This window comes from Pimephales promelas, chromosome 20 (genome assembly GCF_988280905.1).
Source record: "Pimephales promelas chromosome 20, fPimPro1.hap1.1, whole genome shotgun sequence".
NCBI classification, from domain to species: Eukaryota; Metazoa; Chordata; class Actinopteri; order Cypriniformes; family Leuciscidae; genus Pimephales; species Pimephales promelas.
In genome coordinates, this window is record NC_142788.1 from 26,846,882 (window position 1) to 26,991,060 (window position 144,179).

A 144,179-nucleotide genomic window follows, 5' to 3' on the forward strand; every position below is an offset into this window, starting at 1 on the left:
AAAAGCAGAATACATTCAGATGTTGTTTCCTTCATATATAAAACTTTCCAAAATAAATTAAAAACATAAAATAAATGTAAAATATATCAAATTTCCCAGGATGTAAGGGAAATGTAACTTTTGCAATAAAACTTCTGCCTCTGCCTCTCTGTGTTCTACCTGTGAATAATGAATAATTGGAATTACAATAAACAGGCCTAGACACACTCACACACACATACACACAAATACATATTACAATGTGGTAAATGTGCACAAAGAGAGAAATAATTTGACAATTACACCTTCATATTTAGACAGCCACACATTAAATGCCTGCACACACACATACATATTATAGTGTCATAATATTATACGATCTATCTGCGTCACGTCCATGGCTAGAACTTTCTGTGACAACATGTGCATCTCTCTCTCACTGACTACTTCGTCCCGATCAGATTCAGAATTATCAAATAAAGAGTGATCGGACTCCGAGTCCATTAACCTCCAGTACTTCAGCCATATACCTCTGCATTGTCTGTCTGATACATTCTCACTACTCCACTGTTTGAGACGATTGCAATCTGTTTCTCTGATCAAAGAGTTGCGCAATCATTCAGGACATGCGCGCGGGTCTTCCTTACCGTATACCACCTAAAACACGGATACCCGGAAAATTCCGTGTTTGGCGCAGATGCGTTTTTTCATTAAACACGGAAAATTCCGTGTTTGGCGGGGAAAGAGTTAATAGTCATGTGCCTCAACAAGTCATATTGATAGATTTGCAAATCATTAGTTAATGATTAATTGAAGCAGACAACTGGAAGTTGAAGTGCATAGCGTTGACTAATTGTGGTGATTAACAAATTTATTTACACTATTAGTTAATAAAATATGTAGGGCTGTCAAACAATTAATCGCGATTAATCACATCCAAAATAAAAGTTTGTGTTTACATAATATATGTCTGTGTACTGTATATAATTATTTTGTGTGTATATATATATATATAAATACACAAACATGCATGTATATTTAAGAAAAAATATAAATTATAAAATATTTATAATATAAATTATATATAAATATAGTATATACTTGAAAATATTTCTTAAATATACAGTATACAAGCATGTGTGATTTATATATATACAAAATAATTATACACAGTGCACCGACATATATTATGTAAACACAAACTTTTATTTTGGATGTGATTAATCGCGATTAATTGTTTGACGGCCCTAAAAATATTATTAATATGAATTAATACATGATGACACATTTAATTAATAGCAATTCATTACTTAATCTATTAATCATATAGACTCTTTATTAGTTGCTGATGCAGTAATAATTAATGGTTTAGTTCTTCACGAGTCATACATTAACTCATTATTATCTTTGCATTAAGTATGAATTAATGCTTATTAGTGTAAAGTGTTACCTAATTTTCTTTTACAGTGTATATTTTGAAAGAATTGTTGCACACTGTCATGTGTACAGTCAATACGAGATCTGAACTCGCAATTCTGATAGAAAAAAAAATCCGAATTGTGAGATACTGTAGGAAAAAGTGCGAACTGTGAGTTCATATCTCACAAATTCAATTAGGAATGTCAGAATTGTGGAGATACACTTGCGAAAAAAGTCAGAATTGTTAGTTTATCTCAGTTTACAATACTGAGAAAGAAATTTGCCAAGCTTGCATACGGTCACACTGTGAAACGGTGATTGACGCTGTCTGTTTCTATAAGACAAGCTCAAACTACACTACACTAAAGCAATTTGTTGCTTCTAGTGTTTGAATGGATCTTTACAAGCGTGTTGACTCTCTACAAGCCAAATAAACATCTGACCTCACATGGTTTCCATCAAACTCTAAGCTTCTCTTGAGCAGGTGGTGAGGATGGGAAACACCATCTGCTCCTATTTAATAGGTCAGATCCCCAATTCAATGAACTCTCCATTAAACATTCTACTCACATTTATGGAAAATGACTGCTCTGCTGCTTACTTTCAATTTTCCTGCGATTCAACAATTATGTTCTCCTGATTTCATTTGTCCTTGAGATGCTGGAAGAGGACAGTGGATTTGTCCAAAGGTCACGTCATACAGCACATTACAGATCAATGCATCAGAGATCATCCATGTGTTTTACTGTTGCATGATTTTGTGCAGTGCAATGCAAACATCCTGCCTTGCAGCATGACTTAGAGAAAAGCAGTTATTTCATAAATAACCCTAATAACAGCTGACAAATCTCAAAAATATTATGTTTGCTTCAAGAATTCATTTTTTATGTTAAAATGCATGTTTCATTGCATTGATGCACATGACATTTTTTTTGCAACACTTTAAAAAGTAATGTATGTTGTAATGCAGCATTATATATTTTTTATTAAAACTTAAATGCATTACAATATTTTCTGAAATTAGTTGTTTGTCATGTGCTTTTCTAAATATAGATAAGTAATTGAATGTATTATAACTGTGGTTTCAATTATTTACAAGATCATACAATGCATTATAATGTGCATTAAAAGGTTAATGCATTAAAAATACTTTTATTAATGCATTATATATAAAGGCTTTAAGTGTTACTTATATTTCTTTCCAGAAGAAACTACTGTATATATATTTTAACGTAAATTGTCATTTCACACAATTCAATTTAGTTCAAATTTATTTGTATAATTCATTTCAATTCAATAATGCATTTGCCAAAGTCAAAGAGAAGAAAGCCTATTCATTGGAGATAATTCCAAACCATGTTATTTCATGTTATTATAATGGTCAACAACGCATAGTTTCCTGGCTAACTTGATTCATACACTTTTTATCCTGTAATATCAAATAATCAAATGCTGAAATGCAAACCATAAAAAATTCTGCGCTTTTCAGACTCCAGTTTATATATTCCTCAATGGCAACGAAATGAATGCCACAGGAATAGAGGAATGTGATGGGCTTGTAGTCAGTGAATGCATTTATCACTACATAAAGGCCATCGGACACAACGCCGCCCTTCAACCAAAACACAAATCTCATTCTTGTCCTCTCTGATTCAAACTTCAGTGCAGCAAACTCAGCCAATTCAGTTTCATTCAGTCAGATGGTTTGTAAAGAATCCTACATAAGATTTATTGTCCTCATGAGTTTGTACATGGCTACTAAATTAACAGTTTTTATGTTAACCCTATAAAGCCAGCTGTATCATATCCCATACACATATTTCTAAGGCCTACAAATGATCAACATGATCCAAATTTTGTGAAAAACCTGCTACATACCTTTTGTTGTCTGATTGATAGTGGCTGAAGCAACATAATCCATACATTTTATTATTATTATTATTAGAAAAATCATGTTAAAATTATTTGTTCAACTCCAATAGTAGCTGAAAATTAAAATAAAAAATAAAATAAAAATATAAGCCTTTAAAATGATAAGTGTTTATGCGCCATCTTGTGTCCAAATGCAAAATATGACATCCGAAAAATGAAATTGACAGATTTAGATTAGCAAAACTCAACTAAAGATGAACAAAAAACACAAAAGCAGTATAAATACAACCAATTACTGCTGACCGACTACGGATATCTGCTAAGGAGCTCTTACTCACTGTACATTTAGAGATAGATAGGCAGTATTTCAGATAACGTTAACTAGCCCAACTTTCATGCACGTGAGCTGCAGCTGAACGACTCCATCTCTTCCTGTGAGCGAATTTTCTACATCCATAACATAAGGAATAAGATAGCCTAACAGACAATGTGAGGTTGTCATGGTCGACTCTACTTGTTGATTAAGGTTAAAACGGATAATTCAGATTTACATTTAGTAAACATTAAGGAATAAAAGAGCACTGGCAAAGGGGAAAATACCGTTGAGAAGTCAGTCTTAAAGGAGTAAGTTAGTTCACTAAAAAAAAAAAAAAAAAAAAAAACAACTTTTGTTGATAATTTACTCACCCCCCATGTCCACGTCTTTCTTTCTTCAGTCGAAAATAAATTAAGGTTTTTGATGAAAACATTCCAGGATTTTCTCCATATAATGGACTTCAATGGGAACCAAACGGTTAAGGTCCAAATGAGTTTCAGTGCAGCTTCAAAGGGCTTTAAACGACACCAGACAATGAGTAAGGGTCATATGAGTAGGCTAATTAATGACAGATTTAACATTTTTGGTTGTACTAGCAGTTTAAATATAATGTTTGCTTGGAGTGTGTGAAATGATAAAGTGTGAATAATTAAACTTTTTCTATATCGTGTAATATATGCAAATATATCCATACCGCTTTTAGTGGGTATGAGCTATTTACACTTCAGGGTAATAAACATGGACGAATGAGTAATAAAGAGCGTTAAGAGAGCTTTTCAAAGTGCAATATGCCATGAAAAATAACTCTTATTCACTTAGCTAAACTGTGAAGTATTTTTTTTTTGTATTGACATTTTTTTTTTTGTATTTTTATTTTAAATACATTTCCCCGTATATTTCTGCTCATCTGTGTGTACATTAACTCTGTGAGACACCCCTTCAATGTCAAAAGTGACTAATTCAACACAAGAGCCTTTAAATAACTAGACACTCAGATACAGTACGGGTGGAACAATAAATGCACAATTTCCACATGGTGAAATGTTTGCATGTACCCCACGTCGCCCTCAAAACACCGGGGGAAGGTTGCACTTTCTGGATTTCCTGTGTCTATTCTCATCACTGCATCAAACCACATTCTCAATAAGTTTCCACCAGCGACAGAGCAACAGCTTTCACTCTTCACTTCATATAAAAATTACCGTGTTTTCACGGTAATTCAAAGTCTTCTTCAAGGAAACTTCTTCAAGTCTTGTAAGTACATGAAAAAACTTGTGGCATATGCCTATTTACATATCTGCCTAATATAATATTTTTCAAATTGTAAAAATTAGCATACATTTTTTAAGTGAAAAGTTGAATTAAGAAATGAACATGGATTTAAGAACAGATTTTTTTTTTAAAAAAAGTTAAATATTCCATGTTTAGTTTGAGTTAAGCTCAATCAACAGCACTTGCACAATGTTTACCTCAAAATGTACTGGAAATGAAAAGTATAGCCACAAAACGTGAACGATATGTGCGTTAAGAAATGAAAGCAGCACTTAAACCGAAACGAAGTAAATCTGTGGCCGGTTGCGTGAACTTCTTAAACTAGGCTTAATAGTTTGTCATCTAAATATTTCTTCAAAACTGGTCCTAACTTTTTAATATCAGTAGTACTATGAAAAGGTAGATCAGTCTTTCCATTTGAAATGGAAAAGTACAGTTATTCAAACTAGCTCTTAAGACACAGTTGCCAAGCTTATGCAATGTTCTTCAAGATGTTTCAAAGAGCTTCAATAAGTCAAATGATCAATGTCACTAATATGATTTCTTTTCCACAACAGAAACTCACAGACGTTGACCTTCCTCCTGACAGGGAAATGAAAATCAGGCCAGTTCCCGAAACAATGAACAGTGGATCATTTATTTAAATTCTAGCAAGTCATATTAAGAGTTGATGTGAGCAAATCTCCAAATCCAACAAACGACATCATGGAAAACGGCACCTTTTTGCTTTTCCAGCGCTACCTCTTCACACCAGTCTACAGCCTGGTCTTGTTTTTTGGACTGATAGGAAATCTCGGAGCTTTGTACTACTTCATCTTTAAAGTCAAACAGAGATCTCCATCGAACATATACATCATTAACCTGGCGGTGGCCGACACGCTTTTCCTTTTCGCCTTGCCGTTTCGCATCCACTACCATCTGAACGACAGCAACTGGATATTCGGCGTCACCATGTGTCGCATCACCGGCACGGTCTTCTTCGCCAACATCTACATCAGCATCACCTTCATGACCTGCATCTGTGTGGACCGCTACATCGCCACCGTCCACCCTCACACCTACCTGAGGCTCCGCAACACCAGTCTCACCGCGCTGGTGAGCGCCGCCGTGTGGTTGGTCTCTGGGACGGCCATTTTGGCCTTCATGCTAACGTGCCCATTGTCATCTAGAGAGAACATGTGCTTTGAGGGCTTCACTTCACAAGAATGGGACGACTTGGCACCCTACAGCATATGCAGTCTCATTTTCGGGTCTCTTGTGCCTTCCGTGGTTATCCTGGTGTGTTACCCCATCGTGGCCCGCCGCATCGCCCGGATCAACAACTCCACCGCCCGCGGGGCACGGAAGGTCATCTACGCCATCCTGGCCATCACCGTTCTGTGTTTCCTGCCTTATCATGTCATGCATCTAGTGTACCTCCTGTCCCGCTTGAGACACGACCAACATAATGACTGTGTGTTCATCCTCCGTAGGGTGACCATGGCTCTGGTCAGTCTAAACAGCCTCCTGGACCCGATATTGTACTACTTTGCAACCGGACACTACAAGTGGTCGTTCAAAAGACTGAGGCTGAAGAAGAAAAGGGGCGTTTATTCCATTTCCAAGGGTTTTTAAGCTTCTGAAGGCTTCATTCTGACAGAGACTATTTGTTTTTAGGGCAAGACAAGGTGACTAATGTGACTTGATGTGACTGGAGTCAGGTTTTGTACTAATACAATGCAAAAATAAACAATGACTGTATTTTTTTAATTATATAACAGCAAAATAACCGCTACATTTGCCAATATTTGAAATGATCTTGCCTGCTAGGCTGAGTCAGTTGTTTATGCAGTTTTGGCGTTTAGTAATAGTGTGTAAATATCATTGAACTTGTGCATTTATATCAGTAGATGTAGAAAAGCACATACGAATGAAAAGACTGTTTTTTTTGTTTCAAAATCAAAGAAATAAATATATTTTTCACAAATGACAGCCTTCTGAATGTTACTTAAAAAAACAAAACAAATCTTTATTATTTTTTTTTCAAAGACAAACGTCAAATCAGTATCACCAGTCAGGAAGGCAGACCTTTCTTCAACAGCGTAGACAAGAAACTGCCCAATTCTTCATCCTGAGGAAGACAAAAACAGTTTTGAACAATATAACAAACAGGTTAACATGATACATTTCAAAACCTAACATTTAAAATCTATCAAAAAAGAAAATTATTGTGTGAATAGCACTATACAAATTAGAATATGAGTTAAACTAATCAAGAACTTACTTATTACTAATATTATGGGATAACATCTAACATAAAAAGTTTGTTCTACACACACTTCTACACTTATGTTAGATGCGATTAATCGTGATTTATTATGATTTATCTATTCGACAGCACTAATTAATATGTGTTTAAAGGCTTGGGTTTTTTAAAAGAAGTCTTGTGTGTGTGCACATATTACACTTATTTATTCCTGTGATGCAAAGTTGAATTTTCAGCCTCATTACTCCTGAATAAAGTCAAAAGAAAAAAGATCTCTATAAGCACTAAACGTATGTTGCAGTTTGAGGTGTGATATCGGAGAAGCCCTGCAGCATAATAGATGGTGACATTTATTGTGCTGTGAGTTGGCAATACCCGGCCCTGAATGCAACCCATGTCTGTTTGGAAACATAAGGGCAAAAATTTTCCCTCAAGCGGCGAGATGCTGTAAATTCCACTAGACCAACTGTCTTGACCACACGCAGAGAAAACAACTGAAGTTTTCCACAAATGCCAACCCAAAAACATATACGACTTTAAATGGTAAATGGACTGCATTTATATAGCGCTTTCATAGACCACCAAAGTACTTTATATTTGCCTCACATTCACCCATTCATACACCGACGGCGGTGTCACCCATGCAAGGCGCCAGCCAGCTCGTCGGGACTTTATTATGTTATTCCTCACCTTTAAAAATAAGTCGTTACATTTGAACACTAAATAACCCCTATTAAATCAGAAAGGGTATCGGTGGAGATGATTGTTTACCTGATAGCTCCAAGAAAGCAGAATGGCTTTGAGGTTGGGCTCCTCGGCCGAGGACGTCACTTTAATAACGATGGATTCCACGATTACGGTGCCGTCAGGGACGTGCTGGATGCTGTAACTTTTCAATACGCTGAAAGAGATGGAAAATTAGACTTGACTTTTAGTGAAACCTTTAGGAAAGCACAAACCTCCCTCAGTATTTGTCCACAAGCGCTGACATTTACACCGTGGCTAGAGCGGTAACAGCCTTGTTTACTGAGGGCAAGCGTTTGGGTGCAATGACCCACCTGAATGTCATCAACCAAGGATCAAGACTACAAATATAATAGTGTACTATAAATCTGTCTGGATATCTGTCTGTCTGTCTAGCTAGCTAGCCAGCCAGCATTTGCGACCAATTTAGCTGCAGTTTGAAGCCCTGTTTACATGAATCTCCTTTTCACTTGTAAATCACTTCACAAATGACTCAGTGATGTCACACCGCCTGCAGACTTGGAAAAATGTGACCTTCAAGGCGGAATTTTCTTCATTACCGAATTTACATACCGAATCATTACCGAATTTTACATTTACATTCATTACCGAGTTATTTTAGTATTATTTATTCATTATAGTTGTATTAATATTTTGAAATATCTTTAATTTTTACAGTTTACTATTTAAAATTCTAATTTAGTTTATATTTTAGACATTTTTATATTACTATTTATTTAGGTTTAATTTATTTTTATTAAAATTTTAAATTAATATTTATATTTTACTTTATTTCAATTCATAATTAAAAAAAAGTATTTAACAATACATTACTTAACAATAACAACCCTGTTGCATATGGGTGAGGGGGTATAATAAGCTGCATCAATTTAGCAAAAGGAAAGTCTGTGTGTGTGTGGTATTGTTTGCTGACCTCTTGAGGTGTGTGTAGATTCGGTTGAGTGTGTCGGTGTCACTGTGGGGGTCGTGGAGCGTCACGCGGCAGGTGAAGCGCAGCTGATGTTCACTGAGGCCCAGCTCTTTGAGAGCCTGCTCTGGAGAAACCAGCCGCAGACTCTGCACACATTCAGAAAACAGGGAATTATAGACATCCAAAATGATTAAATAAATTGATTAAAATCAACCAAAAGAGGTATGTTGACTTACATTGTCCTTCATTATTAATGTCCCGTGCATGGTGCGAGGTCTTTTAGGATCAGGCAATGGACCTGTGAGAAAGTTTCATGTATATGTATATTTATATCTATAGATAGAAAAGCAGAAAGTACAAGACCCCCTAACCACAGGACAGAAAAGTCATGATGGCGTGTCTGTAGACAGGTCAAATAAAGCATTCAGTGGTGTACGTGTCAAAGATCACCTCCGAGAGCCATTTCTCTCTTCAGCAGGTTGAGCGAGATGTCCACGGGGACGCTGGGGTTCGTCACTACGGTCGTCGTCTCTCCATTGGCCGGCATATAGCAACTAACACCTACATTGGGTAAAACAAATTGCAGTTTATTTCAGAAGAGAATATATATCAAACACTGAAAAGTAAACTATTTCACTGATCGTATGCTACAATATAGCGTTGCTCCCTAAAAAATAACTGGTTGTGTTACTTGCTTTTTTTTTTTTTTTTATAGATTTATTTATCAACTTTTTCAAAGCATTAACAGAAAGCATTACCATAAAGCAGATACAATCAAAGTTAAAGCTTTACCCCCACAATAACCCATTCCGCCAAAATAAATATAACGATAAATGACATACAACATACAAGTCAAGACAACAATATCAATAATAATCCAAAAAATAAATAAATAAATAAACATACGTAGCCAATAATGAAATTCTGACATGTTCGTGGTCCGTACATAACTACAAAACAAAACCCCAAATGACAATCACATCTAACATTGATCAATAAGTGGGAGAGTCCTCATCTTGTAGTTACTTTTTATGGAAAGTTTTGCACTTAAATTCCTTTTTTGTTACTTTTTCTAATACTTAAATAAGCCATAGGCTGAAGGAAATGCAAACTCATGCCTGTTCACTAAAGGGGCGAATTAAAGTTATATTTGCTTATTAGTACGGTTGAAATGGATCATCGAAGGTCAGCAGCAAAAACATTGGTTCACAAAGTGAGATTAAGTACATAAAGTATATTTTTATGTTTTTAACATTTAATTATTGCAGGTTTGTGTAATATTTTGAGTTGGCATTTCATTTTGAGAAACACTAAATCTGTTTTTGTGTGAGTAAATGAATGTTGACATTAAGTCTAGAACTACAATAACCATCATGTTTACACCAAGAGGTAGAGACTGGCTAAAGACAGGCTCCAAAAGAGAGTCAATCCCAAATATCCCCAACGTTAAAATGGCCTTGAGATGGTCCTTACTGCAGAACATGAAATCCAGGGGGAGGAGTTGGATCCAAATCCAGCTCCTCCCACCTTACATATACCTAAACCTACCCATCTCCACCCCCTGGTCTCCAACCCCACCCTTAATCCTACCCATCTCCACCCCCTGCCCTGACGACTGGTTCAGGACACTTTGGTCTTCAAAAATGCTCTTCAGAAACCTACGGGTGACGTCACGGACACTACATCCATATTTTTTTACTGTCTCTATGGTTTAAACTTTACACTCAGCACTTACCCCTGATTTCTCTCAACACGGGGACAGGAGAGATCTCAGTGCATTAATGGGAAAACATTTTACTTATTTGAAAAAGTAACTCAGATATTTTGTTGTAAGTTTCAAAGTAATGAGTTACTTTGCTAGTTACATGGAAAAAGTAATCTGATTCCTCACGTTACTTACCGCCCATGAATAAATCACAGAACTGGAAATGAGTGATAATAAAGCAGTCTGCAGTTAAAAACCATACAATACATTTTGAGAAGTTGTAGACTTACTGAACTCCTGTTCGATCTTGTCTTTGAGGAACTCCATTTTCTTGGCCTCTCCGTGCACCAGCAGTATGTTCCTGGGTTCTGCCATGCGGATCAACTGCATGATGCCTTTGGCGTCGGCGTGAGCACTGAAGGACATGTACTCCACCTGCAGCTTCACCTCCAACTAAACACACACACACTACATATGAGACAAGGGCTTGCATAGACTATTCGGGTAGTCGAATACTTCAACCATTATGTGCTGATAGATTTTTATATTTTGTGATCAAAGTTATGGATATTATGGTTTTAATATTGCGTGTCAATTAACATGTTAAATACAAAATGAAACCCGTTACTATAATGTTTTTACAATACAAGTAAGAGACTAAAAAACTCTGGGCTGACAATTAATAAACACTAACTACTCTTTTCAATGCCTTTTTTGCACTAACATAAACCATGAGTACTTGAGTTACTTGGGTATTGTTTTGACAAGTAACCGAACAGAGATTCAGACGTGAAATATAGAGGTTTAACATACAAATAAACTTTTGGTTTGGTCAAGGAAGGTAAAAATGGCAGATTTTTATGAAAATTAAGGGAAACGGTGGACAATAGGTGGACTACATTTCTCCAGTTAGAGTACTACTAAAGTTCTCTGATGCCATCTAGTGAAGGTCAATTAAAATCTGTGTTTGTGCTACTTACCGTTTGTCTTCCCTCTATCTCCAGTTTCTTCTGTCCATTCAGGATCTTGTGTCCCACAGTGCCTTGCACACAGTATCCTGGCATGATGACCTGAAAAACAAATACAATAAACTCATATATTTTCTCTTTTGATGAGACGCTATGAGCTTGAACGGGCATTGGATGAGCTGATGTTTAGCAGTAACACCTTCTGCAGTTTCATAAGGTTTCTTACCATGTTCTTTTCATTCCCGGCCCATTTCTTGAATATCTGTAAAGACTGCCCAGCATGCAACATTCCAGGGGTGGCGAACACAACCTGATGGAACAGATATCAAAGTCTCTGGACGCTTTCATCATGCACTCATTTGTTTCACTTCACAACAAGTCTTTTTGAATGCTATAAGAACAGAAATGGCTACAAAGTTAATGTCTTCGTAAAAAGAATCAGTTTTTCGATTCTGAGGCAGTTCTTGGGAATCGAGTCGAATCGAATCTCAAATCTTTTGATTTTGATCACCAAAACGACTCGAGTTCAGATTTGTTCACCGATTTATTCTTTGATAGATGTGGAAAATCTTTTAAAATATTAAAGTTATACGCACATATTTAATATGACATTTAATTATTGTATTAAATAAAGGAAAATAGGATTTAAAGAAAATGTTCATGTTAAATATTCTAGCAAAGGTTTGTGCATGTATCAGTTAATATTAATAACAATAAGAATGCATAAAGCAGCAGTCATAATAATAATAGTATATAAATTATCAAAGTATCTCAATAATCAGATAAAAAAAAACTTTCTTGATTATTATTAATTTAAGAATATTAACAATTGAATAATTAAAAACAGAATATTAATTAATATCCTAAAAGGTCTCTACATGTGTCATTTAATAATAAGAAATAATAATGGATAATAAAATATGTTGCATAATATAATATTATTATTAATTTAACAATAAAGAAACTCATGAATATGCCACATAGAATTGCAGAGTATATTATCAGATTTAAAAAATGTAATGATATTATTTTAGAACACTCATTAATGTTCTAAAAGGTTTCTATATGTTTAATTTAACAATGAGAAATAATTGATGTGATGTATATTTTGCACAATAATAATAATTGTAAAAAATGCATGAATATAGACTTGCAGAGTATATGAATGACCTCACCATTGGTCCAGGGTTATCAGCATATGAGCGATCAAAGGCTTTGATGTGCTTGAACTCAAACATGTTTCTCTGTACAAAGGTCTTGCGGATCTTCTGATTGGTCCAGGTGATGAAGAGTTTGTAGTAGTGATTGGCTTTCTCTGTCAGCCCGGTGGAGAAATAAATGGGTGCTTTCAGATTCATTCTCTCCCTGTTAAAGTAAACAACCAGCAATTAGACACCGTTCTGTGCCAATATAGTTTCCATACAGAATATATCACGCTTATCAAAGTGAGAAGCAGCAATTTTACAAGCTCACCAGAATGTTTCCAACAAAATACAGAGTTCCTGTGCTCTTCCCAGAGCAAACACTGGAATCAAGACCTAAAACATACAGACACCGAAATTAACAGTCTGAGAACGTACTGTATGATTGAACTGACATTAAAAAATGATAGTTAGCGCTCTAAAATCTGATTGGATGAGTCGTGTCTACCTTGCCTCCTCTTTCCACTGTTTCGTGAACCTTCTTCAGGAAATCTCTTTCCCTGCAGCGTTTGGAGTCTCTGATCGTAGTGGCATACGTGGATTCTGATATCAAAACATCTGGCCGGCATTTGTCAATCCAAGCAGCTCTGAGTATATAAAGCCAGAGAATTGAATGGGTTAGTTCAGCCAGAAATTCAAATTTAAACACGTTCGAATGTCTTATATTTACTTTATTTTTATTTAACTATCCCTTTAAAAATTACTTACATAAAATATGTGACAAAAAGAGATTTTACTCACCCCAAATGTCTGTCTGGTGTCATGTTGTAATCACCCTATACAATTTGATTTAGATATAATTAGCAAATTAAGTCAATAGCTGGAACATCATACGTTTAAGAGTATGCAATAGGTCATGTAACACTCACTGTGTAGACAACAGACTCCGAGCCAACTTTGATTTGAACCATGGCGGCTCCCAGCACATGACCTGCATAGTACGCTTTAATCTCAAGCTCTTCATCTACCTTGATGGGGCAAGGTCAGATAAACAAGTCAGATAAAATTATCCAAAAAAAAAACAACAAAAAAACATTAGCAACATTTAAATTTGAAGCTAAAAACTACATTTTATTTAAAACATTTCCAATAGGGAAAATGTTACAATAAAAAAATACATATTAAATTACTAAAACTATTTATATCAATACATCTAAAGTTGTTTAAATTAACAAATTAACTAAAATAATTAAAAAAAGTAATTTTAATGAATTAACTTTACCTGAACTGTTTGGTGGAGGTTGAGTGGCACAACTTTCTTCATACAGTCTTTGATCATCTGTGAAGTGAAGAAGTTGGTTTCTCCCTTTTTGTCGACTGTGATCTTTCTGAAGTCCTCCAGCAGGATGGGACAGATGGCTTTGGTGGGGTGGGTCATGTAGATGGGCCCATCGTAACCCACCATCTCACTCATGTAGGGAAGAGCACCGCAGTGATCCAGATGGAAATGACTGAGAGGAAAATAAAGGAGGAAAAAATCACAATGAAGAGGAGGACCACTCACATAACCGTCACATGATACAAATCAAGTATAAACTAACCTTATAATGACACAGTCCAAGAACTCAGTGAGGCGACCGTTCTGGGTAATGTAACTAAAATCTGGGAAACGTCTCTGAAATGAAACACAGAAAGGTAAGGGACTAGTAGACAACAGAAGTATACTCAAAATACACACTATGTGAATGTAGCAAGAACTGTTGAAACGCACATCATCGTTGTAACCCATGTGCATCCCGCAGTCAAGCATAATGTTTTTGCCCCCGATGGAGACCAGAATACAGCTACGGCCGACGTCCTGACCAGCCCCTGCCAGAAAACACATTCAAGAGAACTTTAGAACTGCATTGATATATATTATCAAATTATAACGTCTAAATAATATAGAATCATGTATATACATATAGGTATTTTAATGTAGTTCTAATGAAGTTATTCATAATGATATGAAACGTGAACTCATATATTATACACACAACACAAACACAAAATGCATTCAAAATGCCTATGCACGCAATATGGTATTATTATATGATATATATTAAGTCTAATATACATATGTAATATAAGTTGTTTTAAGGTATAATAAGCAAATTACCATTAACACACAAAAACATGCTGATTAATATTGTATATTATCACATGTTTGACAATGGCTTATTTATACACGTTTTTCAGAAATGTTACCTACAAAATTAAGCAAACGTCTTACCTAAAGGCGTGATTTTGATTTCAGGCATCCTGACAGCTTTGAAAAGATCAGAAATCAATGTTATATGTTTAACGTTATAAACTGACAGTCAAGCTCTAAGTTAACTGTAGATTAGCTGGATATGAACACGAGGGTGCATGTTAGTCAGCTTGTACACTTTCAAGGGATGTAAACCAACTGTGAAGATTGTACAAGTGTGTGGATATGTTCAAATAGTAAAACAGGTTAGCACAGCAGCTAAACAACTTTAGCCATGACGCCACAGCATTGAACAACAAATGAGAAGCATATCATTTGTGGGCGTGGCTTAGTGGCCCAACCGTTGTCTATAATTCTAAATAATAATTATCTTATTTTAACTATTCACGGTGTATTTTCATTTTAATGGCTATTAAAGTCTTTCACGGTTATTATTCAGGAGTAAATTAATATCTAGACCGCTACTAAAGCCAAGCAAAGACAGAAAGTGCACAGTGCTAACTGTTACTTTTCACAGCGCTGGTGAGTTTGGATCAATCATGTTCGTTTGAGATTTCTAGACTGTACTTTTTTTAAAAGTAATTTTGATTCAGATTTCAGGGCCGTATTTATGTTTTGTTATCAGGTAAAAAAATCTGCGGAGTTCATTAATTGAAAGATTATAGTGTTCAGTGGTGCATAAATGTCTCCAATAAGACGCGGACAACCTACAGATATTTGAACGCGCCTCAAGCGCCCCCTCATGGAAGACTACTTTGTGCATCATAAAAGAATGACGTCCAATGTCACGTCGTTGCGTGAATGCGTCATGGTTAAATTCCCCAAACACGGCCAAGAACCAACGTCCAATCACATGGACTTTTTATATCATGTGACATGAAAAATGTGATTTGATTGGCCTAATGTTGCCTACGTAACTTAAAGAAAGCAGGAAATCATCGGATCAAAGGGAGAGCAAAGCCTTTAAATGATCCCAAAGAAGAGCACATACGATACTTTTTACTTGCTATAGTTGCGAATTAATAAATACGGACTTTAATTCCCTGTTATAAGGGTTTGTCCAAAAAAATCATTCGTTTATTTCGTGGTAATTGAGTAAGAAATAACAAAAATGGCAGATACATTCAGTCTTCAGAGGGTTTTAGAAACATTCAGATCAAGCCTAACTGAGAATAAGGAGGTTTACATTCAATATTATATAGCAGGATGGAAAGAGCTGGTCAGGTGGGTGTGTGTTTTATTATTGTTTTACATAATGGTCTAGGGTTACTTTGAAATCCTGTACAGTTCACATAAATCAATCTTAATTCATGGAAGAGTCATTGCCCATTTAAAAGTGTCTAATGTTCATATATAGAAATATCTAATTGCAAATGTCTGGAAAAGTAATGAAAGTACAAAAATACTGTCTAAATATGGATTGCCTGATAATGAATTGCCTGCTCTTTTTCCATACCAGCTTCATGAACAGTTTGGGGAATGTGTTTTCCTTCATCTCCAAGGATGTGATCTGCAAAATCCAGATCCTAGAGAACTTCCTTTCAGGAGAAAATGGATCCCACTATGTCACCATCCAGTCCATGGTGAAGTATGAGCTGGAAAATGAGCTGGTGGACCTCACCAAAAGAGGCATCCACCCAGAATCCGGTTGCCGGACTCTTCTGAGGCTCCATCGTGCTCTGCGCTGGCTGGAGCTCTTCCTCGAGAGACTGCGGACCAGCGCCGAGGACAGCAAGACCTCCGTCATGTGTTCGGATGCCTATAATGAGTCTCTGGCTCAGCACCACCCCTGGCTCATACGGAAAGCTGTCGGTGTGGCCTTCTGTGCACTTCCAGGGCGAGAGACCTTCTTTAATGTGATGAATGCGGGAGATCAGGTGCAGGTGGTTGCTCTGTTAGGAGAGTCTTTGCCCCTCATCTCTGAAGTATACCAGATCACAGAAGACTTATATGCCAAGAACAACCTCCTGGAGTTACCATAGATTCCTTCCACTAAGCAATACAGTTTTAGTGGGACATACTCACTTCATTACAAACATGGACTTATTATTTTATTGTCTGGCTGTAAAAGGTTCATTCATTTGCTTTGCCAAAGGCACATGCAATATGCAGATTTAATGCACATTTTAAGCAGGGTCTGCTCATTTTAGACTACTTTGTTGGCTGAGTGGGCATTAAACGCTGGGTATATTTTAATATATTTGAGCATAGGGATGTAAAGCTACAATATGTTTATGATATATATTTAAATTTAAAGTGCTGTATATTTGAATATATAGGTTATGTTAATTATCTTATTGGTGATAATTTTATTTCACTTGTATTCATGTTGAATGTGTGTCTTTGCTGAAACTACAAAGGGCGAGATTTGGTTGATATAATATGCAGTGCATGCAATAATTAAATATAATACAATCTGTGTTTTTGTCATGGTTGTTCTTATATTATATCTTGCATTTAGAGGAGTACAAACAATTTTTTTTAAACTTAAGCAACTTTCCAGAAGATGAATTCTTTTTATATTAAAAATTTAATTTGCAGTTTGATAAACAGCACACCTCTTAATAAGCCATACAATAAGTATTTGACATTCAATGTGCATATTTAGGTTATTATTCATATTTAGTACAAAGCTTCCATCAAAAATACATTTGAGATTTGCAAACTTTAGTTTACCAGCATAATTAATAATTCTGAAACTTTAATGCTAACGGTAATGGATGCCCAGTAAGAAAGTTAAGAACTTAATTCTTAAGAAATTGTTAGTCTTATTATTTATGTATGGTAAATATGAACAAGAAAAACTTATCTAGGCAGTATTAATACATTTGTTCTTGTGAATAATAATAATAAAACAAAAATAATAATAAAAACAAATATACTTATTATTTCTGCCGATAAATAATAAGTATATTTCAGAAAAAAGTAAATCAATTTTTTAGAAGGAGATCGATAACCTGAACTGTACCAAAGGAGATGTATCTGACTGCAGACAGTGGTAAAATAAATGTTTACAGAATACACGTTGGAAAAATCTGCAAGCATAACCGTTTGGGAGCTAACTTAGTTGGATATTATTTCTTTCCAGTGAAATGCTGTCAAAAACGTTGTTCCAGACAGTAATACGCATAGATATGTAATACGTAATTGTTTACAAAAAAGCTCGCACTTCCGCTTCAGACGCGTTGCCACGGAGACGCCAGCGCGTCGCAACACTAGCGCCTGAGGAGAAAATGCCTCTTCTTTTAATCTCTTCAACAACGACTGAAAGAAGCAAAAAAACGATATAAAGGTACGACATGTCTAAGATTTTACAATATACGATTATTTATTGAATATTTGAGCAACTTTAAGCTAACCAGAAACCTATTGCAGTTATTTGCATTGCATACCATAAGGTATCGCCTGTCTGTCTGTCTACTATCTATCTATCTATCTATCTATCTATCTATCTATCTATCTATCTATCTATCTATCTATCTATCTATCTATCTGTCTGTCTGTCTGTCTGTCTGTCTGTCTGTCTGTCTGTCTGTCTGTCTGTCTGTCTGTCTGTCTGTCTGTCTGTCTATCTGTTTGTCTGCATATCTATCTATCTATCTATCTATCTATCTATCTATCTATCTATCTATCTATCTATCTATCTATCTAAAAAAATGTAAGATTTACATTACACGAGATTAGATGTTAAACTTCATGCTGATTTGTACTCGGCTTTCGCCAAGATAAGCACAAACTAAGACATAGCTTTACAGTAAACTATGCTCTCTCTCTCTCTCTCTCTCTCTCTCTCTATATATATATATATATATATATATATATCTGTATTCTATCTATCTGATCAGATTTCAATGTCATCTGGAGACAGGATGCATGTGATCAGACCCAAGTCTTCTAAGGGGCGCAGCAGACCCATGATGGCTCAAACTTCGAGTGTGGATCCACCTTCTCGGCCCTCGTCTCTTTCACCCCAACCTCCAGCTGCCAAGGCCAATGACAGGTCAAACCAGAGCCTTCGATCCCGAGCCATTCAGAGATGCAGCAGTCAAACAAGTACAGACGTACTCACCGACAGACTCCCGGATGAGCCTTTCTCACTCAACAAATACAGAGTTCTGCCATCCATAGAGAAAAAAACAGCTAACGTTACTGACCGGAAGTTCAGTCAAGGTAACAGCCACATGACATGTCAACACACGTCACATGTCCACACAAAAGCCCGGCAGGATGTGGTGTCAGAGGGGTCAGGAAGTGAGACAGAGGACTCAGGCCTGCTGCTTGCAATCAGAACTCCTTGCGGTCAGAGATTCAAGTGCAATTTCCGGCCAACAGACCAGCTCCGGGGGGTCCTATCAGCCGCAGAGGAGGAGTTCGGGGAGAGGTTTGACAACTGTGTGATTGAGACTATGGATGTACCACGCAGGACTTTTACAAACCTTACAATGAGCTTGGCTCAATGCGGTGTCCTAAACAAATCGGTTTTATGCATTTCCCAAGAAGACACAGATTTAACTTGAAACATTAATGCAGGGCAACTTTCTATGGACACTCGAATAGCACACAAAAACAGTAGCACCTCATTGCAGTACAGAAGATCTAGGGGGCGGAGTCGGATCCAGATCTAAGGGGTGGTGTTGGGTAGGTTTAGGGATCAGGGGGTGAGCTGGGTAGATTTTGATATATGTAAGGTGGGAGGAGTTGGATCTGGACTCCTCCCCATGGATTTCATGTACTGCACAAAAATAAAGATTTGCAGTCCGATAAACATTTCAAAATCAACCCCATGATTAAATATGTGATTGTAAAATGTGTATATATCTAATCAGTTTAAGTTAAAAGAGTTAGAGAATGACATTACAAATAACATTAGATTGAACTGAAGGCAAAAAAAAAAAAAAATAGTCATATTCATGCCAGTCAACTATGAAAAAATTTGTTATTACAGTTATCTAGATAAGTTTATATAAGTTGCTTAGAGAAAATTAAACTTATTTCTGAGGCCATTAAGACTTTTTTGAACTGATATTTTCTTGATGATTAAAACATTTCTCAATATATACACTGAAAGTTGTTTTCTTTATGCAAAATAATGACAATGAATAATTCTAACAAAAAATGCACGCCAGATGCATGTTAAAACTTTGTTAAAAGCGCTAAAAGTGTTTCTCACAATAAATGCAGAGTTGGAAAGACTAAAAAATGCAACAACAACATAAAGTACAGTATTCACGCTAAGATTATGACACGTGTTGCATTTAATGCTTGCAAAGAAGTGAAAATGATTGATAACACAACACAGAAATGAGCCATCTGGTAGTTTTAATATACGAATTTAGAGCAAACAACTATAAAACCCTAAATGCAGCAAAAGTACAAAAAAACCTGCAATGCTAAATGCAATTGCAAATGGGTTTCAGTCAAACAAAGTGCATAACTTTGAGCATCAAAAATGTAAACAAACTAAAATAATTTTGCATTTCGCAAACAAGAGTAGAGCAGCCATTTCAAACAATATAGCTACAAAACAACAACCACTCTTCAGTAGCCCTTTGTAAAAGTGCCGCATTTCCTGCAACCGAACAGAAAGTGCAAGCAAATGTCCAAACAATTCAGTGCAACTTAAAGATCAAACTAATATTTGGTCTTTCTGAAAAGAACAAGAACTCTTTCTTCCTCCAAAAGGTTTTTGCAGTTCAAGTATGAAGTATAATAGTCCCATTACAAAATGTCTATTTATTCTGAAGTGCTCTTGAGGAATGTTAGTGTTTTGAGTTGGTCTTAAGGGACTGTGTCATTTGTGCGCTTTATAATTTAGTGCGAATTAGTAGGCAAGTAAATGAAATCCCAATGGTTAATTATATTTACCTAATATTCTCTTACTTGCTGACTTTTCTCATCTCAGATACTGTGAAAGAATAAATACTGAAGCCTGTTATGATTCTATTCACACATAAGACCAAAAGGTATTGCAACACTGCAAGATATGCTTCATTAGTCAAGTAGATAACAGACAAAATGCCTGTGTTAATGTAGGAATTAGTATTGCAATTCACTTCTAAATCAAAACACACTTGTCAAATGCAAACTGACTCAAAAGGTCCTGTAATCAAAATTATTTGGCATTAAGCTCAAGTCGAAGCGCATTCTTTTGATTATGCACTGATAATTGATGTAAACATCATACGGTAACAGCAGAACTGATTTTTAAGCAAAAAATGTGGATTTCGCTCTTCATCTCTTCAGTTGGCGATTTTTTCAATTTCGTCGAGATCATCCGTGTCCAGCCTCAAAATTTTCTTATCTGTTGGGGAAAAACAAACAAATAAATAATCCAATATTCATTATTTTGAAATTTATATACATTAATATCCATTAATTAATTATTCAATAAAATGTGCATTATATATATACACACACACACTATATTATAATTAATAATAACATGTAACAATTATTTATATAACTCAGGGTTATTATAGTTCACTAAAACTAAAACAAACCATAAACATTTGTTGCTTGAAATAAAATAAATGTTCACTAAAATCAAATAAAATACACAAAAAGGCAATATTTCAAATTTTCATTTAGTTTAAAACAGTCTAATATAAAAATGAATGAAAACTAAATCAACCAAAAACTATTAAAAATTACAAAAACATAACAAAATGGGAAAAACAAAAATAAAAAAAATCAATTCAAATTATTAATAAACACTATAATAGTATTTTAATGATACTACAATAACACTGATATGAATTATTTAAAAAAAAGAATAATATATGAACAATTTAGAATCATTATTTCTGTAATTCATTAAAAATAACAATTATTGGGTGTTCATAACTATTCTTTTACATTTATTCATTTAGCTGACGCTTTCATCCAAAGCGACTTAAAATTGCTTTATTTGTCAGAGGTCGCACACCTCTGGAGCAACTAGGGTCTTAAGTGTCTTGCTCAGGGACACATTGGTGTCTCACAGTGGGTTTGATATCTCTTTTAAGAGATAAACTAATAGACAGACTTACTAAAATGCCTCTCGTATGTCTTGAGAATCTCCATGCTGCGCTGACTGTCCACCATGTTGACAGCGAGTCCTCTCTTGCCAAAGCGTCCAGTCCTACCGATCCGGTGGAGGTACGTTTCATTGTCTGGATTGCCATCTTTGTCCAGAGGAAGGTCAAAGTTGATCACCACTGACACTTGTTCAACATCAATCCCTGTGGATGGACCACTTGATTACTTGAAGATGGCAGAATTTACACACTGGGCCTGTTTACACCTGGTATTAAGATGCGTTGTGGCAGATCGGATAACGCTAAATACAGGTAAATGGGGTCAAAACCGTTTTGATCTTGTCCACTTTCGACCACTTCCAGAGGTAGTTCGCCCAGATTGCTTTCGTAGTGTAAAGGTTCATGTGGACGAATGTGTTCGAACAGCCACAAAGACGCCAACTCTGTCCCTAGTGAGCGAAGTGCGCTAGTCAGACAGGATTTAATCTTTGTCGGCTGAAGACCCAAGTTTGGTTTGAAGATGTAAAAACATAAAAATCACAATGTTGCCTCACCATTCCTGATTTCTAACACACACACTCTGAGCGTTCAGCTGGTCTTGTGGCTGTCAGAGCAGAAACTAAAGCTGATGCTCTCTGTATATTCACATGCGCACTCATGTAAATTGCGACAGCTTATTTTTGTTGATTTAGATTGAAAGAGCAGGAAGAAAAACCCCATGCATTTACCCTTCCTTTGAAGAAATCAGGACAGAAGTGGTTGAAAGTGGCCAAAAGAGGCAGATCAAAACACCAGGCGTAAATGGGGCCATAGGGTAGTTATTTTACAAATAATTAGAATAGCATATTCCATCAAGGATGTAAAAATCTGATTATATGTGTATGAGGTAGTGTCCTTGCCTCTTGCACAACAATTAGTAGTGATGAGAACTTTCTCCTTGCCGTGTCTGAAACGTTCAATAACCGCTGCTCTCTGCTCAACCACCATTTCCCCGCTGAGGAGCGCCACCTGGTGGCCCTCTTTAGACAGCTGGGCGGAAAGCCAGTTGGCCATTTTTCGAGTCTGAGAAAAGACGATAACATAAGATGATTGAGTGAAAGAAACATTAAACACAGAAATATCAACCAGAGGCAAGCAGGCTCACATGACAGAAGACCATAGCTTGTGCGATAGTGATGGCTCCATAGATGTTACAGAGCGCGTTGAATTTGTCCTCCTTGCAATTGCAGAGCACATAATACTGCTTGATAGTGTCCAGCGTCTCCTCTTCACGTTTTAGCTTGATGATGTTGGGATCCGGCACGACACGCTCGGCAAACTTCCACACAGAGTCCTCAAAGGTGGCAGAGAAAAGTAACATCTGACAGCCTTTGGACAGCATTCTGTAAGAGACAGGAAATAAAAACCGTTTATACTCAATCTAATGCTAAACCATGTTGCCAATTCTTTACATTTTAAGTTAGTTTTAAAAGTCTTAAACCAAAAAGCCAGAGAAGCTTAATAAGAAGGATAAATGTGTTGTTGTTTTTGTGGAAAATATGCAAAAGTAATAGTGGGAAATAAGAATGTCAAGAAATATTATCTGTGTTCATATTAAAAAACAAACAAAAAACAAGTTGTGTAAGGAGGAAAATATTTTCCTAACACCTCGAAAAACAAGCGTCCACGGAATCAATTAAAAAATGTTAAAATAATTTAAGACTATAAAAAGTATTTATTTTACAAATATAATTTTAATCATGACTGTCGTGATGTTTTCTTTGGGTTTGACCTAAAAAAGGTCAAATGATGGGACATTTTTTAAGATACATAATTTTGATAGGCAGGGTCATGACGGATCTACACGTGAACTTGCAGTCATAATATCAATTCCTGTTTTGTCACATACATATTGCATACTAACAGTTTTTTAAAAGAAAAATTAAGTAATAATAAAAGTAAAAATAAAAAATATATAATTATTATATTTAAAATTTAAGAAAATACATTTTTAAACAAATATCAAATCTGAAAATCATGCACACATTTAAAAAGGTGTTATCAAGTCATATGAAATGCATTTTTAATGTTTTAATAAAAATATATTCATTTTTAGATCCAGACACACAAAAAAAACGTATAAAAGATGTAATCAGGAGTCTGTCTGTATGCATTTGCCTGGTTGGAAAGCCAATTCTCCAAACACTAGGGAAAGTTCACCTCTGAATGCGGATGCTCTGGTCTTGGTGTCCCTGTGTGGCGATCATGACATCAGCCTCATCCAGAACAAACACTTTGATCTTTTTCGGGTCGATGAGCTTGAGCTTGACGCACCAGTCCAGAACCGTCCCAGGTGTGCCGATGACGATCTGCTCCTTGATCTTAACGCCACGCTCCACTGACAGAGGGCACAGCAGCAATCATGCACTTAGATCTGGTCTCCATGTTTACGCAATATTCTGAGGCTTAATTTAAGCCACTTACTTTTATGTCCTCGAACAGCATATGCCAGTTTAACTTCAGGATAAAACTTGCCCATTTGCGCGATGACTTTACCCGTCTGCAGAGCGAGCTCATATGTAGGAGAAATGCACAAACACTGGAAGAAAGACAGCAAAGTATTATCAACATTTTTTTTTTTTTTACAAAAGCTTTTTTGTAACTTTGATTTTCATTTATTACTCATTATTATAGATGAGTGAACAGTCAAAAAACTAATAAGAATACACCCATTATACCAAAGAAGCATTATCTAATAACAATATTCACTAATTCACATTAAAAGTCCAGAACAGAAATCGGACATTTGATCAAGTAAGGTTCAAAAATCCGGTTTCATTTTGTTGACATATTAGAGTTTAAAGATTTTGAATATCTATTAGTATCACTCCATAAATCAGAAAATACTGTCAACAGCCAGGAAAAAATGAATAAAATGTTAGAAAAATCAGGCAATTTATATACAGGAATAAAACTGGAAAGTTTGGTGTATGAGAAAACAGCCTTAAACAAAATATTTATCGTAATTGAAATCTACAGATGCAGACTAACTGCAATAAAATAAAATGTTTTTTCTTTCCAGTTGTCTAAAAAAAAGGCAAGTTATGTAAACAAAATGGCCTAAAATCTCAAAATTGATCAAAGGAATGGTTTTGCCTGTAGTATCTTGCCTTAGGTCAGAATGAAAGGGAACATTACAGTGAATCTCAGTTTTCAAACTCACCTGAGGCCATTTTAAGCCCGGGTCCACATGACTGAGCATGGCCAGCACGAAGGCGGCTGTTTTACCAGTGCCAGACTGAGACTGAGCGATCAGATTCTGAGGTCTGCGAATGAAGGAAACAGTCTGTTCATGTATGAGTGTTATATGAAACTTACTTTACACTTATACTCCCAGAGATTTCACATAACAAACTTTATAATGGTCCAATATTGTGCATCAAATATCCAATCTGTGTCAATTACTGTACGTTTATCCAGAACGCCCCACTAATCTTAGTGAGATAAATCACATACGTCTCTCTGCACACGCTCTTTCTGCTCTCTAATGACAAACCACACTTTTAGTAAAACTAAAAGAAAATCTAACTTCAAATGTGCGAGTATTAATACACACACTCACACACTGTTATCAGCACCGTTTACATCAAAACATTCATCGCTTCAAATCTGTATTGAATGTATAAAATATATGTGGACTTACGGTTCGGCGAGCATCATGGGAAGGGCATTCTCTTGGATTTTAGAAGGTCTGTTGAAGCCCATTTCATAGACGCCTTTGAGCAACTGAGGTTTCCTGAGTAACAAAAATTGAAACTAATAAAATTGAAACATGCGAGCCACCCGAGAAGTGCAGAAGCTTTAAAATATAGCGCATTGCCTTATTTCATAAAACAGTCATTGTTCTGAATGCTAGCAATACAAACTCCCATTCAAATATTCATCACAGCTGCATTAATTTGATCAAAAATACACATATAAAATATTAAAATACCAGTTACATGATCCTTCAGAAATCATTCTAATATGCTGATTTGCTGCTCAGTAAATATTTCTTTTCAATGTTGAAAACAGTTCTCAATATTTAGTGAAAAAGTTGTAGTTTTTCAGGATTATTTGATGAATAGATAGTTAAAAGGTTAAAAAGAACAGGATTTATTTGAAATAGATTTTTTGTAACAATGTAAAAAGTCTTTCACTTTTGATAAATATAATGCATACTTTCTGAATAAATAAAAAAGACCTCAAACAGCAGTGTAAATTCACAGTTCTTTTCCCTCAGATGTCATTACTTTAACACCACATGTAGTACTCACAGCCTCAGCTCCTCAAAAGTCTTGACTGAATACAGTGGTGAGTTTGGGTCTCTCTGAAGAACCTCCACTTGGTTCGTGTTGTTGACCACATTGCTTCTGATTAATTTATTCAGGAGAGACTGTGTGGCTTTGTCCTCTGAAATAGCATATTTGCAAAGAAGCAGGCTTACAATTTACGTTTTTTATACAGTCAATGAATAAAGCTGAAGTGTCATATGAATAAATAATCATGTAAGATGAAAACAAACCTTTTAGACTACCTAAAAAGATCAACAGTTTTAAAGTCGGAATTATTCACAATAGCACTAAATGTGTAAAAAGCAAATTAATTGACTCAATATTGAATTTATTATGTTTATTATGTAAAAATTAACCTTTTTCCTCTTCTTCGGGTTTGTCAGCATCATCTACATGAGGGGAAAATAAATGACACATAAGAAAATGCAGAGAAATCTTTTAATGCAAACACATCTTTAATAGTTCACACACAAAAATCATGTACTCACTTTCCAAACCTGTATGTCTTTGTTGCTTAGAGGAACAAAAAAGGAGATTTTGAGAGAAAGACTGATTGTTTCTTCTACCAACCAAGTACCAGATCATTTTAATTCAATGGAAAAAATCTGATTCAATCAAAATAGTGCACCAAGGAATGCCAAGGTTATTAGTGATCATAGCATAATTTTGGTCAGTTTCTCATAAAAAAGCTGCTAGCATACAGTAAGTGCTGGATAAGACTTGAAATGTAGCGCACAAGTCATTTTGATGTAGCTATTACTGTAGATGTATATTTTTCCAATTGCAATTTTGTCTATTTGCACAATGATACTATTTGCACTTCGGACAGATGCTAAACTGCATTTCGTTGCTGAGTATTTGTACTGTGCAATTCTATCTATCTATCTATCTATCTATCTATCTATCTATCTATCTATCTATCTATCTATCTATCTATCTATCTATCTTTTGACACTTCATATTGCTTTTGAATACTTTTGAAGCTTGAAAGCTCCAGTTCCCATTCAATGCAACAAAAACCTTTTTTTAAAGGTAATCTACTCTTTGTGTTCCGCATAAGTCATACAGGTTTGGAACTAACTTAGATAAATATTACTTTCTGAGTGAACTATTGTTTTAATGCAATATAATACAGTGAAACATTAACTTACCATTAGTCCAAGCTAAATTTCCCGCTTCCAAAATCCGCGAGTTCTGGATCTGTTCAAACAGAATTTACAGTCAAGAAAATATAAATGCCATACACAGATATATACAATATAACGTTACAAGAACATTCACAAATTATGCATTTTTCAAAAGAAACGTATCGAATTGATTTAGCTAACAGTTAACGTTAAATAAAGTAACGTTAGACATATTTTAAGCTAAGTTTGCCAGTGCTAGCAAGCCATAAATTACACTCACTAGTTTTTAAACAGCACAGACAGAAATGACATAGATGATGAAAACAATCATGTCCACTAACTTCATAGTTAAGTGGTACAAAGTTAAATTACAGTCCCTAAAAATTTATATAGGTTTAAAATATCATACAGGTCGTATCTCAAAACCTTGTTAGAAAGCATTTTGATGGTCAAAACCGTGTTTGGTAGGAACCGTGTTTGGCCCTAGTTAAGAAGCTCACGTGGATTTGAGACGCAGCCCATCCCTGACTCACCGCTGCTAGTGCGCTAATCCGTTACAACATAATTAAAATCACATTTTCACTCACAGACTTGGGTGTAGACTCTTGATTGTCCACGGCTAAAGCCCACGAATCGGTTGACATGGCTTCTGTCGCAGATATATGAACTTTTAAACGGTCTTCAAAAATGTGCGTCCACTTTACTCGACTCAGCTTCACGAGAACGCGCAAAACCAACCAACTGACAGTCGAGGCGCGCGCACTGAACGCTGTCCGGCCGGAAGTCAGTACGTGTTACCCAGAGTACCCAGTTCCAGTTTACCATTCACTGCAAACAGTTTCATGTGTAAGTATCTGTGTTGTAGCAGTCTAAACCAGTCTTAAATATTAAACTTGGTTAGTTTGTTATTTCTAAAAAGCAATTTGTGCAGACAATTATCATGAAAATTTCCACTGACATCACTCTCTGTTTGGCGTCTCAGTCAGAGGCCTGGTGGTAGACCTCTAGTTTTTTTTATCCATTAGGTAAGGTTTGGTCCTCCAGAGTGTACAAACAATAAATAAATTAAACAATACATATCATAAATAAACAAATGATGTAAACATTCCTATTTTAACGCTGTGCAACACCTGTAGAAACTGTGGTATTTTGAAAATTTTGAAAAATTTTGAAAAGAAATACTAGAGCTACACTATATAGGGCACATACACAATGTGTTTTGGCTGCACATTTCTTGAGTAATACCTTTGCTACCGTCATATAGGAAGCCATAGTTGATGTAACCATGGAAATAAGGTGCAATGCAGGTTTTGTCAGTGGTTACTATGGTCTTATGAGAAATTCCACAGTTAAATCATGGCTACTGTAGAAGAGATTTCCATTAAAATAATGACCTAATTAAAACCTTGTTTACAGATACTGTCAAATCTATTAGAACAGTTTTTCCCCAAAGAAATGTTATCAGGTGGAAATCTTGTATATCTCATAAACCCAAGAAAAGCCATGAAGCTTCAACCTTATACCACAGTTTTAGAACTAAAGTGCTTTGTCTCAAAACATTTTTTTGCATCATTCACAGCCAATATGGTTTTGTTTATTTATTCTGTGGTTGCTTATTCATGAGGAAATTCAATTGGCAATTGAATGAATGCGTTCAAAGAATCTTTATTATTTCAAAATATCATCTGATGTTTCTGACTTATATCCATAACGTGTAACACGTATTTTTAGCCGTTGGGTTTGACATATTTTCTTCTTCATTGCAGATGAAATGATCAACAACCGCTGCAGCCCTCAGTCTGCCCCGGCAGATGAGATAACGGACATTCAGAGAGCGAGCCAGAGAGACAGTAAATAGCACATGTTAATTGAATTAAGAAACAGAAGCTGGGATTTGCGCCATGGCAGCACACATCACCAAACACACACACTTTCTCCAAACAACCTGTTGTCTTTTAAGAAGCCCTGGAGGCTCCATATTGATTGTCATGGTTACATCCGCTGCAAAAGCAGATTAATCACACACGCCACGGTCATATTGAAATCAAGATAGTGAGCTTAGTAGTCACTGGAGGGAAAACATGCATGATGGAAGGACGCACAAAGACAAAGAGGGAAACATGCATGGTCTCTCGCCCTCCCCTCGTTTCCCCCGTGCACGGTGTTCATTTCAGCCTGTGGTACCCCGGCCATCAAATGGGAAACATGAATGGGCTCTCGTCACTGATTACGGAGAGACCGAGAGGTGGAGGAGTGGGTTGGTGGGTGGTACAGATGCTGAGGGGAGAATTGAGCGTTGGCGGGGGGTGTGCTGGGGTTCCTGTTAATCTGTTGCACAGGACAGCTTCCAGCGCCTGTGTTTCTGCCACAGCTCCTCTGAGCTTCATAACCACATGTTGCTGTGCTGATTGACTGCGTTAACGTTCCTCCAGCTGCTTCTATATCTGTCCGTCTCTCTACCTCCCTCCCATCTTCATTTCTGCTCAGTTGTTGTGTTCATCTCCAAGAGGCAGAGAGCTTTCCGGAGTTGCAGCCGATTATTTCGGACATCACCAATGCAGGCATTGTGACCGCTGCAGATGTGAGGTAAGAGTCCTGCTTTGCAAAAAAGTGCATGAGGAACCGAACTCTGAAATCTTATGGTGAAGTAGGAGGCATTTTGTTTTAGGTTTAAGGTGAATTCGGGAAGTGTTTCAGAAACCTCTAAAAGAGATTGCACGACCTTGCAAAGTGATGCATGTGTAGTCAGCTGATGGAGACGCAGGATCAACAGGTGGTTGTTTCTGTGGCGCGTCTCCCGCGGTGTGTGTGGTGGCAGCCGTGGAGTGTGTGTAGTGGGGGATTTGGCTCTTTTTCGTTGGGAGTGATTCACACTCCATTGAGGATGGATGGACGGGGGGTTGATCATTGTCTGTCACTTTGGGGTCTCCTCAATTTGGGTCCCCTTGAATAGAATATGGAAATATTTTTTTTTCATGCATTTTCAAACAAAATCAATCTCATCATTGAGGATGAAATTGATTTTGACCTTTACCACCAGGTTTCTTTTGGGTCTGCTGCTAGGGTTATTTAAAAAGCTTAAATGATTAATTTTGTGGTTTTAATATCAACGTTTTTCAAAGAGATTTTTTTTTACGCAGAGATCAAAAATTACCTTAAAATAACCATTTGTTTTCTTAATAATAATCTAACTCAACAATAAGGAACCTTGTGAGGTGGAAAAAGTTTCCAAAGGTTCTCCATGGAACCATAGAAGAACCTTTATTTTTAAATGCATGATTTAAATCATGTTTTAAGAGGATATAGACACCTTTGCTTTGTGCAGAAATGCCTGCTTTTCTCAGGACACATGATGGCAGTGTTTGACCTGTTTGCTGTGTGTGATGGCAGTCAGGGGCGAGGAGGAAATCTATTGTACTCGTCTGTCCACTCTCATCTTGTCACGAGGCACTGTGCCAAAACCTAATCCATTAGAGAGGGGGTGGCGTTCCTCTGTCTCTGAGTTATGGCCATGTGGACACCTTGATGAAAGCGCCTGTTTCTTTTCTGTAATATTGGGAAGCTGTTTAATCTTAGACATTTATGTCCTCTGAGAACATTTGCTCATAAATCTGGAAACTGGCCAGTGAAATTTCCAAAACACTGACCCTTTGTGGAAGTTAGATGGATTGATATAAAGTTAAATCATACTGCAGTTTGCTTTTAAAATACTGTGGGATATTGTTGTTTGCTGAGACCTCAGGAGACTTAACGAAGTAGAGAGTTTGGGAAACCTGTTTGGAAATCATCATAATTCTGTTTGATGACTTGTGCTTTGAATATAAGCTTTATCACAGATGTTCCTGGAATGAGAAATATCTTTGATAAAGCTTATATTCATAAGTCATCAAACCGAATTATAAGGAAATGATGATGGTTTCAAATAAATAGACACAAATGTTGATATTTAGTCGGACTATAACATTATAGTATATATTAGTCAATATTGGCTGTTTAATGCCTTATGCAATTGCTGTCACAAATGGCTGGACCAAATCGCAACCATTGATTTTAATTAACACAAAATCAAATTAACACTCAGAAATCTTGAAAAAATCAAACAGAACAACCGCTATATACTGACGAAATATGAAAACTCAGTTTAAACTCGGAGAAATATATACAAAGGATAATCAAAGGGAGGAAACAACAGACAGGTGTGGTAATTTAATCAAACAATGAGTAACCATAGCAACACATAGAAACAACTTGGAAACAATGAAAAACATCTCAAACACAACAAACGTGATCTAAAATGAGAATTGCAAGGTGTCTGACAAATAATATAATGTTTATATATTATAATGAATTCAAAAGAGATGGCAAAATAATATTAAATATGTTAATGTAAAAAATAGTACTGATAAGAACACAATTTATATAATATACTCTACCGTTCAAAAGTTTGGGGTCAGGTAGAATTATTTTATAAAGCAAGAAATTCATACTTTTATTAACTCAGGATCAACATGCATCAATGCTTAATTTTCTATATATTGTAATCAATCATTATGTTCACAACTTGTAATATTTACTTCAATGAGCTTGTTGTTTCTGCCTTATTAAATTCATACATTGTTAGATAACTGTGTGATATGTATATGCACATTTCTGAAATACATTACTTGCACGCAGACACTCTAAATTGTAATGTAGATGCATGCATTTTCTGTATTGTGAAAAGCGCTATACAAATAAAAGTAAATTGAATTCCGAAAGGATGCATTAACTTGATCAAACGTGCAGTAAAGGCAATTATATTGTTGCAAAAGATTATGCTGTTCTTTTAAACTTAATTCATCAAAGAATCTAAGAAAAAAATGTATGACTCTTTCAAAAAAACAAAAAACAAATATGAAGCAGTACAACTGTTTTCAACATTCATAATAGCCAGAAATGCAAATTATCATATTAGAATGATTTCTGATGGATCATGTGACACTGAAGACCGAAGTAAAGATGATGAAAATTCAGCTTTGTCTACCAGGAATAAATTACATTTTTTTTTAAATCAAATTGAAGAGTTATTTTAAATTGTACAAATAAATTGTAACAATAAATGTAGCCTTGGTAAGCATAAGAGACTTATTTCAAAAATATATTTAAAAAAAATCTTATTGACCCACAACATTTTTACGTAGAATAATATCAAAATATTAGAATGGCCAAATATTGTCCATTACTCAACAGTATAACTCGGTTGTGGAAAGATTTAAGCTCCTAATGAATCTCTGATTTTGCACCTGGGCACAATGTGGGGCATTTTTGAAGTATTTTATGAAACTCTATTGTGAGATATTTATGTACGGTCTAATATAAGACATATAATTTGTGAAATTGTTATTGCCGCTTGGAGATTTCAGTTTTAGTCAACATCTCAGATATGTCTAGGAGAAAAAAAAGCAGACAAAACTCAGACAATTGTTGACATGAGTATGGAGATATAAATTAATGCGGATAAAAGCTCAGATCATTTGGGTTTGAGTTCATATTGAGACCTTGCAAATCTGAGCACAGTTTGAGACATTATTCAGAGAGATCTGTTCTAGAATATTGATGTCCTTTTCCAAAGGAGAAAAATCTCTGACGCATTTGCTTTCAATTTCAGTCCTATTACCGTCTTGGAGAATCAACTGAAAAGTTAAAGAGACAATTAAAGAGTTTTACATCATGTTAATCGCTTTTTCTGGAACAATCATTAGGAGGACTGAGACACAGACGGTGATCTGTATCGTATAACTCTTCTGGTTTTGTATTCCCATAGTCTGAAGTTCTCTGCGCCGACCTCAGGTAAAAACTGACGAGTCATGACATCAGCACTGCATCTGTAACAGTGCCAGTGGCTTTTTGATGTGCCAGAGGTTTCTGTTCCCCTTTGATGGTGCTGAACCAGACCTGAGCTTTGTGTGCCTCAAATCCATCCGTGGGACGGGGGGCGGGGTTGACCTGTCAGAGGACTTCATTTAGACACCAGAGAGGCATCCAGAGCGATACGGATAATGATGTTGTCCTCTCATCTTCATCAGTGCTGTAGGACATTGATGAGTTATGATGTGTGACGTCTGTGAATATGAATGACTTGTTTCAATGGCCACAGAAATACTGGACACTTAAACCACACATAAATTGTATAAATGTCACTGCATTAGATACAAAATATCCATCTGGCATTTATTAGAAGGGGCAGATTTGCACAAACACACCTTTCAAACAAATTTGTATGGATGATAAAACAGTAGTTCCGTTCAAAATGTATTTTTAGTCATTTTCTGGTGATCAAATGTTTGACGAACATATAAGGTAATATATTTTGAATTAAGTTTATTGTTTTTATTTACATTTTTTATCTTCATTTTTTTATGCTTAAAACAAAACGTGTATATATATATATATATATATATATATAAGGTAATATATTTTTGAATTAAGTTTATTGTTTATATTATCATTTTTTATCTTCTTTTTTATGCTTAAAACAAAACATGTATTATATATATATATATATATATATATTTATATATATATATATATATATATATATATATCCAGGTCCTTCAAGTAAATTTAACTTTGTTTAAGGATTAAAAGACATTCATACAATGTCCAAAAAATATACACAGGCCCCAAAAAGGGAAGGATTGGTTGGTTCATTTATTCATTCATTCTGCAAGACATTGTAAAATATGTTTTCAATCTTATCTAGCCTTTTTAGGGAAACGTCTCCTATCGCCTCCTCTGCATGTGAGAAGCTGTACAGGACAGAACCACCATCATGCCAGGCCTGATCAACAAGAGCAAACGGAGCGCTCTGCCTCTCAGCGTCTCTGACATCACTTCCTGTGTCAGGGGTTACACCCTGGCAATGACGGCCTCCTTGACCTATGAAAACATTGAAGATCACCCTGTCGAGGGTGAGTATGCTGTCTAATGGATTAGAGCCCGACCGATAAAGGATTTTGAAGGCTGATACCGATACAAATATTTGTTGGTTTTAAAATCCGATATTCCGATATATCGGCCGATATTTAAAAAAAAAACAAATTATTTCAGAAACGCGCAACAAAACATTAACAGATTTCCCTAACATTAGTTACTTGTAGTTATTTATGAGTTTTAACTAAAATAATATGATAATGCATTTTAAAAAGAAACGTTTCTTTTATTGTCACAACACAGATTGATGATAGTGGCATTAGCTAACTTTATGGTTAGCTAGTCTATGATGAGCCATAATTTAGCAATGGATAACATCATACTGCAAATTGTAAAACATACATGCTTATTTGAGTTAAAGTGTAAAGGAAAGTGCCTTTTGGTGGACAAACCATACAACTCCAACACTCTTGAAGCATGTTTTGTCCGTTTTTATTTTATTTTTGAAATATTAAATTATCGGCCATTATAACTGCTGATACCGATAGTTTGTAAAATGCATAATATCGGCCGATAATATCGACCTGCCGATAAATCGTTCTGGCTCTATAATGGATGCATTACTTCTTCTGATAAGATATCCATCATTAGTGGCTCATCCTAAGGTAAAACAATTAATTAGGCCTAAATTTAAGATTTATCTATTGCATATAAAATTTGGGTGACAGTTTTAATTCCCTTAAGGGAAAAGAAACACTTGTATTTCCCTCCCAACCTCATCAGCTACTTGTATGAAGTCTAGAAATGTCACTGGCACACTGCTGCTCTGCGGTCTCCAGTGTCGTATTGACTCCAACAGATTGGATTTTGCATTGGTGGTCAATACTGAAAGCACTAAAACGAAGGATTTAATTTCTGTCAAGTGCAAAATTAGCTTTGTGGAAAGATGTCCTTTTGCTGCTGTGTAATAAACAATGCATTCTCCTGAATCACTTTTTCTAATCCTCTTCCTGTGATTTATGCAGGAATCTTTATATATCCTCTGGACGACTGCAGCGTGGTGGTCGGGTTCGAAGCGATGATTGGCAGCCAGATAATAACCGTGCAGGTCAAAGACAAAGCGAAAATCGATGACTGTTACTTTGATTGCTGCAATGCCAATGGAACCCCGCAAAGCGGAGGTGGTAAGATTGCATGCTCATTTATAACGCTCATCAAAGATCTGAGTTAATCCCTAGTTCACAGCTTAAACGAAAGGCCTGTCACGGTGTCTGTTGAATCCAGTTAACACGCAAAATCCTATTAAGCTCTTCCATTGACGTTGACTGTACCTTTCAGAGGCTTTACTGATGAATCATCTTGCTGCAGGACATATCGTTTTGGACGAGGATCAGGAGAGGACCGTGCTGGTGGTTAGTCTGGGGGTCATTCCCCCTCTGGAGACCATTAATATACTGGTCAGCACGTCCTCGGAGCTCAGCACACTCACCAACGGTGGGATCCGGGTAACCTCGCCGCCCGTCTGCTCTCCGAGAGTCCAGCGTTCTGTCAAAGAGGAGCAGGCGTTTTCGCCCAGCACTGCTAGGAGGTTCGAAGTGTTTCATTTTTTGATAAATGTAGTATGTGAATGGCAGTCCTGTATTTATAATCCTCAACCGTTCTGGCTTCTGTTGTAAACTCCAAACACTAGTAGAAGTATTAAACTTTGCAATTAATTCAACTGTTTCACATACTCCAATTTAAAGTCTCAAATAGAGTGCCGAAGTTATGACGTCACTTTGTAGGACAACTCGTAAAGTTAACAAAGAGTTTAACAAAGAGTTGTGACCCTTACACGTTTTGTCTATCAAGATAATCTTTACAAGTTAATTCAAAATGTATACATTTTGAAGCCTATAAAGATTAAAAAAAAAAAATAAAGTAAATAATTGCGACTTTTTATCTCACAATTATGACTTTTTTTTATCACAATTGTGAGATAAAAAGTCCGAATTGCGTGATATAAAGTCGCAATTGCGAGTTATAAAGTCAGAATTGCGAGATATAAAGTCAGAATTGCGTGATATAAAGTCAGAATTGCGAGATATAAAGTCAGAATTGCAAGATATAAAGTCAGAATTGCGAGTTATAAAGTCAGAATTGCGAGTTATAAAGTCAGAATTGCAAGATATAAAGTCAGAATTGCGAGATATAAAGTCAGAATTGCGAGATATAAAGTCGCAATTGCGTGTTATAAAGTCAGAAATGCATGATATAAAGTCAGAATTGTGAGATTTAAACTATATTCTGAGGGGGAAACCTAGAATTGGCCTAATAAGTCGCAATTGTGAGTTTATATCTCACAATTCTGAGAAAAGATGTCAGAATTTCGACATATAAACTCGCAATTATGTGTTATAAAGTCAGAATTGCGAGATGTAAACTCGCAATTGTGAGAAAAAAAGTCACACTTCTGTCTTTTTTTCTCAGAATTGCGACTTTATATCACGCAATTCTGACTTTATATCTCGCAATTCTGACTTTATATCTAGCAATTCTGACTTTATAACACACAATTCTGACTTTACAACTCGCAATTGCGACTTTATATCACGCAATTCTGAGAAATAAAGTCAGAATTGTGAGATATAAACTCGCAATTGTGAGAAAAAAAGTCAGAATTGTGAGATAAAAAGTCACAATTATTTATTATATTTTTTTATTCAGTGGCGGAAACAAGCTTCCATACTTCGGCACTCTATTGTGTCTGGTAAATAATTTCAGGTTTATCTATGCTGTCTATTTTCTGGTTTTCTAAACGTTAAAGTTTTGGAAATTTAAGATTAAAGTTGTAATATCTGCATACTGAATTATGATTGGTGTTCTTTCTTGCATGTATTTGCATACAGATTTTTTTTTCCTTGCATAGCCTATATATTTAATCTCTATGTTGCTGCATTTCATTTCTGCAGAATCACAACACCAACTCAAATACTGTCATTTACTCGCACCACAAACTGTTGTTTCTAACCTGTATCACTTTGTGTGGAACAGAAAAGAAAATAATTTGAAGAACTTTGGGAACCAAACATCTTTGGACCCCATTGACTTCCATTGCATGAAATAAAGGCAATACAAAATATATTTTTATATGTTCTACAGTATGAAGTAAGACAATTGTGGGATGACATGGGTAAATTATGACAGAATTTCCATTTTCCCAATCTAATTGAGATTTTAAAAAAAACATACTCATACAGATATTCCTCAAAATCTCTTCAAAATACAGACACTCCTCAAAATATCTTATTTTATGTTATACAGAAGAAAGAAAGTTTAAGTTCTTTAAGCACTGCTTTTTCCTTTGAGCTCATTATACAGAGTCATATTATTACCTCATAACTGAAAATGAAGATTGAATGTGCATCTGCTGATTTGTTTCAGGAGGGATCAGCATCATTGTGCACAGGGAGCACACGAGCAGACGGCTTCAGGTGTGTGTTTGGCTGCTCTGATGGAGGAAGAGACCATCAACTCCATTGACTATGAGTTCAACTTTCAACTTGAGATCAGAGGACCGTATTTACTGGCAGGTCAGTTCCTCCATCCTCTAGCATTAAACAACCAAGATCAAAAATACATGTGAAATGTTAAAAATCATGAATGCACTGCAACTTGATTTGGATTAAATTGCCTGGCAAATGCATGGAAGCTTAGTTCCACCATGGAATAAAAGAAAATAAAAAGGTAATTGCGAATTTCTTATATTTCAGACTTTTTTCTCAAAATTTGCAGCAAATATTGTACACTTATGTATTTTTGTGCAAGCTTATTTCTGCCACGGAATTAAAAAAATGCGACTATAATTTCCAATTTTTTTCTTGCAATTCTTAAAAAGAAAGGTCTGATATGTGGGATTTGAACTCGCAATTGTGAGTAAAAAAAGCAAGAATTGTGAGATTAAATGTTTCAATACCTTTAAAAAATGTTATTCTGTGGAGGAAACAAAAAATAAAACAGAATTGTGACATGTAAACTTGCAATTACGAGTTTATAACTTGCAATATATATATAAAAAAAAAAGTAAAACGTGAGATATAAACTCAGAATTGCAAGAAAAAAAGGGAGAATTGTGAAATTTGATCACCATTTTTATTTTTTGTTTTATTTTGTGGCAGAAACAAGCTTCCATATAAATGCATAATTTTTATAAACACATGCTCCCAGTTTTCTAGCATAAATGAAGTGAATAGTTTCCACACTGATAACATGTATATCTTCATTACACATCCAGTTGCGTTGGATAAAAGCTCCTGCCAAATTCATAAATGGAAAGTGCAGCAGATGCTTGTTATTTCAGCTGGGACTCAAGCCCAAATGTCTGTATACACAGTAGTATGCATCTTCCAGCTGGAGTTGCGGAACGGTTTAGTCCTCGCATGTGGTCTAACGTCTGTTGCTCCTGCTTATTTTAGATGCTTTAGAAGTTTCTCTGTGCAGGTGTGGAAAGCCCCTCACATGCCATCCGTGCGGACGCGGACCCTTCGGCTCGCTCTGCCACCAGTATTGTGGTCACACTGGCAGACAAGTACACCTACGACTGCCCTGTGGAGATACTGATCTACCCCAGTGGTGTGTAACACACATCAATACAATAAATGTATAGCATGAACTCAGGGTATGTAGAGTATGAAACAGATAATGCACTAGTTCTTTTTAGTGAATCAAAAGTATACAGCGCAACTAAATATACTATTCAGACATTCAGACAAGTGATGCGTTCAGATATTTAGGTTCTCTCAACTGTTGTCTTATTAATTCTCCTAGTTTGTTTTGTCCAATTGAATTTGATCATTCACTAAATGCAAAATGCCTTGTTGAGACAATACATTTCTCAAGGCAAATACTGATTTCTTGCTGAGCATATTAATTGATCTGTAATTTTGAGAGTTTTATCAGAAGTATTTTATAAAAAATAAATAAATAATTGAAATACATCGTATGTTTAATTTGTTTAGTAGATTTATTATATAGTGAAGACCAGTTTTTGGATTGCATTTATGCCACATAAAAAGATTGTGAAAAGTCATTAAAATGTTTGCGTAACTTATTATTACTGAAATGATCTCATCATTTTGCTTTTTTCCAGTTTAAGTCCTAAAAGAATCATTAAGAAATTAGAATTGTTCAAAGAAATCTACCCATTCTCCCATTCCTAGAAAATCTTAAACAACACTAAAATCCACTCAGAGAACACCTTTGTAACTATATCTCCCTAGCAAACACATATGATGGCGCTTTTCCATTACCAGTAACAACTCGCTTTTTGCTCCGCTTTCCATTGCAGACAGTACTAGGGACATTAAGCAACAGCTGCTGATAGAATGGCAACGGCAGCCGGAAGTAAATGGTCAACTGCCGTAGCTAAAGAGCGCAAAAATCACTAAGCAACAGCAAAGAGGACGGCATAGGGGATAATCTAATCATCAGACAAAATATAAAAAAGAAAGTGATTTTAAAAAGTAAGAAAAGCGTTGATTTTGGCACTTAATGATATACAGAAACGATTATAATGCCACATAACCTAAAACAACTGTCTTAAAGGAGTAGTTCACTTTTAAAAAAACTTCTGCTGATAATTTACTCACCCCCATGTCATCCAAGATGTCCATGTCTTTCTTTCTTCAGTCGAAAAGAAATTAAGGTTTTTGATGAAAACATTCCAGGATTTTTCTCCATATAATGGACTTCAATGGGGTCCAAACGGTTCAAGGTCTAAAAGACACTTTCAGTGCAAACTGCAAACTGTTGAAAGGGCTTTAAACGATTCCAGAGGATGAATAAGGGTCTTATCAAGTGAAACGATCGCTCATTTAAAAAAAAAAAAAAAAAAGTTTAAGTTTTAGAAGCTCAAATGCTCGCCTTGCCTTTCGTTCCTCGTTGCCCTATCAAGGTCTCGCTGGATCCTCTCTTCGGCAACCAAACAAAGGAAAGTCTGCACCTCCTCGTTTGACCCCGGCCTATTCTTCCGAGTTGCCATAATAATAGTAGTAGTAAGTTTAGTAACTAACCAATCAGCAGTCGGCATTGCTTTCACGTTACATTTTAGTATCGCCTCAGAACCTCGCCGGAGGTGATACAAAGTACTTGAAAGCAGGTACAGGTACAACTTTTACACAGTGGAAAACCAAACAAAGCCGAGTCGAGTCGAGTCAAGCTGGTACTGTGTAATGGAAAAGCGCCAATATAGTGGTGACAAACACCACACTCATTTTGAGTCCCTCTATGAAGCCGTTTTCTTTCTAGAACTTACCAGCAATGTCGTTTACTGTCAGGGCATTTGGTCCCCATGGACAGACAAACAAGATCACAGTCACTCTGACCTGTGTTAACTGGACAATAGGGTCTGCCTTTTGAGAACAAGCCAGTGCTAATCTCTCCATGTGCCTGAATGCTTGTCCAAACGAGAGGCTGTTTATTAAATCGGAGGCTATTGAAACATATTTCCCAGGCCCACAACCATATCACATCTATAAGCACTGCTCAGTTGAGCTCTATATTTCTCCAGCCACCCCATCATGCATCTCAACCTCCATCGGAGGCATAAATGGATCTCATGATGCCTCATAAGATTGCCTCACTCCACAGGTGACCCGAGGCCAGTATTGTGCAATTGAATTCATTAGAAAGCCGAGTCAAGGGGGCAAACGTTCAGCTTTATTGATGGCCCACTAGGAGCCAACGCACTCTGGTCCCAGTACAGCTGCTGTTTTTCAGAAATACTGCCACCATAGGAGTCCTTCATGTCTGGTATTAATGTAACTCACCGTCTGCTGTCATAATTTACTGTTGTGCCTCCACACTGAGAGGTTTTTATGCCGTACAAAGAGAGTAATTCTTCCTTTCTTTGCGTAGAGCCCCATCTGCCACACGTTCTCATCGAGGACGGAGACATGACGCCGGAGGAATACGACGAGCATCTGAAAGGACGGAGCGACTACATAAAGGCCACGAAGAAGGACTGCAGCAATGAAAAGACAGTGAGTGGGGAAAAAGAGAGAAACATTGCTCAAGAAACATTTCTTATTATTAGTACCAATATTCAGTTTTTATGTGGAAACCACACTCTTAGAAGAAAAGGTTCTATATAGAACCTTAAAAGGTTCTATCAGCGCTACATATTTGGAACCCCTAAAAGGTTCTATACACTCTTAAAAAAAGGGTTCCTCTGGGTTTTATATAGAACCCTGGGGTTCCATACTTGGCCAATAGAACCTTTTACCAAAAAAAAAAATGGTTCTATATAGAACCATTTTGGAGTTCCATATATGAAGCGGGGGATGGAACCATTTCTGGTTCTAAATAGAACCATTTCTTCTAAGAGTGCATGATAAAAAATCAGGATTCATTGATAAAAAGTGTAAAATGATCGGCATTTATTTAAAATAGAAATCAATTTTCTAGTAATGAATATCTTCAGTATCACTTTGGATCAGTTTAATGCATCGTTACAGAATAAAAGTCTTTCAAAAAACAAAATAAAGAAGTTTCTGATCCCAAACTTTTGTAGGTTCCAGTCATTTTTCTAAAATATTCAGGGTTTTTTAACGTCAAGCTAGATTTATCCTAATGACAATCATACTCAAAATCAATCCAGAATGAAATCAAAGTTAGTTAGGTTATCCAATTAATGTAAAATCTATTCTTGCTATAATCATCACTTCAGGAAGTAGTTACTTTAAGTGGAAATGCTGGCACATATCCATGTTTCTCAGCAGCGCAAAGCTTCAATTGCACCCTTAAGTGAGTGCTGTTCCTCAACAGGAGGGAGAGAACATTCAGCCCTAAAATGATCAGCAATGAATACAGGTTTCTATGGAAACTGTCAAAGGTCTGTCGAAGAGTCCACAGTGTTTCTACCGATTGCATAGCGACATAAGAGTTAACTTCATCTCCTTTGGGATGTATTAAGTCTTTAAAGCATGAGAGGGGGATCCAAGACCCGTTTTGAAAATATTTTCAAAATTCTGACCTTGGCTAACATCTGTCTCTATCAATCCTTTACTGAATAACATTGAATATCCACCTCAAAAAGATTATTCACCCAAAAACGAAAATTCGGCTATCATTTTTTCCCCCACGTTGATCCAAACCTGAATTTCTTCTCTGAAATTGTACTTGAATCTGAACTTTGAAAATAGTCATGTGATTAGCAGCTAAAAAGCATGGAAATTAACATCTTTTAGTGCACATCCAGGCAAGCTCGGTTTTATACAGGACACGTTTATGTACAGTACATAAAAGAAAGCTATTTCCTCCAAAGGTTAATTTTTTAAGTGAGCAGAGAAATGGCAGATTTCCAAGAAGTAATTTAAAGTACAATGGAACAACCAATTGAAAGATGATGTAAAGTGGTTGAAATACATTGCTTATGATTATCTGAAGTACTTTTTCAGAGAAGTGCGCAATAGGTTCATTGCCATCCTCTAAATGATCGAGTTCACAGAAGACTACATTTCTTTTTATACTTACATAACATTTTTTAATTTTTTTTTTAAATATATGTATGTTCTTGTTCAGACAGTGCTTGAACAACGGACAAAAAATAAAGTAAAAATGTGAACCGGTCTGACTGGGCCAATTAAAAGTTGTTAAATATTTTAATTGCTTAATAAATGTTAAAATTGATAGTATACTGTAATGTTGAATGTCTATAGTTAATGGGTAAATTTGAGAAAAAAACGATTTCATAGAGACAGTATTGGTTTCGGTGATACTGCCATTCAACAAATACTTCCAATAGGCTACTGTCTTTGGAGATTAAATGTGAAATGATATAAAATATATATAAAAAAACTGAATATTAGGCGCTATTAATCGTGATTAATAACTTTGTTTTAATCAATTGATAGCACTAATGTGTGTATTTATTTATTCATAATTTATAGACCCTAAACTTTTGAATGTTCAAAATATTTGATGCAAATGTTCAAAATTCAAAATAAAATGTTGAAATGTGTTTCTCACACTTGTCCGTTAAATAAATGCAAGGCAGAATTATATTTGTTTATATATAGACTATACAAAAAGCCACTTGGGGACTTGAGTGAACATTAGGATATATTCAGTTTAAAAATGATTTGCATATTATTTATGCATTTTTCTCATACACATGTTTCTAGAAAAAAATATTGCATGAGAATGTGCGTAAATAATACGCAAACAATCTGACATGTTTTCGTGAGATTCACAAGATTTACGCCATTATGGCCTTCAGTAATGGCTCTGTCACTGGCTGGTGTGTGTTGTGTAGGTGGACATCATTCGGAAGAGGCTTCACAAAGACATCCTCCACAACCCTGTAGTCATGCTCAACTTCTGCCCAGATCTCCGCTCGACGACCTCTGACCTTCGGAGCGTCCAGGGAGAATTCATCTTCCTCATTGACCGCAGTGGAAGCATGAGCGGGGTCAACATCAATCGAGTTAAGGTAGGATTCTTCTGCTTCTGTGTTAAGCTAGCTGTGCCCCTCATTCCCAACACTCATTAACTTTTGAAGACATCCTAATGTATTCAATGGTTTAAAACCCCAAAGTGCTTCAGTCATGTTAATGCCCATTAATGGAAAAGGGCATTTATGTACACACAGTGGTGCTTATTTACCGATGAGATTCTACTTCATAAGTCATAAGTCTTCATGAGTTTCAATCTGATTGGATGGTTTTATGTAGATTACGAGAGTAAACCGATTTATACATTTTTATTAAAAAAGTAATAAAGTTGTTTACTGTTACATTTTGCAAAGTTTAGCTTGGGTGTTTATCATGAGGTTCATAGTACCAAGTAGGGCTGTGCAATATATTTAATATTTACGATATATTCATAATGATTTTGCTGAAAATCATTTTTGTAGTTCCTATAATGATTGGCGTAAGAACCTGCTTTTTGGCGTGTTCACACCACAGAAACGTAGTTATTTTAGTTAACGATTTTAGTTATAGGCCTATTAATGTATTTTGGGGGGACTAAGGCCGGATTCACATATAGCACCTAAAAACGCGTAGAAAACGTTGGGTGCGCCGCATTATCCTTTTTCCAAAGCGCTAGGGCGGTTGCGCTCCGGTTGGTTCTTGTCACGTGACCTACTGTGCGCTTATGGTGCGCTTGCGGCATTCTGAAAAGTTGAGATGTTTTTATCTCGAAGCGGCGCGGACAAGCTAGAAAAAAAACGAGTGCGCCGCACCGCTTCCATTATGAGCGCGCATGCCGCGCGCCTACATTTGAAATAACAAACTTAACCACGCAAAAGATGCGATATGTGAACAGGCCCTAAGTTAGCTCCTACTTCAGAGTAATGGTGTGTTCACAGCGAACGCGAATTTAATTATTTGCGCGAGTAGATTACATACAAATTCTATGCAAAAACGCGAATAGATGCATCATTTGTACCGGGCGTTGCGAATGATGTGAATTGGGTGACGCGTTTGCCACGAACGTCTTCCGCGCAAGTTGAAAAATTTGAACTCGAGCGGAATTTTCACTAGACGCGTATTTGAAGCTCTATTCGCGTTCGCCATAAGGTCTGTCCCAGCACAAAAACAACTATCAGTGACGTAAATAGTACTTTGATTGACCGAACACATGCCATACGAAAGCCTTACGCCTTTTGAATGGTACTTAATATATTTAAAGGGATACTCCACTTTTTTTTTTTTTTGAAATAGGCTCATTTTACAACTCCCCCAGAGTCAAACTTTTACAGTTTTTGAATCCATTCAGCCGATCTCCAGTTCTGGGGGTACCACTCTTAGCATAGCTTAGCATACATCATCGAATGGACAAGACCATTAGCATTTCTCAAAAAACTTTTTCATTTTACATTTTCCGTCGATCTTAGTGCACGATTTAACTACAGAAGAGTCAAGTTTTAAATAGGAAAAAAATCGAAACACTTTGGTCATTTTTTTTTTTTTTTGGAGAAATGCAAATGGGAGTTGAAAATGAGCTTATTTCCCCCCAAAAATGGAGTATCCCTTTAAACTAAGACAGCTTAGATTCAACATGTTTCATGCAAATGTGAATGTGTTTCTCACATGTTTCCACTAAATAAACACAAAGTAGAATCATATTTGTTCAAATGTATCCTTATATATGATGCAAAAAGCCAAATGGGGACTTGATTAAGCATTTTAGAATGAGATTAGTTACATGTAGCTGTTTAGTTTTACTGTTCTTGCTACATTGAAATAAAGACATATTTTATTCAACATTATGTGCTCTGAACAATCACACCATTTGAGCAGCCTGTTGAAGGGGCTCTGAACGAAATAGCCAGCTTGTTGCGATTGAGTAGCTCAAGCCGCTACGATAATTGAACTTGGTAAGTCTCCATGCTGAGATTGGATGTGTGTGAATGAGTGTGTCCTCTGTGGACGGGTCTGTGCAGCGTGACGCACGAGGCAGAGATGACTCACTGTGGTTTTGATTGAGGATGCTCCCCTTCTGACCACAGACACCAAATGCCTCTCTAATGTAAAGGCTCAGGTCATTCTAGCAATAATATCATCCCAGAATATCCATGACCCTGAGGAAGACTTGCTCCCTGCTGAAATGTCATATTTACATTATGGTGGGGTGCAAGAGGACAGCAGCAAGATGTATCCAGTTAAACTGAATGGAAGATACATTTATTACAAGGAATAGTTCACCCAAATGAACATTTTGCTATCGTTTACTCACCCTTATGTGACTTTATCCTCCGTGTATCACAAAAGCAGAAATGTTGAAAAATTCTGCTTGTCATCTTTGCTGTGAATTGACAGTGAATGACTTTCAAAATGACAATAAAGATGCAAAAGCACCATCAAAGTATTGTAAAAGTATGTGATATACAATGATCTGCTATATTCACACTCATTCAAATGACTTGTGTGAGGAACAACCTGAAATTTAAGTAGAAATTTGGTGAGTTGAACTGGAGAAATGAATCTGTGAATGAATCATCCAGTCTGGTTTTTTAATTGAAAATCCATCTATACTCTTGAGAAAACATTTTAAGCGATTCATAGTTTCTCATACGAAGCTGTCGTTGGACTTCAGAAGATTTAAAATATTGTGTATGGTGGTTTGAGCCTTTAAACCTTGAAAGCCACTCTTTTATAATTGCATGGGGGAAATACAATTCTTCAAAAGTTCTCCTTTTGTGTTCCACAGTAAATTACTAATTTAATTTTCAAGTGAACTAGCTATCTCTTTAAGAACTAAAATATTTTATAATTGTGTTTTGAGTTCAGTTTGAATGTGTAAGGAAGTGCTCTGAAAAGCTGGACTTGTTTTATTATGCAAATTATAAAAAAAATTGGTGATTCATTTTTTTTTTAATCATTCAAAAGACCACATTATTGTAAAAATGGCAAAAAGGCTAAAACGCTTCTTTAATAATCACATTCATATTTACAAACTTAATTCTAGCCTCATGCTAATTACCCACTGCTGTACTCGCTGTCAGTCTGTCGAAAAGCAGCACTATAAATCATACCACTTTAGATGAAACACAATGGAGGCCTGGATTCTTGTGTTCAATATGCAGTGCTGTCTATTGGCATCAGGTCTGGATGACAAAGATTGCTGGTTCAATCCAAACAAGGGTGACAGTTGAAAAGCCATTAGCGATCGACCACTAGTCTAACTAAACATTTGTAGGAACATGCCACCCTCAGTGTCTATGATGGGTACAGTCCTGCCATTAAGCATGGCACGTAACCCTGCAATTAGTTTAATGAGAGTTGCTTTAAATAATATGTAAATGTCACATGGCAAATTACTAGAATATCTGGTAATGGCTGTTATGCATTAATAAAGCAATATGAGGATGTCAAATGAAACCTGATATATATATATATATATATATATATATATATATATTAGGGCTGTCAAACGATTAATCGCGATTAATCGCATCCAAAATAAAAATGTGTGTTTACATAATATATGTGGGTGCACTGTGTATAATTATTTTATATATATATATATATATATATAAATACACACACATGCTTGTATATATTTAAGAAATATTTTCATGAATATACTGTGTATAGATTTATATATAATTTATATTATATATAAATATTTTATATATAATTTTTTTTTCTTAAATATACATGCATGTGTTTGTATTTATATATATATATATATATATATACATACATACAAAATGTATTTATAAAATGTATTTATATATATACAAAATGTAAAATATATATACAAAATTTCAACTCATTTGTTTTTGAATCTTGTCTAACTTAAAAAATAAAGTGGAAAACTTTTCTTTAAAATATTTTTACTTACTTTTTATTTACACACATGTATACCTAATTACAATTTATATATATATATATATATATACTGTATATTACCTCCTCTTTTCATTCCCATCTGATCCTCCTCTTTCCTCATCTGATCTTCATTATCTAACATTATCTAGATAAGATAACCTGCCTCTCTGCCACCTTCATTCACGTTGACCTTTACGTTTTGTGTGTTCACAGGACGCAATGGTCGTGATACTGAAAAGTCTTTTTCCAGCATGCTTATTCAACATAGTAGGCTTCGGATCCAAGTTCAAAACGCTGTTTGCCACCAGTCAGAGCTACGATGAGGTAGGTCACCCACAGGGTCCCGCAGTCAGCGTCCTCAATCCCTGCCCTCATTAGATCGCCAGTTACACTGAGACGCTCAAGACACTCGATTTTTGTGTTTTTCTGCTGGGATCCACTGGCAAAGGTCTGGGTTTAATTTCTATTAAAGTTTCTTTCTGATTTCATAATCCATAAAAAGACTGCTTATTCAGATGTCTCTGTGGTAAATATCTTTTTCTTTTTCTTTTAAGCATAAATCTAATAAAGATTCACTGTTGATATAATAGCAAACAATGTCAGTGTGGTCACTCCCCATTCCTCTTCTTTCAAACGCAACAAGACAAGTTGACACCATTGTTACTACAAGTTTGCTAAGTAGTATTTCCTACTCAAGCAAGGTAATATTTGACTGGTCAAGCCTATGCAATAGGAGCCAGTGGCCTTGGCCGACAACATGCCCAGTGCATTATGGGTGGTGAAAGAGTTTACACTAGTCAGGTAGCAGATATTTAAAAAAAGAAAAAAACTTTGTACCACATGTTTTATTGTAAGCTTATTTTGCCAGTTCTAAATTACCCTTTGACAAACCTAATTTATTTCACAGGAGAGTTTGGTGTTGGCTTACGAACACGTGAAGAAGATCCGGGCTGACATGGGCGGCACAAACATACTGGCTCCTCTCAACTGGATACTACGGCAGCCCATGCAGAAAGGTCATCCCCGCCTGCTCTTCCTCCTGACCGACGGAGCCGTCAGTAACACGGGGAAGGTCATTGAGTTGCTCCGCAGCCACGCCAGGTTCACCAGGTCAGTGTTTGCACATTTACATTTATGCATTTGGCAGACACTTTATCTAAAGTTACATTGCATTTAAGACCCATATCATGTAGCACTCGCTAATGAGTTTGAAAACCATCTCTTGGTTAATTTTAGTTTAAGTTTTAGCTTTTTTATTTAGCTTTAATTTATTTTTATTTCAAAATTTGCCTTGGCAACTAACTGAAATAAAATAAAAATAAAATAAAGTTTGAGTTTTTCATCTAATATTTATATTTTCTTTTATTTCAGACAAAGGTTAACAATAATAATCCTGATTCCGAACCCTGAAATTGAGTCACGATTCCACTTAAATATTTAAAATAAAGTAAAGGCTTTACATCGATTAGAAATTTTTGTGCATTAACTATTGATCCAATAAAGAAGGATAATATGTTGGCAAAGTAATGCAAACAGGCATTAAAGGAGTAGTTCACTTTAACAAAAAACGTTTGCTGATAATTTACTCACCGTCTTTCTTTCTTCAGTCGAAAAGAAATTAATTTTTTGATGAAAACATTCCAGGATTTTCTCCATATAATGGACTTCAATGGGAACCAAACAGTTCAAGGTCCAAATGAGAGTTTCAGTGCAGCTTCAAATGGCTTTAAACGACACCAGACGATGAATAAGGGTCTTATCTAGGACCCTTCGAGTCATGACTCGAAAAAAGATTTGTTCATTTTGATGAACGAGTTTGAACAGGAGAGTCACGAGCGCTGATCGCAGAACAGAGCAAGGCGAGCATTTGTGCTTATAAAAACTTAAACTTTTTAATGTATTTTTTAAATAAGCGATCGTTTCACTAGATAAGAGCCTTATTCATCGTCTGGTGTCGTTTAGTCTGGTGTCGCCCTTTGAAGCTGCACTGAAACTAACTCAGTCTTCTGTTCAAAATATCCAATTTTATTTCCCACAGATGAAAGCAATATGCATTTGAAATGATTTGCTGATTAAATGTCTGATGATTCAAATTTTTCATTTTCGGATGAACTAATCCTTTAATATCACAGGTTCAAGGATACAGAGCTGCTGAGCTATTCGGGTAATAAGATCATAATCAGATCAGCACAGACGCTAGCGACAGTAAATTGATGTCTCTCTCTCTCTAATCCGCACTAGCCATAACGCTGCTGGTATTCACAGGTTTAGTTTCTGCAGTCCGTTGCTTTCTAAGGGTTTCCGTCTCCCTCCTCCAATCAATTTGTCACATGCCGAGATGTTCACCTGAGAGGAATACTTCTTTTCTTCCTCGTCCTCTTAGAGCAGATGCAACAATAGCTTTATTTCAAAAGAATGGAAGAAACCGTAGGTTTTAACAGTACAATAGACACAAGCTGAGGTCAGACACAAAGATGATGGCTGGGAAATGACACTGCAGTGTAATTTACTGCCTTAAACAACTCTCGCCCTCCCCAGATGATTGAGAATAATCACAATTGTGTCTTACTGCACTTCATTTCGTGCTGTGGGGACACGACTCGGCTTTCTTTGCTTGTTAGGGAAGATCGCCAGTCCACATTTTAGAAAAATGGACAGATGTTTTCCCCGTTAGTGCAGTGAGCAAGCCGTGCACCTTGTATCTCATTCGCAGTGAGCCGCAGATGTTGCTGCCTATGCTGAAGGTCACTCAATTACTACTGCTTTCAGATAGTGTGCATTAGATCTGGTGTTTTACAGACCCTACCCCAGTTAGCCCAAAATCTAGAGATTGTAGAGAAATTTGTGTTATAAAATATCTTCAAAATATTAGTAACTAGGTTTTGGTTGCAAATGCCTAAACCGTATTTTTAGTTATTTTATACTCATTATAGGCAAGGCAAGGCAAGTTTATTTACAGTATATAGCACATTTCATACACAGTGGCAATTCAAAGTGCTTTACATGGAAGAAATTAAAATAATCAAAAGAAATCAGAATAATTAAAACAGTTTGGAATAAAAAAAATCCTAATAATAAAAATAAAATACAGTAAATAATATAATATAATTATAATATTGTGTTGTTAGCTTAGCAATATGCTAACATGAAACTGTATTGGAATTAGTTCTTTTAATCAGCCTAAGCTGGTCTGTTTGCAGGATTTAAGACCGTGAAACCTTGTAAGACCAGTTCAGGCTGGTTAAAACAGTTTTTCAGCATAGTAGTAAGCCTCTGTGTGTACTTGAATGCTATATCCAGTTGCTGCCTAGAGCATTCCTAGTCAGACTCAGTTTGGATGCTTCCTTTGAAGGCACCTGTCTATGTCTGGAGGAGACAGAGAGTTGCTGAAGAAGATTTGATGCTTATTATTCTACTAAAAAATATGAATAAGATGCTTCCTGGCTTTCTGACAGTTCGTTCACCAGACTCAGAATTAGCAAAGCAAACCATCTCAGAGAATTAAATGGATTTTATCTGGAAGAGCGTCACTGATTTGAGATGCATTTTCTTCATTATTTGATGCTCTTCTGATGTTTTCATTGACTCAGCGCACCTGTCCTGTCTCTGTTTGTGTGTGTTTGCATCATGGCAGGTGTTACACGTTCGGCATAGGTCAGGGTGTGTGCAGGAGGCTGGTTTTAGGACTGTCTGCTGTTTCCAGAGGCACAGCTGAGTTCCTGGCAGAAGGGGAACGACTGCAGCCCAAGGTCTTCGTTTATCTTCCACCGCAACAGCCTGTTATTTTGAATGTCACCGCAAAGCAATTACATCCTGTGGAGTGCCCAAATGTATTAGCAATTAACAATCTGTTTTGTTTAATTCAACATGAATTAGGATAATAATCAAAGCTGACAGCACATTTCACGTTTGTTCCTTCTCTCCCTGATGTTTAAGACTAGCATCTATGTATTTTCCTGTTTTATTTGTATAGAGTACGTATATTTCCTTGATTAAGTTCACTAGGTGGTATTTGAACTGGCTGTTATTTGTGTCATTGACAGATGATTAAGTCGCTGAAGAAGTCCATGACATCCGTTCTGACTGACATCTCCATTGAGTGGCTGTATCCAGAGACGAAAGAGATCCTGCTCTCTCCCGTGGGAGCGACCTGTCTGTTCCCCGGTGACCGGCTGATTGGATACAGTGTGGTGTGTGATACCTCCCGATATCACTCCAACCCCAAATCAGTAGGTTATCCGTCCATAATTAGTCAATTATATTTTAATATTATTATTTAGATTAATATTTTGACCATTATACAATATTTTGATTATTACACACACAACACCACAAAAAAATCTAAAATAATAGTAATATTTTATTATTATTATTATGATTTAGATAGATAGTTTGTATTATTTTAAAATATACTCTATTTTGATATGTTATAATAACAAGTATACACTAAAAAACACAGTAATGGTTAAAATGTAATTATTTTACTATATTTTTATACTATGAATAATAATAATTATTATTTTTATAATATTGTTATTGTTAATATTGTCATTATGTTAAATTTCTATATAATATAATATGAAATATACAATCTGTGATTATTAAACAATTTTCATACCACTATTAATAGCAATAATTATAATTATTTTAATTAATTTGATAATATTATTTTAAAATGTGATCTTTTTTGATAATATTGAATATACACAAAACAGATTATTATTATTATTTAGATTAATATTATTATTATTTAGATTGATAATATTATTAATTTAAAATACACCGTATTTTGTTTGGTTTATATTCAATGTTATATTAAAATACAGTATATTTTAAATTAATAATATTATCTATCTAAATAATAATTGTTTTGCGTACATTTAATATTATATAAAATACAGTATATTTTAGTATTTAGTGTATTGATTAATTAGATTGCTAACCGTTGCTGTTTTAATTTTATATTTGATATTATAATATCACGATTTGATAAATTTTTATATTAATAACAATATTGTCTATTTAAATAATAGTAATAATTTTGATATTTTTGTGTATATTCAATATTATATTTATTTATTTTTATTATATTATTTTAAAATATATATAAAAAATTGATATATTATAATATCAAATATACCAAAACAACAACAGTTTTGTAAAAAAAAAAAAATAAGAATAATAATAATAAATATATATATATATATATATATATATATATATATATATATATATAGTTTTTAGTATATAATGTTTGTTAATGTAAATATAGATTTTAGGCCGAAATAAAAAGCTCCCACCTTCTAAACATCTTTTCTCTGTTGTCACAGGACAAACGGAGACGGTACAGCATGATGCGTTCCAACGAGTCCACCAGTTCCGTGTTCTATCACTCTCAAGAGGAGGATGCTGGGAAGGTTTACTGTGACGCTCAGGGGCCACACAGGGACAATCAAGTCGGCTCGCTGTTTGACGGTTGCCAAGAGACCATGTCTGAGAGCAGTCCTATTGCCACAGAGCAAGACGTTATGGGTAAGTAAAATTTATACGGTTTTATACGACTTGAGTGTTACAGATTTTTCATTTTTGGATGAACTATTCTTTAAAGTCTCCTGATGAAAGAGAATAAAGGAATATAGTCAGCAAAGAGGAAATGAAAGAGAAAATGTGTCAAATTAGTTTTTTTTTCCTTCTTTTGTACAGGAACTGACACGAGCACCTCGCCGAGAAGACGTGCTTATAGCACCAATCAGATCATAGATTACAACCCCATGAAGAAGGCCTACACCCCCAGTGACCCCAGCTCCGTGGTGGGGAAAAACCCACTGAGACGAGCAAAAGTCCAAGAGCTCATCGGTCAGACTCATCCTGACTACGGAGCTCAGTGGAAAATGGACTACCAGGTACAGGTCAATGCTACAGGATAAGTCCTGATGCATGTGCTATGCAAATATGTGAACGCAAATGCAATGCGAGTTTCATTTTGTGTGCATTTAAAAAATGTGTCTATAGCATTAGCATTGGGGAAGCTACTGTGAAAAGTAATTTTAACAATTTAAAGTAGTCAAACTACAGTACAATACAAACAATTGGCTATGTACAAAGTATTTGCTAAAAAAGTACACTCACGCTGCATAGGTTACTTAAAAATATCTTAATCTTAATCAGAGCTGATTTTTTAAATGAAGTTACATAGTGCAAGTAAAAGCGATACAGACCACGTCAGGCTATGGCAGACGTGTCATTTAGCCTATTGTAAGTCGATGTACCATCACAAGGGCCTTGGGAATATATTATGAAGGTTGAAAAACTATATAGTGTTACTTTAAAATGGTTGAATTTTATCCTCAAAGGTCAGCTGCAAAGACGTTGGTCAATGAAGTGAGATTAAATACATAAAGTATTTGCACCTTTTTCCCGATTTTCTCTCAATATGGGGACAGGTGAGATGCATAAATGGGGAAACAAAGTAACTTGAGTTACCTATTCGAAAAAGTAACTTGTAAATTCAAAAGTAATGTGTTTCTTTACTAGTTACTTGAAAAAGTAATCTGATTACATACTGTAACTCACATTTATACTCTTATAATACAGTACACATCCTGAGTATATGCCATAAACATTATTCTTGGAAATGATCAGACAACATCTGTATTCTGTAATCTCCTTTGTGCACGTGTGTTTGACACAAAGCAGACGGTTTATTGTTTCCTTTAGAAGAAATATCTGTAGGCAGCCGTCTTCATGCCATCTGCTATAGCCGAAGCATCTGCTGTGATATAAAAGGAGCCCCATGGATTCATTTGTTCATTCTGAAGGGTTATTTGAACTCATTTCTGAGCTCGGTGATGAGAATGTAATTCATAATTCAATGCTCTTACCGCCACATCCACACAAATAGAATTTAGATGGAACAGCCAGTGGAAGATGAATTACAGTTTCCAGGACATTTAAGCAACAGAAGAATGTAAAACATAGGACAAATGCTTTCTAAGAAATGAGGTGGGCACTTTGGTAATATGCACCCACACACTGAAATGCACCTTTGAAGTGCAGTGGGAGAAAAAAAGGTTGTGACCCATCAGCAAAGATGTGCCGGTGTTTGAACAGGGCTGAAATAATGAGGCCCAAAATATCTCTGACTTAGAGACAGATTAGTGTGTAATCAAAAGCACAACAGAGAGGTGTGCATCCTTTGTGTCTCATAATGACGGCCGTACTCATTTCATGCATGACAATTGAGCTGAACGGCCAAGGAAAACCCTTTCTATTTACATCAGGCCTTCTCGTGAGACTTAAAGATGCTTGTATGCTTCTTAATAGACTACAGTACTTTTTATTGCTCTTCGATTATTCATTTAAGCATTGCTCAACAATTATTTTAAGCATTGCTGAACAGTTTGGGTACCCTGTAACATTTTTGTGAGGTTACCTAAAATTTGTAGTTTAAGTTAAACTAGTTTTATTCAAGTCAAAAATATTATTTATTATTTGAATAGTATTATTTATTTAATATTATTGACATTTAAATAATTAAATATTTTTAAATACCATTTTACAAGCAACATTTTTTTATGTTGGTAATCGTATTCATCAAGTCAATAGTATTTATTATTTAAATATGAACACATAAACAATAAAATCTTTAAATATTATTTAATGAGCATTATGTTTCGATGTTAATTGCATTCCTCAACATTTTTGGGTACCCTGTAACATTTTTGTGAGGTTACCTAAAATGTATACTTTAAGTTAAACTGGTTTTATTCAAGTCAAAAATATTATTTATTATTTGAATAGTATTATTTATTTAATATTATTGACATTTAAATAATATAAATAATTAAATATTTTTAAATACCATTTAACAAGCAACATTTGGGTAATCGTATTCCTCAAGCCAATAGTATTTATTATTTAAATATGAACATATAAACAATAAAATAGTTTTTAATATTATTTTTTTTAATAATATTATTTAATAAGAATTATGTTTCAATGTTAATTGCATTCCTCAACATTTTGGGTACCCTGTAAAAGAAAAACTCAGGTTTCCTAAAAATGTGCTTTCATGTGGTAACACAAGTTAAACTGGGTTTACTAAAGTCATAATTACTACTTTTTAATTTTTAATCAAATACCACTACTGATTTGTTTTCTGAGAGTGTTGCTGACAACTTTTTACTACTTATTTCATGACGAATACAGTGAGTTCAGTGATACTCCCGCATTGCTGACACCCTGCCAAGAGACATATCGAACACCCAGCCACTTATGTTCATCTTCCAGGGTACAATTAGTTCTGACAACTGTGACAAAACCCTTGATGACCATGATAAAATTTCCAATGTCACACTCTCTGAATAGGGAGAAGATATCAATAATCCAGGCGACACTTTGCACTGCGACCAATTGGCCATGGAAGTTTGATCAGAAAGGGAGTGAGTTATTACAGATGAGTCCTTGATTTCCCCTTAATGGATGCAATAATGACTTTAATGATCCTTATTACTGTAGCTCTTTAACAGGCATACATTTCTCATTATACAAATTGCCAGTAGACCCAGGTAAACAGAAAGCCACGGCTATAGGAGCTGGCATGGTTAAGGCGCCTCAAAGAATCATTGTGTTCATAAACTCCCTCTACACAAGGTGAAATAAATTGGTTTTCCTTTTGCTATGCACTGCATTCATAATGGAAATTACCAGGGAAAAACTGCATGCTCAACGTGAGCATAGAAACACAATCACACTTGTCAGCATTGGTGTCAACATTAGCACCACTACTTTGGCATCGAGATATTTTTCATAAGCTCAATAAACATACAAAATAGCTGTTTTGATGTTGACATTTAAATTATAATTATTTATTATATATTTTTTTAAATATGGTAATATTTAAATAGATTTAAATGTTACCATATTTAAATAATGGTATTTACATTTGAATATTTTGCAAATTCTTTTTTTTTTTTTAAATATTAAAATGCCTATTTTTATTATGATTGAATATACCTGTATTTAGAATTTAGTTATGGCTGATAAATGTTTGATATTATACATTTATATTATATTTGTGTATGGGGTCTGCAGATTTCAAAGTAAAAAGTAAAATGAATAAAGATTGTTGTACTTTTCCCAATCAATTTACGGTAAAACTTTACTTAAAGCCTTTATATATAAAGTATTTTTAAAGCATTAATTATGCATTGTAATGCACCTTATAATGTATTACATGATCTGAATAACCACAGTTATAATACATTATAATGCTTATCTATTTATTAAATACACCTTTAGAAAGTGTAATGCATTAAAATACATGACAAACCACCAATTTAAGATGCAACAAGGAATCTGCTAAATAAAACAAGATGAGAAATTAAATATTCCCAGCACTTTCTATGATGTAGTATGCTTGCTTATCAAAGGAAGTAATAGGAAATGACTCTTACATTAGCCTAGTGAGAACAGGATGTTGGGGGAATCACTTTTTTTCTCTTTTTCATCAAACCGCAATTTTTGCAAGTTCCCTCAATTTTTGCAAATTCCTGCATTTTCATCGCATAAAATTGCATAAATTTACGGTATGATGCTGGCAACCACAGCTGCCAGTAGTTTACCGCGTAATCAATAAATTTTTGCCCGCAACAATCACAAAAAAACTCTGCGTTTTTCTGGAAGGACTGAATACTATTATGGTAAATGTTATATATAAATCGCAAATTTTTTCACAAATTTGTGGAAATTACCACCACAAAATCAGTCATTTTGATCGCAAAAATCACAAAAAAAAATTGTGAAATCCTGGAGGGACTGCTGAATTTCCCATAATCTTACACTGTGACTTGGAGATATTGCTAGCTTGATTATCTAAATATTAAAAAACAATAAATACAGATAGATGTAGGTAACAGTGGATGGCCATCTTGCATTTTAGTTCCACTCAAATAGAGTGGCCTTGCCAAGATGGAGAGTGAGAGTGAACAAAACGACTAATGAACTGTTGCTCTTTTCTCCAAAAGCCACAGTTGGCCAGCCTGTGTGCCACATCCTCAAGAGGACGTCCCATCCCTGCTCACAAACCTCCAGTCCAGCAACACGAGGGTCTCCAGGGGGAGTCTAAGGTGGAGTGGACTTCTGCACAGGGTCCCGTAGTGGAAGACGGCTCCAGGTCTTCAACGGACAGCCCTTCTCTAGGCAGCACCGGCGATGCAGGTTAGTCCTTCACTGCAGTGCCTAAGTGCAAGGTCAAAGACGGCAATTCCTGATGTTAATCTAAGCGCTGTTTAGTGCTTAAGCTGACTTTTAACACTGTAATTCAAATACCACAATCAGCTGCACAGTGTGGGGGCGTAGAGACACTTAACATATACTCTGAGCGCCGACTTATTAGCTGATTCATGAGGAGATTATAGGTTGTAGTTGTAAAAAGAAAAATTATAAAGTGATTTTTTCCACTTTTGAACTGCTTCAACATTTTTCATCAGCTAGATATCACTCCTTCTGAAGAGTAAAAACTCGCCCATAAGCCAGTGCTGATAATATCAGTCTGTCCATTGAAGGTCACACTGTGGATGATTGTAAATTTAAACATTAAACATTTATGGAATTTCCCAGAAAACTACTGTATAAAAGGATTTTTAGAAATTTTGACTGGAAAGACCGTGAAAAAGTCAATGGTCAAAAAAGTGTGGAAAAATAATTTGATGCATATTTTTTAGAATAGCTTCCTTCGGCTATTTCAGGGATATGCTAGAGTTTTCTATTTAATGTCTTATAATTAAAATGTCATTTATTCCTGCGATGGCAAAGCAGAATTGCCACATGAACCTCTCAGGTCATGGCTCCTAAATTATGGTCCTACGTCGGACAGTAAGAGATGTTCAAATATGGCTGTTGTCATGGTCTTACAACCAAAGATAACCCGTGATCATTTTCTTAGCATGATCATCTCACAGTGTGTTTGATGCTACAACCTACATCTACTGACTAGCCAATAAAACTGCAACAAGAATTGCTCTTCGATTAGTCATTTAAGCATTGCTGAACAGTTTGGGTACTTTGTAACATTTTTGTGAGGTTACCTAAAATTTGTACTTTAAGTTAAACTGGTTTTATTTAAGTCAAAAATATTATTTATTATTTGAATAGTATTATTTATTTAATATTATTGACATTTAAATAATTAAATATTTTTAAATACCATTTTACAAGCAACATTTGTTTCATGTTGGTAATCGTATTCCTTAAGCCAATAGTATTTATTATTTAAATATGAACACATAAACAATACATTTTTTAAATATTATTTAATAAGCATTATGTTTCAATGTTAATTGCATTTCTCAACATTTTTGGGTACCCTGTAACATTTTTGTGAGGTTTACCTAAAATGTATACTTTAAGTTAAACTGGTTTTATTCAAGTCAAAAATATTATTTATTATTTGAATAGTATTATTTATTTAATATTATTGACATTTAAATAATTAAATATTTTTAAATACCATTTTACAAGCAACATTTTTTTCTTGTTGGGAATCGTATTCCTCAAGCCAGTAGTATTTGTTATATTTATTTATTTATTAATTAAGTATTTATTAAATATGAACACATAAACAATAAAATCTTTAAATATTATTTAATAAGCATTATGTTTCAATGTTAATCGCATTCCTCAACATTTTTGGGTACCCTGTAACATTTTTGTGAGGTTACCTATTACCTAATTTGCGTATTGTTCAGCGTGGCATTGCGCTAAAACTTACTTCCCTCAAGCTCCATTTGCAAAGTTGACCTCTAGCCTTGACCGCTGAAGCCCTGATCAAACACAACTGAACTAGCTAATTACTGAACTCTGCAAGTAGATCTACAGGAAAAGGATTGGGCAAGGATTTAGACAAACCACCAACTAGTCGATTTTGAGAATATCCATCCAAAACATGCTCTAGTCAGACCTAGCAGTGTTAAGCAAAACAAGCAATGCTTTATTTTTTACAGTTTAAACATACTCATTTAAGTCATTGAAGATGACTTAACCAGCTGGTTTATGATGTTTTTCATGGGGGAATGCATCTGTTAATACTATCTCTGATTATCATTTTTATTATCGAACAGATGGCTACACGCATCAGCTTTGCGAAGTCGAAACGCCCCAAGATCCTCACGCACCAGAATTCAGGGCCAGTCATGGAAAGGGAGATTGCAAAGCGGTCGTGTCAGGACTGCTGTGCGGGAAACCCATGAAATGGGAGGTGATCTTTGACATTCAACCCTACCTAAAAGGTCGAGAGCGGGAGGAAAAAGTTCACGAGGACCTGTGGAACGAAACCTTCCATCACCTGGCGGGACGCTCCATTATTCAAGACTTTGAACATATGGTGGACAAAGAGTGTGAGATTGAGCATGGTGAGGAACTTGACTCGTAATTACCAGTTATTTTTTTTTGCATTACTTGCCGTTTACTATGACGTTTCTTGCAGGTTCTGGGAGAAGGTACCAGCTTTATGCTATCCACACGAGTAAAGCCTGCAACATCTTGAGCAAATACACAGCGTTTGTACCTATTGATCTGGACAGCAATGAATATTTACCCACCTGCATTGAGTATAGCCACCCTGGTAAGTCATTCTTCTAATTCATCTCATCTGAGCTTACAAGACCTGGTGGTTGCAATCATTACAGTACGTCAACTGTTCTCAGGGAGAAGAAAACAATGGAGAGCGCAGGGAAATGAAGCAGTCGCTCCTGGCTTAAACACACAATTAGATTATGGTAATGACTCTTTGTATATCTGTTTATCTCTAGGGGAGGATCATAAACGAAGTTCGCACTGCAGGTCTCGTTCCGGCAGCAGGAAGATCCGTGGCTACTCTGTAGGTCTCGGTCGGTCACAGTCAGGAGGTTTGTCTGGGCAAGATGATGCAGACCTATCCCACAGTAAGACTGAAGACAAAATACTGAATGTTGGGCTCATTTACAAGTGAGGAATTACTGATGTATATATTGCATGGTTTGATCCTCTGGGATCAAACCATGGAGTAGAAAATTGGATTAAAAAGTTATGAAATTTAGCACACTTATTAAATAGTTTTTTCATACCCAATTTAGGGACTCTATTTTAAACTCTCTAGTGCAACTAACAGGTCAAAGTTCTCATAGATTTGATTTTATAACTTAAGCAGTCATTAGACTTTGGGTCAGATAATCTTGAAAATATATTGGCATTGAGATGAAAATACTTTTATCAAACTGCTTAATGCATTAACATATTTGATGTTTGCCATTGCTTCGGTTGATTGAAATTAAATTGAATTATTGTCATTGCCACCATGCTGAGGTACCCAAGCAGTTTGTTGACAGGTCAGAAATGTTTAAAAATACTTGGAATAACTTGGACTAAAGTCATAAATGTCATATATCTTGATTGTCTAGCATACACTCTCAGAAAAAAAGGTACAAAAGCTGTAACTGGGGCGGTACCTTTTCAAAAGGTACACTTTTGTACCTAAAGGGTCCATATTGGTGCCTTCATGGTACATATTAGTACAATTATGGTACCAATATGCACCCTTTAGTTACAAAAGTGTATCTTTTTGAAAAGGTACCGCCCCAGTGACAGCTTTTGTACCTTTTTTTCTGACAGTGTATGCTTTTGGGGATTTTTCACAGATTCACATACTATGTCTAAACTCTGACGTCAAAAGGACTCATGTCTGCACCATAAAACTCTTCTTTGACCTACAGATGTTGACGATGGATCCCGATCCCTCTGCAAAACTCCCTCCGCCTCCAGTTGGGAACGATGTAGCTCTTCTGAAGGTACTTTTCTTTCTATATTCTGGCTGTATTCATGTGGTTATTTCAGTTATTACAGACGTGCAGGTGTCCAAACACAGCAGCATTAATCACTTAAGCTTATAGTTACTGAATTCATTAATTAGATTTGACCTAGAGGAGCATGGGTGAGTTTGAGTGCTCTTTGCGTTGGAGTGCAGTGTAATATGTTTGTGTGATTGTGTGTGTGTTGTTGGGCAATAGAAATGATCAGAATACCAACCTGTTCTCTCTTTTAGCCTCTCAAAGGAGTCCGTCGGTGACCTCCGAGCACTCGCAGAGATCAGTCGAGAGCCTTTTCTCCGCCAGGTGGGTGTCGATACAGGGAACGGATTGGGGGAAAGAGCAAACCACGTCTACAAATCAAGTTTTACAATTACAAACACTGTAATTCACAGAACGCAAATGAATAATTCAGCAGTTTGCATCACTCATGCGTCATTGTTTTAAATCATGAGTTGAATTTGCATTTTGATTGCTTTTGGTATTCTGTTGGGTGCGTGTAATGAGTTCAACTCTCACCGAAGACAGACATTCATTAGTCATTAAAAAAATTTAAAAAGACGGGAGATGTGTAGTCTGACAACACTACACAGGTATTTAGCCAAATCATTTCACCATTACAGTTTGATGTGAAGTGTTTTCTTACAATTAAAGGAGTCAGTATGAAAATGTATCTTTAGGCAATGAGTGTTTGTTCTATTGACTAGCAATTGTCTTTTAGAAAATGAGGCTTCTTGAGTTTAAGTGCATGTATGAAGTGTGAAAATTAGAGAATGTTAGTCACACAAACTAATAAGTTTAAAACGTTGACATCATATGCAGGGTAAAGCTGTGGGGGTGGGGCTCTGGTTGTGATGTCACACAATACTGTAGGCTTAGCTCATGAATATTAATTAGGATATGCAAAAAATTGGATTTACTTGATCTTTGATAAATAAATAGTTTATGTAATGCATTAATCTTTGATAACTTGCCTGGATCTTAATCCAATTCAAATTCCCATGTGTTAAGAAAATAAAACCAATATTTAAGACAAAAGAGGGATGGTAGTCCAGACACCAAAGTAAACACTTCCCTTTCGTGTCTGGAATCTCTATCCCAGTTTTACCTCTCGCTGTCACTTGAAATGTCAGCCGAACTAACGACCAAAACGTGAGGAGCGGCGCTATCAGGGATGTGTACATGCTTTGCAAATTAATGAATGTGAAGAGGCACATTTCACCTAGAAAAAGCACTTTAGACGTGCCTGTGCATTAATGATGATAGTGAGGCACCGGAGTAAAAGGGGTTGTTTCTTTTTGCCTTTAGCAAGCTGAGCCTGAGCAGGACGCGTCTGCTGACGAAGGCGGCCAGGGGCTTCATGAGCCGGTCACACAGCAAATTCAGCAACTCCGTGGGAGAGAGCGAAAACGACAACAAGGACTACATCCCTCTGGTTTCTGTCGACGTATTCTGCTTTCAGGATGTTGATCCTCTGTGGCTTCAGTAGAACTGATTTACAGTCAACATGAAATTGAAATTACCCCCATTTACCTTTTAAATGGATGGTATTATAGTATATAACAATTCAATAATAACAAACAATTTATGTTCAAAGGTCAGCATAAACTTATTCAAAAAATGATGTCATTGAGGGTATTGCATCCACTTGCCGGTCAATACTCACCTTGCCGGTCAATACTCACCATAAATAGCCGGTCAATACTCACCTTGCAAGCAAAGGCAGGAGTTTTTAAGTATAGTGATTAATAGATCTGGTGACATTTAACAAACGCCGTTCAATATCTCATGATTGGGGGGACGAGACCGCCTATGCAGAGTTGAGTCAAGACCGAGTCTTTGAGGGTCGAGTCCGAGTCCGTTGGTTTTCAAATACAGTCAAGACCGAGTCTTTGAAGGGTCGAGTCCGAGTCGACACCGAGTCCGTTGGTTTTCAAATACAGTCGAGTCCGAGTCAAGACCGAGTCTTTGAAGGGTCGAGTTCAAGTCGAGACCGAGTCCGTTGGTTTTTGAATACAGTCGAGTCCGAGTGAAGACCGAGTCTTTGAAGGATCGAGTCCGAGTCGAGACCGAGTCCGTTGGTTTTCGAATACAGTTGAGTCCGAGTCAAGACCGCGTCTTTGAAGGGTCGAGTTCAAGTCGAGACCGAGTCCGTTGGTTTTTGAATACAGTCGAGTCCGAGTGAAGACCGAGTCTTTGAAGGATCGAGTCCGAGTCGAGACCGAGTCCGTTGGTTTTCGAATACAGTTGAGTCCGAGTCAAGACCGCGTCTTTGAAGGGTCGAGTCCGAGTCGAGACTGAGTCCTTTGGTTTTCAAATAAATTCAAGACCGAGTCTTTAAAGGATCGAGTCCGAGTCGAGACCGACTCCGTTGGTTTTCAAATACAGTCGAGTCCGAGTCAAGACCGAGTCTTTGAAGGGTCGAGTTCAAGTCGAGACCGAGTCCGTTGGTTTTTGAATACAGTCGAGTCCGAGTGAAGACCGAGTCTTTGAAGGATCGAGTCCGAGTCGAGACCGAGTCCGTTGGTTTTCGAATACAGTTGAGTCCGAGTCAAGACCGAGTCCGTTGGTTTTCGAATACAGTTGAGTCCGAGTCAAGACCGCGTCTTTGAAGGGTCGAGTCCGAGTCGAGACTGAGTCCTTTGGTTTTCAAATACAGTCAAGACCGCGTCTTTGAAGGGTCGAGTCCGAGTCGAGACCGAGTGCGTTGGTTTTCAAATACAGTTGAGTCCGAGTGAAGACCGAGTCTTTGAAGGGTCGAGTCCGAGTCGAGACCGAGTCCGTTGGTTTTCGAATACAGTTGAGTCCGAGTGAAGACCGAGTCTTTGAAGGGTCGAGTCCGAGTCGAGACCGACTCCGTTGGTTTTTGAATACAGTTGAGTCCGAGTGAAGACCGAGTCTTTGAAGGATCGAGTCCGAGTCGAGACCGACTCCGTTGGTTTTCAAATACAGTCAAGTCCGAGTCAAGACCGAGTCTTTGATGGGTCCAGACCGAATCAAGACCGAGTCTTTGATGGGTCGAGACAGAGTCAAGACCGAGTCTTTGAAGGAACAAGTCTGAGACGAGTCAGAGAAAGCAGAAATCGGTCTCGAGACCGGTCTCGAGTCCAAGACCAGACTCGAGTACTACATTACTAATTGCTAGGTCTGGTTAAATGAGATGTTCTATTTGAGTAGAACATATGGGTCATGGGAATTATTCGAATTAAATGATGATGAGGCTTAACAAATTCAGTAGAGCGTATTTTTGAGGCATAATTGACAATACTTAAAGACCTCAAACTGCTCATTGAAGTTCAATCTCTGAGTTTGTCTATATGATTAAAACTGATTAAATAGACAGCATTTCTACTTCCTGTTGCAGGTGTCATTGCAGCTGTCCTGTGGGGCGTTCATGTTGGACAGTGCCTTGTGTGACGCCATCAACGTGCCCATAGACAAGCTAAAGTGGACGTCACCTTTCACCAGCCACAGAATCAGCCTTACCCACGTGTCCTACTCCGGGTCCCGGCGCTCTGAGAGCCTGGAGGTCCACCGCGGCTCCTCACCTCCTCCAAAAGACTCAGACTTGAACTCTGAATGTGAGGAGCTCGCTTCCCGCATGTCCTCGTCCTCTTTCCAGTCCCGAAGCCCTCGGATGGATGGCGAGCCCTCGCTGCTGTCCGGCTTCTCGTCTATGTCGTCCGAAGCCCCACCGTCGCCCATCAACTCATTGTGCGACAGCGGGCGAGGGTCTGAGTCTGAAATTATAGGGACGCCCCTGTCTGGCTCGCCCGGGAGCCTGCGAAGGTCTGTGCAAGACACCGAGGGGATGGTGTGGGCCACTGCTGTAGCTCTGGCCTGGCTGGAACACAGCTCAGCCAGTTATTTCATCGAGTGGGAGCTGATCGCGGCCAAAGCAAGCATGTGGCTAAATGAACAGATCATCCCAGAGGGCCGAGACCTGGCATCGGTCAAAGCCGCAGCCAATCAACTCTTCATCATCCTCAGACACTGGGATGAAAACCTGCAGCTCAACATGCTCTGCTACAACCCCAACAGCATGTGAGTCCTTACGGGGTAGGGACTAAACTTCTTCAAACTATGCCAAACGAGGATTTTACACTCCTTGATTTGTTTTAATGTCTATTGTGTGGGTTTTGTTTGTTTTATTAATAGAAATCGTATTTCATTACCATCCATCCAGAGGCCAGAAACATACTTTGCACAGATACGTTGGCGACAATTAACGTGACCTGTAAAAGACTATACACCTAAGAGAAAAGCCCGGTTCACAGCGACAAAGCAACATGATCCCATTCATTTCAATGGAGAGCAGGCAGTTTACGACGACACGAGCGATAGTGACCATTGGCGATAGGATGTATGCGTGTCAAGACATAGTTAAGATATGTTTAACTTTATGCCAAGAGCGACAACCAATAGGAGTGAAGTCAGTGGAGTAGGGCTACTCGGAAATCATAATCACAATTATTTTGGTCACTATTGAAATCCGTATTATTGGTGGGTGATATGATCAAAGCCTTATTTCATGATTTAGTCATTTTGAATATCAGTGAAATTTCACAAGTATGGATACTTCAGCTAAAACTAATACTAGGTTAACTATAATGTAAGTAAAAGGGCCTCAAAACAGTTAAAGACAAGTAAACAGCAACACAATAAAAAAAAAAAACCTGACAAATAAATACAACAGAACCAAAATGCTAATTAAATAAACTTTACTTTAAGGTGTTTTAGGAAGATGTACTAAGTGGAATTCAAATAAGTAATGGTCTACAACAGAAACTGAATAAAGTAATAAAATGCTAATCCTTATTAAAACTACAAATGTTATTCATTCAAGAGCAGTAAGTGATTTTATCTTTGTCTTTTGTTGTTAGATTAACATTAATCACTGCAGCAGATTTATTAGGCTGCTGTCACTTTAAGAGCTTCACGGATCCAATATTCTGTTACACATGCGCTTTCTTTCTAAAGGTGCGTTTTTTTTACCTTGATTATCTTACCACAATGGCACAGAGCACTTGCTGTTTCTCGTTCATCTATTTTATGAAGCATTTCGTGTACTGATTCCGTCCTTACCCTCCAAAATATGTGTTTTTAGTGCCAACTGATTTTTGTCTACAATATTGAATAACATCCGTAATTCAATCGCAGTGCTGTCGAAAAGAAGTAGTAAATAGCTGTTATGGCAGTGTTGGCAATGCAACCCATTCTTGTTGAATTCTGAATTGACATTTCAAAACTGTGAAACCGAGTTTGCATGGTGTAGCTAAAAGTGTTTGCGATCACATATTTGCGTAGAGTATATTCTGGGCCGTCACTCACCACCCAAAATATTTGCATGTCTCCGCATTTCTTGTCCGTAAAATGGAGAGATTGGTTGTATTTTTTGCTTGTCTCTGAAATAATAATGTGCATTTGGTTGCTGCTTTGGAAGATTTTGTACCATAAACATTTAATCGTACAAAGCCTTATATAGTGACTTTGGTTCATTAGTTGATGTGGTTGATACAGTGAGGCTGTTTTTGCTATCTGAGGATCCAGTCACTTGATAAGATGCAGTTACATGTATAACAACACACACAATGTACATTAGTTTGCCTTTACGATCATTAAAGATGTCAAACCGTGGCTGGAACGACACTTTCTATTGCTGTAAGCTCTCTCCAGTCTTAAGTGCCTAACCATGGACTGTTTCTGGACTGTTGACATGAACGTTGTACTGTTACTGCTTTTTTCAATTGTTATTACTTTGCTGAGTATATTTATGGCCGTGTTTGTTTTATAGTAGTCAGTTGAAAAATTGTACAGAATAAGTATAATAGAGTGGCTGTAAATATATGTTAAAAAAAGTAGCCAATAAGAAAAAACAAAAGCTAACACTTTCTTGTTATATGGCGGCGGTTTATTTTATTATTACATGTACTCCTCAGGTATTGCTCTTGAGTACTGTTGTCGATGTAGATGCATGAGTGGTTTGTGGAAAGATCTTTCATCTCAAGGTTCTTCACTGATTTAAGCCTCTCTCCCATGCGCTTGTGACGGTCGGTGGCAGCTGCTTTGTGAAAAGTGCATTGCGTCAATCAAGTGTACTTTGTACTTAAGTGTGGAGTTTAGGTTGTGTGTAAATTCTAGTGCAAGTCTGGACTGTGTAACTGCATGCAATAAAGTTTATTGGATGAAAAAAATGGGTCTCATTTTGCCATCACTACATCCACTAAAATGCAAAATATTAAAAACATAACATTGCATGTTGTTGGGCTGCGTTCACACAACAAAAAACATGCTTTTGTAAATCATAATTACCGGTATTATGACTTATTGTCATAATTGAAACTTTCTAATGATTCTAACCTTTTATGTCATAATTATAACTCAATACATTTTGACTTTTTTGTCACAATTTGGTCATAATTATAACTTTGTAAGTCATAATTTCAACCTTTCATCTCGTAAATATGACTTGGCATGTCACAGGTTCGAATTTTGTCAATTATGACTTTGTAGTTCAGAATTTCAACTTTAATGTCATTTTTATTTTTTATCTCGAGTGTGACTTAGTATATAAAAAAAAATATTATTTTGACTGTCAATTTCAACTTTTGATCCAATAACGACTTATTTCAGTGAGATTACTTAATTATGGCCTTTTCTGAAGTCTTATAATGATACTTTTCATCTCATTATTGACTTAGTGTGTCATAATTTAAACTTTTTTGGTCATTATTTTGAAAAAAAAAATGGTATTATTTTGATCGTCAATTTCAACTTTTGATCTAATAACGACTTATTTCAGTGAAATTACTTAATTAAGTCTTATAATGTTACTTTTCATCTCATAATTGACTTAGTAGGCTGTCATAATTACGACGTCACAATTATGACTTTTTAGGTCATATATTTAGCTTTTTAATGTTATAATTTAGACTTATGTCATGAATGCTACTTTCTATGTCATAATTATAACTTAATACATTTTGACTTTTTGTGTCACAATTAGGTCATAATTATCACTTTGTACAACTTTTTATGTCCCAAAGCAGGATTCTTTTTCTTATGAAACACAAAAGGGCTTCCGTAGTATTGTCCGTTCACAGAGATAAGAGCTTTTTTATCCTTTTTTTGTTGTGCCTCTAACCTCACCAAAGGCAATACATTTAGCAGCCAGTAGATGTTGCACCACACTTTCAAAATCAAGAAAGAAAGGGTGCTGTTTTTGTCAGAATGGCGCATTTACAAACCGTATGACAGCTTGTTTCTCTCTCTCTCTCTCTCTCTCTCTCTCTCTCTCTCTCTCCCAAAAATGCATTGTACACTTTAAGCTTATTAGTCAGGCATTCATCAGGGAATTAAACTGCAGTCATCATATTTGTGTAAGTCAAAACAATGAAATCTCTTTGTTCCTCATGAAATCTCTCTCTTGTATGAGTCATGCAAATGTCTGTCTTGCGGCAGACGCCACGCTTTAATTATATCAGTTACCACTCAGTGGGGTAACAATGGCTCCAGGCACAAAGGCAGCATCAAAAAGAGGACAATGATAGTATGCTTTTGATGATGCTATAATGCTCGATTACCAGAAAGAAAGACGGTGCAAAAGTTGAGAGGGCTGCTAATTAGGGCTATTTAAAAAAATACCAGAACCAAATGGTTTTGGTTCCATGACATTACCGATACGAGTTCTTGAACGTCTGCATGTTTGCACTGTGCTAAAACACTCTGCCAGTGTTTCTTGGAATCAGCAGTTCAGTGCATCAATGGTGACGCAGCACAAGACATTGTTTTTATGTCCAATAATCTTAATAAGATTTTATTTAAATGCTTAGTTTTAAGATTAAAGCTCAAATTTTTTATTTGGGGGGACAAAACATCATTTGATACTTATATTTTAACATGATTTTTTGAAAAAAAAAAAAAAAATCTATGAATACAATCAACTAAATCGAAGTTGTTTCAGTCCAGTAAATGTTGAAATATTAACAATAATTTATAAGTTCACAACAGAAACATGCCAGATGTGGACATTTTTAGTTAGCCTACTAAAAGGCCTCGCTTAAAAAGTATGAACTGTCAATCAAATGACAGAAGGCATGTAGTAGATTGTGTATAAAAGGTTTTTCAGCAATCATGATCATGTTAATAATTTAGAAAGTCGTGCATCAAATAGGAAGGATATAGCTTTAATGTTACCAAAATGTGGAGCTGTGCAATGCGGTGCATTGTGGGACTTGTAGTCCTTCATTACAAATGCGCCCCTTGGTCTTTTCTTGGTCAAGAGGGCACCAAATTAAACAATTATTTTACATTTCGACGACATAAGGATTAATGTTGCAATGGGTGAAATGCTCCTTTAAGGAATTTTATGAGATATATTCATAAATGAGAAATGACATACCAATGCAATATTCTTTGTGGTCCGGGCGGTTTGTTTCTTGCAGCGATTATGGTTTTCTCTCAGCCTTGCATTCACAATCATAATGGATTTCCATTAGCGTGTATGCTAGAATAGTCTACAGACATTAGCATAATTAAATTTCCTCTGTCCTCACGCACAACTACAGGTCTCATTACATGACGCAGCAGGTTTGAGACGCTGTGAAAATACCCTGTAGAGGGACAACATGCTGAGAAAAGGGGAATATACTCATTTTGAAGGGCTTTTTACACTAATTCCACAGAAGAACTATTCTGTGAAGCATTTTTTCTTAAATTATTTCATAATGTACTCTTCATCTTCACTCTTTACTTTTCATAGTTTCTTTCTTCTGTTGTACACGAAGATATTTTGAAGGATGTTGGGAACAAACAGTTGATGGACCCATTGACTTCTAGTGTTTTTTATGGAAGTCAATGGCTACCTTCAACTGACAAAGATGAATAAATACTGTTACAAATGTATTGCTCATTGTTTGTTCATGTTATTTAATACATTTATCTAAAGTTGATGAGACATTGTGTTAAGAATTAATAAGAACAATTATATCTTAAAAGTTTTTCTATTCTCACTGTAAAAAAATATTGTTGGTTTAACTTAAAAAAGTAAGTAACCTGGTTGCCTTAAAATTTTAAGTTCATTGAACTGGAAAAAGTGAGTTAATACAATGGAGATTAATTTAATCATCAGAAACTCAAAATTATATGTTATCTGAACTAAATAAATCATTTAAGTTGATTTGACAAAAGAAAAAATGTGATTACTACACTATAAAAAAATATTGTTGGTTTAACTTTAAAAAGTAAGTAACCTGGGTTGCCTTAAAATTTTAAGTTGATTGAACTGGACAAAGTGAGTTAATACAATGAAGGAGATTAATTTAATCATCAGAAACTCAAAATAATAAGTTATCTCAACTAAATAAATTATTATAAAGTTGATTTGACAAAAGAAAATATGTTGTGATAACAAATCTTGTAAATATTTTTTTTACAGAAAAAGAGAATATTGAGATTTGATTAAAATTAAGAAAAAAAAACCCTGACAAAGTCAAGTCATTTATTTTTACAGCCTTACACACAAAATACTGAGTGTTTCAATGCATCTTCACAGTAATAAATAAGAAAATAACAGTATAAATGTTGCAATGCAATTAATTATAAAGTAAATACAATTATGTGTGTAACAGCAAAATTCAAATGTGTTATTATTATTCAACTCAATTTAGTTCAATAACAGTGTGAATGTCGCAAAGTGCGTTTAGTTATGAAGTGAACTGTATCTACAGTTCAGTGCCACACATTATGAAACCAGCTCTACAGAAGACAATAGAGAAATGACTCAGCTCAAGTCAATTCAGTGTTGATTCAGTTCATGTCGATGCTACTGAGTTCATCAATTCTGAAACCAATTTGATTTAAACATCAGCTCTACAGAAGACAATTATCATTATCCAGATATCCAAAAAGTTTAAAATGAGATCTCCGTAATGATTTAAACTGGGATTAGATTTCCAATCAAAAGTCAGAAACATTTCCCATCCAATTTCTCAAATGATCTGCGCTACACATTCAATAATTGTCTCATTTGATTTCTTCTAGACAATGATATTACCATCTGATATCCTGGTGATGTAACATGTCATCTCATTTGCATACAGGAAGTTAGGTTTCCTGTTGAGAATGGCCTGTGCAGATATCGTCTATAACCACTGATCAGAAGGAGGATGTCACCGACGGGACCTTATAGTCCCTGATGTATTACCCAACACTTTCACACGAGGAACGGATTCGCCCTTGTGCTTCATGGCTTATATTCTTCTCTTATGTAAAGACTCTTATTTAGAAAGTAGGCCTATTAATTGTGGGGAACGGGCGCACACCTCTTAGGTGACATCTTTCACACTTTTGCACACAGCGGTGAGGTGTTATTTGATGTTTTGGTAATGACTGCTGAGCATAAGGGGCAAAGCACGCCCAGAAACAACTGAAGCAGAGTCCTGATGACAGGTCTGTAGTTAGCACATATGACATTAGAGACAGCACTTTTAATGCTGCACAAAAACAAGAGATATTTCATACTGTACTTAGCTTGTTTCTATGGCAACTGTAAGCATTGTTCAGCAGGCCTTGAATAATGTACTTGACACAAGAGCTAAAATAATGGAAAAGAAACTAAAGTTGTGGTAATCTGATCACGTCATGCTCAAACTTATTATTTAGGGGCGTGCATCACAACTACTTTGGTAATGCTTGTTTAGTTTATAAGACCTGGTGGACAATTTTTATCATGCAAATGTTTTTCATATTACAATATTTCGTTTATTTTAGTACGGCATGATCTGGCTAAGCTTGCTTTGTTATCTTCTTATTGACAGAGCTAAGTTCCCTTCAATGGTGACTCAGCGGTGAACTGTGATGGATCACTTTGAAAAACCAAAACTGATTATGCACAGTATTTTGGGCATTGCTGTAATGGCTGGTGATAAAATCAATGTCTGACGACGACTTCTGACCTACATCACTGCGTCGCTGTGCGTCTTGTCTCTATTCAGGGGCGATTCTAGGATTTTTTCAACTGGGGGGCACAAGAGGGGCCACAATTCTTACAGAGGGGCCATTCTTATGTTGTGTATTTTTGTAGAACTGTAGATATCCAAATCATTTCAAGTTCAGTAAGCTTTAAAATCAGCAATAAACAGTGATACCCTGTTATCTTTTAATAGCAGTTATTTACTGCTCTAAATCAAAACAATAAAATACAATTTATATTAACTTTTCACTTTACAAAAGTGATAGAAAAACTGTAATAAATAAAATAATCCAATGTTTTAGTGTCCAACTCACAAATAATAATAGAACAGCCTTATTTATATAAATGCATAATTATATTAATCATTCATATAATAAATACACAATTAATGAATTCATAAAACTGTAATAAAATTGTATACATCTTTTTTCCCACATCCTATTCAATTTGCATTTCAGCAGTTGCAGTAAATTTGCATTGATGAATAGACCAAATCTGCTTATTTCGAGGAAGGCTAATTAGTCTTGAGCATATTGATTGTAAAATATCACATAATACTTTGTTAGATAGCTACTTTTTCAAAAAGGTATGATTTAATTTAATGTAATATATGTGGATCATAGAAACAGTGACTTAATTATCCAGTAGTATTAATTATTTATTTTTCTATTTAATCATGCATTTTTATTTAATGATCTTTTTTTATATTTTTTTATTTGAGAATGTTTCTGGATGCAGGGATTAAATTAAAAAAATTCTTTTGACTGATTTTTTTTTTTTTCAGGCCAAGTCATATTCCTGTAACTTTATTTAAATAGTCGAGACCAATAGCGTTTTAAGGAGAGATGTTTTAAACCGATCTAATATTGCCAGTTTGCGTAGTTTAAAAGGTATTTTAATCTATGAAAAACAATTACTTATCTTGACAAATAGGCCTAATCAACCATCTACATAACTTTTCAGTGCATGTTTTTATTTATCTTATAAGACCAAACAATGCTAACTGGCTGAGGGAAAAGTGAAGTTTCATAACTTTATATATTTAACTTTTAGGCTATTAACTTTGTATCCCATTAGAGAGCTGAGCTGACTTATGTTTAACTGAATTGTTTACTTTATTTCTCATTGTATAGCTTATTATAGCCTACCTATTAGGCTACTTATACTTTTGAATGGGATATTATCATTAAAACTGACATTTAACAAAAGAGACAGGGTTGTGTAATTTTATATATTCTAAAATATATAAAATATTCTTTATATGTGTATGTTTTTACTATACATTCTCTTCACTGTGTGTAATACAATAAAACGATACATGTCTGTTTGTTAAATGTCAGTTTTAATGATCAATAATGTTTCACATTTTTAAAATGAAAATAAAAAGAAGCAGGGTTGCGTTTTATATTTCGTGTTATAAATATATGCAGTGAAGATAGTCAATGTGAGTTAAGGTTACCTGAACCACATTTTTGTGGCCATTAATCTGTTCATGATAATATGTCCATTTATAAATGAAATGAGGCAGAGTGCTGTTTTATATGTATTTCGTTTTATTGTTGATGAAAAGAAGCAAAGTTGTGTTTTATACCATATAAGAGATAACCGGAGTAGCCGCGTGCTGAGTGACGCGATCAAGAACGCGCTATTCCATTAGCAGAATGACCGGACTCGCGTCCTCTCGTCCTCGGGAGTTCGTTCCCCGAAGTTTGCGTTCTTGGTATTGAGAAACGACCAATATTGACTCGCGTTCTGTTTTCTATCATACGACCGCAGCAAACGAGCAGTAGCCTGACATGCACTTCTCAAAATCTAAGACTAATTGAGTGAACATGGAGCAGTTTTTCCTTGAGCGGGAATTGAAAAACCGGAGTGGACCATGAGCGAAGTGATTACAGAATGCTTAGAGTGGAGAGAGGAACGTGCTTTCGCTCCACTCCAGGCTTTAGCACATTCCCCTCAGCAGGGTGAATACACATCGTCTTTCCTTAAAAAATAGTAAGCTGTATAAAATATATCAACTTACCGTGTGGTTTTGAGAAGCATCGCGCGACACGGAATCATGAATTATTCTACTACAAGCTGAAAGATTATGATTTGAATTTTTGAGTGACAGACAATTAGAAGGGTGGGGGCACACTGGGGGGCCAATCAGTTTTCAGGAGGGGCCAGTGCCCCCATGGCCCCTCCCCTGGCTACGCCACTGTCTCTATTCCCAGAACAGTCGTCTTATCTTCCAAACATTGCCTTGGAACATTATTTCATTCAAAATTGAATCAATTAAATGGATACTCCACTGTTTTTACATATTAATAAATTATGTTATTCAAACCAAGACTATCTTAACTAAGACGAGTTGATACATAGCCTAAAAGCCTACCTCTCTCGTCTCAGTGCGTGCGCTCAACCGCTCTGGCGCGCGAGACACTTTGAAATCACATAACTTAGCCCAGTTCATTCATTTGCGACCAAACACCTCCACGTTTTCCCTATTTAATTAGTTACATAAGTAGTGTAACTCGACCAAGAATGGTGACATAAAATAAAACGTTGCGCTTAAGTGTGTAAAGTGGATGACTATGTTTGGCGGAACACCACAGCAAGTGATTGGGAGCACTTCGACTCGGCGAAGTAATATCATCTCTCGTGAAAGTAATAGAGCATCACAGTCCCGCCCACAGTCCGAGAGAGCGTCGGTGCCGTAAGTAAATTTCCCAATAATTTCTCCCATTGACATTTTATAAAATCCATAAGAGTATTAGAGCATGTCTGAGGAAAACCAGCTACGGCTGAACTCATAAGCATACAACATATCATTTCGAGTGAAAAAACGAAGAGAAAATCCAAAAAAAAAAAGTCAATAGTACAAGCCTGTGTACGTTTTCATTTCTGAGCAAAGGAACTACTCCTTAATGCAGGATCACTCTGATTTCGTTTTCAGCTTATGTTCAAAACAATCACGTTTAAGCCACTGAATTAGTTTAGTCCGGTTATGCATACAACCGCGAACAGCACATGTTGTCCCTGAGCTCCGTAACGACATCTCTCATAAAGATTTTTCGTCTTTAAATAGTAAAATAATTCTCCGAAAAACAGCTAGCCTCTTCGCTAACTAACACACAAAATACCATTGGAATGCTACTTCCGCCGCATCACCGGAAGTTTCACCCACTTTATTTTTTACAGGAGCGCCCCTCGGAAACTTGTGGATAATGAATGTGCAGGGAAACTCATTTTCCTCGATTAACTGAAGCTCAGGATTGTGGGTAATTAAGTACTTATCCAATACATCACAAATTAAAGGCATTTATTTTAAAACATTTATATGAGGCATTTATATGAGCATACAATTGCTTAGTACAGTCACTGGTTACTTTTAAGTCTACCATTTGTGTCACCATTCTTGGTCGAGTTACATTATTCGTGTAACTCTAACTCTAACCCTAACTGTATTTAAATAGGGAAAACGTGGAGGTGTTTAACTTCTCTGCTTGGATCCTAATGAATGAACTGGGCTAAGTTAAGTGCTATCAAAGTGTCTTGCGCTAGAACAACTGAGTGCATCTCGTCTACATTTCCGTCCTGAAATAGCCTGTTTGAGCTTTCCAACAATTTATTTCATTGAAACCGTTAATTAGCTTGTGCATGATGTTCGGTTTTTCCAAAAAGCACTAAAAAATGACGATCCGTCCTAGATGAAGCTCAATTAGGGGACATTTTCTCTGCGGGTTCCTCATCATGACAATATGGGTAATCTCAAACAGTTTTCTTTTTGTTTTCTTGGATCAGAGAGAAGCTTAGCTTTTAATTAGCTGCGGTTCTTTTAGTGTGGTGAGACGGACACTCAACTGAGGGACATACAAAGAGCTTTAATGATGTCCGACAAGTTTGTTTCCACTGGGATCCAGGGCTGATTAGCTGCGAACCAGCGCTTCATTAAAACACTGAGGTGTGATTAAAAGCAAAGCCACAGAGAAAACATGCTTGCCCTAAATGACTCTCAATTAGCCCACCTTCACACCTGTAAATAACAGTAGTAGTAGAGTTCACTTACTTTTCTTTGCCATAACCTCCAACACCACCTCTGAAGCCTTGCCTGATTTGCTGAATATTGCTGAATAAAAGTAGGCTAGTGCTTAAAAGTTCTATAGAAGTTTTAAAATCTATGGCATAATGTCAGTTCACAAGGAAAATGATTTGGACATATATATATATATATATATATATATATATATATATATATATAATTTGGATATGTATGTGTATATATATATATATGGCTCATGTAATTCTAGTTGAATGTGATGAGACAAGAACCTTTTTTGAACTTTAAATGAAATAGTTTTTTTCAAGAAACAATTATAAATGTATTTCAAAAAGCTTTCAATTTTATTGTTTTTCTTTCTTCCCATAAATCCCTCTAAATGCTTTATTTTGTTTAAAAACAAATGAACAAAAGCATTGGGTTATATAGTGCCATTTAACTCTCAACTGGTGATCCTACCTAACCCTGACTACATTTTCAAGCAACTTATGCAATATATCTAAAAAAATATATAATACTTTTTGTAGTATATTTCACCAGCACCAGTTTTGACTGCTGGAAATAGTCGGCGAATGGGAATGCTTTCACCAGACAGACCTGCTACATTGAAATATACATGTCTGACAGCATTTCAAGCTTAAAAACACATTGGTGAACACAGGGGTGATTGCAATTTGATGTCAGGAACCCTATTCCTTTCACAGTTGGGATCTTGCTGTTAAAAATGATTGCCATGGCTGAATTTATTAGTGGTTTGCAACATAAAAACTTTTGCTCTTCACTGATTTATGGAAGATCTGACCTGCCTAATCAGCTCATTAATACTTTGACCGAAGAGTTATTCAGTCTGAGTGCACTGGCCGATGCTAAAGTTTTTTTAGCTCCACGTATCACTCAGTAAAAATATGGCAAACAGCTTTATTTGTAAATGGATATCTACAGATATGCTACTGAAATTTTTATCTTGTTTCTAGGCAACCATTTTATGTGCAAGAGCAAAAGCCTTTTTTGACTGAACACTTTAGTTCCCTCAATAGCCTCTGTTTCATTTCTTTGAGGAAACATTCACATGGGTTATGACAGCAATGAAACTTAGATATTTAATTATTTGTTCTATTGATCCAAAGGGCATTTTTGGTCAAACAGTCATCTAATAGTGATGTAATGTCAGGTCAGGGGGAAAGTTGTGGTGAACCACAGATTTGGCTTACAAGAATAAAAAAGATTTAACAGTAGAATGTTTCAGAAGGACCATTTTCTAGCCAGCCTTCATTCTGATGCTTCATTCTGGAGCTTTATGTTCCAGTACTAATTCAATTTTATTGTATTAAGAAGATCGTCTTCATGAAAACTACATGAAGGAAAATAAATCTGGACTTTGTAATAAACCCCTTAGCTTAAGAAAACCATTACAACTATAACTAAAAGTTAAAGTTTTATTAACTTTATGGTTTGCTGCGAAGTGCAAATGTATTAATCTTCATTTGATTTAAGCACTACTTCAAGTCTTCTGAAGTAATATGAGAGCTTTCTATGAAGAATTGAACAAAATTCAAGTTGTTAACCACAGAAAACTGCCCTAGATCTCAGTAGCGCCTCATTGCAGTACATGAGATCCAGGGGGCGGAGTTGGATCCAGATCTAAGGGGTGGAGATGTGTTGGGTTAGGGATCAGGGGGCGGAGATGGGCAGGATTAGGGGTGGGGTTAGGGATCAGGGGGTGGAGATGGGTAGGATTAGGGGTGGGGTTAGGGATCAGGGGGCGGAGATGGGCAGGATTAGGGGTGGGGTTAGGGATCAGGGGGTGGAGATGGGTAGGATTAGGGGTGGGGTTAGGGATCAGGGGGCGGAGATGGATAGGTTTAGGGGTGGGGTTAGGGATCAGGGGGCGGAGATGGGTAGGTTTAGGGGTGGGGTTAGGGATCAGGGGGCGGAGATGGGTAGGTTTAGGGGTGGGGTTAGGGATTGGAAGATGATGAACAATGCCTCAAATAAAAAATCTGTTCAGCTATCGTATTAGAAGACTTGAAATATAACACAGCACGTCAAGACAACTTTGATCAAAATTTTTGATAAAGTTTTAGAAGTTTGAAGGCCTCACTCCATATTGTAACTCCACTGAAAAGTATTTCCAACGAAATTTTTCCTTTTGTGTTCCACGGAAGATGCAAGCTTGACGTTTTAAGAAAGCTCTTTCCATGTTCTGCGTGCAACATGTTCAGATGGTTCAGGAATGGTTTGTGGGCGGTACGTGGGCATGCCGCCTGAGGCTGAGACTGACTCCAGGTCTGCTAAGAAACTGTAAAAATAAATTTCTTGAACCATACTGAAAAATAATTAGGGCATATTCAAGGCTATTAATTTGAGGTACGTATTTTAATGCTTTATTCCATTTGCTTCATATTTAAACAAAAGCTTATGTAATGGTGTCCGAATTCTGAGTGAACGACATCATTCCCTACATTCGCTCACTACTTTTACCCACAATCAGGGATGTAGTGGAGGCTAAACGCACGTGAACGCCGTTTACGCACCTCCCAATATTCGGAAATAGCGACCCACCTCTCAATTGCGTTTATCCACCTCTAACAAAAGAACAATAGATTTGCAACAGACACTTTGTCGCATCCAGTGTAGACAACCTCAAGCTGTTGCGATGTGACAAAAGCATATAAAACCCATTATAATCAATGATGCTGTCTATGGCGCGAAAAAAAACAAATACCCATCTATAAACTGACGTTTCGTTCTATTTGTGATGTACTTCAAGTGCACACGCTACTTCTGATACGAAGGAAAAATATGCAATGTTCGCTTTGTCATGTCCATGCTCTAGCTGTTGAAGCACTGTGTGATTCGACAACTGTCACATCCAGTGTAGACGGAGTAATCATTTGAATACTTTAGAATTCTTTTAGTTTTAATTACAAAAAGAATCATTCTGATTAGTTTAGTGGCCATTTTTGCAACGTTTGCCAGTAGATGGCGACAATTGAGTGATTTTGTGGGTATAATGAGTCATTCACGCAACCGATTTCTAATAAAAACCGATTATTTTACCTTTTAAACAAATCTCATTATGCTTCATTAAAATGTACTAATCTACCTAGACTCAAAAAGTGTTTCAACATTGTAATAGTTTATCCACCAACTGACAAATAAGCATATCAACTACTGGACATTTAATTCACCGTTTTAGAAAGGTTTTTAAGGATTATCCTTGATTATCTTCACAGTATGCTGTAATCTCACTGTGGGCTGTAATTGGGATAGTGAGAACAGAACTTACCTGATGTTGATCTGCAATAGCTGAATATAGGCTATGTGGAAAAGAAACGTGGTGAGTACCATGGCAACCAACAAAGTCACAGAGGGCAAAACATAAGAGGGAATTGGTATCACTTCAGGCGTTCACAGTAGGTGGAGGAACAGAAATAAGAATCAAGAGCAGTAGGGACCAATTGGTCTACAGGAGGGAGGAACAATACAGAAGGTGCAATGGTGGGACCAAAACTTGCGGAGGTTTAAGCAGTGGTACGGTGACCTGAGCAGCAACTGCAAGTCAAGCAATTTTCTTTCTACACTACAGTAGATGGGATAGAAAGGGAGCAGTACTTCAGACAGGAAGGTTAAAGCGTCCCGCTGAGAGCTGCATTGGTTTAGAATAAGAGGAACAAAAGCTAGAGATGTCAGAGTCTCAAGTAGTGTGGCAAACCGCAGCTCCATGTGATTCTCATCTTAGCTCAGCAAATTGGTGGAGCTCCAAAGTGGCAAAGAGGTTTACGGCATGCAGACCTATGGGTGGGCGGCTGGAGTTTGCAAAAAGCCATGTGAGCTAGTTCTAAAGTTGAGCTCTTTGATCTGAAAATGAAAAGTTTTATGTACCATATGTAGTCAACAGTTAGGTAATGCTCTCCAAAATACCAAGCAAAGCAGAGGCAGCATTATTTTAAAGGTCCTTTTATAAGAGGGGTATTCAGAAGTTTGCATCTAACTCTTTACAGTAGAACCAGTATCAGTTGTCGACTGGTGAATGTCCACTTTCTATTAGATCAATGACCTGAAGCACAAAGAAAAATCATATGAGAATTGCTTGGGAAAAGTAAGCACAGAAAGAGATCTGAAATGATTCAAGTTTTATGACATGGTACATTATCCTGCTGGAAGTAGCCATCAGAGGATGGGTACATGGTGGCCATAAAGGGATGGACATGTTCAGAAACAATGCTCAGGTAGGCCGTGGCATTTAAATGATGCCCTATTGGCACTAAGGGGCCTAAAGTGTGCCAAGAAAACATCCCCCATGCCATTACACCACCACCACCAGCCTGCACAGTGGTAACAAGACATGATGGATCCATGTTCTCATTCTGTTTACGCCAAATTCTGAATGTCTCAACAGAAATCGAGACTCGTCAGTCCAGGCAACATTTTTCCAGTCTTCAACTGTCCAATTTTGGTGAGTTCTTGCAAACTGTAGCCTCTTTTTCCTATTTGTAGTGGAGATGAGTGGTTCCCGGTGGGGTCTTCTGCTGTTGTAGCCCATCCGCCTCAAGGTTGTGTGTGTTGTGGCTTCACAAATGCTTTGCTGCATACCTCGGTTGTAACGAGTGGTTATTTCAGTCAAAGTTGCTCTTCTATCGGCTTAAATCAGTCGGCCCATTCACCTCTGACCTCTAGCATCAACAAGGCATTTTCGCCCTCAGGACTGCCGCATACTGGATGTGTTTCCCTTTTCACACCATTCTTTGTAAACCCTAGAAATGGTTGTGTGTGAAAATCCCAGTAACTGAGCAGATTGTGAAATATTCAGACTGGCCCGTCTGGCACCAACAACCATGCAACGCTCAAAATTGCTTAAATCCCCTTTCTTTCCCATTCTGACATTCAGTTTGGAGTTCAGGAGATTGTCTAGACCAGGACCACACCCCTAAATGCATTCAAGCAACTGCCATGTGATTGGTCGGAACAGGTGTTCCTAATAATCCTTTAGGTGAGTGTGTATATATATATAGACCATTTAACCTAGTGATTACAATTAAGAGGTGAAGAGACTTTCAACCAGCATAACAAAAAAAAAAAAAACATTTCTGGAAGAAATCGCCTACCCTGCCTTTAAGTTGCCTACTTTTTGCAAAAAGCTACGAGTCACGAGTGCACCTATGCTTTCTTAAAATACTGCCTCCGTAGGCAGCACACTAGGTTTCGTAACAGTTTATATCTCCCATATACACCGCTAGTGTTCAGATTTGAAAATAGCTGCTCCACAATGAAGACTCGCATGACCTTTTTCAAGACAAACTCTGAGGCGTAAACTTTATTGTTGGTGCAAAATTATGTAACAGAAGACAGCAGGACGATCTTTAGATAATACGTGAACGGAAGCAGTTTAATCTGGCTCTAGCATGACCACATTACACTATCTGTCATGGTAAGTCAAAATAATGACAAGTAGGGTGAAAAAGAAAATCACAGAATACATGTCTGCAAGACACATGCTTCATGCTTTGTGTGGGAGACTCACTGAGCCAATAAAAAAAAATAAACACGGCCTCATCTTCCCGGCACAGGCTGTTGCTGAAGCGTGAGAGGCTGTGGGGTTACTATGGCAACAGTGCTGGAAATCCATGTTTTGTTACCCTGTTTTACAGCTATCATGCCAAGAGTATGTCACCATGTGTTATCAGAGCTTCCTATGGACAGAGTCACAAACACAGATTCTGTTGAAATTGCACATGAGGGATCATCAAGCAGTGGTAAGCTTGGATGAAAAGTCTTTTATGGTTGAATGAACAGATGTTATGTAGTAATTATAAATATTTGGAAAAACTGTATATGTACTCCCACATATATTTTTGTGCTCCTTTTAACTATCTGCAGTGTTGGGTAACCATGATTAAGACAGGAGAACCGTGCTGGTGGACTTTAGTGACATGGTGACGGGTGTTTCTGGGTAGATAAATTAGTTATTTAGTTAAAATTAATAAAAATATCCCATAGCTGGTCATCAGTTTGTTTGTTTCTTTTAACCAATGAATACAACTTTGAGTCTTGCATCACCTTGGTTTTCAATGTCGTTTTACTATTATACTATATTAATATTTTGGTCACACTTAAGAATATAGTCCAATTTTCATATTAACAATAACTTTTCTCTCAATAAACTGCTTATTAATTATAAGGTAGTAGTTAATTTGAGGTATTGGTAGGATAAAGGCATGTATAATAAGATCAAGCAGAATAAGTCATTAGCATTTTTAAGTACTAATAAACAGCCAATACCCTTGTAGTATACTAATGAGAAACTTTAAGTGAGAATTGGACCCTAAACTAAAGTGTTACTAATATTTTTAATTAACAATTATTTATACATTTTTAGTTTTTGTTTTAATTTTAGTTTAGACTCAAGGAATTTTTATGCAACCCCATTTCCCAAAAATCTGTGATTTGTTAATCCACTCTAACCTTTATTTAACTGATAAAAGAATAAATGTTTTCACTGACCATTTAGTTTTTGATGGCTGCAACACACTCCAAAAAAGTTCAACATTCAATTGAATAAGTGTGTGTTTTGAAATAGTGATATATTACAATTGTAGTGATTAAATTAGTCTCTGTTTTGCCTAAGATCATTGAACAGTTACACTGCCTCGGAAGTCCAAAAACTGCGTAGGCAACAAATCAGCCGACGTTCTCGGACACTTGATCTGAAAGGGAAGCGTGACACATGCAGGTTCTCCTAATGATTGGTAATTGAGTTGTAAAACAGATCCAATTATGTCACAACATGTGCTGAAGGGGGTGACTCACCTCTTTACTGCCTTTAAAAAATACTTCTTGAATTGAATCAGGGATCCATGAAGCCACTGGACATAATGAATCAAATTCCACCTTCATTCTCTGCCTGCACCGTTGTTAAAACACACGTCTCCCAGAGCCAATTACAGTCACACTCTGTGCTCCCTTCAAACCTAACTTAATGAAGACGAGCAGAGGGTCTTACAGGTAAAATACTTTTGACATATTATCTGTAATTCGTAGATTCTCAGTGTCTCAGAAATCTCACTTGTGTCTAAATACATATTTAGTCATAAATACCAATGCTGTAATTAATTCAATTATTCCAGCTATAAATCTTTTTTTAGATTATTGAAATGTCACTGTGCAAAACAACTCAATGATATACAGTAATTTTAAAACTTAACAATTAGTATATAATTGATAATATAAGCACTCTAAAAATGCTGGGTTTTGGTCAAATATGGACAAAACCCATCCTTTGGTTTGAATTTTTAAATTACATTTTCAAACCAAAGGTTGGGTTTGTCTATATTTGACCCAAACATGGGTTGAAAGAACCCAGGCATTTCTATAGTCTATATTTATCCTTAAATTATATAGTGGAACAATTTATATGGTAAATTCATATTAGAAAATATTTGTTGAAAATAATTATTACTCTAAATACTTGGACATCATCTTGTGGATCAAAGCAAACGGGGTCATGATGTCACATTTCAATAAAGCCCACAGAGAATGCATGACTGTGAATCAAATTAATCTTCTGTTTGATCAAATCCAATTAAAAACTCTTACACTGATAACTCGCTCAACCTCTGACATCGGTATAATGATGTACTGTATGTTCAGCTTAGATTTTCAAAGAGTTTTTGTTTTGGCTTCATAGTGTGACTTGTACCCTTACAAAAAGCACTATGATGGTATCTGATCATGATACCATGGTATTTTGATATATTGAATGACTTTAGATTAATTGGGACATTTTCCCAGTCACCTCATTGGCAAAGAAGTATCCAAATAAACCTGAATTCACCATGATATTTACAGTATATGGTACCGTGAAGTATTTCGAAGTAGTTCATGATAGTGTCAAATTGCATGTCTATTATTTTCCCATCCAGTGTACATTTCTGATACCATGGCACTTTAAATTGAGGTCAAAAAAGATTTAGCACATTTTAATATCTTGTACCTGCAGAAACTAATCATTTAAGTCAGTCTTTATGTTGATGTGTCTGAATAGATGGGTTTAAATGACTTTAGTTGCTGAAAGAACCAAACAAAATGTATAAACCATTATGAAATTATATTGTAAAAATTATCCTTGCATCACGCACATATTGAACATTACATTTTGCTACAGACATGTATGGTGTGCTGTTACGTTTCTAAGAGTGTTTACATGACAAAGATGCACTAAAAACAGAAAAGTTTTTCCTTTGCGTTTACACGGATCCGCAAAAACGACTAAAAAAGCTGTGTTATTCATGCCAGGCCAGTAGTTGGCGATGTCAATTTGTAAAGAAACACTATATATAACATATAATACACATGCGCATGACGTCACTGTTTCCACAAATTTGCGTTTTTGTAGTTTACACAGAAATGATAAGGGTAAAACGTGCACTTATTTTCAAAAGGTTGCATTTTCAGGCCCCTAAAACGCCATTGACGTGTAAAATTTGAGTTTTTTAAGTAGAAAACGGTGTCTTGAAAGCACATCCAAGCACAAAAGTATCATAGACACATCATTACCTCAGTAAAATTCTAGGAGGTGGTTAGAAGTTAAGAAACTAATGTGAATGTGTTTCAAGAAACCAATTAAATGTGATGCCACTTTGAGTCTCCATTCGTTTTTATTGCCATAAGGCAATGACACATGAAATCTAATAGGGTGTAATACAGCGTGATCAATTTGGCTTTAGTGCACTACAGCAACCAGAGAAATCAACTCATCTCAAAACCAGAGTTTTATCTTCTTTTTTTTATGTATATTGGTGAAAATGCCAATTTTGAGATGGTTTTTCCAATTATTTTCAGCCAAACAGCTCAAGATATGTCAGTATCACGTAATGCCTGGTTAGATCAAACAGGCTCATTTGCAAATATCTGACATGACTTTCGAATCATTGACATTTTTACCTTTTTAAAAGAGGCAGAGAAGTGAGCGAACAATCTGTAGAGTGGGTGGAGAGTGTTTAACGGTGCAACCCTCTCCAAAGCAAATAGGAAAATAATGATTTTTACCACAATAGCACTCTAGTTATTGTGTGATGACCTGTGCGGTTGTTGGAAATGCATCAAGGAGAATTAATGATATGACAGGAGCATCATTCTGATACCTCCTACGGATCGCTGCCAACACAAACGGTGCACTAACTAGGACAACTTCCCTTCTCGACACACATTTCCATAGCAACCATTTTTGGAACTTTCAGATAAACATCGTCCCAAAGCGAAAATCAGTCTTTTTACTGCAGTTAGTGGCATGATGCCTTGCAACAAAGCAGAATTTAACCTTTTCATTAGTATTTGAAAGAGAAAGATATAAAAGTAAATAGATACATTTTATAGTTTCTCCTGGGAGCAAAAATGCAAGTTGTTCAAGTCAATAAACAATTTACCTTGTGTTTTTCTAATCTAAACCCATATGATTTTCTCTTTTTTGTAGAAGGTGAATTTAAAGAACATCATGGCCACTATTTTTCATTTCGTGAAAGTGAATGAGGACTGTGGGGTTGCTAAGATCCAAAATAAAAATAAAAGTAGCCAACATTAAAAAGCACGATAAAAGACGTCCATACGAGTTGTAGGCCTATGCTCCATTTGATTCCTAGTGTCATAATTATATGAAAAAGTGGGTTTATTCAAAAAGGTACAAAAGTTGTCACTGGGGCTGTACCTTTTCAAAAGGTAAACTTTTGTCCATTTCATGAGCTAATAAGTACATTTTAGGTGGTAGTATGTCCATTTTAGGTACTAATGTGTACATTTTAGGTGGTAACATGTCCATTTTAGGTGCTAATATGTACCACTAAGGTACCAATATGCAGCCTTTGGGTACAAAAGTGTACCTTTTGAAAAGGTATACAGCCCCAGTGATAGCTTTTGTACCTTTTTTTCTGAGAGTGTTTGTCTTTGCATGTTGTGTGGTTCAGGGTATATGAAAATCTGTATTTTTCACCATACTAGCGTTGACATCACTTCAAGATGGCCGCCAAACGAACTAATTTTAAGGAAATTTTAATTTTAAATCTTAACTAGGACCAGTAGGGTCCCAAAAAACTGCCAAGCGGGTACATGGGAACCTATTTCTCCTGTTAGACTAATATAAATACCACAATATAAATGAAATTAAAACAGGTTTGGAACAACCAAAGGGTAAGTAAATGATTTTACATTTTTGGTGAACTATTTCTTTAAAGATGCATTCCTGTTGTCCGTTATCCAATAGTGACATGCAGTTTGCAAAATGCAACAACAAAAGGTTTCATCTGAACCATGTGGCTCTTGAGAGCAGTATCGTTCAGAGCTGAGGCTGTCAGCTTAAGTGGAGAATAATTAAAACACATGGCTTTGATGCAACGCTGAATTATTTGCATAGAGAAAAGGCACCAATTGGGGCTTTTGCTCACATCTCTGCCCCAAGATAACACTGAGCGCATCTGTTGCCATGGCAGCCATCTGTACCGTTAGCACTTTTATGTCTATACAGAGTGGCCAAAATAATGAAGTAGTGGATGCCCGGCCGCCACACATGCCGTTCGCGCTTTAGAGCCACTGAGCAGTCAGACATCATCTGCTTGTGCTCTAATAAGATGCCAACACACAATAACACTTTTGTTTTCTTGTTTTTTTGTCCCCCAATGTGTTAATTTTCGTAATGCTTGAGGTCTGAGAGATGCACTGCATTGTTATAATGGACTCTTTTCACATTTCCGGGGCTCTCAGAAGCAAAAGTGGTCATAGTTGGGTAAACTTCTAAAGCGGTGAACGGGAGATGACAGCAAATATAATTTTTGTATTTGTAATTTCATTTGGTGTTTACGAAAAGAATCTTCAAGATAATACGCATAATACTAATGCGTCATTAAGTTAGCAAAATGTAAAGTAAATAAGCAAATGGGGGATGAAGATTGGAGTTTTTAGAGACCAAACATGCTACACATTATTTTGGTTAGCTATGTTTCAGACCAAAATAGTTTAGAATAAAGAATAAAGAAATGGGCCAAACCACATAAAAGGAAAACCATGAGATGGAAAATTAGATACATGTTAATACATTTGACACATGGTTAGGAGTTCTGCCAGTGTGTTAGCTTGATTTGGGGGAAGTTTCACAGACCTTTGTTGGGATAGTGAGTTTGCTGGATTATTCATTATATATATATATTGAATAATTTCTGTGTGTATGATTGGTCCAGACGCTATCATTCAAAATCAATTTCTCTGAAAATGAATTTTTACCGTACCATTATCAGCCTTATCTGGGTAACTGTTTTTCTGTAACGCCATATTAGGAGATAATGCTGCCTTTTTGCTATAGTGAGTTAAGGCAGTGCATGGATTTTCTGTTAAGAGTGTGAAAAATGTTGCCATTGCAAGTCATTCCTGCATCAAAAATTATTCAGGGAGAAAACTGGACAATGTTTTTTCACCTTTTCCGCATGTACAAACATTAAGGGAAGCAGGTTGAGGAGGGTAATGAGAATACACCGGATAGCAAATCTATTAATGATGTCGCTAATTAAACCACTGCCTATTACTCAATAAAAAAAAAAGTTTGGTTTAATGATTAAAATGACCTTTGCAAGGTAAGTTTGTGAGCTTGTGAATTAGCAAACTTGCACACAGCCACTACAAAACTGTTCAAGCTTCTATGGATTTGTTGTGTGAGTTGAAAAAAAAATCTTTCTGCTGATTGTGACCCACAATCTCTGACTTTCTCCTTTAAGTGGGAATAAAACTTTCTCAACAAAGAAAGAGATCGGCATGTGGTGTAAATGTTATGAAGGATGTTCAGAGAAAGAACGGCACATTCCTGCTCCTAATGCACTGCAGTTTAAAATAAAAATGAAAGTAAACAAAACCTGAACTCAGTTTGCAAAGTCAGTGCTTTCTAAATGCATTCAGCTCACTTCTGACTGTAGAGAGAGTTCAGTAATGTGGGAGAGAGAGAGCAAAATGCCTTTCAAAGCAACACAAAGACACGGAATACTTTACGTTCTTCACAGATTTCTTCGTGATTTCTCCTGCAGTCTCATGTTTTCTATATAAACCGCTCATTTGAGCAGTTCATTTCCTTTGACAATATTGGGTGGAAATGTTATAGTTTCTCTCACCTGATTACCTGCTCATCCAGGAGGTCCTACTCCTAGAGCCGGAGGGAAATTCCCAAACTTTCATCCTACATGACAGGTAGCTTTCAGCATAATCTGGACATTACATTTGAATGTTCAATCTGAACTCATTTACAATGGAAGTCTGTATTTGGGCAAGTTTAAAAACAAAAATGTGAATTTTTTAATATTTTTTTTCTTTTTTACATTTTAAAAATAAATCTCTTAAGCTCACCAAGGCTGCATTTATTTGATCAAAAATACAGTGAAATATTAATACAATTTTAAAAAAAAAACACTACCTGCATATGATAGCAATACATTACTCCAGTCAGTGTGACATAATCCTTCAGAAATCATTCGAATATTCTAATTTGCTGCTCAAGAAACATTATTAGCAATCTTGAAAATGTTTTTTCTGCGTCATTTTTGTTGTTGTTGTGGAAACCGTGATGCTTTTTTTTTTCAGGATTCTTGATTAGAACGTTCAAAAGAACATTTATTTCAAATAAAAATACTTCATAACTATAAAAATCGCTGTCAGTTTTGATCAGTTTAATGCTTCCTTGCTGAACAATAGTTAAAAAAGGCGTAAAGTTTAGCATCACGACTATTGATTTGGCTAAAGAAACTTCCGGTTGCAATATTGACGTAATTCCTGTAGGCCGCGCTTGCTCCGTGGCCGTGCATACCAGGTTGTATTGCTTTATATGTTCGTGATAATAGTTGAAAGACGATATGTAACTTTGCCCAGACAAGTCTTGTTTTTAATCTCATTCTAATGTTTAAATCTTGATGATATATATATATATATAGAAAAAGTGTGTGTTTACCATCAGTTCCTTTATAGCATATATTTAAGCTGAAAAAGCATTCATTGTAAAAAACAAAAACAAAACAAATTTCTTAAAGGGATAGTTCAGCCAAAAATGAAAATTCTGTCATTAATCGCTTACCCTCATGTTGTTCCAAACCCGTAACACTTTCGTTGCTCTTCTAAAAACAAATGAAGATATTTTTGGATGAAAACTGAGAGCCCTGTCCCTCCATTGACAGCTAGGCCAACACAACCGACACTTTGAAGCTTCAAAAATTCATAGAGATTGTAAAACTAATCCATATGAATTGAGCGGTTTAGTTCAAAACTTCTGAAGAGACACAATCGCTTTATAAGATGAACAGGTTGAATTTAGCCTTTTAATCACATATAAACATTCATCAACTCACACATCAGTTGTGGTAAACAGAAGCTCAAGCATGTTTGCCGTGTATGTTTATGCAAAAGTCATGATGTCATGTTGCAGATTTGGTTAAACAACTGAAATGCATTCCTCATCACAGCTCCTATGATCAAGAACAACTCTGATTGTTGTATCCGAACATGCCTGTTTTAATGGGAAAGCATTTGCTTTAGAAAAGTGCCACCTTGCAATTGATAAAACAACCAAGAGAGGAAATTTCACATAACGTACAGTTAGGGTGGTAGAGTTCTGTTATGTAATGACATTTTATTGGTCATACATTTTGTTGCAAATATAGCCCTGTTTAACAGTATAGAGAAGTGCAACATACACGATATTCAAGAGTTTGAGGTTCGTCATTCAAAGTAACATTACAGCAAATATATTAGTAATTCACTGCCACAGAATGAGGCATTTGTGCCATTCTCATGCAAAAAAAGCCGTTAGAAAAGCCCTGAAATATATATGAGAGGCAGGCCTGGAAAACTTCACATTACTCGGGTGAACGAAAACACAAGTCAACTGGCATATTTTTGCTAAATTTTGGCACAAAAGTGATCAAAATCCATTTAGCTGACAACCACGTTTGAAAGTGCTACGACTGTTACTCAGAAATAGCTCCTTGATATAAAAATAAGCTTTTGAACTCAGGCTAAGCAGGCAGTTTGCAGCCACAACCACAACAAAAAAAATGACAATATTCAACATGAAAAAAAATTGCTTTAAAAAAAAGTAGTCTTTCCTTTCTCCTATAAATAAAAATAATTGCTCTGTCCATCATCTCTGCAAAAGACAAAATGTATCCAAGAGATCATAATAAGGATATTTAAAGTGAAAAACACTCTCATTGTGCACAAAAAAGAAACGAAGAGTGCCCAGTCTCACGGCAAAAATAATGAACAAAAGTTGCCAGATTTGTGCTTGTGATTTATATCAATGCATTCCTCTCACAATATAAACTGAATCTGGACCACTACAGACCAACTCCACATGTATTTTAAACAACATGTCCAGTGTAAGATATCACTTTATAAGAAGGGATACGAAACATGCCCTTAAAGAGAGAAAGCAGACAGAGCCCCGCTTCCTCGGTTCGGATGCCCGCAGCAGGGACTCTCTCCTCGCCTGCTGCCGCACAGTGAAATTCAACCCATACTAAGAGGGACTGCAAAGTGCTTTTGATGCAGAATGCACGTAACCCACGATTTCCTGCCGCTTTAACGTCGTCCGTGAGGGTTACACTCCCGCCGATGACTTCTCTGCTGTGTTGTTCAGAACTTCATCAATTCTGTCATCTTCTATGACAACTGAAAGAGAAATCACATGAGGGACACGGGGTCAAATATGCTGCCCTTGGAGAAATGACAAGACTTTAGTTTTATTGACAGGACAGTCAGGTTATGCAGACTGCAGGGGGAAAAAATGACTAATGTAAATAAATATACAATAGAATGACGTGATAAAATTCCTTTTAAACTATTGACAAAAAAAAAAAAATCTAGTTCTGGTATAGTAATTATGCATGCCGTTTTGGATGACCTGATAATACCGGATAAATGCACATTAAAAAAATCCAATAAAAATTGTCACACTCCTGGACTCATTGAACTGCAAAAAGTTAAATGGTGATTTAACAATTTTGAAAAAAAAAAAATCTTATTTTTTTCTGTGGCTTAAAATAGAAATGAATTCAAATAAAGAAAAATAAAATCTGAAAAATGTTCATGCTGCTGTCAAGCCCAAAACCAAACAAACAAACCAAATGTTGGCCCGCAATTTCTTTAATTCTCTTTTTCTGAAGTCTGGGATTTTCAAGAATAATATCAGTGAATAATGACTTACATTTCAGTCCCTTTCACAAAGCTATCATATGAGTATTTATTGAAGAATCATCTGGAACAGAGCTTTTAAGCTTTAAAAAGAGCATAAAATACACAATATATGTATTTTATATCTTATTTGGTATCTTTTGATAGCTGTTGTCCGGAACAGTTTTGTGTGTGTGTGTGTGTGTGTGTGTGTGTGTGTGTGTGCTCTTTTTGGAGCTTGATAGCTGTGATCCAGACTATATAATAATATGCAATATGTAAGAATGAAAAAAGTTTCTATTAAATGAATTAGCAATCATCAAACAGCAAAATCAATATGACTCAAGATGAAATCCCATTATGAACATGCAGACAAGTAAATGCAAACGCATCACGCTGACATCATCACGTGATGCCACAAATTAGCATATTTAAATAATCGGTAATGGAAACGAGGCATTACTTCGACGCATGTAGTTTTTTTTTTGGATATCAGAACATTAATATATACTTTAAGACTATAATCCGCACTTATTTTTATTTCACCTACGACACAACGACAACGTAAAAAAAAAAAATCGTTTTCTCACCTCTCTTACTGCGTCCGATCTGTCCGAGTTTCGGAGCTCGTTTGTTCTGCGCAGAACTGAAGAAGTTACTGTTGTTGTTCTGCAGGCGACAGGTGAGGGATATCTGCTCTTCATCTCCATCATCACCGTACGGAGAGATGTTCTCGTCGTAAGGCAGCACTTCTGACATGATTCCGTTCACAATAATCGATCAGGATATAAGACACTCGGTAACCGACGAGCGAGGGCTCTGCAAGCAAACAGCGCGCGAGAATCTCAACTGTCACACGATACAGCTTTAGTTTACCGTCACACAATGGGAGTCACTTTTCCTGTCTTTATTTACAGTCGATGAGCTGAAGTCACTCGGAAAAACTGATGTAGATGCAAAACAGGAGCGATGCAACAACACACGGATCCTCAGAGAGCAGAGAGACGTCACTCAGACTGCACGGCACGCGCAGAAGCTCGTCCACCCCCCCCCCCCCCCCCTCTCGCACTGCTGCCTGCCTGCACCATTTGGGTACTGTGGTGTAGTGGGCAGTGTCCCAAAGGATGTGGGTTTGAATCCCACTAGGGTTGAACATCACTGCCAACCAGAAGATTGTCTCATTCTTGTCTTTGCACATGGGTACTGTGGCTTAGTGGTGAAAGATTACATATAGGGTTGATTCATGCTGTTTCATCTTGTTGTCTGAAGCTTCCCTGCCTAAATCATTTTGCAAATGTATTTATTTATAGGGGCAGTGCACAGTAATGGACATTAACATAAACAGAAGCTCAACAGACCCGAACTCAACTGAACTAAGGATGAACTTTTGAAGCGTCAAAGTGCTACAGTAGTTGCATAGGCTGTCAATGGAGGGACCGAAAGCTCTAATATTTCATCAAAAATATCTTCATTTGCGTGCCAAAGATGAATGAAATTCTAGTAAATTTGGAACAACATGAGGTTGAGCAATGGATGACAGGAATTTAATTTTTGGTTGAACTATCCCTTTAAGAACATCTACAACAACATAATATCATTTGTTATTCAACAGGCATATCATTTGACTACTTTTTATTCTCGTATAACAATATACAATCTTAACAAACAGTATATGATTGGTTTAGTAGTGGTTTATGTGATTTAATCTGTATTCAATACTCAAGCATTTGAATATTTCTGGTGGTTTTAATGGTTTAAATGCATTATGTTGTTGGCTCTGTTAGTATCATAATTATGTAATTTACACAATTGGCTGATCTCAGTACTAGACAACCCACAGTGAGCCTCCTAGATTGAATTGTGATGGTAAAGCTAGACAGGTATCTCCATCTACTGGTCGGACACAATAACACTGCTTAATGCAAAAATAAAGAAATCTACATGTTCTTTAATTGTTTACATTTTTATAATATTGTTTGTAAAATATGCATAACCAATACAGCTTTTCTTAATTGTGATATAGATATAATATTTAAGATGAAAGGAACCCTTTTAAACCAGGAGCATCTAAAATCTAATTCATATCTTCATTTATATCTTCTCTGACAGATCGTATTATTCTAAAGAGCTCCTGTATATGTCTGAACCTCCTAACTCTTCTCCTCGGTTTCCCGCTCAGCATGTAGAGGAAGATGGCGCATGCGGTCAGGCCAAGCGTCACCTTCAAGACCCTGCAGAGCCACAGGTCTCTCTCCTGCTTCTTCAGAAGACTGAAGACGTGCTGGAGCTCCAGAGGTGGGACACAAACCAGGTGGCTGTCTTGCATCATCTTGCACGCAACACCAGTCAAGCTGTCAAAAAGCATAATTTTGATAAATTATATTTTTCAGATGTTCAAGGTGTCAAAAGTCATAGCAGCATCACACAGGGAAGCAGAGCAAAATGTTGGAACATTTTAAAAATGTGATTCTAAAACGGATTGTTCCGGTCCTCGATTCTGATTGGTCGAGCCTCGTTTGAAGCCGTTGTAAATTACAAACAGTGAAAACAAGCATTTTTATAGACTAACCGTTTTATAAAAGCAAGGTTTATAGTGAATTTAGAACAGGTAAAGGGGTAACCTTGAACCATATTAACATATTAAAGGTTTTTAAGTCTCTTATTCTCTCAAAAGCTGCATTTATTTGATACAAATAGAAATATATAGTAAAAAAAGTGATATTGTGAAATATTATTATTACTATGTAAAGTAACATGTTTTTTATTTGAGTATATTTTAAAATGGGATTTATTCCTGTGAATTTTCAGCTTCATTACTCCAGTCTTCAGTGTCACATGATCCTTCAGAACTGACTCTAATATGATGATTTGCTGCTTGAAAACAGTCGTGCTGATTCATATTTTTGTGGAAACCATGATACATTTTATTTTTCAAGATTCTTAGAAGATTCAAAAGAACAGCATTTATTTGAAACAGAAATATTTTGTAACATTAGTACAAATGTCTCTACTGTCACTTTTGATCAATGCATGCTTTCCGAATATTAATTTCATTCAAAATCTCTAACTTTTGAATGGTACTGTAAGGCATTTTATTTTAAAGATAATTAATTAATCATTTCTTTCCAAAAATATCTTTTGAACAATAGTGTCACTAGTATTTTCAAACCAGTGTTATTATCATTATATTTTCAAATCTTCTTATATCATTCATATTTACGTACATTTTTCCATTACACGAGAGAGATACATAACTTACATTTTAGTGATGGTTTATGTTTTGCATAAAGGAAGTCATTGACTTCCTTTTAATGTGATTGGTGGGTGACAAAAATCTTAACTGTGGATCCTATAGATTTATCACACGGAGTGAAAAAGTTATTACATTTTTTAATAGGTGAATTATCTTTTTGTTATTCTGCAGAAAACAACTACTTTATCTCACGATTCTGAATTTTTATCTCACAACTTTATAGCATGCATTTGCGACTATATATCACTCAATTCTGACTTTATAATTGTTTGAGTTTGTCACGCAATTCTGAAAAAAGAGTCAGAATTGTGAGATAAAAAGTCGCAATTACCTTTTTACATTTTTATTGTGTGGTGGAAACAAGCTTCCATAGCATATGCAAACAATCTCAACAATTTGCATTACGATCGGTATGAACAGTTTGAGTGTGCAAATCTGTTGCCAAAACACACACACACACACACACACACACACACTTATAAGTTTAACAGAATCCATACCCTTCCAGGTACCATTACAGGCTACTCATAAATAATATTAATGATTATTTTAATTTATAATTAGGTAGTACTTTATTTTAAAGTCCATACTATGTACTTATTACAGTAATTGCATTAACTGGGTAATAATAACTAGGTACTAATCCTGAACCATCCCCTTAACCTAACCCATGTAGTTACCTTATATTATCCAGTACGTCCTTAAGTAAGTGCACGTACTGTAAAGTAAATCATTTTAATATTAATGGCCATATTCAAATTTATAATATTTACCAGACATCTGTTGGGTGATTCAGCACCCTCTTCTCTTTCAGGACCCTGTTGCAGTTGTCGACAAAAAGGCTGTTCAAGGTTTCCTTGAATTTCTGCAAAACACACGGAAACTGTACAAGTACAAATTTAACGGAAACGTGCAGAAGTTGTTGAGACGGCATCTGGTGAGGCTCATCTGCTCCCTGTGCTGGACAAAATGACTGTTTTCTTCATAAGGTAACACCTCAGACGTGCTCCCTCTCATCCACCATAATCAATAACTATATATAATTTAAAAGCAGGATGATGGCAGAATGTGTTTAGGCTGGAAATCTTTGGAAAAACTGATATACAAAAGGATGCAAATTACAGTTACAGTAGATCAGATGCCAGTCAGATAAATATTACCTGCAAGCTACTGCTCCTCCCCTTTCCATTTGTTTTTGCCAATGTAGCTCAGTGGTTAAAAATCTGTTTGAACATTTAAAAAAAAACTAAGCTTCCACCTTCATCTTGCCCTTTCCAGTTCAATTAGGAAACAGTATATAATAATACATAAATAGTTATTGTTTTAATTCTGTTTGGCTTTACAGACTATTGTTAAGACTTTTAGTACTTCATTGTGGCCATCTAAAGTTAAACTAGTATATATTTATCTCCTGTTCTATAAAGTAATGTCACTCTTGCACATACTGTTGGTACGTTGAAGTAAACATCAACAATTTGCAAATTCAGATCACACAGACTTATCCACTACAGAAACTTTATTTGCTCTTTAAATCACTATAATATTCATGGTAAAGTATTCATAGCTAATACTGAAGAACAAAGGAAGAACAAACTGATTAGGTTCAACAAATTCCCATTTAATAAATCAGATTAAAGCTTTACATCTCCCACCGCCCTTCTTACAAAAAAACAACAACAAATAAAAACAATTCAAATGAAAAGTAAAAATAATGATTGGACACCACAAAACTGGCGTCCAACTTTTAGACTAAAGTGAACATGTCAATTATATTTAACCCAAAAATTGAACTTTATTTCACATAAAGAAAATGAATCTTGTTTTTAGGACCATTAGGTGCTGTAACATTTTCATGACGACTAAGCACAAACCTTATATACTTGAAAAGCATAACTGTTTAAGTATATATAAAAAGAAATCCAATGTATTGCGTTTACCTTTTTTAATACACAATAAAATCTGTATTATAGTAGTTTTTACCGTGATCAAAATAATACATTACAGTAGTACGAAATCAATGTGAACCAAAAAATATTCACAATGCAAAAAATCCTAATGCTCCTAAAATAAGCACTTTTATTCATTTCTCTCTTTTTTTAATAGAAGAAACCGTCTTTATAAATGTTCTTATGTTTTGATTTTGGTTGAAATACAACAGAATTTCAGTTCACACAGGCACAAGTGATGATTACAATTGCCAACAGTGCGATCAATCAACAGAATACAAACTCAAACTGGAAGAATATTTTTGAATGCAGAGTGTTTGCATTATGGCTGATATTACATGGCAAAAACCTGCTCTCAAAGTCACTCATTTTAAAGAGCGTAATTCATATTCATAATAAGGCCTCTAGCTGTTATACAGAGGGACTATCCTATCTATTCTAGCCCTGCATATGGGGCACTTCTTCGGTTCGGGGAGGGCCCTATAGCATTCCTCACAGGTACACACGTGACCGCACTCTAGAAACACGCAGGAGCGCTCGTGGCTCAGGCATATCGTGCATGCAGTGGGAGACACATCACCCTCCGCCACGTCGAGCTCCTTTAAACGTCTGCTCTGCCACTTTCTGTACTCGTCCAGCACGCTGCGCTCTTTCCTCCGCTCCTTACGCAGCACGTACTGTCGCCACAGCAGGTAGAATAGCGTGGCGCAGGCAGTCAAGCCAAACAGCACCGTCAAGACCCTCCAGAGCCGCAGGTAACCCTCTTGCTTACTCAGGAGCGTGTCGTAGTCCAGGCGGCTGAGGAAGTACCGCAGGCCCTGCTTAGGGGGTTGAAGACGAACCAGGTTGTTGTCCAGCACCAGCTCCCCTACGCCAGTCATGCTGGCACCCAGACGGAGCATTTCTTCCGTCTCCTGGATGCCCTGCGGCCGCTCGCCGCTGATGAAGTGACCGATGACGTTGGTCAGAGACTGCTGGGATGGGTGGAAGTTCTCATAGGTGGTCTCCAGATCCAGTTCAGCTGCATCGAGTGGACGGACCACTCGCACCATTGTGGGAATGGTGTCATCATGCGGGGCCAGGTCAAAGGGCACGGTGTTGGTGCGTTGGTGGATGAGCTTTTCACAATCATTCCTAAAAGAAAGATGCATTGGCAAAGTGAATTAAAATATCATTTTAAAATATAAAATCAAAATTTGAATAACTATAAATTATAAATATATATATATATATATTAAAGTTAAATATTTTTAATGTTTAAAATATAAAAAACTATTACAATTACAGATTATAAATGTTGTTATATTAAAACAATAAATAAATATTTAAAGTATTATCTAATTATGTAAAAAATATTGAGGTAAATTTAGAGATTTAAATAAATTATGATATATTATAATTAGAGAAAAATGTGTAAAAACTTTAAATTAAATTTTTTAAATGTTAAAACAATACATATTTAAATAAGAATCTAAATATTGGCATAAATACGTATGTAAACAAATACGTACAATTGAATTAGTGTAATTATGAAAAACTAAATATTACTATAAACATTTTAATATTCAAACAAATATTTATTACCTAAATATTTGAAAAATATGTAGTTATAATTAATTATTTAAAGTATAATGATTAAAAACTAAATATTATACATATTTTTTTATAAAGAAAACAAAACGCTGATAGTGTAATTTATACATTATATCATAGTGTATAGGTTATATAACAGTATTAATGGACAGTTTTACACATTCAGAACAAGTACCACAGATGTGTTGTGCGATTCCACACCATCTTCTTCTCCTTTAGGGTCAACCTCTCGATGACTCCTTTACAGTTGTCCACAAACTGGCTGTTCAAGGTCTCCTTCACTGAGCGCACAACACCTATAGACGTATGAATAAAACACTAGAACGTTAAAACCCACTAATCCTATTTTTGCAAGTGTCCTCTCATTGTTTTCCAGCATGTCTTTATAATAGTGGGTCAATAATTATTGTATCGACATCAGCGGGTTTGACCAACAGCAGCACTGGATTAATCTCAGAAGCCATACCTTCAATAACTGCATAAGGAACACATTTTCCTGGTGCTTCATTGAGGATAGTTTTAAGGTCTGGATTTAAGGACATCTTCTTGGCCTCCTGTCACACAGGTCAGGTTTAAGTATGATCTACTTCTTGAAGTGGTGGTGTTTTTAAAAGAAATATACCAGGGTTGTTTTCTTACCCTTAGTCTAGCCACATGGCTCGATTTCTTCTTGTATATGGAGTACAAGACAGCAGTCAGAGCCGAACTAGTGGCCAGCAACACAATCTGTGCTGTGGAGGGTCTGCCACTGGCCTCCATCCTTCAATCGACAGACCAACTGAGAATAAAAAATACAATGAACAACAGCTCACGATACAACTCTAGTCTACACTAAACACAGTTAAGCGGTAATGGACGGGACAAACTTTCTCCAACTTACAAGTCAACCCATTCCTAGCTTATGAACTAGGCATTCTTCAAAAAGGTTAGTTAAAACTTTATATTTACGGGGTAAAATATGTATTGTATCATAAAATAGATAAATAAACCATATTTTATTTTACATTTTTCCTCCACAGATATTGTAAGTAACTTCTATAAAAACAAAACGACGGCTATAAATTAGCCTGAACTGCTAGCTAGCATTGCCTTCCGATAACAACAAACTTAAATATGCGCTGTGAAAACGCAAATCCTTTATTTGATCATTTTAGAATCGCTATTTGTAACTGAAAAGGCACCGTTCAAGATTAGTGTTTAACAAAACAAACATGCAACAAAGAAAAGGGTAATTTGACTACCTACACTAAAAGCTGTGCTGCTGTCGTTCAACTCTCTGGCTGTCAGTGTCAGCTCAGTCCCCTTCAAAATAAAAGCCTTTTGTGAAGTTTGACTTTGAAAATACGATAAACAAATATATTAAAAATATTAATCCATGCAATAACTGCTATTTTAAATAGCTTAAGATCTACACCATAATACTTAGAAGAAAATTGTATTAAAAAAAAAAAAAACCAAATCCATATTTTTTCAAATAAATTCCAGACATGCAGAAAATACCAAATCCAGTAGAAATATTGTAGTGTGTTATTTCGCGAGTCATGCATGGGTGTTTTATATAGAAATATAGAATGTGCATTTATGGTTTATAATGAACATTTTTATGAAAAAAATTTGGAATTTGACTCCAACTCTTATTCTAGTTTTCTGGAAAAGACACGCTTGATTAGACACGCTCAGATGGTAAAATACACACGTTTTCTAAATATAGCTTTGAGATTTAAACATTAGAATGAGATTATTAGTGATCGTTAGTGATAACTTCTCTTGGCAAAGTTAACGTTACATCTCTTCTTTCAACTCGCCAGTAAATTTACAGTTAAAGGCGGGAAAACAAGTTCGACCATTGTGAATGCGAGACTGCAAGAGACAATCTTCCGCCATGCTACTACAAACGGTAAAGATAAAGGTAAATTAAATGAAATTGACATTTAATATAGCTCACAATGTTTCGTAAGCTTATATGTGAAGCCATTTCAGTCTAGACTTGATACAACAAATGTACGTACGATCAGGTTTAATAGCCTAGTTCAAAGCTTATTATGTTTATTTTGAGGAAAATAATAAGACATGTCATGGTTCTGCCCTCATCTGACTTTTTTTTTTTCAAACAACATGATGATTTTATATTTGTTGTTGCTTCCAAAAGTGTGGTAGTTGTGGTTTATTTGTTATGATTTTTTTTCCTCCAGTTGGTTGTTCAGTCAATTTTTTTATATTAAAGGGACAGTTCACCCAAAAACGAAATTTCTGTCATTATTTACCCACCCTTATGTTTTTATTGTTCCAAACCTGTACGAATTTCTTTCTTTATTTTGAAGATATTTTGAAGAATGTTGGTGACCAAACAGTTGATGGGGCCCCATAGAGTGCCGAAGTTATGATGTCAGAACAACTCGGAAGCTAGTGGCGCATCGAAAACGAAAAGCTATGCATTTTCCCCATTGACTTTTGGAAAATCGCAAAAAACAAGATCTCTGTTCAACAAAGAGTTGTGACTCACACATTTTGTCTTATCAAGATAATCTTTACAAGTTCATCCAAAATGTATACATTTTGAAGCCTATATAAAGATTTTAAAAAACCACAAGCAGACACAATAAAGTTTGAAAAACCACAAGCAGGTTGTAAAACTGGTGTTTTTTATGTCATAGATCAAAACATGAAAATATTCAGAGGCTGCTTTGTTAACCACAGACCTTATTTCAGGTGATTTAGCAAAAACCCATTCAAAAAACCCACAGACTTTAGGGCGAGGGAACAGGTAGTGCTAAAATGCTAACTCACTTCTGCGTTTTGGCCTACAAAGTGACGTCATAACTTTGGCACTCTATTGTCTTCCATAGTATTATTCCCCACACTATTCTTCAAAATATCTTCTAGAATAAAGAAATTCATACAGGTTTGGATGGAACAACTTTTTTTGGGGTGAACTATCATTTGATGACACTGCAAATCTGGCTGTATTACAGTAGATGTCAGTGTTGAGTCATGCTCAGAGAAAACCCAGACAAAATAACTAATATTCATATTCTCCCTATCAACAATGGACCATTGAGTTATTGCAAACATGTAATTCTGTCTTCTGAAAGAAACAGCATGACTGCATCATTAATAAACTGCAAGACCTTTGCCAAAAGTCAACAGCATAAAGCTCAATGTGAATTTGCATTACAAATACTGACAGCCAAAGAGATTCAGTAAATATCTATTCATCAGAGTTGCATAAAGAACACTACATCTCATCTTCAGCACCACACATGCACAGTTCGCTCTTATTCTCACTAATTCATGGGATAAAAACCCAGCAGCTCTTGTTGATGAAAAGCCTATTTGAATATTAATAAACTTTTCACCAAGGAAGATTATAATGATGTCCCACAGGGTGTAAAACAGCCTCTATATAGTTCATTAAACTTAAGACAGATGATTTAATGATGACAGTTAAAGCGGCTTGATGATTGATGAGCTTTACACAATAGAAATGGAAATTTTTGTTTTGCTCTAGAATGTTTGCAATGAAAAAAATTAGCGTGCCGATGGGATAAATTTTGTGTAATATCACCTGCAGAATATGAGAACAGAAAAACTTAGCATACAACAGACTAACTTTTTACCAAGTATTAAATTATAAATTGTATGCTAAAACAAAGCCTGTTGAGACCTCAAGCTGCCATGATTTTACCAAGGTTAAGTGTTATCTAGAATGTGGTATGTACTGTTCTCTCTCTCTCTCTCTCTCTCTCTCTCTCTCTCTCTCTCTCTCTCTCTCTCTCTTTCTCTCTCTATATATATATATATAAAAAATGTTGATTAGGTTAATTTAATTATATGAAAGAGGAGGTGAAGTTATCTCATATTTTCACAGATAGTATAAAATATACATTAGAGATTTATTAATATTTGTATTAATTTTTTTTTCCAGATATCTACACTTTTCATCTTTAATCGGCTGCTGGTGATTGAATATCGGTTTATTGGTACCATTGACTCGAGGGTTTTAGAGAAAATCACCCAACTCTAATAATCACAGGTAAAGTCATTTTTTTTAACATGTTGTTTGGATATTTACAAAATGTTTAAAATAATAATAGCCATTCATTTTGACGTGATAAATGTGTCTTAACATTGAGACAAAACCCAACTCAAAGATGAAAGCACATTTGTAAAAATTTAGATCGCAAGAAAAGATTTTTATTATCATTAATAATAAAAATTAACAACAATAAATAATATAATGCAGGTTATTTTTTAATTGTTGTAACCTAGCTGTCATTTAGCTATTATTATTAATGTTTGATTATGTTTTTATTGTTGTAGTCTAAAGATCATTTAGTTAATGTGTCAAAAAAGCAGTATAAGTCAATCTCTTATTTACAATCAGTTATCTTCAACACATTGTGATGGAATCTGTATATAACCTGTGGTGAAAATCCAGCTTTTAATGTTGTTTTTGATAAGCTTTAAGACAAACACATGCAAATTCAACACCATTGCTGAGTATTTTCTCCTTAAAACTGCAGTGAAACAAAGACTCAAAAACACGGTTTGAAATCGTTTACGTCAAACTACCTTGTAACCAATCAGGTGAAACGTGTGATCGTCAACAAGTGGATCTCTTAGCTGGTGTGACTGAGTGAGTGAAGGCGGGGCTCATTTGCATATATTCATAGAACTGCGTATATTAAACGAGGCAAGGGTGTAGTTACATTGAAGGTATTTTAAGGTAATGTTTTTTTTTTTAAGGAAAAAATTATTGACTTCAGGGGGACTTTAAGTGGTGCGGATGAATTATTGCAGTAGTTTGATGGGTTTGTGGGTTTGCGTTTTGAACAAACATCAAATAATCTTTGAGTAACATCATCCCGGTGTTGTTGTGCAAGAATTATAAATATAGCATTTCAGAGGAGAGGTCTAAAATACAGTAGAGTGAGTTTATTAGGCCATTCATAGACCTTTAACCTTAAGTTCTTCAAAAACACCAATCATTTAATCAAGACCTGACAGAAAGTGGTGTGTTGTTCAGTGGTGGCTGACTAATGCGAACATCAAGCAGAAACATGGGAGAAATGTCCTTTCCACATCAACAGCTGACTCACCAGAGCTCCCGCCTCAGGCCTCAGCTTTAACATTACTCGCCTTGTTGAGGGAACGAGCAAACTGTTTGTGTAGTTTGCCGTTCTTTACCCCTGTTTCTCCGACAAGAAACACAGTGTCCACTCAAGCATGGATTAGAAAAAGTGTAGACAGATGGGCAGGCGGGCAACAAACGGGAAGTGCTGGATACCAGATGTGTCTGCATTAGTGCCGTAGAGCGCATACAGTAGATGAAGGTGTGCAGGGATGCTGATGTACTCTCACACACTCCTGCTTTACACTAAAATTACAGAATGTTTCCAGATTGACTGTATTTAATATGGATAATAATCATAAATGTTTCTTGAGCATCATATTATAATAATTTCTGTAGGATCATGTGACTGGAGTAATGATGCTGTAAATTCAGCTTTGATCACAGGAATAAATTACACTTCACTATATATTCACATAGAAAACCGCTGATTTAAATTGTAATAATATTTCACAATATTACTGTTTTTTTTTGTTTTTTTAATCAAATAATTGCAGCTTGGTGAGCAGAAGAGACTTCTTTTAAAAACATAAAAAATCTTACCGATCTAAAACTTTTGACCGGTAGTGTATATGTATTGTATTTCAAACAATACTGGTTCAATCAAAAAGAAACACAATAAAAATATTGTTAAGTCTTGCACTACAGCACAAAATCTATACCCTACTAATAAATGGTTATTTTTCATAATACCATTTTGCTGTCTGTTGCAAAATCCCACACTAAATAATGAAAAACTTCAGCACTGTAATACATCATGACCAAGTTTCTTAGGAATCGGACATGATTAACTGTCAAAACTATGTAGAAAATGAGTAGTAGACGCATAAGAGAATTTTAGTATTTTATGCTTTATGCATTCTTTGTCCTGCATTGTCACCCAAAAACTGAATGATGACCGACATCCATCACCGGTACTTAAGGTTTTGCCATTTATCGTGAGCCATGATGTGATTGGAGAGCCTCCTCAAAGGATGAATAATGATTTTTTTTGGCACCGGCCTGCATCAAAGTAATACTAATTTCCGCTTTCTACAAACTTCAGCAGAGAGCCTCATTTGCATTCGTAGCCTTACATAATGAATATGCAAAAAAGCTGAATCAGGCCAAAGTTTTGGACATTTTTTGTCATAATACGCAACGCTGTTTAATGTTTGTTTTTCATTTAATTTCCAATGTACTGCTGATGGAGAGGAAGTTAGGGGGCAGAAATTATGCATCATCAAAACAGCTGAATTCAGGCAAACATTGCATTAAGATATGCTCTACGGTTTCCATTAGACCATGGCAGCAAACCATACATAAAATAATGAATCCAAAACTAAGCCCAATTAGTTTGGGCTGCTCAACCAAGTCTAATTTATCACATTTTATTTATACACAATGTAGCAATAAGGAATAGTATCTCTTACACAACGCCTCTTAGACATTTCATAATGTAACGACAATTCCTTGAAGAAAGAACAAGTGAATCATCTCTTTAAAAGTAAATGATACAACCCTCTGCGGCTGTTTTATATTCGTTGAGTACGCCTTTGTATAGTTGCAGGGATTGCTCGGCTCTTGGCACTGGCTCCATTTTCTCGAGGAGAGTGTTCACTCTTATCAGGCCAGCTCATTCTTTACAGTGAGCAGTCCACAGACCTTGTGTTCGGCCATAAATCACACATCTATGAGATCGACCCCTTTTCCCCTTCGTTCTGCCTAAAGCCTTTGGTACATGACACTGTATTGGCTTATTAAGGACAGCAGACACTGATTTGATTAGATGGCTGCTGTCTGTGGGGAACAATTTAACAAAAATAGCCTGACAATTTGGTGTTCTGTAGAAACAAAATGAGGAGACTCAAAATGTGTGTTTATGCTGATTTGCGCTGCATCCAAAATCGAATACTTCCCTACTATATAATATGCATAAAACAGTACGCCAAAAGAGTAGTGCGTCTGAATACATGGTATTGGAAAAACATTAGGGGAAAAGTTCCCGAACGCCCTTTTACTTCCACTGAGATATTGAAGTGTGCATTTGATGGACACTTTACTATCTCCCGGGAGGGAATTTATGAATCGAAAGTGGACGCTGGTAGGTCATGTGACAGGTACGACACATAGACTGTAAAAAAAGATGGACGATGCCCCTTCGCTCTTTTCCATCAGAGAGAACTGAAGCTGCCAGTGTCTCGATATGACGCTGACATCTTGGAACTTGAGTCTGCGCACTTGCGTGTTTCGGGACCAGTCATGCGCAGTCGTGAGCAGGAAGTAAAGCCGCGAAATCAAGGCCGCGCCCTCATTCTCGCTGAATCAAACGCAAGCACACGCCCCGCACTTTCATTAAGTGTCCCCTGTCTGCTTCGTTCTTCTCCAATAATGTCTGCTGATTGCAGAACCTCGTTAAAATAAGGTAAATACAACTACTAACCACATAATCAACATTATTAAAAAAAGTCCACTGGTGCTTCAGTGACTACCTCGCACAGAGAACCTGTCAATCACAGCTGTCAATCATGATGTCAGAGCACCGTTTTTATCATCACATAACTAACTAAAAACAAACTTATTTTGAAAACGAACACTTGAAATTACATCAACATGATAGAAACTACAGTAAATGACAGAAACTATCTTTGGAAAAAGGATATGTGAAGTGTAATTTAATTGTTTAGTTGGTCTCGCGTCCCATTGAATAACATGGGGAGGCGGGGGTTATGAGCTATACTAGGTCCGGTCATAGGGGGGCGATCGAGACGTTTTGGCTTCACTTTTGAGGGCTTGTGTGGCACGCTTGGCGGCACGCTTGACGACATGGCGGATGTAGTACGTCCGAATTTCATTCATACCGTCACAAACTGATCTGAGACTTGGGTGAAGATCCAAATGCAGTTTTATTGGTGCAATGCAAAAATATGAATCCTTGTAACAGCCAAGGGGTCAAAACCAAGTCAAACAATGACAAAGTCCAAAACACAGGCCAACAGGGAAATGAGCAAGACCATAAACCATGACAAGGGAACAGAGTGAGAGCATTCAGTAGCTAGACCGGAAGACACAGGGCTTATATACACAGACATTAACAAGTTAATGACATACCAGCCCGTTCTCATGCCAAGGCGTCATCTAACTGACGCTTTTGACCATACGTCAACATCCGACGCTTTAGGGCACCCTTTAGCGTCAGTTAGATAACGCTATCCTAGTGGTCTTACCATAACCCTAACCTACCCGCGTTATCTAACTGACGCTAAAGGTAAAGCATCAGTTAGATGACACCCTAGGATAGCTTCATCTAACTGACGCTAAAGGGTGCCCTAAAGCATCGGATGTTGACGTATGGTCAAAAGCGTCAGTTAGATGATGTCTTGGGATGAGAATGTGTTGGACACACAGGTGTGTGTAATCACGATAATGGAAAAGGATTCGGGAGGAGTGGCTATAACAGGCACTGTGACAAATACTACCCATATGCATACTATATAGACAGAGAATGTACTTTTTTAACTTAATTAGTGCAGCTCTATTGCTAATGCCATTTCTTTTCACTTGTGGCTTGTGGTTGCTCAGAAAATCCAAACAGCTTGAGTATTGAGAGTGTTTAGACTTTTTGAGAAAAGAATAATTGGATTTTTTTTCATTGGTGGTTGTGTCCACACACTGCACAGACACATTTATATGTAAAGCATATAAAAGTGAATCGATGACCCCTTTAAGTCTTATTAAGGACATGTGAGGAAATGGCTCATGATAAATGATGTTCTGCAAAGGAGCCAAAAAGAAGTTACAGAGAATACGGTGCATTCAGCACTGAGCAGCGTTTCTCTCGGCTCCAATCACGAGGGCAACGGCGCAATAAAGCCTGTGTGCGGTTTTCCCCTGTTGGCTCAGATGAAGAAGTCTAATGAGCACAGGAGACAAATGTTCCCTCTCATTTCTCTGTGAATTGGATGCCTGTATCGCTTTTAATCGTCAGGCACAGCACAAACAGTCCCATTTCTCCATCCAAATTAAACAAGATGAGTTGTGTTTAACCCTACTGTACTTTGAAGGAAACCTGCAATAGTTTATCGCTCTGATGAAAATCTTTTATGTATTGGTAATTTGACCCCAAATTTTTTTGTTTATATCCAAACTATTTACTGGGATCATTTGAATTATTGACTGAAATAATTAAACTGTTTGAAAAGACTGTTTGTGAAGATGTTTCACATGACAACTGCTCTCAACGCAGATTTGAATGTTCGCTATGATCATACTTGTCAAAAAGTTTAGACATAGCCAAATTGTAGTCATTATGGAATAAGATCATGTGGGTGTTTGTTATCTTTTAACGATTAATCGTGCAGCTCTACTGCACATATTCTTTTCAAAGTTGAAATTTGCTTCCGATCAGACGCAAGTCTGTCCGTCCAGAAGTCTCACAGTTACAAACAGCCCTCTTGTAAATCACGGCCAAAGTCTTAATTTCATCAAGATCTCCTCTTTCCTCGTTAGTAAAAGTCACAGAGTTAATTAATTCCCTCACACCCTCCTCTTTCATATGCAGATGAGATGCTATTCTGCCACACAGAAGGCTTTAATAATGCATTCACTTGGATTGGGGAGCTGGTGTCCCATTTTCTGTTACTGGACAGAATGTGTGATTCGGGACAGCTTGCACGAATGCTCTTCCTTTCCTAGAGTCTGAACAGAAAACAGGCTAAATTGTGACTGATATTGAATTTAATCAAAACATTGCCTGAAGTCGATCCTTCTGCAGATGTTTCCCAGTTTCATTCATCAGCTGGGTGCTTGCACAGTGCCCATGGCAGATATATATCAGTGTGAACTGTGCACATCAATCCTCGTAAAGTCGCAGGCTCCAGCCCTGTCCTCTCAGAGTTAATCTTCAAGTTGTCATGGGCATATTCTCTAAATTACAGACCTGCTTTATATCGTCCCCATTAGGTCGAGGCAATACGAACGACACTGCAAGATTCATTCCACTGTCGCTTTCAGTCAAAAATCATAAAGGCAGCCGCATGCTTACATGGCCACATCACTGTCCACTCTAGGAAACCAAACGCTTTGCCATTTATACTCCTCACAAAAAGAGCTGTCTCTCGTAATGGACTGAAACAAGTGTCCTACCCTTCAGGACAGCTCCCTTGAAAGAATAAAAATAGATATAAGTTGGTTGCTGCTTGTGCCGTCGGGTTTCACTGTTTGTCATATGGAGTTGTGTGATTCCAGGACCAGGCTTTGGGAGAAAAACATTTAAACTTTGCCATTTGTAACAAGGGCATTTGAGGACTCTGGCATTAATAGGCTTTAATTAATTGTTCACCATGTTCAAGGTTAACGTTATCCTAGAATGTGTCTCAATTCATTTTTCCAGGGTCTTCTTCTGTATGTTGGCAAAGACTGCGTCTGCATTATTTAAATAGAATTTTTACATTGTGTTTTTTATATAGATATTATCTGATAAAACATTCTCCTAAACAGCACACACATTTGCAATCCCAGAGAATCCATTCTTATTTATGAGTTTAATAACATTGATCGAACTAGTATAACTCTCAACCTGTTTTCATACCCACTTGTGCATCTGTGTGAATGTCCGCACGTAAATCTTAAGTCTTCAACAGAAAAATAGGGAAAATGTAGAGCAGTGTTTGCCATTGCTTGACGTATAGTTTCTCAAAACAACACCTAAAAGTTTCTGCAACTGTATAAAGCTCATGGATATTTAATGAGTCCTAACTCAGTGTTACATTCCTGATCCTTGTAGTTGGTGAATCTCTTTTAACAGGTCAAAAACATGGCCAGATTGTATTTTACTACAAAATCAAAGTTAAGAATTAAATCAAATTTGATTAAAGAAAATTAAGCTGAATTTCAGGACCATTAAGTTCAAAAAAATGTTTTTGTCTTCCATAATAACTTCCATAATGCAAAAAAAAATGTATATTACTTGGAATGCAATATATATTTAAGTATTTAAGCATTAGTATTTGTTGTACTGCTCCTAAATTAATGATCATTAAATTGTTACATTTTTTTGACAGAAATTACAATCTAATATGACCTGAATATATTCTTTATACTTTTGATGAGATTTGCACTGTATGGTGGACAAGGGCTTTACAAAGACTTAACTTTGGGTTAAAAGCAATGCTAACACTCTTTTTTAAAATGGCAAGTGTGAAACATTGCTTAAACGGATAGTTCTCTCAAAAATGAAAATTGTCATAATTTACCATCATGTCGTTGCAAAACAAGCCAAGAAGATATTTTGATTTTTGAAGAACTCTGGGAACCAAATAACATTGGAGCAAACATTTACTTTTTATGCAATGTATGAACAAACAGCGCAGTCTCATCCCAAGACGTCATATAACTGACGTCCACCATACGTCAACATCCGCCATTTTAGGGTACCCTTTAACGTCGGTTAGATGACGCTATCGGATCCTAACCCTACCCCAGACCTAAACCTACCCCGTCACCTAACTGACGTTAAAGGTAAAGCGTCAGTTGTATGACATCCCAGGATCGTCATGTAACTGACGTTAAAGGGTACCCTAAAACGGCGGATGTTGACGTATGGTCAAAAGACGTCCCAAGACGTCAGTTATATGACGTCTTGGGATGAGACTGTGTTAGAACAAAACAAAACTCTGAGACATTTCTCAAAAAATTATTTAAGATTCGCAGGAGAAAAAGAGTTTTGAACAACATGATGGTAAGAAAATATAGGGTTAAATTTGTCTTGACCCAGGATTAAACATTGTGTGATGAAGCATGAGTATTCAACACTTTAAAATAGTCAGCAACTAAGCAGTTAACTGCTTCAGCCTGCTTTTTATATGTTCCACCCTTTGTTCTGTGAATGACTAACACAAAAATCAACACAAAAATTCCCCTGCGTGTAATAACAGCTCTGTAATGACTGATTGGGTATAGGAACCGATCCATCAAACGGAGAAGTAATCTCAGAGTGACAGGAGCAGTTCCACTCCTCTGCGCAGTCTATCGGATTGATGGAAATGCTTCTCGATGTAATGCATAACTGCTGACCTGCCCCGGTAGAAAGGCTCGTCCAATACACTTCAGCCCAAACAGATCCTAAGACTAAGACACTGTAGGGAACATTGAAAAGGCTCATCAGCTGCAAACCATCTAACAATTAATTGCATAAAAGTGACACTGGTTTCAGTAGGAAAGAAAAAATATTCAAGTTTCATTATGGAAAGCACATTCATTACTTCATTATGGTATTGTTATATGATTAGTTCACCCAAAAAATACAGTTGTGTCAATATTTATTTTGTGATTTAATTCTGTGGAGCACAAAGGGGGAGATTAATAAATACTAGTTGCTCTTTTCCATGCAATTATAAAGAAATAAGGACTGGAGATTTTAAACTTTAGATACAATTCAAAAGCTCTATAAAGTGGCCCATACAATTTGTGTGCCATTTCAAGTCTTCTGAAGCCAAATTATATTAGCTTTGTGTGAGAAACTGGGAAATTTGCTATTCACTGATAACCCTTCCCTACACTGAGCTAGTTAACAACTATGACCAGGTCACTGAGTAAGAAAGGACTCGAGAATCTGGTCTGTCTTGATTTGTGATCGAATCATTCAGAGTTTTGTAATGTAGATCAATTTAGAAGACTCAAAAAAAGGGAATGGACATATATATATATATATATATATTTTCATCGACTCTCATTAGCACACCAGACAAAAACAATAGCACATCTTAAATTTTCATATGGCATCTAAGAACTGGTGCACAATGTTATATTGACTACTTTTATAATACTTTTAGGTTGCTTTTACATCCTTTTGAAAATCCAGGCCCAGTTCATTGTGAATGCATGAAAAGAAGATCAATGAAATTCATGTAAGAAAGTCATTTAGGTTTGGGAAAACATTAGGGTGAGGAAATAACTATTTTAATTTTTGGATGAACTAGTCCATGTAAGAAAATGGTAAAAGCTATTATCAAAAGCCTTAATCATTAATAAAAGAGAAATTGTCCTGTTCTTGTCCAATAAACCTGGCATTGTATATTACAAATATCGTTGGCTCCTGGGTGTATTTCTTTTGTTCCCCGTTTGTAAGTTGCTTTGGAAAAAAATGCCTTATAAATGCAAAAATGTAAAAGTATAAAAAATCAACTTGAATAGTATGAAAATTTTGAAGTCTGCAGCAGAATAGTGACACATAGCTTTTATTCTCCTGCTGGAATTGCAGTGAAATTATAGTTGAAAAGAAAGTGATTCATCCTTTCAGGCAAAATTGTGAACATGTTCAAATGCCATGAAGCACATGTTTCTCTCAGTCGTTTCACGTTCTGCAGCCTACGCAATTGCTGCACTGGACATTTAATAACCATGTTAACGTGTTCTAGCACCTTCTTCTTTTGCAGTCATTACGTAAAGTCATTTCCTGTACTTTTCTGAGAACACAAATGAATTAAATTAGGGCTGGGCGCTAGGGTGTGTGTGTGTGTGTGTGTGTGTGTGTTTTGGGGGTAGAAATGACTCCCAGCAGAAACCGATGGTAGAAATGACTCTCAGCAGGTCAAAGTATTCATGTAGGACATTCCAGTCTGAGACTGGAGAAGACTGCGAGGGCTTTGAAGGAGTTAAACGAGGACCGTCGAGGCTTCAAGCCCAGCGCTGATCAGCACTCAGTGATGCAGGAGGAGGAGGAAGAGGAAGGAGGAGCGAAAAGACCAGCTGAGCCTTTCTGCTTTCAGTCTCTCGTCAGCAAGTGCCAGAGCAGTTCCCTTTGCTGTGCTTCTCTGAGAAACACACACACACACACACACCAGAACGCTCTTCATTGCTGGTTGGGGGAGAGTGCTAAATCCCTTTCTCTCTCTCCGCCTGGATCATGCTGCCCTGGAAAAGGAGTAAGTTTGTGCTTGTGGAGAATGAGTCCAAAAGCAAGCCAAAAAGTCTTGGAGCCGGGCTCACCTACCATTCCCTGCTGTCGACTTTGCTCCACTCCTGTCCGGACCTCGTTCCCGATTGCCCGTTCCAGTGGCTGGGGAGCGTCTTCCACAGTAAACGGCAGAAAGTGGAGCTCAATAAAGAGGAACCCACCTACAAGGTGCGTTACCTGGGCAGCGCGGTCACCATCATGGCTAAAGGGGACGACTGCACGCAGGAGGCGGTGGCCAAGATTTGGACTCGCAGCAACTACGGCGAACAGAGTGCCAAGATGAAGCTCACTGTCGGGCCGCATGGCATCCGCTTGGGGGCGGATAGAGGTGGCAAAAAGAAGCCCGTCCACCTCTATTCCCTGAACCGCATCACATACTGCGCAGCTGACCCCTTTCGGCCCAAGATTTTCGCTTGGATTTACAGGCATCAGGTGAAGAATAAAGCAGTGGTGCTACGCTGCCATGCCGTCCTGTTGCCGAAGGCGGAAAAGGCCAGAGCGATAGCGCTCAGCTTGTACCAAAACTCAACGTCCGCATTCACGGAGTTCAAGCGGCTGAAGCGCCAATCTGACTTCCGCCATTGCCAGCAGCAGCTGCTGGGTGAAGACATTGTGCCTCTTATGCCGATTCGGAGACTCCTAAATGGCCAATGCCACTACCAGCCACCTACAGAAAAGCCTGGGAGTGCCACACGGCTCTCCTCGATTACTGAGGAAGAGGAGGAGGAGGAGGACCGACAGGGGGATGCGCAATCCGACAGCACCGGCACATCCAGTCCCCTTCCGGAGAAAGACCTGGGGAAGATCGTAAATAGACTGGACGAGGTTTCGATTACCAGCTGGGATGAAGCACAGATGACTATAAGCACTCTGGTGTGAGGTCACATGGATACAGTTTAGCGTCTTCACCACTGAGCCTCTGTCCTGTCGCCTTTCCTGCCAACCCTGTCTTGTCTGGTACGTCCATCGATGCACCGTGAACCAGCCCTCTGAAACTTGGGGACTGTTGGCACCCACGATGCTGCTTGCAGAGGAACTGTTCCAAGAGATACATGGAGGGGGAGAGCCAGTTCAAGCACAATACAAGGAGGACCACAGGTACACCAATCCTTCGGAGTTGGTCGAGAGCTTACACCAAAAAGCCTTTATCCACCCCCGACATCAAAGCACCCGAAGACAACAAAGCATTCATCTCGTACTCACACCACCTTGTTTTTTGTTTTTTTGAGTACATGCCAAGTGCTGACGGATTATTAGAAGGAACATTAAAATGTGACTTTTTGTACAGCCAGTCTGTCTTTTGATGTTTGGAACTGTCCCCCGGTGACCTCTCTCAACAGGCTCCACTTCAATGGGATGCGGTTAAAGCTGGTTTATTGGCACTGGGAGCTGCACTAATGAATTAAACCATAACTTAGGAATTGAGTCGTTGACTTGACATGTTTACTGCTACCATTCGTCACAGCTCTGCTAATCAGTAATGAATAACAAGTGGAGGCATCACCTGTGATGTTTAAGATGGGCCTTTTAAAATGTTTTTAAACGGTATCAATTTTACACTGTGATTTGTCTGGGACCAATGGCAGCCATTCATCTTGTGTTTATAGAAACGCTATAGCTATTGTAATTTATGCTGAATTTGTGTTGGTGTAATCTGTTCGTCATAAAAACTCATTTTTATGCTGTTCACATGAAGGTCGCAGCTTCCATCTGTCAAAGCTATGTGTTTTGTAATTTCATTGCACTGGAAACTGGGGAAAACCGTCAAACATTTTTCTACTACTTCCATCTTTTTCTGCACAATGGGACACTGTCGGTGTGAAAAATCGCCAGATGTTGCATAATAAAATGTTTGCTTATATTAATCATGAATTCTTAGAGCCCCAGATTAACATTTGTTTCATCTCGGGATGATCGGATTGAGTTTGTTTGAAGGATTTGAAAATGCAAACTGCTGATTTTCAGGCTGTATTTCAAAAGATCATTTCTTGCTTAAATAAATATTTAATTCTTATATAAGGAAGAAAAAAAATGTCCATTGGCATCATGTGAGTGGGCTGGGAAAGGAACTGATTTCATCTGTTGCTGAGGGGCATTTAGCTTTTCCCTCAAAGTGGGCCAATTAATCAGCCGATTGAATTGTTGAGAATGTGAGCATAAAACACCTGGGCAGGCAGCGCAGAGCTTTCAGCTTGACATGAAATCTACCAGAAGAGGCTTCAACAGCCTCTCAGCGCATAGTTGATTAAATCGGACAAAAGGACAAGCACATAAATAAGCAAAACTCCATAAGATTTTGCATCCAATTCACCATAACAAGATCTGCTTTCTAAAGTGCAGTTGAAAAAGGTTTCATTAGTGGTGCTCGCTAGGGCAAATATTGCTATTGCTTCGGTTTAGGCAACAAGGGTTATGTGGATGATTTTTTTCTCAAATCGTGTCACTTGAGGAGAGATGTATACTTTCTAAGTAATTACCTGCAATTCTCGATATTAAAGGAGGAACCCAAGCCATATCTTGAGACTTGAGGGTGTATTGTTGACTCTAGCCAATAGGAAACCACCTTGCAAACAACTAGAACACTTTTAAAACTGCATAGCAACACCTTGGCAATCATGCATAAAACCCATTGTGGCACTTTTTCTACATTAAGGGCCAGATTTACTAACTGCTTGCGCCTGCAGAAACCTTCTTTTGGAGTTAAGCTCTTTAAGTAGGGTATTTATACACCACTGACAACATAGTTATGTATATTATAATGCATTTCTGTCTACAGATCCTCCTAAACATTACACAATGCACCTTTAGTCCCAGACTAAAATGCATGTTTGAGCTGTTTTAACTGAAAGCAACTTGCACTGACATATTTTAAATTATGTCAGTCATTTTTTTTTTAATCTCAACATGCGCATCAGTAATGTTTTTCTCTAAGGCACGTTTATTACACTGTAAAAAATAAAAACATATTTTTTTTACGGTTAAAAAACGGCAGCTGTGGTTGCCAGAACGTTGCCGTTAAAAAAATACGGTAGGAACGTTAATGGTTTTACAGACTTAACTTAAAATGTACAGTAATAAACTGTATTTTATTATCTGATAAAATGTTGCTTTACCAACCTTTTCTATAATATAATATATATCTGTTTTGTACCATTGTAATACACTGACAACCAATAATCATCGCGGCAGTGATGAGTCACATGATCAATCAAAGCTCATTGCATAGTCTTCTATAAGAAGGTTAATACTTATATAAAGAAGCTACACAGTGTCATTCACACAAATATTAAACACCATCATGGTAAAAAAAATGCAATAAACATTCATTTAACACCATTAAAACCCTAATGTAACACAAAAACAAGAAAACTACGAGGAACCATAGTTATTTGGTATAAGTGTCACACAGGGAATTGTGGGAATGTCAATTAAGTTTTTTCACTGTAAAATGAGTTTCAAAAACTGTAAATTTAACAGTATTTTACAGTAAAATTATATCACAGTTATTTACCGTATATACGGAAACTTTCTGTTAACCAATTAACAGTTTTGCACTGTAGCAGTTTTAGTCTTTTACCATTAAAATCACAATTATCTTTTACATTGTAGCTACTTAATGTCTTAATTGAACTAAAGCCTAATACTGCATTAATCTCTGTTTTTGAAACCAAGACTAAATGAAATGTACAACTCACAGACTGATGATTTTGGAGCTTGACAAACGTGCTCATTTAACTGTTGTTGCATAAAAATAATAAAAAACAGCTGTATCAAATTTCTACTAAATGTCTCCTTTGTGTAAAAGAAACTAAACAAAAAACTGGAAACACTTTACTTAAAGCCCTTATGTATAATGCAATATAAAGACCTCAAACTTTTGAATTTTCGTATTTGTAAGTGACAGATTGACGTCTTAATCTGGTCATTTAGTGGCTCTGATGGACACCATTTTGTCCCTGGTATGGGATTCTGTAAATGTAATCTCACCGCCAACTCTCTACCTGTTAGAAAGTTGAGTGTGTGAGTGACAGAGTATGGAAGTGAAGAGTGTTACTTCTCTCCTGTAAGCCTCGATGAAAGTGTTAATAGCCTCCTTTGGAGGCACAGGGGGGAACAAGGTGTGCTGGGTCGGGACATACAGGATCAATGAGCCATCTTTCTGGCATACAGAGAGAGAGAAAGCGATAAAAAGGATGACAGCCCTGTTTTGGGTGTGTGTGTGTTTAAAAATGAGAGATAAAGAGAGAGACATGCATTTGTATTCCTCAGCAGCACCGTTCTCTTCTCTTGAACTGCAGCGCTGGATTCTGCATTATTACTTCTAAACACACACTGTACCGGTTCAAATTCCCTGAAGGCTCAATCATAAATAATTAATTTCTTGAGAAAATTTTGCACATAGTTAGAGAGCAAAGATGTTTACTCTATTCAAACTTAGTTGAGCAAAGCTTTGATAGTGTTTAACCTCTAAAAAAGATGCTTTTATGTAAATCTCTAAAACAAATAAAAGGCAAAATAAGAGAAACCTAAATGATTTCCTGAACAGATCTGGCAAGAGAGTGCAGAACTGAAGGTGGTTTAGTAGAAACTGTTTTGTATGCATTTTTGGGTTAGGTTCAGGGATATTACCAAGTTATTGTAATAAGTATTTACATGGGAAACGTGACTCTAAAATAAAGTGCTACCCATTATTTTAATAACATCAAGAAAATTAAATGTTGAATTACATGTGGCGGTTTATTAATCGCATATTAATATTCACTAATAAAGCTTCCAAGTAATTCACACTCTAGTGACAATAATGATATCGTTTGGGGTCGGTACGATTTTTTTAATGTTTTTGAATTTTGATCGAAATCGGTCGTCAAGGATTCATTTATTTAATCAACAACACATTTAAACAGTAATATTGTAAAGTATTAAGACAATTTTTACAATAAATCTTCAGAAAGCGTTCTGATATGCTGATTGGTGCCCAATAAACATTTATTATTATTATTATTGTCAAAGTTTAAGACCGTTTTTTGCGGGCTAATGTTTTTTTGTGGAAATCTTTAATGAATAGAAAGAAGCATATGGAAATCTTTTTGTAACATTATAAATGTATTTACTGTTGCTTTTGATCAATTTAATGCATCCTTAATTAATAAAAGTACTAATTACTAGTAAAAAAAGTGTATCTTGGTAGTGTATATAAAGAGCATTCCTGTAACTCAAACATTGGAGTGAGCAAGGAATTAAACAAAATGTGCCATGTTTACTTCAACATGCATTCCTGCTTTCCAAAAGGATAAATGACTCCCAAGATGACTTCCTATTTCAAAATGCGTCAATGGAAGTAAAATGGGTAGCAAATGCTTTCATGTTAACTTTAGATCTTTATTTATTTAAATAAAGATAATAATAGATTTAAAAGGAACACTATGTAATTCCAACACACAAACGGCTGCATGAAATGAGATCGCCTGCAGTATAATTGTTATGCAACGCTATCATAAATCAGGCTGAAAACTTGTCCACGCTGATCCATAGAATTCGAGGCGAAAAAGCTTATCTGTTATTAGTGCTATACAGAGCAATATACTCCAAACACAAGACACCCACAAGGGACCCGGGCTCACTGACAATGAATTTTGCATGACCTTTCAAAAAACAATGCTTGCACACCTTTACGACCATATATTTTATGGTGGATGAAAGATGTTATTCTCTGTTAATACCGAACAGCATCTGTACTGTTATAGCTATAGAATCTGTGTGACTTGAATAATTCAGTGTTTTCATCCACAATATTCTCTTTGCTTGAGTGTTTTCTCAACTCATATTTCTCTGCAGTTCTAGAACAAGATGAGGAGAAACTTTAATGGGGAGAGGATTCTTCACAGATCAAAGCAAGATCTTTGATGTTAAATATCAAAATTTCACTCGCACAAAAGTAAAGAGAATAAGGCAGGTTAATTTGCCCATGAGAATCAGATGTTTAAGACTAGTACCATTAAAGAAAATGTGAAATCAAAATCGATCCTCTCATTAATGCACAGTATTGATTATTAAGTAACTTTCCTGCTGATGTAACAAGTAACATTTTTTTAAGGTGTTTGAAAAAAGATGTGTGTCCACAGTCTTTGTAAACAATAAAATCCACCCACTCCTTCTGTTGAATTACATTTATGCAGTGTTATATATTTGCACAAATCATTTTACGCCGGCATGCTTCACAAACGCGGGCCAGTTCAATGCGGGATTTGCACAAAGGTTGTTTCTGAAATATTTTTAGATGACGGTACATGCTGTTGTCGATTAGTTCAATCAACTTAACTCCACAAAAACTATCCACTAACCATCAGGAATGTCCATTGCATTCTAAAAGTTAAAATTTCTTCTTGAGTCTCTCCATCATCTTGTTTGTAAGTCTGAAAAAAAAAACGCTACTGACAATTTTTTACATTTTGGCTGCGTGACATTCTCCAGTTTTGTTGTTTTGTTGAGTATCCAAAGCACGAGCTGTAAAGGCCACGCCCTCTTCTGGAAAGGGGCTCATTTGCATTTAAAGGGACACATACAAAAAATGGCATGTTTTTGCTCACACCCAAACAGAAGCGAATTTGACAAGCTATAATAAATGATCTGTGGGGTATTTTGTGTTGAAACTCCTGGGACACCAGAGACTTATATTTTGTGATAGGTCCCCTTTAATTAATCAGTCTGGAAATCCGGAAGCATGTTTAACATGCTTTATGTTTCGGGAAAGACTTTAGATAAACAAAGACTAATTTTACGATGAATGGGAGAAAACGCAAACCGCAATAGAGCCGTTTTCAGTTAGTAAACATGGTGACATTTCTTTGTAGGCGGAGCTTAGGTGGAGGCAGAAGTTTGCTAGTTTTGGCTTGTTTTTTTTAACAATGACTGGAGAAAAAGCTGATTGTATCTTAACGTGCAAGGTCACTCAGTGTCTAGAACCGCGATTGTTTGCAAAAGTTAATTTTAACGGACGGAACCAGATTGGCTGACCCGTACACGCTCACTCTATGCATGGACGACCTGACAGGATTAACGTTAACGCTACCTCCGGTTGAGTGGCCTGACTTCTACACCTATCCCATAGAGTAACCGAGCGTCAAGAGAAACTGAGGGCATATAAATCTTTAGATGCCTATATATATACAGTATATATATATATATATATATATATATATATATATGTGATGAATGTACAAGACTTGTGTTGAGCCACAGTTCTGCCAGCGCAAAGAAGACGACAATGTAGAGTTGCGGTGCAATTTTAATGACGTGAACATTTTCTATAGAAATAAAAATTCCAGATACAGCATATTTATTTTTCAGCGATTCTTGCACCCAACAACACAACAAGATGCCATTTAATATTAATAATAATAATTTAAACTCCTTATGTAGCTGAATCTGTGCTGGTTTGTATTGGCCAGTTGTCCGTTTGTGTTGCCTCCAGCTAACGCTGTGACGTAATTACGCGAAAGGGGTCTATATGATGGAATAAGCCCCGCCTTCTAAACAAGATTGGCAATAACTGCAGCTTTCTTTATAAGCTCCAGTTGCTATAGAAACAGTCAGTGTCCATCCTGAATTAAGCAGTTTTTTGTCATGATTTGAGCATTTGGAAACAACATTTATGACAAATGTCATTGTTTATTTCAAATATGAAATTTAATCATTAGCTTAGCGTAGAATTTGATGATTCCCCATTTAAAGAGTTAGGAGCTGCACTTGCATGACTGAAATAAGGACCCAATAAGGACCGGAATAAGGTATAATAAGGATCATAATGTATAATCGTTGGGTGTATTCCCAGGAAACAACGCTCTGTCCCTGGACAAGACTTTCCACCAATGCGGTCATCTCCAATTCAAATAGGACACAGGCTGCGATCGCCAGCTGGCCTGTGAATGTACTGACGTAATTTCAGCATTAGAGAGCTAATTATGGGCTTGATAGTGTGAAACAGAGGGCCTGCTCTAAACTAGCCCCTGTTGTGCTAATATCCTTAATTATCCTGCAACATTAGTGACACCGATGTCACCTTTTAAATGTCAGCACTCTAGCAAAGAGCGAAACAATTATTCATCAACGAGTCATAATGACCTCACAGACCCAATCAAACAACCCTCTGCCACAGTGATTATAATTAGTGATACTTGCTAAGCCAAACATCACTAATGCTATAGCTCAAACGGTAACACTTTACAATAAGGTTCGTTAGTTAATATTAGTTAACTACATTAGTTAATATGAACTAATAATGAATAGCACATATACAGCATTTGTTAATCTTTGTTAATGTTATTTTCAACATTTACTAATACTTGATTAAAATCTTGCTAACATTAATTAATGCACCATGAACTAACATGAACAAATGATGAACAGCTGTATTTTCATGAACTAACATTAACAAATGCAGTAACAAATGAATTGCTCATGGTTAGTGCATGTTAGTAAATACATTAACTAATGTTAACTAATGAACCTTATTGTAAAGTGTTACCGCTCAAACTTTGGACTTTGTGGAAATCCCTAATCCTAAGTATTAAGGTGCATCAGTTTTTTAAAAATATTTTTTTTTATGCAGTTTGTTGAAAAGACGTGCTATTATTCAGACTTATGACTGCATGGCAGGCAATATAACATGATCACGTATCAGACAGATGCAACCATATGTTAATATTGGGGAAAAAGACCCCAATTAGTAAATTATATATTTACGTTATCATTATGCAATCCTCCCTCTTCTCTTTGCTGGGTTTGTTTTATTACTTTCCTGTGGAAAACAATATATTGGATTAGACCTTATGACATGCTACTCCTCTGGGTGAATTACAGTACCTCGGCTGATGCAATAACACGCAGTCCTTTTCCAATAAGATCTTTGTGGAACATTTTCCACCCCTGGCAATCGCTTTCAGACATTTCTCTGATTGCCACTATGGGACATGCAGCTCTAAAACCCTTTATGTGATTCTGAGAGAAAGATCTGGATGACTTTGATATGCAGGCAAACAACCTTTATCAAAAAGCTCCAACTGGGTTGATATTACAGCAATGAAACCTGAAGCCAAAAGTTTGCAATCCCCCTCAGAGGTGGAGAAATTACATGCATTGAGGATGTATTCAACAGGAAATAATTAACAAATGAGCATGTGCAATACTCAGTGTGTAGTCTTGAAAGACTTTATGACAGCAATATTTGGGCTCTGGCCTTTGATTTAAAGGGTTAAATTTGGTGCTTTCCTGTACCTCAAATGTAGTAGAGCGTTGGCGCTTGCAACGCCAAGGTCATGGGTTCGATTTCCAGGGAAAGCAAGAACTGATGAGAATGTAATTTTTTTTGTTTTGTTTTTTTTTGTTACTAATGATGAATGTAGGGTTTTTAATTGTATGTATGTTTATGTTTTCTGTACAGCACTTTGGTCAACTTAGATTGTTGTAAAGTGCTAAACAAATAAAGTTGGTATGTTATGGTAAATGTGTAGCTTGCAATGGATAAAAGTGTCTGCCAAATGCATAAATGTAAATGTAGTGAAAACGTCTCTGAAAGCGTTTTAGCATGCTGAGAGTCTCACACCCTCTATACAAGCATAGCAACACGGCTATTTAAATTAGTCATGACACAGTGTGCTGTTTGCTTTCCATGCAGACACAGTCTAAGTTACATTTAGCATGCTAATGGAGTGCTAAAACTCTCCCCAGGAATTTGCATCCGTAAAGGAATCTCGTTTAAAGCACCGCTGATTAAAACGTTAAAGGTAAATCTAGATAATTATCGACTAATGTGTTGTTGGATGACTTGCAGAACATCCTGACCAATACATTATGCATATGCATTACCAATTTTTAAAGGGATGTGTTTATTTTATTCTCTAATTGATAAAAAATTATGCTTTTTTTTTTTTTTTGGTTTAACTGAACTTGCAGAAAAGTTCATTTCGTTTGAGGTCTTTTGGTTTAACATAAGCTAAATATGTTATATAAATTACATTTTGTGTGTTTAGCCTCATCTGTGTGTTCTTTTGCCATCTTTAACCGTCTGTAAGGCTGTGACTTTTCCAGACGTTCAAGTTCATGCAGTTGTCACCAGGTTGCATCAAAGCTTTTTCAAAGGAGACAGTCCATTTTAAAGGAAATCAAACGTGACCTCTCAATCTTGATTCAACCTCCACTCTCTGATAAAATGCTCAGGTTTTCATGGCACATAAATAAACTGATAAAAACTCAATAATAATCCTTTACAGATTCAACTCTCTCCCAAACAGACTGATTGAGTTAATGAGGCGGGAGAAACCTTCAGTATTTCATGATATTCTGTCCTTCAGCTCTGCTCAGAAAGGTGTTTCATAATGCGACTGAATTTATTAAGACATCAGAATATGTAATATTCTCACTGGAACAGCTCAGAGCTACATTCATCCTTCATTAACCAGGTTATAAAATAGTCACATCTCTTTTCTGTTGCCAAAGTTTGCTCCTGTGGCTGTTGAATGTGTCCTCTGAATGAATCTGTTGACCTTTTAAGTGTCACTTTAGTCAGATGTCTCCCTCAGGCTGACATGTCAGATTCGTAGCCGGATGGAGAAACACTCAGACATGAATTTTTGCCATTTAATCCATTTACTTAATTAAAAATTAAAATGCAACTCAATTCTTGAACCTTTTGTCACAACATACATGCAATAAATGTAAATGTGTATTTTTTTAATTATATATATATATACTGTATATATATAAATGGTTGCACTTTATTTTACAGTATGTGTACTTACAGTATGTGTTCTTACTTGTAGCTTGGAACAAATCCATTTAAACGAATTATTTGGCATTAAAAAGCGACATTAAAAAATGTATTTAAATTAAAACTTTAAATGTTACATTTAATCATATAATCTTATTTTCATTGCATTTCTTTCTTTTTTTTATTTTTATTAAACAGTCAAACATATATACAAACCAACATAGTGCAGTAGTGAGCAATCTTGTAATTCCAGAAGTGACATAGAGTTATTTAAGTGTTTGATCTAAGTGTGTATGTGAGTGTGTGTATGTGTATGTGTTTGTATGCGTAAACAAAGTAACCATTTATTTTTTATTGCCATTGTCATTACCATCACCACCCCCACTCCCCACTACCACCATATTGCCAATATTGTATTAGTCGATTTTTATCCTTTCTCCTATGTACCAATTGCCATTGTCAACCCTGTATAAAATAAAAGATGATATAATAAGATAATACAGTATATGATAACCTTCCCCCACATCTCTTCAGTCCAATCTTTTTAAAAAGATTTTTCTTTTTAAAAAAAAATCTAATTTTTTTTGTGTGTGTGTGTGTTATGTGCAATGTCTAAAGTGCATTAAAAGAGGGAGTACAATACTAATTATTAAAGAAAACGTTAAACTTTATGTAATTTAGTAATGTTAATGTTTTCAACATATTAATATTATTGAGAAAATCTAGCTGTTTTCTTTTGGGCGTCTCTGAGTCTGAAATCCTTGTCTTCTTTCAAATTTAAGGGGATAGATTCATTTAATCGAAAACTCTTGGCAGTAATAATGTCAACGTTGCTGACTTAAATGATGGCTTGGACACAATTTAATTAGAAGTTAAAATGTGTATGCAACAAGACTAGAACAAATCCATTCAAACAAATGATTTGGGGTTGAAAAAGTGTTATTGTGTGGGAAAGTCTGACTCAATTTAATTAAGTTTATTGAACGTGTTTATTTCTTGAGTGAAGCGAATACCAATGGCTTTGAAGACCGCATGAAAAGTGTCTGACCTGCTGCAAAGACAAACACAATGTGCAGAAGAGACTCATGGTTGGGAAGCAGTTCAAGTTATCCTTATCTTTTTTTTTTTTTTTTACCTTTATTGACCCCGGACATCATTCCCTTCCCTTCTTATAGTAATATTCTTCAATCGATTCATTAAATGTGATATATAACAAGAAAAACTAAAATGTCTGTTTTCTAGTTCATTTTTTGCTAGCGACCCAAGGTATGTAATAGTGTACTTTTTTTTTCAGCACAAAAATAATTGAATCTTTGACGACACAATAAGTGCAATTCACCTTTACTCCTAGTGTTTGATACGAAATTGATGACGTGATGTTTCACTCATAATTATTGCAGGCATAAAACAAAAGAATATAATGGGCCTAACACCAAAACTTGAAATGGCTCAGCAATTTACTGCAGAGTAAGTGCTTTACTCAATCAAATATCATTCTCACTGTCACTTGATGATGGATCGAGTAAAGAAGCTGTCAGAAATCAGAATATTGAATTTGACGATATTGAAAACGATAGTTTTGAGAATATGTCTGAAGGTTGTTGTGAATATGAGCCAGATGCTGAATGCATTGGGGAAATGAGCTCTGACGATGACAGTGATGATGGGGAAACGCATCTGCTCAAATTGAACCAAAAGGTAATGAAATATGCTTTATTTTATTCTTTTGTAACTGTTATTAAAATATTAAAGGCTTAGTTCGGCATTTTACACTTAAAGCCCTGTTTTAAGATCGTTTCTGATGAAATAGGACGGTTAAGATTGAAATTTGGACAAATGCTGCTGTCCCGAGAATTTTAGCTTTCTGTGTTAGACAACAATGGTTGTTTGTTGTCTATGTGCACTGGACCAATCAATCATGAAACGCATTAAACTTTAGTTTACAAGGACGTGAAACTCACTGAGGGTGTTCACTGATATGGTCACAAAAAATTGCTGCAAAAGAAGCTTTCCAACAGGCTTTATCGTAGTTTTTTTTATCAAGTCAAGTCAATGGAGTCAAAAACTACGATAAAACCTGTTGGAAAGCTTCTTTTGCAGCAATTTTTGTGTGACCACCTTATCAGTAAACACCCCAGACTACTCAGTGAGATAGATCTTGGTCGCTTAAGACCCAAATATGTAATAATGATTGCCGAAACAGCATGTTGTCAAAAATGTAGAAGAAAAATGTAAGAAGCAGGGGATACAATCTTAATGATTAGATTCTGTATTTTTTTCTGGCACTCAAATTGTTATACCGAAAACAAGTAATCTGCTCAGTCAATCCCTGTGGATATCGACTTGGGACAGGAAATGTTCACTTTTTAATTGGCATGTAACTGGAATTTCTTTCCTAACTGTCTGACTTTGAGTCTTTGGGGAGAACAGAGCACTGTCCGTAATTGAGACCAGCAGACTGGGCTGAGCTTTCGTGCGTGGACTGCCAAAGGAGAAAGCTCCTATAAATCCCTTTCATATGGATGTCAGCAAACAGGGCCATTTTCTTGAAGCCCTTCCAAACTAAAAAAATCTTTCGATAGGTCCTCTTATCCTCAAGCGCAGGTGGCTCAAGCACAGAAGTTATTGAAATGATGCTCCCTCGCCCCTCCGCATAAATGGATGTCTTGATCATTTTCGGCACTGAGCGCTCTGTCATTTATGATGGGATAGATAGAGGCATGCAGATCTTAAAGCTTTGCATTATTTATGCTTGATGTTTTTCATGGCCAGATGTTCAAGGTTGTTTGCAGACGACGTTTTGAGAGACGTTCTGCTTTTTTTCTTGCATGCATGTTATTGCATTTTCAGTGGCCTCAAGTTTTCATGCTACTTGGTTTGATATTTTGAATGCAATGCAATGGCATTGTCCAAAAATGTCCTTTTTTGGCCACTTAGCTTTACATTCATCCTTTTGGATAACGCTTTTGCCGTGCCTGTAGTTGTCTGTCTCTTTCCCTGAGTAATCAATGTTAGCCCATCTGCTCATTAAATCATGCCAGAGCCCTGAAGAACAGGAGTCTGAAAGCTGGGTTTGAGTTATGGGGTTTACAGCTTTGATCGCATCGTGTTATGTAACATTCAGGAACATTCTGTCTGCGCAAAATTCTGCAATCCATTCCCAGACGCAGAGGAAGCTGGCTAGCTGCAAATTTGCTCATTAAATGAAACGGTTTCAGAAACGCACATATTGTGCTTTGGTGAAGTGTAATATTGGCAGTGAGTACCACGCTGGGCATTGTGTTTGGCAGCAGAGGGTTACTTTTAGCTTCAATACCAATATATCAATACCTAATATACGTATTTATAGATTTATTTTATATGATGGAAGCTTGTTTTATATGATGTTATATGTATGTTGTTTTATATGATGGAAGCACTGTATAAAAAACAACAAAAGTTTACATCTTACAATTCGATTTTTCCTAAGAATTCTGAGTTTATATCCCGCTACAAAAAAAACATACGAATAAAGGTTAGTATACAAAATATAGGCAAGTTAATATCTACGTATACAAAAAAGTATGAATTGCGAGAAAAAAATCTGTGTATATAAATGTAATATTATCTATATATCGAAAGATCACAGACACAGCATGCTAATGCTGCCTGCGCCATTACGTGCTAATCGCTGTTATTTGGGTCTGACGCTTGAGGTTTCTGAATGGGTTCAAGTGAATGATGCTACAGGTTTCTGTGCCTGTGTGCATTGCATACAATATGTAAGATTTACACTACTGTATGTAGGGGTGTCACGATTTCGATATTAAATCGAAATTGATCGAAATTAATTCAATGGTATCGAAATCGAAATAAAAAATGGTATCGTCGATACTGCCACGCCCCATGTCGCGTCCGTGATGGAAAGTTCAGATCGTTTTACTGACTCTATTGTTCAATCTCGTTCATCAAAATTAACTAAACTTTTTTTCTAGTCATTTCAGGGGCTTTAAATGTTATACTATTAAGTTATGTTACTTGTTTTTGTTATATTTTAAATTTGGCAATGGTGTAGTGTACATTGTGAACAAATTTATATTGCATAATGCATAAATGTGTAGTCTAAAAATTGCATAGCAATCTGCGCTTTACATTTTTTAATTTTTTTTTTAAATCGAGAATCGAATTGAATCGTGACCTTAGAATCGATAACTTAATCGAATCGAGGATTTGGAGAATCGTGACACCCCTAACTGTATGTAAGATTTTTGGAATAAAATATCCAAAAACCACTAGAACAATGTTATATATTTTTGTTGATTTGTGTACTTATATCATCCCAAATGTTTCCAAGAATGACACAGGCCATGTCCGCGCATCACCTATCAATGACATCATACCCGCGTTACCCTCGATTTCCATTTTTATTTTGATGAAACCATGGAAACACCAAAGACGCTTTAATATATTATAGTTTTATTAGACAGGTGAGCAACTGTTTAGATATATTCATAGACAGAAAACTAATCACTGTTATACAGCTCAACGCAGTTAAACTTTTCTTGTTTGTTTAAAACTCGTTTTCTTGATTTACGCGAGTACCATATTTATTTACCAGGCCTAATATCGATCTAGCTCACTGCAGTGTGCGACAAGTGTCTCATATAGCACCCACCGAGAGAACATAACATCTTTCAACACACTCAAATATAACAGCGCTGCGTTACCTCTTGAAAAAGTGGAAGCGACATAATAAAAGCTCCACTGCTCTCGAGTGTGTCGCGCTTGTCTCTTATTAGCAATCACTCCTGTGGCTTCATTCCTGTCTTTAATACATTACCGGTCATTTAATGAATATGATTTCCGGCTGTAGAGGTGAAGAAAACAACTGATTCTGTGAAATCTAGGTTTTGAAAAACAAAAAACCTCTAGTGGTGAAAAATTACGTAGTGTGCCTTTAAAACTAAATCATTTTGTATTACCTCCAACCAAATACCCAGGTGTCAGGCAATAGGTTTTATGGTGCAATTATAATTCCTGCTCAGCACATTGTGGGATTTACATAAGATGGCACTCGTAGGCCAGATGTTTATTTCCCTCCATATAATGGAGCGTGTTGGCAGGATTGTTAGGGCTGCAGAATTGGCGTGCTGAAATACGGGGGGTGGGTGTGTGTTCAGTTTAAGCGCTCTGCACTGTAGGCAATACCTGTGTGGTTCAGATAACGGTCAAGTGCTCTTGTATTTTCTGCTAGCTAGAATTGGTTCTGATCCACGGCACTCTGGAGATAGACGACAGGCAGCTGCTGCACACGGGACTCGAAATGAGGGAACATAGACTGTTCCAGACCAGAAAACAACAGGCGCTTTGCCATGACCTCGTATTGTACACAAACCCCTGCTAAACTAACTACTTTTCTTTAAGGACACACACTCTCATGCAGGCACTGATGTGGACCACTAACAATCACGGTGAGGTAGAATAACCATGAATCTGTTAGTTCCAGCGGTTCAAGTGAAGCATTGGAAACAGATGAAGACCTGTGGCATGTTGCAGGCAGGGGAAATTGATGAGGAAGAATGCTGGCAGGTCAACGTGCTTGTCCTGTTTATGTCACCCTGTGGAAAGTTTAGTTATTTTAAGATGTTCAAAACGTTCTGAAAATAATTGAACCTAGAACGTCTGCAGCTGTCTGTCATGAACTCCATAAGAAGACTCTATAATTTTATAATAGATAACTCTCTTATAATATGTACCATTCAAAAGTTTGTAATGTTGTTATTTTGAACCTTCTATATTCATCCAAAAATGTTTTACTGTTCCCAAAAAAAAGTTCAGCGGCACAACTATTTTCAACATTGATAATAGAAATAAATATATCTTAGGCTCCAAATCAGCATATTAGAATGATTTCTGAAGGACCATGTGACATTGAATACTGAAGTAACGATGCTGAAAATTTGATAATACATTACAATAAATATTTCACAGTATTACTGTATTTTTTCGAATCAAATATATGCAACCTTAAAAAAATAAAATATGTTTTCAAAAACATTAAAAATCTTAATAACCCCAAACCTATGATGAGTGTGTATATACGTATACACTCTCAGAGAAAAAGGTACAAAAGCTGTCACTGGGGCTGTAGCTTTCCAAAAGTACCTAAAGGGTGCATATTGGTACCTAAAATGTACATAATAGCACCTAAAATGTATACATAATAGCACCTAAATGTACATATAGCACCTAAAATGTCCATTAGTACCAAAAATGTCACTATTAGCACCTAAAATGTACATAGTACCACCTAAAATGTCCATATTAGCACCTGAAATGTACATATTAGCTCCTAAAATGTATTAGCTCCTAAATGTCCATATTAGCAACTAAAATGTACATAATAGTACCTAAAATGTACATATTAGCACCTAAATGTCCATATTAGCACCTAAAATATACATATTAGTACCTAAAATGGACAAAAGTTTTCCCTTTTGAAAAGGTACAGCCCTAGTGATGTAGTTTTCTGTAATATACACTGCTGTTTGGGTGCACAAAAGAAAGGAATATCCGGTGTTTGTGTGTGTGTATATTTATATATGTATTCTACCTAAATTCTTTTAGTTGACAAAGAATAAAGAGCTCCTTATATTTCCTGCTGTTAGGTAATCTATTTACGTTCACTTAATCATTGTAATTATCATTTTGATTGAGAGACAGACATGCATTAGCATGAATCATTTGGTCAAATGATGTGTTCAGTGCATTGCGTCGGGGTTCTGCCCTCTCATGTTCTCTTATAAATCTGAATTATTCAAGAAATAAAATGTTACTCAGGGAGACGGAACAGGAACAGACGATTTCTGCTAACAAGACAGCACTATGTAGTGTTCACAGTTCTTTATTACACCCACTCACTCACTAACAGAAGACAGACACTGGAATGATTGTGCCTTCAAGTCTGGCTGATCAGCAATGTTGTAAAACCCCAAGATGCTGAAGACAGGCAATTACTTTAGTTTACAACAGACTCTCTCCTTTTCTCATTTTGGGTTTCTCAGATAAGACAAACTGTATATACTGTAGATATAAATGTAAATATCATCTGTAGTTACTGTATGTTTGCATTCAATCTCTAAGTGAACACTTTTTTTGAATATTTTTAAAGGATGCTGTCATTTACTGAGATATTTATAAACAAAATTTGGGTGTAATTTAATTGGGTGTATATATATATATATAGTGTATTTGAAGAGTTCAGATGCAAAAGCCTCTAAGTGCCATTTGAAATTTTCTTCTAGAATGATCATTTTTATCAAGCTTGTATATTTAAGTTCAGTAATTTCACTTAAATGGCAATGAAGATTACCTATTAATTGTCATTTAAGTGAAATTACTGAACTTAAATTCACAAGCTTGATAAAAATGGTCATTCTAGAACAAATTTCAAATGGCACTTAGAGGCTTTTGCATCTGAACTCTTCATTTATAATTATACGTAGATACTGTGTGTGGAGTACAGTGACTTAAGGAAATTTACTGGCTATAAAATATTTTTTAACAGCCATAAAACGTTTTTATTATTATTATTATTATTATTATTATTTAAACAGGCAATGATCCAATCAAATTACAAACAACAGCACAAATAAATACAATATAGAAAAATTGCACCGTTTCATATACTCACCAACGCCTATGTTTACTTGCATTTGGTGCTTGGCGAGTGGTAATTTTAGGCCATATCTTTGCAAAAGAAGATTGCAAAAAGTATTTAATAAAAGGGTGCCATTAACTGTGGTCAACGTATTTTGGAGGAAAACCTTTATTTCATAATGTGATCCAAAACTTCACTGAAAGGTTTTGAATGAAAGATAAAAAGGATAAACAGTGCATATTTTTTACAGACATTTTTGATCATATTTACCAGGGGTGCCATTAATTCTGACCACAACTCTATATACAAGTGAAATTTGAAAAATTTGAATATTGTGTAAAAGTTCATTTAATTCAGTAATTCAACTTAAAATGTGAAACTAATACATTATACAGACTCATTACATGCAAAGTGAGACATCTGAAACCTTTATTTGTTATAATTTTGATGATTATGGCTTACAGCTATAAAACATTTTCACAACATACTAATTTTGAATTTGGGGTTTTCGTAAGCTGTAAGCCATAATCATCAAAATTATTACAAATAAATGCTTGAAATATCTCACTTTGCATGCAATGAGTCTATATAATATATTAGTTTCATCTTTTAAGTTGAATTACTGAAATAAATGAACTTTTGCATGATATATTCAATTTTTTTGAGTGTCACCTGTATTTATCATTATTTTTTGTTATATTTTAATGGGATTTACTGCAGTGCCATCACTGGAAGTGGAAGTACTTGCATGAACCTGGTAAAAAATTAAAATGCTCAAAAGCTCTTCACTCACAGGGTTGACAGCTCGCTCAAGTGTACTGCCTTGAGGGTTCATTTCCATCCTCAGTCCAAATCCTCCTGCCAGTCACGTCTGCCTCTGGGCTTTGAGTGCGCCTCGGTCTGGCCACTTCATCATACACACACACACACACACACACAGGCTAATCTCTGAGCTCTCCAAATAATATCATCCACATAAGCCAATGACAATCTGCTCACAGCGTGAAGGAACTGCTCTGACAGGGCCAAACAATAAACAGGTACACACAAAAAGCATTAGGAAAGTATATTTTAAATGTCTTATGCCATTTTTTCAAATCTTATTATTCTTAGTGAGTAAAATTAATATAATTCACATAAAACATTCAATTTTTATAGTCAACATTAAACATTGTTCATCTATGTGTTCAGTCTTACAATCTAATGCAATTTTCTTTTATTAAATTAAGCTGTCTTGATGTCAGTGGAAAGGAAAGTCGTTTCAGAGGTAAAAATATTTTGATGACAAACTTTTCACTCTCAAATATTGTGCACTGACATATCATGCATAATGTATTAGGAAAGAAAAGCAGACCAATTTTGATTTAATGTTAACTTTGGCTATTTTAACAGCTCTGGTCTTGTGTGTTGGTAATGTGTCAAATGCTGTCTATGATCTCACATTGTTTCTCATTTTTGCACTTCATTATTCAAAAGGATATTTCGTATTCCATGAACAACAAACACATTCGTCCCAAATGGCTTGGCAGCATGAGATGGAAAGGCACAGACTGTACTTCTGAATCCAGACCCACGCCAGCAGCTGAGAGTTACATGCATTTAGAAGGCCTCTAAAGATCTCTATGCAGTGGGTGCTGAAGGATCGTGGAGTGTGGTGAAATTAATCTAATCAGGTGACTGCAGCTTAAAGGTAAGAATGTATACTTAAAAATTCGAAACAAATAATTTAGTATCCAATGAGTGGTTTCAGGATGATGAAATCTACACTCGATGCTAGTGGTGCTTGGCTGTGCAAAACTCGGTGGGTGGTTGCCATGGCGTTTAGAATGTTTTTGTCTTGTTGCTAGGGTGTTCTGGCCCAAGTCGAAACTCTTTAGTTGTGTTCCAAATGATGTACTCAACCGTGTAGTCTATGAATTTATATGGTGGCTTTTTCATGCAGTATCAGAGTCTGATAGTCTCACCTATAAAGTATGGAAGCTTGTTTTTGCCACAGAATAAAACAATTAAAAAGATAATTGTGACTTTTTACCTCACAATTCCGACTTTTTTTCCCCCTCACAATTGTGGAATATTACGGAGCCCCTAAAGGGACAAAATTTTAAATGGGAGGTAAAGTTTTGCGTGGGAATGCAAATATCTTTGGGAGGGAAAGCAAAAGTTTTGCGAGGGAATGCAAAGTTTCTCGGGGGAACACAAAATTCTTGTGAGGGAACGCAAAATAGTTGAAAAAAAAAAAAAAGTACACCACCATGTCCCTTTAGGGGCTCTGTAGAATAAAAACTCAACTGCAAGAAATAATTAGAATTGTGAGATATAAACTTTCAATTCAGGCTTTTTCTTGCAATTCTGACTTTATATCATAGAATTCTGAATAACTATTGACTATTTTACTCGAGCAAGTTTATATCTCACAATTCTGACTTTATAACTCATAATTGTGACTTTATGTATCACAGAATTCTGACTATATAACGCAAAGTTTATAGTTGATATCACGCAATTCTGAGAAAAAAACTTCAGACTTCGTCACAAATAACTTTTTTATTTTTTATTCAGTGGTGAAAACTTCCATAATGGAGTGTCCAAGTGTCCAGACTTTGTTTTATTTTATTTATTTTTTTCAGTTAATTAGTGCATCATCCAGGTATTTAAACTGGAATTTTCATGCACCAGGTAAAAATTCACAATTTCAGAAAAGTGGTAGATTGATTGTGATTTAAATGAATGATGAAATACATTATCTGCAAGCAACACAAACTGCAAATTATTGTCACATGTAGTAAAATACGCACGAGTCAGAGAAATAACAATGGGGGAAAAAAAACACATAAGAGAAATAAAGCCTAGACAACAACCTAGGAACAATCTCAAACTGAGGGATTAAATAAACAGAGCTAACAAGATAATTAATGAGAACACAGATAGGGTGATTAGTCAAACAAACGGAGAAACTGAGGCACAGGTTTTTTCCAGAATCAAAACACATACATGTAACAATTATATAAATTTTTTTCTGACCCTGATCTTTTTTTGAAGGCTCAAAGTTGGCTGAAAACAACCTGCCTTCAAAACTCATGAGCAAAGATAGTGAAACTGTGCACTTCAGGGCGGTCCTGAGGCAAAAAGCAAACGTTTTGGGCTGCGAATTATTGCAACAAATTTTCTGTAATCTGAAAGATAAATACATGCTTGAAAGAAGTGAGGCTGCAAGAAGAAACCTATTCCCAATTGCATAGCAAGTCCCAGATAAAGAACTCCCCGTTAAGTGAGGCATACATGACTTCAAATAGTCTGTAATTGGTTCATTTTTAAAAGTGTACAGTAATGTAGATATCCTCTCATCTGGAAATTCATATAGTTGCTATTAATTTTTCTGCCCTACGGCACGCTCATCATTACGCTCATAAATAGCGTGAATCTCATTTATAGCATGACTGCTGTAGGTGCATCTATCCATGCATGACATTCTCAGGCGTACTCGGAGGAACAGTGTCGGCCCACATCTCCCTGTCTGGCACCGTGTGGAAGATGTGTATGCGAGCTCTGCTTAAGTAGGAGCAAACAGAGACCGCATTTACATTTACATTTTCATTTGGCAGTGAGACATTGCAAGTTTGTACAATACCTCTCTCTCTCTCTCTCTCTCTCTCCCCTTTCCTGCAGGGCTCAACATAATTATAGTTTGATTCAATGCTTTCTGGGGGGGCTGGGGGGCTTTTCAGTGACTGTGCTGCTCCCAGAACCAAAAGGTAATCTAGGAATGAGGTTCATGGCCGATTGGACGTCAATTTAATGCACAACTAGGGAGCAAAACAGCAAATGCCAGAAATAATGTAGATCAGAGATTCAAAACAGGGCTGTTAATAAATTAAAAATGAATCAAAATGATATGCCAGTTGGTAATTTACTCGCCTTCAAGCAATCAGTGTACTGTATGAATTTCTTCTCTCAGACAAATACAATCTGAGTTTTATTAATAAACACCCTCCCTGACGCTTCTGAGCTTTGTAAGGGCAGTGAATTGCAACCATTAGAATGAAACAAAAAAGTGCATCCCTCCATTATAAAAGTGCTCCACACGGCTCTGAGAGGTTAATAAAGGCCTTCTGAAGCAAAGCGATGAGTTTGTGTAAGGAAATATTCATATTTAAAACTTTAACTAGTTTACGGCCAAATGAGATATGACTTGGACTTTTAAGGATTAGTTCACCTCAAAATGAAAATTTCCTGATAATTTACTCACCCCAGTGCCATCCAAGATGTTCATGTCTTTCTTTCTTCAGTGGAAAAGAAATTATTTTTTTTGAGGAAACATTTCAGGATTTTTCTCTACCCAATGGACTTCAGTTGCAACCAATGTTTTGAAGTCCAAATCAATGCAGTTTCAAACGGCTCTGCACGTTCCCTGAGGAATAGGGTCTTATCTAGCGAAACGGTCTGTAATAAAACAAAAAAACAAACAAACATTTATACACTTTTTAACCGCAATTGTTTGTCTTGTGCTGGTCGGCAACGCGCCAGGGATTACGTCATCACGTAGGATACGTCACGCGTCACGTCATCTATCTAAGTTATTTGTCTGTGTACTCCATTAAAAAAGGAGGGAAGGGCGAAAAATTCCATCTCATTTTCTCCCGTTTTCTCCAACTTCAAAATCGTCCGACACCTTTGTTTTAATTTATTATTATTATTAAAAAGTGACGTTTCCAACGTGATGACATAATCCCTAGCACTTTAGAGCAGGAAGGATTCTGATTGGCTGTCAATGTTTTTATCGTTCATCAGCTAAAAAAAGTGCCGTTATCGTTAGTTGATGAGGTCTCTGGTCTCTAAGATTTTTAGAACTTTATTATTATTTTTTTTTAGAACTGTTATATATTATAGTTTAGTTATAGTATAGTTATACATTATAGTTATCGTCCTTAATGGTAACGTGCCTTTACAGTTTGTTGCAAGACAAGCTAAAATGTCTGGCATCATAATGCGTTTCTATTGGCGCTTTTCCACTGCTCTTACGGCTCAGTACGACTCGGCACGGCTCGCTTCGCTTTAGCTCGGTTTGCTTTTCCACTGCAGTTAGTAACGCTTCAAAGTGGGTGGGATTATAGTCCGAGTGGCGTTATAGTTTATCCGCTCCTCGGCAACCAACGAGAGGAAGGCCTACACTTTGTCCACTGACCACGATTCAGCCATTTCTGTTTTGTCAGTTTTCTTTCTTTCTCTTTTTCTTCAAGTAGGTCAAGCAAGTAGTTTTAAAACAGGCGCTACAGCGGTGATTGTTACTGGCTATTTAAATCTAGCGGGTTTGATGTATCGCAAATACAATGACGCTGGTAGTGACGATTCTGTCTGACCAATCAGTGGTCTGCAGTGTGTTCACATCACATTTTAGTATTGGTATGGTACGCTTGGAACCTCGACAGAGGTGGTACCATTTAAAGCGAGCCGTACCGTACCATGCAGTGGAAAATGCCCAAACGTGCCATACTTTACCGTGGCGTACCGTACCATGCAATGGAAAAGCGCCTTAAGTAGCCTAGTATGAAATGCAGTCAAATCTTGTCTTAAATGGAGCAGAAAATCAGTCTGTCAATAAAAAGCCTCTTGCCGAGGAAAGTTTTGATATGATTGTTGGTCGAGTTGAGCTTTTGTGCCAAAATAAACCCTTTGGTTCTGGAGATAGCTTTGGAAATCACTTTCTAGGTCGACAGCATTTATACACTTATAAACTGCAATTACAAGGGAGAAAAGAACCAGGATCAGGCTTTTTGACGTTATCTGCACAGAGACAATTTTCCATTGTGCAAACCTGTAATATAGACCACAAGATAGAGCAGTTCATCCCACAATAGCCGCGTTTCCACTGCCGGGCTAGGGCTGGGCCAGAGCTAACAGCGAGCCGGGCCGAGCTAGTGGCCTCGGGCCTCAAGCACCGGGCTTGCGTTTCCACTGCCGGGCCAGTAGCCCCACAGCGCTGCCCCAGACCCCACCCCTAACACGCCTTTCAGGATCAAACGTCATAAAACCCAACCCATTTCAGCGGGTATTATGAATTAATTTATTTTTTAAATTAGGAAGATAGCATTAACTCAACTGCCGTAGTGGCTACAATAGTGTCCCGAGACCAGTACAGGCGATTCTCCATTTCAAGCAGCGATTTTTTGCGCGATATAAGTAGGCTAGGGCTGCGGGCACGTTTTCAAGTTATTCATTAATCGTTAACCGAGGCCCATCGGTTAATACTCGGTGCATAGTGTGCGCGCCGCAACCTCGAGATACGGAGTTAATTTTTTAACACCTTTAATAACTGATTGGACCCCATTTGAAACGAAATTAATTTATAGAAATAAAACGCAGCAAGTACGGAGCAGTTAAAGCCCCATTTCCATCACCCTTCAAACTGAAATTGCCAATTGAAAATAAGCAAAACGTCCATTTCACAAAAACTCTGTGTCTGCAAATAATAATAATAATAATAATAACCATCATCATCATTATTGTAACATTTTATTAGGCTGCATATGTAGAAGACGCCTTTATCCAAAAAAGGAATAGCACAAATAAACACAATATTTTTGACAAATATCAGCGCATATCCAGTGTGTGTGTAGCACGCACTGATGGCTGCGAGACGCCCATGTGAACAGTTTCATTGCATTTCTTTCAGTGGAAACAACTTAAAATACTCTTTAATTTCTGGTCATACAGAAAATAATAATACATTATTCGCAAATAAATTTATTTATAACAAGAAAACGTTGTGCTTTAACAATTAATCAAGGCGCGCTTCATGATCTCCGTGAACTGAAGCGCGAGACCTGAAACAGCCACCGCATTCGAATTTGTTCGTTTTAAATTGGACATTAAAGCTTAAAGCTTTAAATGTCCAATTTAAAACGAACAAATTCGAATCGAAAGCCAATATCTTCTCCGTTTATGTAGCTTAATTTCTCTCTAAATGTGCATCCGGAGATGGAGATATGTTTTTAGCCGAAAATCATTTAGAAAACAATAGTTTATTAATAAACAATTAATGCCTCGTTATTTTATATTATTTTATTATCAGACACATTTATTATAGCCTATAAATCACCCATAAATCCCCTTTCTGTAGGCTGTGGTTACGGCTCTTCAGCACTGCGGGGAAAATATCATTTCCAGGTTCTAATTTGGCCTCAGAAAACCAGTAAAATATATATTTTTTCATATTAATTTGTCAAATAATTTAAATGTTTAAGGGGCAAAAAAATCAAACAAATATCTGAAAATTCGTCGATATGTAGCTATATATAGCCTATATATTGTTGCGCAGCATTTGGCATAGGCCTACAGTTCAAATTAAAATGTTATGCAATTTTAAACGGTTAATCGGTTAAACATGGACACCCCTATGTGCATCTTGCTTCAGATCATAACGTTCCATAACACCGATAAACTCCGCCTTTTACCTTGAGCACGCCTCTAGCCCGAGCTGGCCCCCTCTGGCCCAAGGTATTCGACGGGCCAGAAATCCTGGCCGTTGGCCCCGAGGAAGCCCCGATCAAGCCCCGGAAGTGACAGTGGAAACGCGACTGGCCCTGGCACGCACTAGCACGGCCCGGCCCTGGCCCGGCAGTGGAAACGCGGCTAATGTGAGGTGAGAGAAAAGAGGGATCAAAACAGATAAAACACATTTTCCTGCAACCCAAGCAAAAAGGAACAAAGCATTGTTTGGCTGTTGTAGCATTGGTCTGTTCCTCACACAAAGCTATTCATTTAACGTATATATAGTACATGAGTTGTATAGGTGACTGTTATGGTGCTTTTGTGCCCTTTTTGAAGCTTGAAAGCTTCAAACTTCATTTATTATCTTTTCATCAGATTTTTTGTGTTCCACTGAAGAAAGAAAGTCCTTCGGGTCTGGGACAACACGAGGCTGAGTAAATGATGAGCTATTCCTTTAGGTTTATTGATTCAGCCACAGAGAACATCCCATTTTATCTCTCGGCTTGACATAATCAGAGCGAACGCCACTAAGATTGAAGAGTCCCTCAAATGAATAACCATCTCCGTTTACATGGAGGAGGTGTTAGGTGTTATGTGGGGAATGCAAAGTGATGGGACACACACCTATGTATACTTGGGTTTGTGTTAGTGGGAAATGTTTGATAAACTGCACTGTAAAAATGAGCTTTATCTAATCAAGAAAATGGGGCAACAGATTACAAGCAATATTTTTAATCAATTTAACAAATTAGAATTGAGTAATAATTATTCAAATTAAGTAAACAATTAAAAATTAGTAAAACTTACATTTAAGTCGATCTGTGTTTGTTTTAGGTTTCTCCTTCAGTGATCCTGCTTGTTAACGTCAGGTGTCTTCAATGTTGGCAATATAAAATAAAGAGTTCCTAATCTTTAACGCCTGTCTGTTTTTCAGATATTTTTGTTTAATGTTTTGTTTAATGTTTACTCATTTTAAATGGTTAACTTTTAAGGAATAATTTGATTAATTATTACTCAATTTTAATTTGTTCAATTTAATTAATAGTATTGCTTGTAATTTTTTGCCACATTTTTATTGATTAGATAAAGCGTATTAATTTTTACAGTGTGATGCAATGTGTGCTAGACTGAAGAATGAAATTCCTTTTGTAGTGTAATGTAACAAATTGCCATTTTCTGTAAACTAATTCAACACATGACACTCCGCAGTTTAATTTTCACATTTTATAAAAATAAACAATGCAGGATCCATTCAATGCGATGTGCTTGTTTGCCATCTTACTAGCTAAGACATTGTTGTCCACATAGTGCTTTTCACTATATATATTTAAAAGATTGTTCTTAGGCTATGAGAACCATTTCAATCTTTTATTAATCAAGCAAGTATTTTAAAGTCAGTTTCTTTTCCCTTTTCTTCTTTCCCTCTCAGGGTTCCTTGGGGCATGTTTTTGTCTGGCATTAAAACAACCATGCTGAGATCCTCAGACAGCTTCCACATTAGAAAAATAAAAAAGACTGTGAGCAACCCAGATTGTGTTGCTGGGGAACTGCGTAAATCAACTTTTCACTGACCGTGCAGTGATGATTCAAAGGTTTGCTGGCAACCTTTTGTTCAGCAATGTGGTTGTAGTCATATTTTTCTGGTGGATGTTGATGCTGAATGTCTGATTTTCAGGGTCTGATTCAGAATAAAAGCAAATAGACCTTATAGCATATAGAGCATCTGATTAAAAGTTGCTAAGCAGCCGTGTTCAAACTAGTTTAAAGGGATAGTTCACTTTGAAATACATTTTTGGTATGTTTTAGCTTACCTCAAGGGCGTCCAAGATGTAGGTGTCTTTGTTTCCACAGTATTTTCAATTTTTATATTTTTAGGTCAAACCGTTCTTGTCTGTCAGTCATATAGTGGAGGTCTATGGTCACCGCCTCAAAGAGCATGCACAGAGAAGTCCAAATTAAACATGATTTAATGACTCGTAAATGTAACACATTGATGGCCTAAGACACGAAACGAGCGTTTTTTTTTTTTGTGAGAAAACTTATTTATATTGTTTTTACCTCTTGTAACCACAGCCACAAAGCGCACCCTCAGATCACTTGGATGTGGCTGTGTTTACAAGAGGTAAAAACTATATAAATACGGTTCATTTTCTGCATATGACTGACAGACAAGAACGGTTTGACCTAAAAATATCAAAATTGAAAATACTGTGGAAACAAAGACACCCTGTATCTTGGATGTCCTTGAGGTAAGCTAAAACATACCAAAAATTTAATTCAAAGTGAACTTTCCCTTTCATGCATTTTTTAGGTCAGGCTGAGTGCTGCACCTGGAGATCTACTTTCCTGAAGTTCAAACACACCTGAACCAAACAAGTCGACTTTAAAAATTACGAACAGATGTGTTGGAGAAGTTTAAATTCATCCAAGTCTCCAACGATGGCATATTTTTGTAGGCCAACCGGTAAGTTAGCAGTTTCCCTCAACAAAAACCCAGTAGGATTTTCTCATTGACTCTTGTGTAATTGGCTCTTGTGACCAACAAACGTTTATGATTGTTAGTGTACATGCTTTGTTACTCAGGATAATTTCCACAAATCTTCACAAAAAGCCTAAATTCAATCTGTCCATCATATAAAGCAATTGTGTTTCTTCTTAATTCAAATAGATTAGCTTTATGATCTCTTTTGAAGCGTTAAAGTGGTAGTTGCGTAGCTGTCAATGGAAGGATAGAAAGCTCTCAGATTTCCTCAAGAAGATCTTCATTTGTGTTCTGAAGATGAATAAAAGTCTTACGGGTTTAGAACAACATGAGGGCGAGTAATTAATGACAGAATTATTTTATTTTTGGGTGAACTATCCCTTTAAAGGAACGTGTCTATTTTACATTCAGTGATAAAGCAGTCAAATTATTGTTACATTTCTCATGGCAGCATATGAAATTACTCTCCAGCTACGGTTGAATCGCAGACTGCAGGAATCCAAATGATCTCTGGGAGTGGGTGTTATAGGAGGGATGTGACAAGTAAATTGGTGTGTCTAAATTGCAGTACTGGGTCATTTAAACAACCTCAAATTATGAAAATCAGCCCTGTTCCCACACACAGATTGTATCTTTTTGTCAAGCACAGAGAACAAAGTGTTTGAGGTGCCGAGTAGAAGAAACTCGCTGTAATTAGAGTCTGTCACAGACGATATCTCACACACTGAACTGTCAGCAATCCTCGTCCATTAGGAGTTTCTCTTCCTTCTGGATATACTGTGTGTAAACTTTGCTGTAACACAGAGAAACTATTTGATATTTGATTATTTAATTCTGAGAGGCTGTCATATTACTTGATCATCCTAATAGTTTTCTCTTGGATAATTGTTAAACCCTGTTCAGCAGGTTTTCCAAACCCTCAGAAGGTCATAGCGAAACTGCAGAGGATTCGTAAAATTTTGCAGTTCTGGTATGTAACATTTACTTTTTCACAATCCAGCTGATTTCCATGCACCGGATAAAATCAAATCTCGCACTACATGCATTTTTACTCTGATTTCTCTCCTAAATATCAAGTTTTCTGATAAATATATCTGATTATGAAATCTAAATGGGTTGTGAATAGCAAAAAACAGGTTCGACTTTGAAAACGTTACAAAGCTTTTGGTTCAAATAAATGCTTTGAAGGCCTTATCAAACTGACCAAATCCCATGATTTCAGCAAACGAGGATTTGTCATACGACTTCAAAACATTAATCAATATCAGTGGTTGATGATAGTTCACTAAAGTAGAATTTCTTTAAACTCTTTCTTACATGATTGATGTCCTCAGTTTGCGTTTCGAGTGCTTTTCAAAACTATTTTGATTAAAAGTTTTGAAAAGCATTGCTCAAAGCACTTCATTTTAACTTTTATTTTATTTATTTTTTGTTTTTTAAATTGTGAAGATGTTCAATAATATTTAATAAAAGGATTTGATTTAATTGTCATATTTCCGAACTCTAGAACTAAAAAATATGTAATATGCTGTGGTGTTATTTCATTAGTTGACAATTGGGTTTAATCATGTGTAAACCAACAAAATAATCACCGAAACTCAGTTTTTAAATCTGTCATTGACCGTATAAACATAACTAAGAAGAATATAAACCCATGTTAAGCGATTGGCGCACAACTCCTCTAATCAATTCAATGGACTGCTTTCAAGGATTATAGATGGATCAGTGGCCAAAAGAGCCATTTAATCTTTTATTCATCAGTGTTTGTTGAGCCCCTCAATTAATCATTATGCAATGCCACATTGTCAAGACTGTCTAACAGGCTTTAAATAATCATCCATTCTTGTATCTTTAAAGTGAAACTCCAGCTACTTACATGCTAAAAAATTGCCAGCACATGCAGTAAGCTATAAAGCTATGAAATTATTGTGAATAGATTATTTGGTCTTGAACATAGACTAGTTGATGCGATATATTTAAGTTTATGTTCACTCTCAGAAAAAAAGGTACAAAAGCCGTCACTAGGGCTGTACCTTTTCAAAAGGGAAAACTTTTGTCCATTTTAGGTACTAATATGTATATTTTAGGTACTAATATGGACATTTTAGGTGCTAATATGGACATTTTAGGTGCTAATATGGACATTTTAGGTGCTATTATGTACATTTTTGGATCTAATATGGACATTTTAGGTGCTTTAATGTACATTTCAGGTGCTAGTATTACATTTTAGGTCCTAATATGGACATTTTAGGTGCTATTATGTACATTTTAGGAGCTAATATGGACATTTTAGGTGCTATTATGTACATTTTAGGTGCTAGTATTACATTTTAGGTGCCAATATGGACATTTTAGGTGCTATTATGTATATTTCAGGTGCTAATATGTACATTTTAGGTGCTAATATGGACATTTAGGTGCTATTATGTATACATTTTAGGTGCTATTACTGTATGTACATTTTAGGTACCAATATGCACCCTTTAGGTACTTTTTAAAAAGGTACAGCCCCAGTGACAGCTTTTGTACCTTTTTCTCTGAGAGTGTTGAAATCTCGGACTTTTGATTGGAGACTTTGTATTTTGAAACACTGTAGAGATATTTTCTCTTTTTTTATGAGGCTTTGTCCACATGTATACTATTATTTTTGAAAACAGCTTTTAACAGTAAAAACGCTGGTCGAAACACCCAATATTTGAAACTATTTCCAATTAAAAAATAATTAACTTGTTTAAATGAATCACAGAAAACATAAATCTTTTATTTTTTTTCAAAAAGAAAGTTTTCAGAAACCTCATTCAGTGATCTAAAATTGAATTTACACGTGAATGGGAGGCCAAAACTCAAGAGAGAACATTTTCAGAATAATTCATATTCTTATGGATGGGAAGTGAGACACATATGAGATTACTGGGGTCATTTTTGTCAGGATAAAACTTATGCAACTGTCTCTGCTTGCTCTTTTTTCCTGTCTAGGAAAAACAAGTGAGATTTTAAAGAGATGTGATTTCTCTTTCCTATGAAACTCTCATTACTCACTGCTTATTACAGATTCTCAGCTAATATTAGAGTCTCAGTGCAGTGCGGCCCCAGAGACTCCCTCAGGCTTAGAGATCATTTCCTCCTTGTTTTAGGAATGACTCCGACATAACCTCCTGATTCCCATCAGCCCCGTGTCCGGCAGCATTCCATCACTCTTCGACGGCATCGATCTGGCCGTCTCTCTTGTCAGCCTCATCACTGCACCTGCGGATGACTGCGAGTGTCGTGGGTCGACATAGGCAGAATGCATTTCACCTTTGGTTCCAGAGCCCTTGGCGTTTCTGTCTGGTAAGTGGCCATTAAGGGGAATAGATCTGTTTGCTTCCA

General features: G+C 36.4%; 11 protein-coding genes across 16 annotated transcripts in view; 7 read left to right on the top strand and 4 right to left on the bottom strand.

Moving 5' to 3' along the window:
- The first annotated feature begins 5,456 nt into the window (after positions 1–5,456).
- LOC120463700 (lysophosphatidic acid receptor 4) lies at positions 5,457–6,585 on the top strand. Its single transcript, XM_039652980.2, has one exon. The coding sequence runs from the start codon at positions 5,564–5,566 to the stop codon at positions 6,470–6,472; it is 909 nt and encodes a 302-aa protein (XP_039508914.2). The 5' UTR covers positions 5,457–5,563; the 3' UTR covers positions 6,473–6,585.
- Positions 6,586–6,841: 256 nt separating this feature from the next.
- On the bottom strand, positions 6,842–15,117 carry ints11 (integrator complex subunit 11). The gene is made up of 17 exons (XM_039652979.2): positions 14,866–15,117; positions 14,365–14,462; positions 14,195–14,268; positions 13,876–14,104; positions 13,523–13,621; positions 13,395–13,429; positions 13,102–13,240; positions 12,925–12,989; positions 12,627–12,816; positions 11,678–11,761; positions 11,464–11,553; positions 10,774–10,936; positions 9,229–9,339; positions 9,015–9,076; positions 8,782–8,924; positions 7,875–8,004; positions 6,842–6,968 (listed from the first exon to the last, which is right to left on the bottom strand). Exons 1-17 carry the CDS (start codon positions 14,891–14,893, stop codon positions 6,912–6,914), a joined length of 1,797 nt encoding a protein of 598 aa, XP_039508913.2. The 5' UTR covers positions 14,894–15,117; the 3' UTR covers positions 6,842–6,911.
- A 649-nt stretch (positions 15,118–15,766) lies between these two features.
- cptp (ceramide-1-phosphate transfer protein) lies at positions 15,767–17,263 on the top strand. Its single transcript, XM_039651422.2, has 2 exons — positions 15,767–16,068; positions 16,304–17,263. The coding sequence occupies exons 1-2, from the start codon at positions 15,956–15,958 to the stop codon at positions 16,824–16,826; spliced, it is 636 nt and encodes a 211-aa protein (XP_039507356.1). The 5' UTR covers positions 15,767–15,955; the 3' UTR covers positions 16,827–17,263.
- A 643-nt stretch (positions 17,264–17,906) lies between these two features.
- On the top strand, positions 17,907–20,556 carry ubxn10 (UBX domain protein 10). Of its 2 annotated transcripts, none has more exons than XM_039652941.2 (2): positions 17,907–18,136; positions 18,690–20,556. In XM_039652941.2, exon 2 carries the CDS (start codon positions 18,696–18,698, stop codon positions 19,359–19,361), a length of 666 nt encoding a protein of 221 aa, XP_039508875.1. In that variant the 5' UTR covers positions 17,907–18,136; positions 18,690–18,695; the 3' UTR covers positions 19,362–20,556. The 2 variants fall into 2 exon arrangements, with proteins under 2 accessions (XP_039508875.1, XP_039508876.1); XM_039652942.2 differs by having other exon boundaries at positions 18,713–20,556.
- On the bottom strand, positions 20,147–28,023 carry ddx19a (DEAD-box helicase 19a). Its single transcript, XM_039652984.2, has 12 exons — positions 27,888–28,023; positions 27,325–27,373; positions 26,530–26,562; positions 26,156–26,291; positions 25,543–25,635; positions 25,063–25,165; positions 24,324–24,438; positions 24,060–24,237; positions 23,005–23,242; positions 22,760–22,922; positions 21,873–22,064; positions 20,147–21,145 (listed from the first exon to the last, which is right to left on the bottom strand). The coding sequence occupies exons 1-12, from the start codon at positions 27,942–27,944 to the stop codon at positions 21,084–21,086; spliced, it is 1,419 nt and encodes a 472-aa protein (XP_039508918.1). The 5' UTR covers positions 27,945–28,023; the 3' UTR covers positions 20,147–21,083.
- vwa5b1 (von Willebrand factor A domain containing 5B1) lies at positions 28,016–66,843 on the top strand. The gene is made up of 23 exons (XM_039653156.2): positions 28,016–28,146; positions 29,067–29,886; positions 34,043–34,250; positions 35,238–35,396; positions 35,581–35,800; positions 37,636–37,784; positions 38,692–38,823; positions 41,107–41,231; positions 43,505–43,681; positions 47,742–47,852; positions 48,436–48,638; positions 51,163–51,277; positions 51,572–51,757; positions 52,859–53,060; positions 53,232–53,431; positions 57,554–57,746; positions 59,648–59,938; positions 60,013–60,150; positions 60,338–60,469; positions 61,277–61,351; positions 61,606–61,675; positions 62,678–62,804; positions 64,734–66,843. Exons 3-23 carry the CDS (start codon positions 34,112–34,114, stop codon positions 65,415–65,417), a joined length of 3,828 nt encoding a protein of 1,275 aa, XP_039509090.2. The 5' UTR covers positions 28,016–28,146; positions 29,067–29,886; positions 34,043–34,111; the 3' UTR covers positions 65,418–66,843.
- A 22,866-nt stretch (positions 66,844–89,709) lies between these two features.
- On the bottom strand, positions 89,710–92,614 carry camk2n1b (calcium/calmodulin dependent protein kinase II inhibitor 1b). Its single transcript, XM_039652402.2, has 2 exons — positions 92,166–92,614; positions 89,710–91,074 (listed from the first exon to the last, which is right to left on the bottom strand). Exons 1-2 carry the CDS (start codon positions 92,332–92,334, stop codon positions 91,004–91,006), a joined length of 240 nt encoding a protein of 79 aa, XP_039508336.1. The 5' UTR covers positions 92,335–92,614; the 3' UTR covers positions 89,710–91,003.
- LOC148970666 (uncharacterized) lies at positions 92,545–140,758 on the top strand. 4 transcript variants are annotated; one of them, XM_089124378.1, is made up of 7 exons: positions 92,545–92,667; positions 93,755–93,886; positions 95,643–95,817; positions 102,293–102,400; positions 132,067–132,104; positions 132,314–132,527; positions 140,637–140,758. In XM_089124378.1, exons 1-3 carry the CDS (start codon positions 92,545–92,547, stop codon positions 95,799–95,801), a joined length of 414 nt encoding a protein of 137 aa, XP_088980504.1. In that variant the 3' UTR covers positions 95,802–95,817; positions 102,293–102,400; positions 132,067–132,104; positions 132,314–132,527; positions 140,637–140,758. The 4 variants fall into 4 exon arrangements, with proteins under 4 accessions (XP_088980504.1, XP_088980503.1, XP_088980506.1 ...); XM_089124377.1 differs by lacking the exon at positions 140,637–140,758 and adding an exon at positions 134,270–134,373; XM_089124380.1 differs by lacking the exons at positions 132,067–132,104; positions 132,314–132,527; positions 140,637–140,758 and adding an exon at positions 118,269–118,759.
- mul1 (mitochondrial E3 ubiquitin protein ligase 1) lies at positions 96,426–99,689 on the bottom strand. 2 transcript variants are annotated; one of them, XM_039652398.2, is made up of 5 exons: positions 99,609–99,689; positions 99,007–99,145; positions 98,834–98,921; positions 98,543–98,663; positions 96,426–97,908 (listed from the first exon to the last, which is right to left on the bottom strand). In XM_039652398.2, exons 2-5 carry the CDS (start codon positions 99,124–99,126, stop codon positions 97,179–97,181), a joined length of 1,059 nt encoding a protein of 352 aa, XP_039508332.1. In that variant the 5' UTR covers positions 99,127–99,145; positions 99,609–99,689; the 3' UTR covers positions 96,426–97,178. The 2 variants fall into 2 exon arrangements, with proteins under 2 accessions (XP_039508332.1, XP_088980502.1); XM_089124376.1 differs by lacking the exon at positions 99,609–99,689 and adding an exon at positions 99,248–99,572.
- Positions 112,028–116,208, top strand: fam43b (family with sequence similarity 43 member B). The gene has a single exon (XM_039652400.2). It carries the CDS (start codon positions 112,383–112,385, stop codon positions 113,310–113,312), a length of 930 nt encoding a protein of 309 aa, XP_039508334.1. The 5' UTR covers positions 112,028–112,382; the 3' UTR covers positions 113,313–116,208.
- LOC120462769 (uncharacterized) overlaps positions 134,277–144,179 on the top strand; it is a 24,002-nt gene continuing 14,099 nt past the window's right edge. The window contains exons 1-4 of the mRNA XM_089124381.1: positions 134,277–134,391; positions 134,504–134,589; positions 141,711–141,777; positions 143,980–144,140. Coding sequence (XP_088980507.1) covers positions 134,300–134,391; positions 134,504–134,589; positions 141,711–141,777; positions 143,980–144,091 — 357 coding nt within the window. The 5' untranslated portion in view covers positions 134,277–134,299 and the 3' untranslated portion in view covers positions 144,092–144,140. The remainder of the gene's footprint in view (positions 134,392–134,503; positions 134,590–141,710; positions 141,778–143,979; positions 144,141–144,179) is intronic.

Coding starts and splice junctions, on each gene's coding strand:
- camk2n1b (XM_039652402.2), bottom strand. CDS start 92,334: ATGTCAGAAGTGCTGCCTTACGACGAGAACATCTCTCCGTACGGTGAT. Junction 91,075..92,165: donor GATCGGACGCAGTAAGAGAG/GTGAGAAAACGA, acceptor TTTCTCTTTCAG/TTGTCATAGAAGATGACAGA.
- mul1 (XM_039652398.2), bottom strand. CDS start 99,126: ATGGAGGCCAGTGGCAGACCCTCCACAGCACAGATTGTGTTGCTGGCC. Junction 98,922..99,006: donor GCCATGTGGCTAGACTAAGG/GTAAGAAAACAA, acceptor CCTGTGTGACAG/GAGGCCAAGAAGATGTCCTT. Junction 98,664..98,833: donor TCCTTATGCAGTTATTGAAG/GTATGGCTTCTG, acceptor ATACGTCTATAG/GTGTTGTGCGCTCAGTGAAG.
- cptp (XM_039651422.2), top strand. CDS start 15,956: ATGGCAGATACATTCAGTCTTCAGAGGGTTTTAGAAACATTCAGATCA. Junction 16,069..16,303: donor GGATGGAAAGAGCTGGTCAG/GTGGGTGTGTGT, acceptor TTTCCATACCAG/CTTCATGAACAGTTTGGGGA.
- fam43b (XM_039652400.2), top strand. CDS start 112,383: ATGCTGCCCTGGAAAAGGAGTAAGTTTGTGCTTGTGGAGAATGAGTCC.
- LOC148970666 (XM_089124378.1), top strand. CDS start 92,545: ATGCAACAACACACGGATCCTCAGAGAGCAGAGAGACGTCACTCAGAC. Junction 92,668..93,754: donor TGCCTGCCTGCACCATTTGG/GTACTGTGGTGT, acceptor TTTCCCGCTCAG/CATGTAGAGGAAGATGGCGC. Junction 93,887..95,642: donor AGAGGTGGGACACAAACCAG/GTGGCTGTCTTG, acceptor CTTCTCTTTCAG/GACCCTGTTGCAGTTGTCGA.
- ints11 (XM_039652979.2), bottom strand. CDS start 14,893: ATGCCTGAAATCAAAATCACGCCTTTAG. Junction 9,340..10,773: donor CAAGATCGAACAGGAGTTCA/GTAAGTCTACAA, acceptor TACCCAATGTAG/GTGTTAGTTGCTATATGCCG. Junction 8,005..8,781: donor ATCTACACACACCTCAAGAG/GTCAGCAAACAA, acceptor CATCTCTTTCAG/CGTATTGAAAAGTTACAGCA.
- ubxn10 (XM_039652941.2), top strand. CDS start 18,696: ATGTCATCTGGAGACAGGATGCATGTGATCAGACCCAAGTCTTCTAAG.
- vwa5b1 (XM_039653156.2), top strand. CDS start 34,112: ATGCCAGGCCTGATCAACAAGAGCAAACGGAGCGCTCTGCCTCTCAGC. Junction 37,785..38,691: donor AGGACCGTATTTACTGGCAG/GTCAGTTCCTCC, acceptor TTCTCTGTGCAG/GTGTGGAAAGCCCCTCACAT. Junction 51,278..51,571: donor GGGAACGACTGCAGCCCAAG/GTCTTCGTTTAT, acceptor TGTCATTGACAG/ATGATTAAGTCGCTGAAGAA.
- LOC120463700 (XM_039652980.2), top strand. CDS start 5,564: ATGGAAAACGGCACCTTTTTGCTTTTCCAGCGCTACCTCTTCACACCA.
- ddx19a (XM_039652984.2), bottom strand. CDS start 27,944: ATGTCAACCGATTCGTGGGCTTTAGCCGTGGACAATCAAGAGTCTACA. Junction 26,563..27,324: donor AAATTTAGCTTGGACTAATG/GTAAGTTAATGT, acceptor CCCCTCATGTAG/ATGATGCTGACAAACCCGAA. Junction 25,636..26,155: donor ACTTTTGAGGAGCTGAGGCT/GTGAGTACTACA, acceptor TTTGTTACTCAG/GAAACCTCAGTTGCTCAAAG.